The sequence below is a fragment of the Artibeus jamaicensis genome, unplaced genomic scaffold (genome assembly GCF_021234435.1).
Source record: "Artibeus jamaicensis isolate MK-2021 breed Jamaican fruit bat unplaced genomic scaffold, CSHL_Jam_final contig_233, whole genome shotgun sequence".
NCBI classification, from domain to species: domain Eukaryota; kingdom Metazoa; phylum Chordata; class Mammalia; order Chiroptera; family Phyllostomidae; genus Artibeus; species Artibeus jamaicensis.
The window spans coordinates 6,153,897-6,278,587 of record NW_026521486.1 but is presented as its reverse complement, the minus strand read 5'-3'; the positions used below and the strand labels follow the sequence as shown (position 1 = coordinate 6,278,587).

Genomic DNA, 124,691 nt, shown 5'->3' with positions numbered 1-124,691 from the left:
GTCAAGATGTTGTTAGTAGTGTTTTGTGCTCATTAACTGCGTCCCTCCCTCCCCCATGATTCTGAAGTGGGAACAACTGTTTTTCCCATTTAACAGATGAGGAAACAGGCCAAGGATCCTGACCTGGTCACACAGGTGGTATGGGAGCTGGGAAGCAAGGCAGCAAGGCAGCCGGACCTGAGCATTTGTGCCCTGGGTGAGGCCCAGCCAGCCTGGGGTCAGACCTCCAGAGAAGAGCTACGTGACAGGGGAGAGTACAGGGCAGGCAGACCCCGTGGTGAGGTGACATGCCCTGGGACAGAAGGGGCCCCAGAGGAAGCGAGAGGGCAGGATGGTCTGATTGGCGTCTGACTCTGTGAGTTTGCCCTAAGGGCTGTGTGTGTCTGGCTTCGTGGTCAGACACAGTTTTTTATTTTTTCCTGCTTCTAAAATAGCCGGATTGTTTTATTTCTTATGTTTGCTGGTTGTTGTGTTTCCCCACCACGCCCCACCTCAAGCTCCACAGGGGCAGAGGTCTGTGTTTTCCTCCTCTTTTTATCTCTAGCCCCTGGAACAGGGTTTGGGATATATAAGTGCTTCATAAATGCGCGTGTTAGATGAAGGTTTCTGTGTGTTAGATGAGTTTGGGACGTCGTGGGCAGCGGGTAAAGATGTCCAGGTGGTCGTGGGATGTGTGAGTCTGTCCCTCCCCGGAGGTGGGTGCAAAGGACAAGCTTCCTTCTCCGGACTTGAGCTGGTCAGCACGTGGTCCCCAGAGGGGGAATTCTTTGAATTCCAATGTCCCAGCGAACAGGAGCGCCTGGGGCCAGGAGGCCTTTTTGGCCACGAGGTGGCGCCGCAGATCATCTTTCTCGTGCCTCGCGATTCCGCGGTGCTGTGTGCTGCGGACCAGTTGATGTGTCCAGGTAGGAGTGCGGGGGGGGGGGGGGGGGGTCCGGACACCTCCGGGCCTCAGCTGACTCTTTGCAGCCATCCCTGCGTGGCCCTGGCTTCCTGCTGTCCCTATCCCGTGGCCTTCCAAGACGGAGCTACACACCCTTGCTGGGCCTGGCTGAGGAGTGGGTGGAAAGCTGAGGCAGAGCAGGCAGGCTGGGCTGCCCAGGGCTGGATGAGACCTTCTTCTCAAAAGGTGTGGGAGCAGGGGGTGGGGGCTGGGAGGTGCAGCTGGGCACTCACTGTTGGGAGGCTGCAGGGGGCTGTGTGACCTTAGGCAATCCCTAAACAGGGAGTGCCTCGGTTTCCTCCTCTGTTTAATGGGGCTCAGCTTCCTAACAAGGTGGGTGTGAGGAGCCAGTAAATTAAGAGCGCGAAGCACCTAGAACAGGGAGTGGATGAGTCAGTGCCCAGCCACTGTCTGCACTGGTATTACGGATGTGTTCACTCCCACTCTGGACAAGAACGAGGTGCCCACATTTGGGCACCTAAGCAGTGCCAGACGTGTCCTGAACCTCTGATGGGACAGGCTGGGGGAGGCAGCTCCCTCCTGCTCTGCTGGCAGAGGGTGTGTCAGGGGGTCTCACAGGGGGGCTCCTGTCCTGGCTGCATTGTGTTGAGCCAGCCGCTTTGCTGCTTCCAGCCTGTTCCCTCCTCTGGAGAGGAAGTGCTGGGTCCCTGCGGGCCAGGCCCTTCCTGAGGTCGCCCCTCAGTGCCTGCCCAGCTGGGGCCTTCTGCCACGTGGAAGAAACATCACGGTGGGGGTTTGCCGTCCTAGACCCAGCTGCTTACGTGCCTTGGCCTTCTGAGAACTAGCTTAACCTCACCAATGCTCAGGGGGGCTCAGAGGGAGGCTGGTCTTCCCCAAGGTCACAAAGCATTTCAAGAGCAGAGTCAACTCTAGAACCAACTCTTTGAGTCATGAGTATGTGTGTGAGTGTATTTGTGTGTGTATACGTGGCCTTGTTTTTTAATGGAAAAAAAGATTTTATTTATTTATTTTTAGAGAGAGGGGACGTGAGGGGAAAAGGGAGAGAAACAATGGACTGCCTCCTACACGTTCCCAACCAGGGACCCGTCCATAACTCAGGCACATGCCCCTGCCCCTGCCAGGAACAGAATCGGTGACCTCTGGTTCACAGGTCGGCACCCAACCTGTTGAGCCACACCAGCCAGGGTCATGCGTGGCCTTTTGCATAGTGTGTTGGGGGACACCTGGGATCTTGTGACTTACATTTGCTTTTCCCTCCTTCCTGCTGGCTCAGGGTGTCCTTTATCTCGCTTTATTTCTGCCTCTTGCCTCTGTCCTCTTCTCCCTGAGTCCTCTCTCTTTACTTCTCTTCCTCAGTCATCCCTGCCCCCCACACTAATGCCTGGCCTCTCTCCACCTTCTGCTGAAAACCCAAATGGAATTTCTGATTGCCTTTCCAGCAGGTGATTTCCAGTCTTGGCGTGTTTCCCACCCTCCCCCTCCCTCTGCTGCCCCGCTGTCACAACAACTGGAGTCTGGGAGTGGGGAGGGGGCTGTCTCCAATCCTTCCCAACCAAATGGGGGACTGTCAGGGTGCCCCCTCCTCCCCCTCTCAGAACTCTGAGCATCTCACCCACAGCTTGGGGGTCTCCTGCTCTGAGGCTGGGTAAGCTTGTAAAAGTCATTTCCCCTTCTTGGCCTCAGTTTCCCCATCTGTGTATTGGGGACAACATTACAGGCCTCTCTTGCAGGGTTATTGCAGGGACTCAGTGAATGAACACACAGGACGCCAGGGCAGGGAGTCCACCCTCCAAGTGCAGTTCCAGGACACTTGATGAAACCAGGGCCCCGACCCCTCCCTGTGTGGAGTCCAGGTGTCTCGTGCCCTGGAATTCCAGCCCCTGCTCCATCCTGGAGAAGGAGCCAAGAGGTGGTGTGGGAGGAGTCTTCCTGTCCTGGGTCTGCTCTGTGCTTCAGGCTGAGGTTCCCCTTACACTAACCCCACAGCCATTTGGCTTTATGCCGGTCTTTCCCTGCAAGGGGGGTACTAAAAAATAAGTGCGGGTCTGTCTGCCCTCGGTGGACCCGAAAACAAGGGAGGGTAAAGAGAAGGAGCTTTGGGGAAGGAGAAGAGCATTGGCACAAGGGGCCGGACGGGAAGACCATACGGAGGGAGAAGCTGCGTTTCCCTCTTTTGCCTGTGCTTCCAGGAAGCTCAGACTGAAGAGTATTATTACTGTATTACAGTAATACATGTAATTTATTACGTTACTGTGTTACATTACTGTATTCAATTGTAATAAATATTCATTCCGGCTTTTCTAGTACATCTCACTCACTCCTGCTCTCTAAATGATTTCTGATCTTCTATTTTACTTTTTAAGAAACCCTCTTTAGAAATAGCTGAAAGTGTAAATTATAAATGAACAATTGCGACAGAGAGGAGAAGAATGAGTGTGGCTGCTCTGTGCAAACCGTTCAGCCCCCGCGCTGCTGGGTGACTGCGGCCCGAAGCAGAGTGCCTGCCGGGAGGGGAGGGGGGGGCTGGCGTTTAGTCTGATGGTTGACTTTGAGTTCTTAATGCCAGGTTGGTAAACTGCCTCCCAGCAAGAGCAAGGGTGGGGCTGAAGGGCTGGTTCTGGAGGGGACTGTGACTGAGCAAGGTGGGGCTCAATTCCCAGAAGAGGATATGCATTAACTCCCTTCGAATCGGGAGAGGACAGAGCTTGGTGTTTACCTGCCTCCCCCACTTCGACTGAAGCTTTCTTTGCAATTAGGTGGGGCCAGGGATTGAGTTCTGAGCCTGGCCTGGCTTTTGAAAGCATCCCTTGCAACCTCCAGCTCATTTTCCTTGCTATCATGACCTTGGTACAAGGTGGATGGCAGGGGACCACCCAGCTGGACGGTGACACAAATAAGCAGCCAACTATTGTTCTGTTAAAGCTACTGCTGTGTTAGAGGGTATTGCGATCTGTTTATTACTGCAGCGTAGTCTCTCATATCCTGACTAATGCACCTCCCAAGTCCCCTCCTGACGGCCCCCAGGAGCCCCCTGGAGGTCAGGCTGGGCTTGGGATGACCTGCGTCATACGAGGGGTATTCTCTGAGGAAGACCAAGGAAGGGCAGGCTTTGTCACAGCTCCAAGGCCCTGTGTTGCTCGGTTGTGAGAACCCCAGTCCCCTAAAGGCTCAGGCTTCAAGAATGCAGAGTCCGAGGACCTGGGCTCTGCCCCTCCACTACCCCGGCCAGGAGCAGGGGCTTGAGGCCCATGGGGGTGCTGAGCTTTTGGCCAGGCCCCTGGGGCTTCGTCTCCCACAGAGGAGGAAACCTGAGGTTCCTGAGATGGCTTGCAAGGGGGACTTTGAGAGGAACCAGGGTCAGAGGCTGGGGCTCTCAGCCTGCCCCCACCTGTCCTGGCTGCCAGGAGAGTCAGCCCCTTTTGGGCCACCCTTGCCAGCCTGTGAAAAGAAGGCGTACAATGTCTGCGTCTCCTCACTCCAAACAGGTGGAGCTGAGGGCTCAGAGGACACTTCTCTGGACCCCAGAACCCCCATGGGGCTCGTCCTGTGAGGCTGCATCAGGGTGAGCAGCCCCTGAACTGGGAGGCAGGATGCGGCCTGAGGGGAGTGGCAGGACTTCCAAGTAGGAAGCAGAGTTAGAAGTTACACCAACCGGGAGGGGCCGGTTCATTCCATCCCACCCCGGTCACCGAGCCAGCAAGTGCCCTCCAGTCCCCGCTCTGTGCTGGCCCTGTCTGGGCTGGGCTTTGCAGGGGACACGGAGGAGAATCGCCTGTCCCCACTCCGTGGGGTCCAGGGAGGGACATGGCCGATTTGTGTCCCCTGACTTGGTGTGCCAGGGCTGGCGGGCTGTGTAAGAGGAGGAGTGGGGGAGGCCATCTGTCAGAGGCTTTGTGACCCGAGGGGAGGGCTGACCACAAGTGTGTGGGGCCTAGCGCACGATGAAAACGCGGGGCCCCTTGTTCAAAAGTATTAAGGTGGTGAGAGCAGAGCAGGAAACCAAGCAGAGGCCCTTGGGGGGGGGCTCTGTGATGTAGGGCGGGGGGGGTTCTCAGCTCAGGCATTTTCTAAGCCACCTGCCACCCCATCCCAGGTACCGTGGTGGCTTCTAGCACAGACTGGATCAGATGGCCTGGTGCAGATCCAGCTGGGACCAGGATCTGCCTGCGCCTCGGTTTCCTCATCTGCAAAATGGAAAGAATAATAGCACTCACCTTCCAGGGTTGTGAGGATTCTGTGAGCTAAAGTGGCCAGAGACTGAGCCAGGGGCTGGGGCAGAACTCACCAGCAGCTGGTGGCTCTTCCAGTCACCGCCCCTGCCCCCTGCCCCCGCCCCTGCCCCCCACCCCTGCCCTCCCTGCTGTTTTCTCCATAGCACGTACCACTTTCCGACAACCACACAGGACTTCTTACTCCTGTTTGTCGTGTGTCCTCTGAGTCACAATGGCAGGACCACAGCACCTTTATGTATCTTGTCCTCACCTGCTGCTGCAGAGCCTGGAGTGGTGCCTGGCACGCAGCAGGTGCACGACAGACGTTTCTAGGATGAGTGTCAGGTAAAAATACTGATCAGGTAAAAGACATGCACTCAGCACCTAGGGCGTGTCGGGGACCATTTGGGGGGCGGCAGGAGCCTGGCTGGAGGCGGGAGGAGCAAGGTGGCAGTGTGGACGAGAGCGGGCAAACCTGGGGGTCCTGCGGGGTAGAGATGGTGCCCACAGACGCAAGGACGGGGAGACCATGGCAAGGCTGGTTTGGGGGGAGGGAGCTTTTGTACGTTCTGTGGCTCTAATCTGTCACGGTGAGCTCACTCCTCCACGGTGGACTGTTCCCTGGCAGGATGGCCTTCAGACCCGGGAAAGTCTCCGTGAAGCTGGGGTTAGTGCCTGGTGCCCATAGTGTCTGCCAGCCTCTGAGCTTGAGGATGTGTCCCTGGCACTGTGCACAGGGCTCTGAGGACAAGCACCCTGACAGCCTCGATTCAGGAGGAGTCCTGGGTGGCTGGGGCCCTGGCGTGGTGGACAGTGGCAGGAGGTGGCTCCAGTGGGCTCTGGTCACTTGGCTCAACTCCTGTCCTGAGAAACTGGCACGAGGAGGGCGGTGAGCCCACTGGCCTCGGCTGAGCCACCCAGGGCTGCGTGGCTTCCGCGTGAGCTCAGGCCTCTCCCGGCCCCAGACTCCTGTCTTCAAAGCTTCCTGTCCTGTCCTGCATGTCCCACACACCTCTCAGCCTTAGCTGGTCCCAAAGAGAGCTTGCTTCCTCCCCTGAACCTGTTCCCCCCTCCTCTCCTCTACTGTCTCACCCCAGCCAGAAACCCGGGTCCTGCTCTCCCTTTCACCCCAAATGAGAGAAGTCACCTGTCCTGTCTGCTGAACCTTCTAAATCACCCCCAGTCTCTCCCCTTCTCTCTGCCCCCAGACACCAGCCCAGGTCACCAGCCCTCCCCCACATCCCTCCCTTCTGCCCAGGCTTGCCCAGGAGTTGCTGGGAGCTCCCGTGGGGAGGGGGCAGCGGTGGACAGCTTTGCCTGCCCAGGTGGTGGCCCATATGGCCTTTGGAGCCTGTAGGCTGGCGACATCCCCCCCACCCATGCAAACCGTTTGTGCCTGGGGGCCGCAGCCTCAGCACAGGCAGTCTCACAAGACCCCGTGGACCTGGGGTGGGGGGCAGGCTGTGTCCCTGCCCCAGGTCTGGTCCCAGAATCACGCCCTTTTCTGCCCCTGCCCCGTCCTCTTCTCTGCCAGATGACCTCCTCCTGTGTCCTCCCAGGCTTTGGTGGCGGCCCCGTGCCCTTCCCTCCCTTCTGTCGTCTCCACAGGGGCGGGGGCAGAGCGGGGGGGTGGACTCAGGGCAAACCTCTGGAGCCAGCCTCTTGGGTTTCAACCTTGGTTCTGCCATCTACGGGCTGTGTGACCTTGGGAAAGTTACTTCAGCTCTCTGTGCTTGTTTCCTTATTACACTTCATGCTTAATAATGTCAGTCCGGGAGGCTGTTGTGAGGGTTAGAGGAACCAATGCTTTATGGACGTAGCTGTCACGTTTCTGGTGCCCACCCATTTAGCAGTTAACGCCTGGTCCTCACACTCAGTCCGAGACACAAGTGTCAGACCGATTCGGCAGATGTGGAATGTGAGGTCCCCACCTGCTCAGTGCAGGGGAGAGGCTGGGACTTGGGCATCAGGCCTGGGTGTGAGTCTGAGCTATTTCCTGCATGGCTTTGGGGGGCAGCCTCTCCTTCCAGACCGTTAGAATGAGGATGAAAAGCCTTTGTGGGATTCTGAGAACCCACCTCTTTGGGGCTGTATGAGTCTCAGCTGGGCCACTCGCCCCTCAGTGTGTCCGTCTCCTTTTCTCTGAAAGGGGGGTGGTGACACCAGCACCCCCCTTACAGGGCTGTTCTGAGGTGAAATGAGTTTATAGGTGAAAGTGCTTAGAACAGGCTCTGGCGAACAACGGAGGCCGTATAAGCGTCTGCTATTATTATTGTTAATGTTAGTATTTGTTGGCGCGACTTGCACATGCGCATCAGATTGCCCAGACGTTTCCAGGAGGTTTGTCCTGGGAGTGTCGTCATCTTGGATGAGACACCTGTCCCCTGGGTTCCTGGTCTGCCTTGGGCATGTAAGTGTCAGAGACCCCACTGGAGGCGGAGCTCCTGGGCGGGGGCTGGAAGCCGGACCGCGCTTTGGGTCCTGGTTCTGCCCCTGACCTGTCTCGTGTCCCCACCAAGTCACTCCCTATCTTGGAAGCTCAATTTCTTCTTTTGCAAAGTGCAGATGGTAATACTATGGGGGTGAAGTTGGGTAAAGTGGACAAGAGAAGACCCATAAGAAATGATGACAATGACGATAATGTCCCCACACTGAGTCTCTGGCTGCGTGAGTGAGCAGGGTTTCGGAAACACCAGGCAGGGCCTTTCCCCTCTGCCCCTTGCTGTGCCCCCCACTGCCACCTCGCTGAGGCCCAGCACCCCGCCTGTCCGGAAGCCCAAGTATGGCTCCCTGTGGGGAAAGTAGGGGCACCCAGAAGACAGCGGGACCCCGGCCTCTCCTCTCTTCCCTGAAACTGGGAAGCAAACCCTCCCCCCACCTCTCAGGAACTATTGAATGGTTCCTCAGAGCTCCTCAGAGACCTAGATTAATTAAAGATGTAATTAAATTAGGAACCATTCATTATTTAAAGGCTGGGATCCTCCAGCGGGTGAGGGAATGTAGGAGGGGAGGCAGAGCCACCTTTCTGCCAGGGGCCCAGGGGTTTTCTCCTGAGCGTGTGTGTGGCCAGGATGGGGCCCAGGGGCCTGGGAGAGGAGGTGGCTCCCTCCGCACCTGCTCCCACTCAGGAGGACACCCCCACAGTATCGGTCAGCTTCAGGGCGCCCCCCATCACCCTGGCCACACAGTCTCTGTCAGCTTCAGGGCGCCCCCCATCATCCTGGCCAACGTCGTACAAGGCCCTTCCTCTCTTAGCCTCGGTTTTCTCATCAACAAAACCAGACAGAGCAGGGAGGGAAGAGTACGTTAAATGGTCTCGAAGGTTGTTTTCGGCAGTACCTTTCTAACTAAGAACTGGAGACCCCTCCCTCTGACGACCTCCGGCCCCATCCTTGCCCCAGGTGTCGGTATGTGCCGCTGCTCCCCCCCCATCCTGGGATATTAAGCCACGCATTTCTTCGGCTCAGCTCATTCTTGTAGAAGGAGAGGAAATGGAATGGATCTGACAGGCTCTGTGCTAGTGGCTGGGGATACTGAGGCCAGTGTGGCACTTCTGCCTGCCGCGTCCCACGAGGGAGGCAGAGGAGCTGGGCCTGGAAGGAGAAAGTGGGGGGAAAGGAGACACTCCAGGGGGGGCAGCATGTGGAAAGGCCTGGAGGCACAAGACGGTGTGGGAGTGGGGACAGTGTAAATGGGGCACGGGGGTCGGGCGTGTGGCTCCTGAGCCTGGCACGTGACAGGGAAAAGGAAGGCTGGTGCTCTTCCATGTTTCCCGAGGGAAACAAAACCTCGAAACTGTCAGAACTAGGACGGAACTGTCAAGCGTGCGTGAAACAGCCACATACCCTGGGAAACAGAAGTCGCGGCTCTGTTTGTTCTGTGACAGTGTGAAAACTCACAACCTTTTCATCAAGACGGGTAATAAAACAGGAAAACTAGAAGCGCGGTGGTGCAGTCCTGCTCAGGCTGCTACTCTCGGTCCACCCAGGCCCCGCCCTCCGGCCTGGACGCCTCTGGGCGCGCCCACCCGCTCTGCAGACCAGAGGTCTCACTCTGCCTGGGTCACTCTGCCCGCTGGTGGGGTTCTGGGTCACTGTGGCTTTTTGAAAGCCATTTCGAAGAAGAAATCGCTCTCCCTCCCCGAAATCTCTGGCTGGGGCCACCTCCCCAACAACCCCGGTCCTGTGTTTCCTCCTTCCCTTTCTTTCCACCACCACCGCTTCCTTCAACCCCGCCGAACTCCTGGGAGTCGTCCGGGTGGGAATGGGGCTGGGGAGAGGCGGTTCAGCACCACGGACAGCGGAAAAGGCCCGGGCTTGTCAGAAAGTGAATGGGGCTGGTGGGGGGGGGGGGTCACTGAACGGCCGCCGGGGAGGTCGGGCAGAGGGAGCTGATGATGTCGGAGGAGCTCCCTTCGGTCCACAGATGGTTTTGCCAATGGAGTTCTCTCTCTCCTTTGCTCCCAAGACTGTCGATCACCTTCCGCTGCCCCCCACACCACCTCCGTTTCTTCTTCGCTTTGTGGGCCTTGGCTGGTGCTCTCGCTCTCCTTCCATGCTTCACTCTCTCTTCTTCAGCCGGCTGCCCACCTGCCCCCGGGCCCTCACCCCCGCCCCCTCCCCTGTCATCTCCTGGGGGAGTCCTAGTCTGACAGTTACAGGAGGCTGTGGTGTGGCCCATCTATCTGCATGCTGTGTGACCTTGGGCGTGCCCTCCCACCTGACTGCCTGGCATCAGAAAGGGGCAGTTTGGACCTCATTATTTCTGAGCTTGCAGCCAAACTCCACGGTCAACTCCTGGTGGCAAGAGCTGCAGGCCAGGGCAGGGTGCGTGCTGGTGGGGCAGGAGGGCCCAGGCAGGGCCCCGGGGGGCTTGGGAGAGGCAGGCGGGCACCGAGTGTGTGCGTGTGTGTGAGCCGCGAGCGGGGAGGCGAGGGCGGGAGGAAGAACACAGAGGAGCTGCTGGACCAGAACAGAAGAGCCCCTTAGCCTGTATATTTAGCTCATCGAGGTATATAAACAGAAGCCTGGAGCCGGCTCAGCGCTCCCCCCAGTGTGAGTCATCGGTGCTGCTGCAGCTAAAGTTAGGCTCCCACCGCGGCTCTGCTCCCCCCTCTCTTCCCGGCTTCATTCTCCGTCCCCTCCTGCCTCCTTCGCGGTCCCCTCTCCTCTTTTCCCCTCGATCTCTCTGCTTTTGGATGCTCTGAACTCGCTCCCTGACCTGCCGGTTCCCTCCCTATGTCTCTCCCCTTGATTTTTCCCCCTGTCTTCCCTTTTCTGTCTCTTTCTTTTCCTTCCTCCTCTCTAACACGTTAACATGTCTTCCCCCTTCCTGAGAGCATTGGAAAGGGCCTATGTGCACTTGTCTTTGTGTTTGTGTGAACTTAGGAGCAACAGCACGCTGTGTGTACTTGAGAGGGTGTGGATTTGTGTTTTGGTGGGAGGGCGTATTTAATAAAAATGATATCTACCTGGTGTGCGTGTGAGAGTGTCTGTAGTGTTGGTGAGTCTGTGTCATTTGTGTGTCTGTGTGTGCACACAGGGCAGTGTGAGGATTGTGTCTGAGTCTCATGTGTTCCTTTTTCTTGCGGGGAGGGCAGCTCCGTGCCCCAGAAGTGGAGGCTCTGGGTTAAGCTGTGGAGAGTCTCTCCCCCAGGTGCTTAAGGTTTGTGGTGCGGGGGGGGGGGCAGGTCCTTAGAGACTGGGAGCAGGGTAGCCACGGGCTCCAGGTTATCTAGACAGTGAACTTGGCCTTTGGGCTCTGCCACTTTTTGCTATGTGACCTTAGGCCACTCTCTTGGCCTCTCTGATCCTTGCTTCTGCATCTGCCACAGGAATGTGATGACCTGCTCGCCTTGAAAGGCTGGGGGTGGGGTGCGAGGGAATTCATGGTATGGAGGTGTAGGTAGCGGTGGTGAGGACAGGCTGGTCCCTGGGACACCAGAGGCCTCTCTGTCCAGTGCCTGCCTTTTCGCCTCAGGGGGTTGGCTCATACTGTTCCTGCACTGCGTATTTATAATTTATACCTGTGTTCAAACACAGCTGGAGCCCGGGCACCCCCACTGGAAGCACCTCCTCATCTTTTTTTTTTTTTTTTAATTTTTAAAGATTTTATTTATTTACTTTCAGAGAGAGGGAAAGGGAGGGAGAAAAAAGGAGAGAAACATCGATGTGCGAGAGATTGACTGGCTGCCTCCCGCTCATCCCCAGCCGGGGGCCTGGCCCGCAACCATGTGCCTTGACTGGGAACTGAACCAGCGACTTTTTGCTTTCTGGGACAATGCTCAGCCAACTGAGCCTCACCAGTCAGGGCTTGAGACATATTTTAAAAGCTTCTGTCTGCTGAGGGTCTACACCTGCCTCCTCCGTCCCTCACAGCGTGGGCCTCCCTAACACCCCGCCGCGGTCTGTGTCTCCGCCCCGACAAAGGGATTCCTGGAAAGGCTTCCTTCCTTCCTTCCTTTTTTTTTCTTTTCTTGTTCAAGTATAGTCTCCACTTTTACCCCACCATGGCCTGTGCTTGTCACCCCAAAAGGTTTTCCAAAAGGGAATGCGTGTGCCCTGGGGGTGGTGTGAAGGACTGAAAGGTGAGAAATGGGCGGAAGGGTGAAAGGAGGTGGAGAAGCTGGTGGGGCAGCTTGGGCCCCAGGTCTGCTCGCCGGGAAGGGGCGCCCGGGCGCTTGGCCAGGCAGGGGGACCACATGTCAGGGGCTGTTTGCATCAGGGGACCGAGGAGCCTGCTGAGGAAGCACCAGCCTTCTCGCCCTAGGGAGTGTGTTGACTGACAACAACACGTCAGCCAGGGTGGTCTTAGGGTTTTCGTTCATGACCAAGCCCACCGCACTGAGAACCCCCGCTGTCCTCACTGTCCGTCCGTCTCTCCTGCTTTATTTTCCTCTGCAGGCTGAGAGCGTCTGATGTGCTATACAGTGCCCGCACTGACCTCCTGTGTGGCCCCGACTCACTGCAATGTCAAATCCACGAGGCAAGGACTTCCTTTTGTTCACTGCTGCACCCCCAGGGCCTGGGGCGGTGCTGGGCACACAGTCGGGGCTCCGAGGGGGGCTGCTCAAGAAACGGAGATGCCCTGCCGCACCGCTGCGTGAAAAGCACTCACTCACCCATTCACTCAGCAAACCTGCAGCCCCTTTTCCGCAGGCTTCCTGGTCTGGTGGGGGTAGGGCGGAGAGGCAGGCCATCAAGACAGGGAGAGAGTGTGGAGTGAGGCAACCCGACATGACCTGGGGTGATTTCAGCAGAGGAGACGCCGAGGCCCGGATTGAAGATGCCAACGCACTGTCTAGGTGGTGACCTCTGATTGCGGCCTGCTCTGCCCCACCCAGGACCAGGGCCAAGTGGAGAACAGGGCTGGGGATTATCCTCCAGACCCAGAGTGGGCATGGAGCTGGCCTCAGGGCGGGAGCTCTGGGCTCCACGATCCTTCCCAGGGGGATCCAGTTTTAACAAAGATCAAAACCTTAAGAGAAAGGACAGTAGCCTGATGATGGAATTTCGGGGACTCTGGGAAGCTGCCCACCCTGCCTCTGGACAAAGCCAGTTCACTCTCTAAAACGCCCTTCCTGAGCTACTTTGGGTCAAAAGATTGCAGGGCAGGGGTCAAGGCCAACCTGGGTCAGCCTCTGCAGCCCAGGGCCCTGCTCCCGCCTGCATAGGGCCCCAATCATCTCTCCTTGATGGTGACAATGAAGGTGGCTTCCAGGAGGCCTGACTGCTGGGTACCTGGGCCTCCAGCCTTTGTTCAGCCAAGGATAAAAGGAAGCGTTGCCTGCTCTATTATTCTTTCTCCAGCAGCAGAGCGGCACAGACAAAAGGGGTGAGAGTGAGTGCAAACGTGCGAGAGACTTACACAGGACATGGAGATGGGGCGAGTGGGGCAGACAGAGGGATCCCGACACGTGGAGTTGGGGGAGCGACGGAGGTGGGCACAGAGACAGAGGGCTGGAGGGATAATTATGCTGGAGAGAGAAACAGTCCAGGGAGAAGGGAGACGAGCAAGAGGAACCGGGAGAAGGGAGGACACCACACAGAGGCGGGGCTGAGAGGAGGAAGCAGAGGGCGGGGGGCGCCCCTCACCAGGGCCGATTTCTCTTCTCTTGTCCCTTCGTTCCCCTTCCTGATCCATCACGCCGGAACTTGTCTGTCCCTTCTCCTCTCTCTTCCCATGTCCTTTATCTCCTACTTCCCACCTCTCTGATTCGCTGTTTCCCCTTCACGGTGCCTGTCTCTCCCCCATTACGGCTCCTGCCTTCCCAGGCTGCGGAGTTTCTGGAGCCAGGCCCTGCGGCCACTGCTGCAGAAGCCGGCAGGCTACCATCCACCCAGGGAAGGTCCAGAAGCCGGGGCCTGCTGCTTCCTTCCCTCCTTGTATTTCCGAGTCCTGGCCTCCTGACTCCTAAACAGGCCAGACCTGCCTGAGCAGCTCCTTCTGTCGGCAGTGCAGCGCCAGGTCAGACCTGCAGGGGGCGTGCTGCCCTCTGCCTTTGGCCCTCATGCTGTGCCCAGGTAGGGCCTGACCTTGCCACCCCCCACTTACACTTCCCTGAGCTTGGCCTTCAAAGCCCCAGGGGACTTCCTGTTGTCCCCACAACAAGCCTTGCTCCTTCACACCCCTGGGCCTTGGCTCCTGCTCTTGCCCCTCCTGGGATGACTGTCTGTCAGTGGTCTCTTCAGAGAGCTGTCACAGGCCCACACTGTTCCAAGCCTTCACTCCGTCACTCTGTACGTGAAAGCTTCCTTGTCTGTCCCCTGGAAGAAGTGACAGTTTCCTCCTGGGGCCCCCACTTCCCTTTTATAGTGCTTAACCTGGCTTGTCTGGACACAGCTGCGTCTCTGTGTGCCCAACACCTGGCACATAATCTATGTGTGTCACTGAGTGACCACCTAGGGTGACTGTGGGCATGTCTTGTCACCTCCTGTGACCTCAATTTTCTTATCAATACAGTGGACCTGGAAATGACTGGTTGGAGCCCTGACATTCATGAAATGCACTCAGCAAATATTAAGCGCCTGCTGTATGCCAGGTTGTGCACGCTGTACATCCTGAGGCACAAAGGAGAGGGCGTGCAGCTGTCCAGTGCCGGCTGGAAGTGAGGGAGGCTTCCGGGGTTCCTGTCTGGGTGGGCGCCTGGGTAGCCCCGGCCGGTCTTTCTGGCATCTGCACTGGCATGAACCCGCTTCAGCTCCCTGCCCCCTGGCTGCTTGCAGACTGCTGGCCATCCAGCAGCCTTTTCCAAATGCACCCAGACTGGATTGTTCAAGCCCCATCCAAGGCAGCTTCTACGGCATCAACTGCCTCTTTTGGTGGAGAGTCAGGGGCTTCCTACTTGGCAGGAAACTGGGGGTCCTGAGATCTGTCTCTTCCTCTCTGCCCATCTCCAGCCTCCTTTTCTGGGCAGATGGGAGAAGAGGGGGAAGAATCTCTCTCTCTCTCTCTAACACACACTCACACACATGTGCACTCTGACATAGATTCCTGGGGCTCATCAGCAGTGTGGCCCCGGGCAATTTACTCAGTTTCTCTGGTTTCTGGCTCTTCCATCTGTGAAATGAGCTACCCGATGCCTCTCACCTAGCACTGTGCCAGGGTTACGAGGAGTAAAAGGGCCCCTGTTAGCAGGGAGCAATGCTCTCTGCCCCTTAGTTAGGTAAGACACTGCACCCCTGCCCTTCCTGCCAGGGCAAGATTTCTGTCACCTTCCTCTATGTAGTCAGTGGGGCCACTCTGTCAGTTTGGAATCCTGAAAATCTTGACTCTTAAGAGTTTTAAATCCTAGAACTCAGAACCCTAGTTAAGAGCACAGACTCTGAAGCTAGGCATTCTGAATTCGAATCCCAGCCCTGCCATTGTTCAGCTGTGTGACTTCCAGCAAGTTACTTAACTTCTCTGTGCCAATGACTCCTCATCTGGAAAACAGATTTACAAGATTGAAGAAAGGATTAAATGTGTTACTACTTGTTAAGGGCTTAGACCAGTGCCTGATGCAGATGAGCACTTTGTAAGTATTTGAGGAAGAAATCGGTGTGGATTCTGAGGATACTAGAATCTTTGTCTCCGTGATCTCAGGGTCTTGAGGCCTGAAAGGGACCTCATCTCATGCCCTGGTGCAGGAATCCTGCCCCAGCTCCCTTCAGCCCCAGCTTGGTTATCTCTACAATACTACAATTGCTAGAAAGTTCTCCTGGGGGATTGAGGTGAGCCGGGGCTGCTCTGCCCGGCAGCTGCTGAAGTAGTGAGTGAGGGCCTGCCTGGTTGGGCCTTGTCCCAGGGGGAGGGGATCAGGAACCTGGCCCAGTGGCCAGGTGGGTGCACTAGGGGATTCCAGGATGGGCCGTCTTGCGCACCTCTGGGCAGGCCCCTGCTCCCAGGGCATGGCGGGGCCTAATGAGTGTGTGTGGCTGCTGCAGCCTTCTGCAAATACCAGGCACAATATAAATAGCAATAATGAATAAATGAAGCTCCTGCAGCCAGCGAGGGCCTCCGGGAGGGACTGCCGCAGCCTTGCTTCTTGCTGAGACCTGGAGTTGCAATCCCATCCCCCTGCAGGTTTGAGGGTCACTCCTCACCCCATTTCCACCATGACCTTCAGTCTGTGTGCACCCTGCATGTCCACAGAGCCCACTCCTCTCTGAGGGGTGGGGTGTGGTGGGCAGAAGGGTGAAGTAGTAGACAATGAAGGCTTTAATCGAAGCATGAAGCGTTTAGGTTGGACATTAAGCAGGACTTCCCGGCAGTGTGGGTGCTTGAAGAAGGGTGGGGAGGGTATGTTAGTTCTGCTGGAACAGGAAAGGGTCTAGGATCATGGAGGGGGGAAAATTTCTCCTTAAGTATAAAAAGAGAACTTTGGCCCTGGCTGGTGTGGCTCAGTGGATTGAGTGCCAGCCTGCAGACCAAAAGGTTGCCGGTTCGATTCCCAGTTAGGGCACATGCTTGGGTTGCAGGCCAGGTCCCCCAGTGGAGATGTGTGAGAGGCAACCAATTGATGTTTCTCTCCCTTTCTTTCTCCCTCCCTTCCTGTCTCTCAAAAATAAGTAAATAAAATCTTTAAGCAAATAAAAAAAGAACTTTGAATGATCAGAGATGCCCAGAGAACAAAGGAGCTGCCCCCAAGAAGTGGTGAGATCTTCGTCACTGCAGGTATGCAAGCTGGCGCCTGGTGGCCACTCGGGGAGGCTGTAGCGGAAAGGATCCAGTCCCGAGGATTCGCCATCTGCTGGCTTCTGGAAGTCCTGTCCAGCCTTTTGAACTTGACGAAAATGTTGCCAGAGGAGAACAGGCGAGAAAGTGATGGTTGTTATCTTCTCTCTGCCTGGCTGCCAGACTGATCTCATCTGCCCAGGCCTGGGTGCTCCACCCAGCAGGGCACTCAGCGGTCAGGGCACCGAGTGCCTGCTGAGCCACTTTATTCCTCCTTCCACGCCTTTGTCTAAGTCCTTTCTCCCTCCTAGTGGATGCAGTTTCTCCCCCTACCTCCTCCCTTCTTATCTCAATCCCACACAAGCCTTCGGCTGGTGTCAGCCTCTGGCCTTTGACCAGGTCCTCCCTGAAGACTCGCAATCTGACGCCCACTCCGACCTGAAACAAATCCACCCCACCTGTGGACACCTTCTGGTCTGCTCCGTCCTTACCTAGGGGACACCTCCGAGCCTCCAGGGTGCTTGCATGACCTTGCACTGTGGTCTGGTGACAAAGGTGCTTTGACTTGTCTCCCTGGATAGATTAAAAGGTAGGACAAGATAAATATTGGTGGAGCACCTACTATGTGCCAGGCGGGGTGCTAAGCATTTTTTAGACTGGGTTCCTTCTGCAAAATGTGAAATTTTCATTTCACTGATGAGAAACTGGAGGCTCAGAGGCTTTAAGGGGCTTGTCCAAAGCACTCAGTCAGGCAGCAGCAGAGCTGGAATGAAACTCTGCACTTGACCTTGGCCAAAAGGATGAGAAGTGACTGGGGCGGAACTCTGAATGCAGCTTCCTCCAAAGCTCTACCCATCCGCCAGACCAAGTTGCCCCCAGGGCAGGCCTCAGCATCCTCCACCCCGGCCCCAGGCCCAGCCCAGTTCCTGCCTGCTACTCACTCTACATTCCCCAGGGAGATGAGAAGAGGTGGGGGTGGGTGAGGGGTGGGGTTGGCTGAGCTGAGGTCCCTGATCTCTCAGGCTCTGGTGGCCCAGACTGTTCAGGGGAAGTGGTGAAGCTGGGGCCCTTGCACTTGGAGAAAGACGTATCTGTTCCACTTGGGAGCCCTCTTGGAAACCTTCCTGGAGGAGGTGGTCTTTCAGCCAAGCCTTGAGGTTGCGAAGAAACATTAGCGTGAAGTGAGAAGTGAGGAGGGACCTTTGGAGTAGTGGAGTTCTAGCTTGGCCCCACCGTTCGAGGGCTGGTGGTCTGAGATGGGCAGCCCCTCGCCGGAGCAGCGGCAGACAACACCCCTCGCATTTCACAGCATTGGGGGATCCAGAGTGTAATCCAAGGTGGCCAACCAGGCACCTTGGACATGGGGCGGTCAGCAGTGGGGTCCCTCCCTTTTTACACATGACGCAGCCCCCTTGCTGAGGGGGTAGGACACTCCCCCGGGCACGACTCTGAATTTTAAGGAGGTAGCCACAAGGCTGGGGGCTTGTGGCCTTCCAGAGAGGGGTAGGGGCTCGCCAGTCGCGTCAGTCTGTCTGTCGCCTCCGCGCCTCCCCGCCTCCAGCGTCCCGCGCCTGCAGCTTTCCCCGAAGACATTTGGTGTCAGTATAAGGACGGCTTTGCCTCGCACGCGGCGCGGCTGGGTCTCGCCGCCGCCGCACGTCCCCGCAACGCCAGGCGCTCGGTCTCCTCCGCAGCCCCCGCCGCGCAGACCCCGCGCCTCAAGCCCGGGGCCAGAGGAGCGAGCCGATCCGGGCTAGGGACGCGGCCAGACCCCACACCGCCGGCCCGGGCCGCCGCCCGCGCCCGCGCCCGCCGCCGCGGGTCTTCTCCGGGCACTTGCCGCCCTCAGTCCCCGCAGCGCCCCCGTCCCCGGCTCCGATCCCGGAGTGCCGCGCGCCCGCCTGCCGCGCACTCCAACTCCGGCTCCGTCCGCGGCTCGCCCGCGTTGCCGGCTTCCAGGCGCCCGCCCGAGCCTCGCTGACCCCCCCGCCAGCCCGCCGCCTCCCCGCGCCATGGCTGGGGCCCCGGGCCCGGCCGCCCACCGCCCGCCGCCCCTGGCGCCCCACGGGCTCAGCTGATCCTGAATTGACCGGGGGCGAGCGGCGGGGCTGGAGGTCCCCCTCGATTTCTGGCTTCGGGGGACGCGTGGCCCCCGCGTCTCTAACCTGGACGACCCCCCGCTGCCCCAAGTCCATGCCCAGGTAGGTGGGGGTCGGGGGAGGAAGGGAAGGGGAGGGCTCAGCGCCTATGCCAGTTTCTTGGCGCGTCGGTTCTTTCTTTAGTGAGGCGTTTATTTATTTCTGGGACTGGCCCCTCCACCCGCACGTGCCCGTCAGGTCAGCCCCCCCCAGCCCCTGCCTTCAGGGCAGGTGCCTTGGGAGGGAGGACGGGAAACTTTGACCGGTCTCTTCTCCAAGGCCACGAAAGTTCTCTCCATGCCAATGCTGAAGCCAGCCGAGCCAGCTCTGCAGAAATTTATTCAACAAGTCAGGATGCCGGCGGGGCCCAGGCTGGCCGTTTGTCCCGCTGCCCTGGCTGCTGCGGCTCTGCGGCCGGCAGACCACGGAGTGCCGCCAGTGACCAGGGGGCTGAGCTGGAACGTTGGCGAAGGGAGAGTGGCGGCCGGGGATCGAACGGGGGAATCTCAGGCAACGTTTAACTTTCCTGGAGGCCCAGGTGGCCCTGGACCCTTCCCTGGCCGGAACCCCAGGGGGTATCCAAGGTCTCCCTGCGTGAGGCCAGGCCGGGGTCAAAGCTGGGACTCCAGGGGGTGAAAGACTCCTCAGCAGGTTGGGACTGGTTATGTAATGAGTGTTTATGCTGCTTGGGTTTCATTTGTTTACTGGGTGGAGTGTGGGAGGGGACATGGGGGGCAAGAGGCCTTGGCAGGGGGAGGGAAGGCCTTGGGGTGGGGGGAGGTGGTCCTGACACCTGGAGGGGGGGGCTCCGGGAGGAGCCTATGAGAAGGCATCAGTCAGCTGCTCTGCTGTGTCTTTCTCCCCTTCAGGGTCCTGGGGCCTCCTGAACCGGGGAGGAGAGGAGAGTGGCTATGCAGAGACCCCGAGCTGTGTTCTGGCTCTGGGTGTGTGTGTGTGTGTGTGTGTGTGTGTGTGTGTGAGAGAGAGAGAGAGAGAGAGAGAGAGAGAGACAGAGGACGCCTGCTTGCGTCTGTGCCTGTGTGGGGTGATGGGGTCTGACACCCCATCCTGGGGGGGGGAGGAGCGTCCCGGGGCCGCGAGTGCTCAGGTGGCTGGATGGGGAGCCCGTCTGTCCTTCTGTCTCCAAGCGCCTGGGAGAGGCACACCGAGGACGCTGGCAAACTAGGGTGGGAGGCTGTGAAGATGGGGGTGTGGGGCCATGGGCTTTGCCCCTGGAAAAGGGTCTGGCTGAGGACTTCGGGCTTTGGTCCTCAGGCCCTGCCCGCACTGTGGGGTCACCTCTCGGATCAATGTCTTCCTTTAGCCCCAAGGACCGGCCTCGAGCGGTCTTGTCCACCCTTCCGGACAAACTTTCTGTTTAGGCTCCAGGACAAGGCTGGGATGGGGCCTGGGTGCAAAGTGTAGAGCCCTCTCTGTCCCCTTCCCACCTCCGCCATCCACACAGAGCCAGAGGGAAGGGGTGCCAGTGGGCGGCAGGGCAGGGTGACACCGAGTGGGGACCAGTTCTGGGCTGCAGTGGGGGGAGGGAGGGAAAAGGGAACAGCACATTGGGGTGTGGGGACGGGCTCCCTTCCTGGCTGCTCAGAGCTGCCCAGACCCACCCCTGGGGGCCATGATGGCCAGCTTGGGGGCGGTCCTTTGTCCCTTTTCCCATCTTCCTATTCCATGTGCCTGTGAGAGCACATCTTCCAGGCCCACCAGGAGGCACCAAGCATCCGTTCCCCTGTCCCTGTTCCTGACTCCCTTTGACCTTGGCTGGGGAGGTGGGGGCTGATGTTGCTGGGAGAACCCGTCCTCTCCTACCTTCTGTCACTGGCTCCAGACAGCCCGGCCCTCCCGAGCTCACAGCCAAGCTGGAAGCAGTTTCCGGGACCGGTGCTGCCGTAGCCTCTGTGGTCCTGGACCCAGATCCACACCCCGAACCCATGGGGCCGCCTCGCACTCCCCTTCTCAGTCTCCACCACTGCCATCTCTTCCACCCTCACCCCGCACCCCCAGTGGGGCTCCCCTGGGCCTCAGCCCTCTCAGGAGAGTCTGTTTCTGATCACCACTCAGTCCCTCCCCCACCCGCGAGGGACTCCACCCCCAGCAGCTTCTGAGCCCTGTCCAGGGAAAGAAACAGGTCCTGGGGCTCTTTGAGCCCCTCCCTCTCTCCTTCAGCTGCTTTGTTCTCCGAGTGCCCCCGCCCCACCCACCAGGGGATTTGGAAAGGGAATAATGGGCCCGGTACTGTGTAGGGAATGCAGGGGTCCAGGGAGACCCCCAAGGGCTGCAGGGCCCTCTTCTCCACTCCTTCCTCTCCCCTCCTCTTCCTTACTTGTCCTCCCTCCTGCCTCTGCTCCCTTCCGACCCCTTCCCTCCCTCCTGTTCTTTTCCGTAGAAGGTTTCCTTCCCACACATTCCCAGGATGTGCCCTCAGCCCTCGTGGCCCCAGGAGTCCAGGCCTGGGTTGGGGACGCAGAGATGGCCTGGGGAGCTGTGGGTGTGTGGGCTGTGGGCTTGTGCTCTGGGATCTGTGGTCTCTGGGTCTCTGTGAACGTGTGGGGTCTGTCGGCCTGAAGGCCCACGGGGCCGCAGATCTGCAGGTCTGTGGGTGTATGCACCTGCGAACCTGTGGAAGTGCGGTTTTGTGGGTCTGTGGGCCTGTGGATCCAGATACTGGGGAAGATGTGGGCTGAGCCTCTCCCACTCACGGCTGCCGGTATAAGAAAGGAAGAAAATAAATCTGATTTCCTGATTTCCATTTCTCTTTCTCTCTTATATTTATTAAGCACCTACTATGTGCCAAGCCCCGTTATGGTCACTGAGGGACAGAGCAGTGAGTAGAAAGGAATAGACAACATCAGCCTGGAGTTTCTGTGCCCCTCGGAGGGGCCTGTGGCCTCCCAGTGCCAGGTACCATGTAGGCGCGTGGCCACAGGGCCTGGTGTCTTCTCGTGCTCTCGAAGGGGAGACCTGGGCCGTGTTTGATACATGGTGGTGCAGGTCACGGAAGGCGGTGAAAGCACAAGGTGTTTGAATACTGTGAGCAAGTGCTGGGAGCTTCCGGGACGCCCTGGGGGGGAGGGGCGATGAACAGGAAGTGGCTTCTCCAGGGCGGAGGCCACGGTCTTTGGGCTGCAGGTTGGCAAGGACCTGGCCCTGCCTCTCAAGCCGCTCTCTTTACCTCGAGGCCCTACCTCTGCCAGCTCTAGCCCTCCCCACACCCCGGCCAGGGCTTTCTCATTGATGATGCCTTTCGAGAAGGGCATCAGCGTTTTCCCTCTCCTCACCGCTGACCACTGGCCTCGATGGGCAGCGGGGGCCACATTCCACTCTCGATCGGTCCCAACACTTAGGCTTCCTCCTCAATCACTCAGCTCTTGCCCTGGCTGGAGAGGGGTGAGTAAGCCCATGACCGTGAGCGCAGCCCGCGGGAGCATCAGCCTTGTATAAATTGGGAGAATACCTTCTACCGCACAGTCTCCTTTGTGAGACTTAGATGTGACTCTACAGGACCCAGCACAGGGCCTGGCACAGTGACGCTGCTTTCCTTTCCGTTAGGTACTTTCTGGATCTTTTCCAGTTCGCTCCCCCTTTCCGTCAGATAGAGAGAGGGTCATGTCTGCACTTTGTACAAGAGGGAATGCAGTTTGGTGAGACCGGGACGCAGTGAGGGTGGAGCCGGGACTCGACCTGGGCCCTGGGACTCCCCGTCCAGTGTTCTTTCTTCTAGAACACCCTGCCCTGCAATTGGAGGCTACATTTTCCCCGATTTGTTCGCTGAAGGAGGACCCAAGGCTGTAATTGCTGTGGAGGCAGTAAAACTGACCAGCAGAGCCACCTGCCGGGACATGTTCAGACGCACTGATAGGGGCTCAGACACAGTCTCGCTGGCTGGCACTTGTCGTAAGGCTGAGAGATGACAGATGATGGCGGCTGGTGACAGACATGGGGACAGGCACCCGTGAGTTCTGGAGCCTCACAAGCACCCAGCACTTCCTCAAGGGCGTCCGAACCCCTGCTGCTTTCCTGTCCCTCCGTGACCTGCACCCCCAGGCGGCAAACACAGCTCGGCGCTCCTGTCGGAGTGGTGGGTGGGCGGGTGGGCCGTGACCTCCAGCCCACAGCCTGCCCTCTCACCGGCAACCTGGACCTGGGCCTCCCGCATCCAAACCCCGGTTCTTTCACCAAGTGCTTCTTGACCTTGGGAAAATTCCTTAACTTCTCTGTGCCTTAGTTTCCTCACCTCTAACATGGAGAGAGTGGAAGTCTTGCTTCCCTGGGTGGTAGTGACGTGCCTGGCACATGGGAAGGGCTCCGCAGAGGAGGTCTGTGACTCCCGTTGGTTGTCTCGGGAGGGGCTGCCAATCCAATTTGTTGACCACTGCAGAGCTGGGAGGGCTGGCTGTGGATTTTGGTGACAGACCAGGTTAATGGCAAGCTGGGGGCAGGCTAGGCTGGCCAGACCAGAGCAAGTTTTCCGTCCGGTAGTGCGTGTCAGGGCCAAACTGCAGCCATTCATCTGTAGGCTAGTGGAGCCTTGTCTTTGCTGCAGCCGCTCTGAGGAAGATGAGAGGCCAGTGGACCACACGCCCCACGGGGCTGCAGTCCGACTGGGTCGCCAGCCAGGCTGTGCGGCTCCCAGGCTGCACCAAGAGAGGCCCCCCTGCAGGACCAGGCGGGTGACCTGTGGGCTCCACTCTGGGTGACTTGGTGCAAACCTGGTCCAGCCCTTGTGGAGGAAAAGAGGCAAACTTGGATGTGACTGGGGATGGGGTCCCAAAGAGCCGATGACCTGGGAATTGTCACCCAAGGATGGATGAGGAAGCTGGTGACAAGAGGCCTGGAGCCGGTGTGGCTCGGGGGTGGGCGGGCTGTCGGCAGGCGTCTGCAGGGCTGTCTCGTGGGAGAGGGAGCAGACGGAGGGTGCCGGGGGCTCTGGGGCGCCGGCTGGAGGATTCTGGGAGGCAGGTTTCCTGCAGCCTTGCGAGACCTCTCCGCAGGCCAGCGGGTCAGCCCCTGCATTGGAGTGTGTGAGTGGGCGATGAGTGTGTGAGTCTGTGAGTGTATCTCTGTGAGTAGGTGTTGTGTCCGTGTCTGTGTGTGCATGTCTGTGTGTGACAGTGAGTGTGCGAGGTGTGTGTAGTAGAGCACATGTGTGTCTGTGTGATTGTGAGTGTGTGTCTGTGTGGGTGCCATGTGTGTGACATTAGTGTGTCAGATGACAGGCCAGGCCACTTTGGGGCCCTGTCTTTTCAGAGATTCCCTGTGTGAAGATCAGGAACTCATTGGGGTCTGGAACCGCTCCCCAGACACCGCATTCCCGGGACGCCGAGTTCTGGGGTCCTGGAGTGGCTGATGGTGCTGACACACGGGACACCCTCACGGGGCTCCCTGTCGCTGGCCCGGTGTCTGGTGTGCGGTCAGTTCTTCACATGTGTTGTCCAGTTCATCCTGCCAGCAGCCCTGCGATGAGCAGTTTTCGCCTCATCCTCTAGACAGGGTCGCCAAGGGCCCCTGCTAGGCTGAGTCGCGTGCCACGGTGGGTTGGGGACAGCTGGGACTCTATCACAGCCCTCGGCTTCCAGAGCCCATGCTCTGAAGCACCATACTGTGGAGTCTAGGTTATTGTAGTTAATGTCTTGGGCCTCTGAGGTTCTGGGTGATTCTAAGAAGGATTTGGAGATGCCTGGATTCTAATATTCTCAGAATGAATTTGTTGCTTGTTTTTCTAGCCGTGACATTAGCTGATGTGTGGCTGTTGACGAAGGGACAAACGAGTTGCCTGCCTGTGTGTGCCTGTGAAGACACATACATACACACAGAGCTGAGGGTGACCGGGCCAGGCCTCAGGTCTGTCCCCACTGGGACTCCGAGCTGTGCAGACAGAGGCCTCCCTGTACCGTGCTCTGGGCCTTTGGAGTGCCAGCTGGAAGACCCTTGGAGGCAGGTTTCCTCACAGACTCTGGACCACTTGGGGGGTTGTTGCCGTACGGGGGTCTTGGCAAAACTGGTGGCTATCACTGCACTGCCTGGGGACTCAGCTGGGAGGGAAGACCGGGTGCCAGGGCGCCTGTCTCTGCCCCAGAGTGGTGCCTGTAATGGTTCAGGGCTCGGGCTCAGAAGGGGCAGACCTACATGGGGACCCAGTCTCTTTGGGACCGTGCATGGGTGACTTTGGGCACTGTGGCACTTCCCTGAGCCACAGCCTCCTTCCCCGTAAAGTAGGAATAAGCATGGTCTGTGCACTGGAGCCTGTGGCAGGAATGGACACAGACAATGCAGAGAAAGCCCTTTGCCTGGCACAGTCAGATGTTGAGCTTCCATGATGCTGTGGTGCTGGTGGTGCTGGTGGTGATAGTGGTGATGGTGATGATGGTGGTGATGTTGGTGATGTTGGTGATGGTGGTGATGTTGGTGATGGTGGTGATGGAGGTGATGTTGGTGATGGTGGTGATAGTGATGGAGGTGATGGTGGTGGTGGTGATAGAAGTGATGTAATGGTGATGATGATGATGGTGATAGAGGTGATGTAATGGTGATGGTGGTGATGATGGTGATGATGGTGATGATGGTAATGATGTTGGTGATGGAGGTGATGATGATGGTGATGGAGGTGATGTAATGGTGATGGTGGTAGAACTGGTAATATGGCAGAGAGAGGGCTTGGTGGCCCTTGGGGATGGCTGAGCTGGCTGCACGAACACTTAGATATCCACCTCCATGGGTCCTGGGGAGCCTTCACATCCACATCATGTACTCACGAGGGCCCATGAGGTAGGCAGGAGGAGAGTGAGCTTTACAGAGAGCAAAGCTGAGACTCCGGGAGGCTGGTGGAGTCAGGGGTGGGCGTGTGTTCCAGGCCCAGTGGGGACCTGCTCTGCCCCACTCGCTGAGTGTGGAGGCTGGTCCGGTCACCACACCACTGCCTGGTGGGCTTTCCCTGGGAGCCTGCGGGGATGTGGGGGCAGCTCTGACTCTGGGGACAATGACCCTGCCAATTTGAACCCACCAGTGCCGCCACTTAACCCAAGTCCTCTTGAGTCTGTGAGGCTCCATCTGCAGACAGTTTGGAGCTCAGGTTGGCCCAGCTGCCAGCCCTGCAAAAGCTTCCAGCCATAGGCACATGGGCGGCTGGGGACAGGAGCTGGGCTATGGACACAGGACAAAGGGATTGGGAGTGAGGGAGGAGATCAAAGTCTTGAGGTCTTTGTGGTCACTGGGAACAGGTCTGAGGGTGGAGGCTGGGTCATCACTGGGGAAGAGGTCAGAGGGTAGAGGCTGGCTGGTCACTGGGGAGTAGGCTGGGGATGGTGTCCTTGGTAGCTGTGGTCACTAGTGACCCCACAGTGAGGGGGGAGAGGTGAGAGGACAGAGGACAACAGTGCAGTGTGGCAGCTTTAACCAGGGGGTGAGCAGAGGGGGTGATCACCTGTGGTCCCAGAGGCTACGGCGGCTCTTCCCATCTGTGTGGGTGCGGGAAGGGCTTTGGCGGTGCTGGGTGTGGTGGCTTTGGGCCCATATGAGGCCTGGCTCCTCTGCCTCTAAACCTGATCTCAAGTTCATCCCCTTCCTCCCACCCCCACCAACATCCCAGGCCAGGCCAGCGCGTCCTTCCAGCCTCCTCTGGCCCTCCAGGCTCCACCCCTGGGCCTCTAGCCACCCTCCCTCAGCCCTCAGAGTGGTGGCTGAAAGGCACCGACCTACCTGAGCTTCCCACTCCTTACATAAACGCCCTTCCATGGCTTCCTGTTGCACTTGGACTAAAACCCAAGCTTCTTCTGTGGCCTGGCAACGGGCCCCGCCAGACTCTGCACTCTCATCCAGGCCCGGCCACGCTGGCCTCATTTCCGCTCCTTCAAGGCCTGAGGCTTATTCCAGCTTCCCGGCCGTCGCAAGTGCGATCCCTTCCAGGTGGAACACCCTTTCCACAGGTCCCCTGGGATATGCCTTCCGATTCTTGTCGTTCTTACCTTAAAGGTCTCTCTTCAGAGAAGGGCAGGGTGGTTTCTCCGCACTCCCACCTTTCTCCCTTGTTGGCTTATTTTCCAGCACTTAAAAAAAAAAGATTTTATTCATTTATTTTTAGAGAGAGGGGAAGGGAAGCAGAAAGAGAGGGAGAGAAATATCAACGTACAGTTGCCTCTCCCATGGCCCCAGCTGGGGACATGGCCTGCAATCCAGGCATGTGCTCTTACAGGGAATTGAACCGGCAACCTTTCGGTTCACAGTCCGGCACTTTATCCACTGAGTCACACCAGCCAGGGCTACTTTTCAGCACTTTTTATTACTTTCTTCAACAAATATTTACTGAGCACTTAGTGTGCTCCAGGCAATGGGGGTACAGCAGCGAACAGAACAGACCCCCGTCCCTGCTCTCTTCCGGCCCTCTTTTGGGTGAGGAGACAGACGCTAAATCATAAACATGTAAACACATAAATTACACAGCATGTTTGGTAGTGATAAGAGCTGTGGAAACCCAGGGAGCGAGAGGAATTCATTGACTCGTGTCTTTTTCCCTTGCTGGAGTGTCAGCACTGTGATGAGGGCTGGTGCCAAGTCTGGCTCGCTCGGCAGCATAGCCCCACACCGGCACAGTGTCTGCACATAGTAGGTGCTCAAGAAATATTGTCGGACCAGTGGATGAATCTTCAGAGCCTGGGAGAACAGGGTACGGGCGATGAAGGAGAGAGAGCGCCCCAGCGCCAGACCCGGGGGAGGCAGCCGGTGTCTCTCTAGGACCCGAGCGGGGGCCCGGAGGGCTCTGAGGCTGTCACAGTGGTGGGCAGACCCAGAGCCACCCCAGGGAGGACGTTTTTCAGCCCAGGGCTTGACACGTGGCGGGCCGAGGTGCCTGGAAGCTTATGTAAGGCCTGTGGCTGTGTTTCTGGAACAAGCACAAAGCCCTGGGCTTGAGAGGAGACTCTGCCTCCCTGACCAACTGGGAGAAGTGGCAGGAGGTGCCAACTCCTGCCTGTTGCCCCCGGGAGCCAGGGAAACGTCCAAATGCATCATCAGCTCCGGGCAGCTCGACAGACAGCTCAGCAGCAGCAGGTGGCAGCCCGGGGGAGGGGGCGCCAGGGATTTGTGCTTCCACTCCAACTACCGCTGCCCTGCCTGGTGCTGTCAGGGTTCTAGGGTTCAGGAGAACCCCGTGGATAAGGATTCAGGGATTGGAGGTGTCTTGGAGGAGGTGGTGAGGGACAGGCCCTGAAAAGTGCTGTTCTTCCCGCCTTGACATTGTCCAGCAGTCGAGGGGGATAAGCAAGGCTACGGCCAGTCATCACTGAGTCTGGAAGGCCAGTGCTGGGATTCTGGCCTCTAAAGAGGCCTCACTGTTTAGATTGGACATGCCACTCCTTTCTCTGGGCCTCAGTTTCTCCATAACCCTGCAGGGGTTGTTGGGAACATCGGACGAGACCAGGATTGGACGTACCCCTGAGACTGAGCCGGGACCAGCTGCATGACTTGCAGGGCCCGGTGCAAAATGAAAATGTGGGGCCCCTGCATCAAAACGTACTGTTTCAGGTCGGTGATAGCAGAGCAGTAAAGCAAGCACAGCCCTTCTGAGAGAGGGGCCCGGGCGGCTGTGTGTCGTCGGACACCCTGGAGGCGGGCCCTGACGGAGCCCTGTCTCTGCCGTGGCCCAGCTCTTCTCTCTCTGTCTCTTCTGTCCCTTCCCTGGGCCTCCGTTTCTCCACCCGAAAAGCAAGGAGGTCGGTGGAGGCCCAAGGAGGAGGCCCCTGGGCTCTCAGCCTGGGTGGTGGGTCCCTGGGCTGCAGGCAGGTCTCAGCTCCGCCGCCCTCAGGGAAGCCTGCCCTGATTTCCTCTCTGTTGGCCCAGGCCCCCCGGCTTCCGGTCCCACAGCACCCCAATTTCTCCTCGTAACACGCGTCACCCTGGCAATGATGTCTCTCTGTACAGTGACTTGCCCTTCTTCCCTGTAAATTTTCTTGACTTTTGATGGTGCAATAAACATCCAAGTCTAGTCTTATTTAAACACACACACACACACACACACCCCTAATATCACAACTACACTCTAGGAAGGTTTTATTTTCCTCACTCTTTTTCTCCCCAAAACTGAGGCTTGGCGAGGCTGACCAGACTGGGCCGGCCAGGATCACCCGGCCTGGGAGTGGGTTTCAACTCTCGGGCTTCTGGGCCCGCGGTTCTTTCCTGACCCTCGAGGCTGGAGTGAGGGCCAGGGGCCTGCAGGCCTGAGGCTGGGCTGTCCCCTTCCGGGGGAAGCTGGCTGGGGAGCGTGTGCCAGGCCCGCCCCCGCCATGGGTCACCTCTCTCTTCCCCAGGCTCCCTGCTGAGCGCCGACATGGCTGAGAGCTCCTCTCCACCCTCCTCTTCGGCCGCGGCCCTGGACGCTGAGCCGGGGGTCACAGAGCAGCCGGGCCCCCGGAGCGCCCCGCCCTCCCCCCCAGGCCTGGAGGAGCCCCCGGATGGAGCCGACCCAGACGTGCCTCACCCGGACCTGGCGCCTGTTGCCTTCTTCTGTCTTCGCCAGACCACCAGCCCCCGGAACTGGTGCATCAAGATGGTGTGCAACCCATATCCTTGCGTGGCCGTGGCTGCCTGGGGCCCTGCCCGGGGCCGCGAGCTTCCCTGATGGTGCTCGGCCTCCCACACCTGCCTCTGCTTAGGAGGCTGGCCTTGCTGGTGGGGAGCGGCCTGTTGGGGGGGAGCGTGCTCAGTGGCAGGTCTGGGGGCGTGCGAGGGCCTGGAGGTCGGACGGAGGGAGACCCAGTCATCTGCTGATGTGAACACTGTGGAGGTTGCTGTCCGCAGAGGCCAGTCCAGCGGTTGGCTGGCTGGGAAGGTGCTCAGGGGTGAACCCCAGTGCTGTGCTGGAACCGAGGACCAGACTTATCCCCATGGCCCAGTGCCCAGTGATCGAGCCATGGGATGGATGGTGTCCACAGGGGCAATGGGAGCTGAGATGGGGACCCTGGGCCCAGGCGAGGCCGCTGATCCTACCATGCAGGGTGAGGTTCCCCCACCCCATTCTCCCGGTCAGGCCTCTGTGGGGCGCCCCTGGCTGCTCCCTGGCAGCAGCAGCAAGCAGCCCCTCACACGTCCTCCTGCCTTCCCTGTTGCCTCTAGTCTGCTCCTGCCACCCTCTGCCTAAGATCCTCCCCCATCTCCCATTGCTCCGGACAGCGAAGTCCCCGCCTGGCCCTGCAGCCCCGCATGCCCCAGCCCTGGCTCGCTTCCCGCCCCTCTGTGTCCTTCCAGGGCCACCTCACTGCTTTCCCCGTTGTCCGAAATGCTCTTCCCTTCTCTCTTCACTGGGGTGAATTCTTGGTTGCATCCTCGAATCACGGCCCAAGAGTCTCCTCCTCGGGGCAGTCCTGGGAGACCCCCGCTCAGCTGCTCTGTCTGTTGTTGCCTCCAGTTGCGGGATTCTGAATCCCGCACCTCCTGCAGAGGTGCCGCCAGGTGACCAGGGTGCGGGCCGCCCTTGTCACGTTCACTGCTGGACCTTGGCACCCAGCACCGGAGCACACCAGGGGCTGCCTCGGTGTTCACTGGGCGCACTATGGCAACGCCGGAGCTGAGTCTGCGGTAGTGAATGGGTCAGGCGGAGAGGGCAGTGGGGACAGGGTACGGCAGCGGCGAGGCCTGGGGAGGGAGGGGCAGAGTGCAGAGATGAGGCTGGTGGGAGAGGGGACAGGCTCCAGGGCCAAGTGAGGAGCTGGCCCGTGTCCTGAGGACCGTGGACACCTGGCAGAGTTTAAGCAGGGGCATGACGTGGCAGGATCCGGGTTTGAGAAGGACCCCACGAGCTGCGCTGTGAGTGGGGGTCCCGGGAGTGAGCCTGTGGCTGGGGGCGGCTGAGGAGAAGGCTTTGGGACCCAGATGTGGTGGCCTTATGGTTTTTGGGGCCCACCAACAGGACAGAGTCCTTTCCAGTAGGCCTGAGCCCACCCCTGGAGGCCTGGGGTGACCCGACGCAGCCAGGGACAGTGAGGCCAGAGGCCCACGCTGAGCCCACGTCCGCTGGCCTCCCCACTGTGTTGGGCCTCGTGGTGGTGAGGGGCCCCAGACCCCCCTACATCTGGGAGACAACAGGGTTTGTATGTGAGTGGGTGGAGGGTGGAGCTGAAGTCCCCCTCTGGGTGGGGGCCAAAAACCTTGATGTTCATTCTGGGGGACAGCTCAGGAGGCCTCGGGCACCACATGAGGGTCCCTTAGTAACTTGGTTCACCTGACACCTGTCCTGAGACCCTGAAGGGTGGGGAAGCTGGCCTACCTGGGGAGCCCCTGGGGGTGGGGGTGCACGCATGACCCATGCCTGGGGGAGCAGCTTTAGTACGAAATGTTGGGACCACACGGACTCACATTGTATGAACTGGGGGGCAGCCAGGTCAGGGATGGGGGGCCTCCAGGGAGAGAAAGCTGGCTGGTGGGAGCGGGGAGGTTGTGCAACCATGTCATGGGGACCTGGCCTCAGTGGGCCGCAGGGGCAGCTCTGGCTCTGCCACTCAGGTGCTATGTGACTTTGGGAAAGTCACTCTACCTGTCTGAACCTCGCAAGGTCTGGATGGTCAGAGTCGTGGCCCAGATGGCCCTGGCCCGGGGTCTGACCCAGCTCGCCCCCTGGCAGGCCTGGCAGGGCTGGCCGGGCTGGAGCTGCCCAGAGCAGCCCAGGCGTCACAGGAAAGCCACTGGGCAGGGAGTAGGTCGGAGACTCATCTGCCAGGAAGTGGGCGTGTGACTTCAGACAGTCTCCTTTCTGAGTCTCGACGTCTCCACTCCAACTGAAAAGGAAGGGCTGGAAGAATCGCCTCCATTCGCCCCCCAGAGTCAGGGCACCAGCCTCACTCACCCTTGACCTTGGGCATTCTGGGCCCTGACCATTGAGCAGAGAGCATGGAGACCCTCTGAGGTGCCACATTTCTGGTCTGTGGGCAGAGCCCCTAGGTCCTCACCGCCCCTTTGGCTTCCACCCCGAGGGTATGTGGGAGCCTGGGGTTGGGGACAAGGTGGGGGGGGGGAAGGAGGGAGGGAAGGGATCGGATTCCAGGTGGAGCTGGGCTTGGTCCTCACCTGAGCCTGGGTCCTAGTGTGGGGAACTGCATGGGTTCGGGGGTGGGGCTGCATTCAGCTCCCTGTTGAGGAGGGACGTCCCAGCACTGGGACCCCCTTGGAGCACCGTCGGGCTCCCCAGGCCCCACAGCCAGGGGCTGCTGGGGCTGGAGCGAGGGGCGGAGGTCTCGGCTTGAAGTGGCCGCCTGGCTGCTGGGCTGCCTTCTGGACCGGAGACCCGGTGACTCCGGTGTGGAGCGGCCCTGCAGTGTGGAGTTCGGACATTCTCTGACTCCGGGCTTCTGTGATCGAGTCTAGGGGTCCAAAGTTCAGACTTCATGCTCAGTGACACTGAAACTCTGAGTTTCCGTGACTCAGAGACTGTGGAGTGCTATGTCCGGGACGTGTCTGACCGCAGTGGTATGTGTTTGGGGGTGGGAGGGCCCTTGCACCTGGGCCCGTGAGTGCAATCCGACAGTGCGAAGATTTCAGGGCCCAAGTGGGGTCGTGGGGGAGAGGCCAGGGTGGGTTTCCACACATGCAGGCCCAGGAGGCCTCGGTGCCCAAAGGGGCTCCCACAGGGGATCCCACGGCAGAGACTTGATCGTGGGGTGCTCAGGCTGGGCTTTAGGGGGTGGGGGTATGTGGTTTTGGGTGTCTGAGCAGATGCCGAGGGCTCTAGGGCTCTTCTCTGAGGAGAAACGCCCCTCCCCGCCTCTTCCCTGAGAGGGAGCCCAGGCTCCGCAGCTGGGGCCCTGGTGGCATTTTGGGTGTGATTGTGTTTTGTGGTCCTGGCTGTCTTGTGTGTTACAGGACATTGGGTAACTTAGGTGGTGTTTTGTCATGTGACAACCACAAAAGACCCCTTCACCTTCCCAGACTCTGCAGAATTCTGCTCCTCTTCAAGAACCCAAAGCAGCGCTGGATAAGTGAGCATCAGGGTCGGGCTCGTGCCCGGGGCAGTGTGGGAGGCCTGCCCTGGACAGGCTGTCGTGAGCATGGGCGTCTCTGGTGCCCAGGGGCCTGGTTCAGAGCCCACTGCCCCTTGAAGCTTGGTGCTCCCTGACTCAACGCCTCATCTAGCCCAGAGCTGGGCCCTGAGTCACCACCTGACTCACCGGAGACCCAGAGGCTGCTGGGACCCTCCCTGAGCAGGCGAGCAGGGCAGGTCCACTCACCCCCACACCAGCAGTACTTTCTGCCTGGCCTGGGCCCTGAGCATGCACCGTCAGCTGGGGTTTCAGCTGGGAGGGCCCTGGCCGCTGTCCGACTCCTGGGGAGTTGGTGCATGGCGTGTGGGCCCGACTTAGACCTGGACACCGGTGCTGCCTCCTGTTCGCTGTGTGGCCGTGGGCCAGGCTCCTAACCTGCCCGGGCCCCAGTTCCCCCACTTGTCAGACAGGGCTGTTTTCCCCAATGCACAGGATAGCAGCGAAGCCCAGGGCCGTTGGGTAAGGAACATGTGAACATGCAGCCGTGCAGACGAGAAAAGCCGCCACACCTGTGGTTATCCTTTTCATCTGTGCCCCAAAGGTGAACAGGGCCCTGAGCAAACTCTCTGCCTGTGGAGAGTCAGTAAAACCTGGGGCATCAAGTCTTCACAAAGAACTGGGGGCGTTCAGAGGACGTGGCTTCTGGGAAAAGCAGAGCCAGTCCCCGTTATTGAGGTGAAGTCGTGCCAGTTCGGCTGCTCGCAGCCGTGCCCACTCCTGCACAGACATCGCTGGTCCAGCCCGGTGTCCTCCAGCAGGGCGGCCGGAGCAGGACTCATCAGGGGATGCCTGTTTGCCCCCAGATTAGCCGTCCAGAGCCTTTCGGAGTATGACTGGCTGCCGTGGGAGAAAGGCCAGTGGTGCGAGTGCTCACTCCGGTCTGCTCCTTGAGTCCAGTGTCCTCGTCTCTGGAACGGGACAGTTTAAGAGGTTGGAGGCGACCCCTGTGAAGCGCCCAGCGGTGTGTCCAGTGCAGAGAAGGGCTCAGGGATGACAGCCAGGAGAGCTGGCTCTCCCTGTGCCAGCTTCTCTGCCTTGTCTTCACCTCTCATCCTTACAGCCACCCCGAGGCAAGTGCCCCCGTAGCCCCGTTTACATGTGAGGGAAGGGGGACTCAGAGAGGTTGAGTAACTTCTTCCCAGGGTTGCAAAGCCGGATGTGGTAGAGCTGGAGGGAAGACATCCGTTTCTCTGCAACCCTGGCTTCCACTCTCATCCAGGATGCTGCTGCCCTCAGCAGAGCCCAGGTGCTCCACCCGCCACGGGGCAGGAAGGTTTGCCTCAAAGTTCCAGGTGGCCAAGTGGGGGGCTTCCTGGATTCCAGCATCTACGTCCAGCAGCCACCTCACTGTGGCCTGCCCACAGTGCCCTCCTTGAGGAGGCCGCAGCCACCTCTCTCCCAGCATGCTTGGATGCTCGCCATCTCCTTCTCCAGCCCGGGCTGAACCAGCGCTTCTGCGGCCCGTGAACCATCCATGCTCGGTGGGAAGCCAGTGGGCTGTGAAGGTTGCGTCTCTGCTGGGTAGGGCCAGGGTGCCCGCCTAGGTGGAGGGAGGCAGAAGGTGCCAGCTGCCAGTGACTTTGGACAAGTCACTCTAGCCCTCAGTCTCCTTGTCCGGGACAGGAAAGGTGGACAGTGAGGTCAGGAAGAAGCTGTCTGGGGCACCGCTTCTCTGCCACTCTCCTCAGGAAGCAGCTCAGCAGTGTCTCCGGGCTCCGTGGTCCTTGTGGGGGGTGGGGGGGAGCTCACTCAGTTTGCGCCTTTGCAGCCGTGCTCCTGCCTCTCAGCTGCCCTCTGCCCCCTTCTGTCCCCATCTGGTGTCCTGCCTGATCCTGGCCCTGGCCCTCTGCTTGCTAGGCTGGAGTCCATGGGTCGTCTCACTCTGAACTCCACCTGGCCTGGATTCCTGCCCCTTGGACCCTCTGGCCTTGCCCCTCGCTACCAGGAGAAGGGCGGGGCCCAGGGTCTCAGCCCAGCCCCACATGGCCAGGTGGGCACTGTTCACTGGGAGGGCTCAGAGTGCTTGTCGAGGGGGTGAGGGCTCCCGTTCACTGTTATTTGTTCGCCCACTCATGGGATCATTCAAGGAGCCTTCACTGAGTGCCTGCCGTGCACCAGGCACGTGCAGAGCGCAGCCACGGCCCTCTGTGCTGAGGAATGTCTCTCTGGCTCCCAAGGGGCGCTGCCACCAGGAGACCATTTCAAGAAGATGCCTGTGGGCTGGAGAAATGGTGGTGGCTGGGGGTGCTGGCAGGGCCTGGGGAGGAGGGACCGAGGGGAGGCGTGGCTGCCTGGGGCTTGGTGTTGGAAGGGGAGGACTCAGAGGTGGCCCGGCCATTGCAGCTTAGTTGCTGCATAAGTGAAGACCTGCTCCTGGCTTCTTGGCTGAGGGATCTTGGACAAGTCTCTTGGCTTGGCTGAGCCTGTTTGCTCACGTGTGAAATGGGGGTCATAGTGAGAATCCAGGCCAAGTATTGACCGGACAAACTGTTGAGTGCTGAGGGGCAGCTGTGTGCACACTGGGGCTGATGGTGGAGCTGGCAGGCCCTGCTTGGGGTGGCCCCGGCTGCACTGTAGGAGGTGCCCTCACCCTGGACAAGGGTCCTGGAGGGCTGGTGGCCAGCTGGGCCACATGTCCTTGCTGGCAGTCTGAGAGATCTGGCATGCTCCGGTAACCTCTGCAGGCGACTGCTCAGTCCTACTGCACCAGACAGGGCCTTTGGCCACCGGGTAAAGGCCTCTGGGACCGTTCTGAGGGCTCCTGGCTATCAGGAAGTCCTCCCCTAGTCTAACCTCCATCCCTCCTGTCCCAAGCCCTTTCCCTGTGGTGTGGCCATTGGGTTGAGTTCTCCCATTTCTTCCTGTACAAACCGGCCACTTCCCGGATCTGACCCCTCCTGCCCCACGTGACAACTGGCATCACCCTCTTTTCCTTCCCTGCATAGTGGATGGAGCGCCTGGCCAGGAGCCCAGAGCTGTGTGACTTTGGGTGCTCCCTTCTCCCCTGGACCCCTGCTTCCTCCTGCCAGACATGCCTCCCCCCTCACAGGGTCCTGGGGCCGCTCTTTTGTGTAGACGCTGTCTGTCACGGGCTGTGTCCCCTGCCTTCCTGCCTACTTTCTTTCCTTTGCTTGTTCTTTCTTCCCTCAGAGGTCTTCTGTGGCTGTGTGCCCCACCCCCCCCAGGTCAGTCTCCCCTCTCTGGGATCCAAGGTCTTCCAGGCTGCGCACCGGGTGTCCTCCAACCACCGTTCTGCTTTTTCTCCCCCCTGTGCTCTGTTCTGAAGCCTAGACTTGCTGTTGATGGGTCCTGGGGCCCCCCAGTTCCCTGCCTTAGCTTATGCTGGGTCTGCCCCCGCCCACCATGCCCTGTCCCTCCAGGGCTCTAACTCCTGCCAGTGCTCCCAGGCTCTGCTTCCTGCCGCCACCTACAGGAAGTTTTCCTGGGTTCCAGCTTTTTTCCTTTAGAACCCCTCAACCCTTTACAACCCCCCATCCTACAAGGTTCCTTGCCTCAAGGACACTGTTGCTTGATCTCCTCCACTAGGCAGGAGGAGGCCCCAGAGGGCAGCACCCTCTCACTCGCCCTGTGTCTCTGAGGGGCAGCACAGGCCCCGCACTGACCAGCTTGGGCATCACTCTCCAGTCCCCGTGGTACCTTCCCACCCACTGTGACCTCTCACACCTCTCAGCACCTCCGTGAAGTGGGCAGGCCCCAGAGTATGCTAACTCCCCATTGTACAGCTGGGGAGACTGAGGCCCAGGAAGGGAGCGTGACTTGCCCAAGGTCACACGTTCAGTAGTCAGTAAAGCCAGGGTGGGCTGGAGTCTAGGACTCCAGACTCTCTGGCCAGTGCTGTGCCCACCCAGCTGGGCAGGGGGTTCTTTGGCAGAGGCTGTCCCCTCCTCCTTCAGCCCTGGCCTAATGGGAACACCCAGACGGGTGGCAAGCGTGGCTGGGAGAAGCAACACACGTCTGGGAAATTGTCATTTCCCTCCGTCTGGTACAGAGAAGATTGTTTTTCTCCAAAGTAAAAGTCGGCATCAAGCTGTGCGTTGGGTATGCTCATGGTGCCAGAGTGGACGCCACACTGTCATTGGTCAGCAGGGTGGCTGGATGGCTAGTCAGAGGAGCCTGGCCGGGCCAGCGAGAGCCTGACCCACAGGGTGACCTCAGGAACTGTCGCATGCAGAGTTCTGTGCAAGTAGAGCTGCAGGTGCAGGAGCTGCCCCGACCCGCCTGGGGGCACGGTGAAGCTTCGCTGGAGGAGGGGGCACGTGGCCTGGGTCTTGCTGCGTGAGTAGGAGTTTTCCAGGAGCCCAGTGCAGAAATGGAATTAGTGTAGAGAACAGAGAGGAGTTCAGGGTGACTGGAACAGTGTGGGAAGCTGGAGAGCAGGGAGTGGAATGCCAGGTGAAGCTTGCACTTGATCTTGTGGTAGCTAGGAGGTCATTGGTGGGTATCCAGTGGGGATGGGGACTGAAAAACTTTATTAGAATGATTGCTATGAGAACAGAAGGGAGGGTGCTGGAGGGATGGCGACTGAGGTCTAGAGACCAGGCAGGAGGCTCCTGCAATAGATATTGATTGATTGATTCATTGATTGATTAATTGATTCACTCAACAAGTGTTTGTGGAAGCCAGCTGCATGTTGGACACCATTCTAGGCTTGTGTGGAGACAGCCTGGTCAAGTTCCCGGAGCTAAGCTGAGTTACCAGGGACTCTGATAGGGTCCCGAGTGTGGGCTGTGTGTGGAAGGGCATTTGGTGTCCAGGTTCTGCAAGGCAACGGGGAGGACTGTGCTGGGGAGGGCGCTGGCATCTGCTAAGGACCTGCTGTGTGCTGGGTGCAGTTCATACTGGCTCTAGAGATTACCTGCTGGACAGATGAGGCCCAGGGAAGTGAAGTGCTCATCCAGGCCACCTGGCCTGGCGGTGACTGGGTGACGGGGTGGGGCTTGGCCAGAGCCCAGGCCCGCGCTGCCCCATGAGCCCTGCCAGGGAGTCTCGTTGTAACTGATATAGAGCAGAGAATTAGGAAGAGAGCTGGCTGCTAATGAGGAGGTCGCCCCTCCTGAGGCATTTAAAACATGATTGGATTTTTACTCGTCTATCGGGCCCGGGCTCTGGCTTTCATGTCAGAAGCCAGCTTTGACCTGCTGCCTGCCTTGGACCACCTCACCATCCTGTTGGGAGAAAAACTGCCTCATTTGTGTCCTTCGGAGGAAAATCAAATATGTCTTTTTAATCAGCCAGAATGTCTTCCTGCTAACGTCCCTCCAGCTTTCCTGTGGGGCCAGCTTCCACATTCTGTGCCTGCCTGCTCTGTGGAGCTCTGCTTGGCTTCTCTGGTCTCCCTCTTCTCTCCCCAAACTCCAGTCCTCACTCTGGTGCATGCTGCTGTGTGACACTGAGCAAACGACTTGGCCTCTCTGGGCATCTGTTTCCATCTAGATTGGAAAACAGGAGGAGAAGGCTTGGCTGACTGTGAGGTGCATTGTGAATATGGGGGCTTGGGGTATTGGGCTGGGAGAGAGGGCAGGAGTGGAGGTGGACAGAACAGTGTGCCAAGGGCTGTGCCTGGATCCTCCAGGAGAGCAGTAGGGAAGGCTCCCACCCACCCACCCACCCATCTATCCACCCATCCACTCCTTCATCCACCCACCTACCCAACCATCCACCCATCCACTCCTCCACCCAGCCACCCATCCACCCAGCCACCCATCCATTCACCCACCCACCCACCCACCCACCCATTCACCCACCCATCCACCCACCCACCCATCTATCCATCCGTCCATCCACCCACCCACCCACCTATTCATCCACCCACCCATTTATTCACCCATCCATCCACCCATCTATCCACCCATCTATCCACCCATCCATCCACCCATCTATCCACCCATCCACCCACCCATCTATCCACCCATCCATTCACCCATCCATCCACCCATCCATCTACCCATCTATCCACCCATCCATTCACCCATCTATCCACCCATCCATCCACCCATCCATCCACCCATCTATCCACCCATCCATCCACCCATCTATCCACCCATCCATCCACCCATCCATCCACCCATCTATCCACCCATCTATCCACCCATCCATCCACCCATCTATCCACCCATCTATCCACCCATCTATCCACCCATCCATCCACCCATCCATCCACCCGTCTATCCACCCATCCACCCACCCATCTATCCACCCATCCATTCACCCATCCATCCACCCATCCATCTACCCATCTATCCACCCATCCATTCACCCATCTATCCACCCATCCATCCACCCATCCATCCACCCATCCACCCACCCATCTATCCACCCATCCACCCACCCATCTATCCACCCATCCATTCACCCATTCATCCACCCATCCATCCACCCATCTATCCACCCATCCATTCACCCATTCATCCATCCATCCATCCACCCATCTATCCACCCATCCATTCACCCATTCATCCACCCATCCATCCACCCATCTATCCACCCATCCATTCACCCATCCATCCACCCATCCATCTACCCATCTATCCACCCATCCATTCACCCATCTATCCACCCATCCATCCACCCATCCATCCACCCATCTATCCACCCATCTATCCACCCATCCATTCACCCATTCATCCACCCATTCATCCACCCATCCATCCACCCATCTATCCACCCATCCATCCACCCATCTATCCACCCATCCACCCACCTATCTATCCTCCCATCCATTCACCCATTCATCCACCCATCCATCCACCCATCTATCCACCCATCCATCCACCCATCCATTCACCCATTCATCCACCCATCCATCTACCCATCTATCCACCCATCCATTCACCCATTCATCCATCCATCCATCCACCCATCTATCCACCCATCCACCCACCCATCTATCCACCCATCCATTCACCCATTCATCCACCCATCCATCCACCCATCTATCCACCCATCCATTCACCCATTCATCCACCCATCCATCCACCCATCTATCCACCCATCCATTCACCCATTCATCCACCCATCCATCCACCCATCTATCCACCCATCCACCCACCCATCTATCCACCCATCCATTCACCCATTCATCCACCCATCCATCCACCCATCTATCCACCCATCCATCCATCCATTCACCCATTCATCCACCCATCCATCCATCCACCCATCCACCCATCCATCCATCCACCCATCTATCCACCCATCCATCCACCCATCCATCCACCCATCCATTCACCCATTCATCCACCCATCTATCCATCCATCTATCCACCCATCCATCCACCCATCCATCCACCCATCCATTTACCCATCCATCCATCCATCCATCCATCCATCCATCCATCCATCCATCCATCCATCTATCCACCCATCATCTATCTTTCCAGCTCTTCTCCACTCATCTATAGAACCTTTCAATTCATGCATTCATCTACCCAGCTTCCCAACTGTCTACCCAAGAACACTTACACAAAGGCCTTGAGTGCCAACCTGAGGAGTTTGGAAACTCTCTGGGAGGCATGGGGGTGGGGAGTGGGGCACAAAAGGCTTTTGGTTTTGGAGGAGCCCCCTGGCTGCCTTGTGGAGGATGTATCCTAGGAGGCCAGGCTGGAAGAGGAGGCTGTTGAGAGACTCGTGAATGAGAGAGTGCTGCTTGCTGGGGGTAGTGGGGGCACTGAGGAACGGACACAGAGATTTAGGTGGTGAGCCAGACAGGTCTCTGAGATGAATGGGGGGACGAGAGAGAGGGGGATCCGGGGCTTCCAGTGGGACAGCTTCCAGGGTGGCTGGTGGTTGGGGGTTTATTCACGACAGTGGGAAGTGCAGGGGGAAAGTTTGATGGTCTGGGGAGAACACGACACACCACTTTGGACATAATGCATTTGAGGCTCCTGGGGCCGTCCCAAGGCAGTGCCTGGGAGGCCTGCTGCCGGCAGTGAGTCAGCCTGGGGCTGGGGCAGACTCGGACTGCTCACCCAGGGGCTGGGAGTGGGTGTGGGGTCAGGGACAAGAGAGTGGAGACGGCGGGGGGGGGGGGGGGGTGCGGTGCTGGGGAGCCTGGGAAGGGCCAGCATTTAAAGGACAGAGCCCACAAAGCAGGAGGAGGGTCTGCCCAGGGCCTAGCAGTTTTTCCAGGGCCCAGTGGGGAGAGTTTCTGGAACAAAGGTCTTAAGTTGAGGTTTGAGGTTCGTGAACCTGGGTGTTTGTTTTCACTGACATGTGGTGGAAGTTTAGCATTTCCTTCTGTCTCAAATGGAGGTGCGAGACCACGGCGGGGTTAGTGGCAGTGGCTGTTGGCAGCAGCAGTCCTGACGTTGTCACGTCACGTCCTGGTTGTTGTAAGCTTTCCGAATGTCACTGGCAGTTGTCACTGCTTCTCGATCTCATGGTGCCGGGCTCACCACTGGCTCTGGTTCATCTCTGAGTTGACAGTGAAGTGTGTTCTCTATCACAAATTTGTTTTTTTTAATAAAATATTTTGACAACTATTTTAATAAAACTGGCTTCCTCCCTTTCTAGTCCTAAGCATTAAAAAAAAATGTATGCACTTCAAAACATTATCTGAGGAGGGGCTTATGAGCTTCCTGGGGGGGGCACAGGGAAGTGTGAGACACGCTTTGGAGGAAGTGGGTGGGCTGGCCTGAGGCTGCTGGCCTGGCGGGCCCTGGAGGAGGGCTGTGGCTCGTGGCAGCGTGTGCAGGTGCAGGGAGGGATGCCATGTGCATGGGTACCTGTGTGTGCTGGGGCAGGCAGCGGGTGTGGGGATGGGGGCAGGCCCTCAGGAGGCCAAGGGAGAAAGTCATCAGCCTCCGTCCAGGCCCGAGCCTCACTCTGGGCCGAGTGTGTACTCATGGCTCCTGGAGGGCCAGGCTCACTGCTTCTTCACTCAGGGTCCCCAGGGCCGTTGTAGGCCTCACACCTGGCGAGGGGTGTGGAAGAGATGCATTCAGAATGGTGGGCGTTAAAGGGGAGAGGAGTGGGGGGTGGAGAGGGGGAAGGGAGGCTACAATGCCTCCTTAGCCTCCTTGATGCCTCCAAGTGACAGGGATCTCATTCCCTCCTGAGGCTGTGATGCCCCTGAGCGTCTGCTCCAGAGAGGGTTCTGGGCAGAGAGGGGTGGAAACACTTTGCCCTCGGAGAGCACAGCCTGGGTAGGGGTGAGAGGCCAGGACAGACCACACTTGGTTCACAGCTGCTGCAAGGGGGGATGTCCAAGGTGCTGTGGGGGCCCAGAGGAGGTGTCTGCACCCCTTGCCTAGGGTGCCAGCAGGCTTCCCTGCAGGTGCGCCTTCACTGTGGGTGGGCCCCTGGGGCTGGCTAAGTCCCCAGGCAGTGGGACCCTGGTCCTTCCCTTCAGTGGTGACTGAAGCAGTAGCATCTAGAGCGTCTTCTTGGCTGGAGCTGCCTTCCCAGGGACCATCCTCCCTGGGTTTTCTTCCACGCTGGCAGCCCTTGTTCCCTCGTCACCACCTCCCCCACTCCGGCTGTCTGCTCTGGGCACTGTGGCCTGCTGGACATCTGGGAATCAGACACTGAGGCAAACTGCAATGAGTTTTCACGTTACGGGGACAGGAGGAAGTGGAATTGGGGGCAGGGACAAGGAAGGAAGGTAGTGCTCACTCCCCCGTCCCCTCCCTGGAGGGGTCTCAGCCCACAGAGGGGGCACACCCTCTGTGCACACCCATCAGCCTGGGCAAGGCTGTGTGGCATGTGGGGGGCTCATGTAAGTGGCAGGAGGGAGACTTAGGATCCTCTGCCCAGCAGGTCTGTCCACTTTACGAAGCAACTTTCTGTCCCAATGTGGCCACTGTGTCACCTTGGGCAAGTCCGGTCATCCCTGGCCATCTCTGAACCTTCATTTTTACATCTGTCAAGTGGGTGTGATAACGATGGCCTGCCTGTCTCCCAAGGCTGCTGTGGGCAGGAGCGGAACGAATCCTTGACCAAATGGAAGACAGGTGTGGGGCTCAAGTCCCGGCTGTGTCCCTCTGTAGCTGTGGCCTTGGGCAAAGTTGTGAAACAAGGATGACACCCCTCCCTCGCAAGGGCTGGTGACAGTGGGTGCCCCAGCGGGTGCTGTGTTTCTTTAATTTTTGCCATTTTTATTGTTCCTTATAGCAGCAGCACTTCATTATTTCTTGTGGCACTTTTTATTGAGGTCACGCACGTATGTGGTGGAACCCTCAGACTGAATGTGCAGCTCAAGGCCTCTTCTCGTATAAACGCACTCCTGTAACCCCACTCAGACCAAGAAGGGTGTCTTGGCCCTGGAAGCTTCCTGTCCCCACCCCCAGTGGCTACTACTCTGAAGATACCACTGCTCAGACCTCCTCTGTGTGGCTGAACTCCCCTCCCTCCCTCCCTTATTCCTCCCTCCCTCCTGTATGTACCCTGAGATCTAACCTGTAACCTAGGCCTATGCCCTGACTGGGAATCAAACCTACAGCCTTTCAGTTTATGGGATACCCAACTGAGTGACACTGGCCAGGGCTGATTTTTCACTTTATATACTGGGTTTATACACTCTTTGCTCTTCAACACCATCATGCTGTTGCAGGTATTAATAGCTGGCTCTTTTTCATTGCTGTGTACTATTCCATCAGGTGAATGGACCACCAGGTTTCTCAGCCTTGGCACTGTTGACATTTGGGGCTGGACAGTTCTTTGGGGGAGGCTGTTCTGTGCCCTGCAGGATGTTTAGCAGCTCCTCGTTTGCTGCTCCTTAGATGCCAGCACCCTGCCTCCCCCGGCCAGGTCTGGAGTGCAGTCCTGGAGGTCAAATCATCTCACTTAAAACCTGCCACCGACTCATCCTCCTGTTGGTTCCCTGGTTGGGGCCGTTATCAGTAACATGTGCCTTTTGGTGGACTTTTGTCGGCATTCCTCTGGGTTCTGGGCCCAGGGGTGGCACTGCGGGGTCCCAGGGGGGCCTCTGTTTTGCTTTACTAGATGTTGCCAAGATGTCCAGTGGTCATCGCTCCCAGAGATAAGTTGAATGAATGAATGAATGAATGAGCGAATTAGTGAATGAATATCTTCTTAAAGCCCAGGGCCTGTAGCATAGTTGACATTTAATGCTGCAGCTGCTGTCACCGCAGTGTGGGCAGCGTGGCCTCTCCTCCCACTGGTGCTGGGACAGGGCACGCTCGGGGCACCTCCAGGGCAGGGCGAGCCTGGTGGGTCTCAGGCAGCGATGCAGTAGGTGCCGTGTGGTGTCTGCCAACCTGGCCCCAGAGGAGCGCAGAGCTGGACCAAGAACTGGGGTCTGGGGCCTGTGCAGGCCCAAGGACTGTGCTCCCATCCTCAGGGAGGGACCCCCACGGAGAGGCTGGCCCAGCTTTCCTGTGTCCCTGGTCCAGAAGGATGCAGCCCCCAGTCTCCCTTCTCTACTTGATTTGTGTAGACAACTGAGGTCCACCCTGGGAAATCGATTAGATTTCACATTTAACACAAATAAAAACAAACTTGGCTGCCCCGGCCAATCCAGCGCTCTCACCCCCACCTACCCTTCCAGAACCCCCCAATTACAGAAACAGAGACTGTCAGCTGGGCCTACAGGATGGAGGGTGGTGGTTTCCATGGTAACCGTGCAGGCCTCTGGCTTCGGTTCCTGGAGAGGAGGCTGCCCTGGGGACCTGCTCGGGTGCCAAGCGCTGCCCTTTTATTTGGTCTCTTCTCTCTGGGAAGGGGCAGGTTTGCGGGGACCCCTGGTGTGATGCCTATCCCGGCGGCTGTGACCTCCTAATTCACATTCCAGCCGTCCCAGGACTCAGCAACCCGGACATGGGTTGGAGTTACGGTTCTGGCCGGCTCTGCTTCTTACTGGGGGTCTTGAGAACAGCACCCCCCCCCCGCCCCCGCTATCTCCTGCAGACAGGTTCATCCTCCCTGCCAGGGGCAGGGGTAGAACAGCCCCCTTCGCAGCCCCTCAGGCCCAGACAGACGGTCGATCCTGAGCTCTCGCCGACGCAGGCCTACGTGGGTGGAGACGGCATGGACGGGAAGGGAAAAGCAAACATTCCACTGGACACGTGCCAGTCCCGGGTCCCTCACGTTCTGGGCCTGGTGCCTGGGGTCCATGGCACGTGGCCGGGAACATGGGGTTTGGAGTCAGCAAGAGGCCGGTTCAAAGCCTGCCCCTGCCACGTATCAGCTGTGTGAACCCAGGGCGACTATGTGTGATTGGGGCCCTGGACCAGCTCTCAGTGCCTCAGTTTCCTTATCTGTAAAATGGGGTAACAGTAGCGCCTGCCAGGTTCGGGGAACTTCGTTTAGGTTCTGGGGTGACTCCACACCGCCAGGCCTGAGCAGCCAGAGTTTTCCGAAGGCTGAGGGAAGCTGCGGGGCAGACATCCGCCCAAGGGGCTGGGGCAGCATCTCTGATTCCTACTCAGGGTCGTGCTAGGTAATCAGCCGGCAATGCTGGCACTCAGGCCTCTGAGGGTGAGGTGTGTTTTCCCCTCCTGAGGACAAAGAGCGAGAGACCCGGGCCCTGTTACAGGGGAAGCGGGCAGCGAGAGGGGTGGTTCTGGACTCCTGTGGCTGCGGGGCCTTCTGTTCAGGGCCTCTGGGCTCCCTGCCTCGGGCGCGTGCCGTGAGGTTCAGATGAGGTGATACATGCAGTTTGATGAGAAAGCTCCTTGGCCCAAAATGCTCAAGACCACTTGAGAAATGTTTGCCATTGGTGCCATTTTCGCTGTTGTTGATCCGGTGCCTGGTACACAGCAGGCACTCAATACATGCTCATAGATTCACTGCTGGGCTCCTTGGCCCCAGTTCTGAGGACCTGTGAACTGGCAGCAGAGCAGGGGGGACTGGATGGGGGTGCGGTTGGGGCCTTGGCCCCTGGAGGTGGGGCTGAGCCAGGGCACACCCTGGCTGGGGGGGGTGGAGGTGGGGGCTCACAGCAGCCCCAAGGCCCCTGTGGCTGTTTGTCCCCCACCAGCCAGGTGGTTGTTTGGAAAGGCTTCACCTCCCAGTGGTACTATCGATTGGGCTGCTGTGGGTGTGTTTCCACATCTGTGTTGCTCAGAGGCACCCGTGCTGCTCCTCAGGGACCTCATCAGCCTCAAATGACCAAGTGTGGCTATGCTGAGCAGATGGCACACCTGCGGAGCCTGGGCGTTTGGAGAAATGTGGGGTTTCAGGACCCCCGTGGGTGGGGGGTTGTTGTCTGAGGGTTACTTCCCTTTGGGTTCTCTGTGTCTCGGAGGGCTCTCTGCCTCTGTGCCCCACCTGGGGCAGTTGGACCAGATGCTTCGTGAGGACCTTGGTGGGGGTGTTTTGTGACAAGGTCACCCCAACAGAAGTGAGGGTCTGAGCGATGAAGGAAGAAGGTAGCAGGGTCCTACCTGCAGGGTCTCAGATGCCAGGTGGGGGGCTTCGAGCCTTGCTGTGAGAGGTGGTGGGGAGTCATTGAAGACCCCCTGCCCTCACGGAGCTGGCACTGAAGCCCTTACCTTCTCTGGTACCCAGAAACCCTGTACCGTGCCCTTGGGGCCTCTGCCCCTCCCAGGCTGTCCCAGAGCTGGTCCAGCAGTGCCCTCAGGGAGTTCTTCAGTGGCTAGTGGTGAAGCGTCAGGCACCCCGCCAGGCTGTGGAGTCCGGCAGCCCGCAGACCGAGACTCTCTCCGTGCGGTTCAGCTTCAAGGCGGGCTGCTGCCTTTGATCCCCCGGCCTGTAGGGAGCATGTCAGGAGCCGCCGGCAGCGACGCGGGCTCTGGCCTGCCTTCTGAGCCTCGCAGGCTCTTGGAAGGGGCCCAGACTCTGCCATCTGGGATTTCCCCGAGCGCCTCAGGGCAGGGCTGGGACTGTCCATGTCTGAGTGTTTGCAGCTGAGCTATCTAGAGGTGAAAGCCGACCCATCTGCCCCCGTGAGGGACTCAGTGCCAGGGGCGAGCTGGACGAGCAAGAGAGGCAGCACCAGGTCCGGGCCCCACTGAGTCACACCGTTCGGGCTGCTCACTGACTGTGTGGCCTTGGACAAGTCACTCCAGCTCTCCAGGCCTGTTTCCTCATCTATCCCCCTGTGGGCTGTGATAAGAACTAGGACCATGTCCCCAGGGGCCTGCTACACAGTCTCTGGGGTTACTGCCAAGTTCATTACTATGACACTGGCTAGACCAGATGATCAGGGAGCATTTCCAAAGAGGAGGTTGAACCACCACCTTGTGAGTGGGGAAAGGTGCTCCAAGGGAAGCTTTAAGAAGAGGTAACAATGAACTTGATGGAGAAGGATGAGTAGGAGTTTGTCTGGCTGAAATGGTGGAGGGAAGGGAAAGTGCATGCAGAGTATGCCTGGGGACAGCATGAAGTTCAGTGCATGTCAAGGTCAGAGTCTAGGAGGCCTTGGGTGTCAGGCCAAGGAGGGTGCTGGGAGCCTGGAAGGCAGTTGAACAGGGGAGAGGCCTCCTCGGAGCTGTGCTTCAGGCAGATGGATCTGGCGGTGGCAGAACAGCTCAGGGACAAGAAAAGCAGGCTCTGGTTTTTGTAGCCCAGCTCTGCCTTTTTTCAGCTGGTGACTCTGGGCAAATCACGTTCCCCTTTGTGTCTCAGTTTCCTCCTTTGTAAATGGGATTTTTAACAGTACTGCAAAGATTAAACAAGGTAACACTTGCAAAGTGCTCTGATTGTACTGGGCGTGCAGCTGGCCTGCTTACTGTGTGGGCAGATGGGTTAGAAGGGCAGAGAGTGGCTGGGTGCTCCTGGGGAGGATGGGCCGAAGACTCAGGGGAGGGAGGGTGGTCACAGGCAGGGACAGGCCATGCGTTGCAGAGGGGAATGTTGGCCTTGGAGTCCAGCACGCCTGTGTGAGTCTCAGCTCTGTACTTCCCAGCCATGTGATCCAGGAGAGGGCCCTAGATTCTCTGAGCCTCAGTTTTTCTCATCTGTAAAATGGGCCTGCTGACCTCTACTGCTCAGGGTCCTGGTGAGGAAGAAGTGGGAATGCCAGGCTCCTGAGAGGCCCCTATTGAGTATGTTTTAAACTTGAAACTGGCAGGAAGGTCAGAGGGAGCAGAGGAGGAGGCTGAAAGGCGAGAGAGTAAGATGGGGGTGGGGTGGGGTGGGGGGGGAAAGGCTAGGGGGTGGGGGAGGTTCACTGGTAATTAGAACGTTTGAACTTCAAAAAAGTTAATTAATGATGAAGCTGCTGCTGGAGCGATGCTCAGGCTAGAAGGGGCCCTGGCAGCGACTCAAATTAATTACAGGCTGTGGTGAGAGAATGGCAGCAGGGTGGGGGGGCAGGAAGGAGCAGGGCTGGGGCAAGGAGGGTCTGAGGGGGAGGAGCAGGAAGGTAGCATCCCAAGGTGAGCCAGGGCCCAGGGATGGGAGGGAGGCTGTTGCCAGGGCAACCAGGTCAGTCACCCATCAGGCTGGGGTCTGGCCATGTGGCTTCATCCAGCTCACAGCAGGGCTGTGAGACTGAGGAGGGAGGGTTTCTCTGCAGAGACACTGAAGAATCACTGGACGTCAGAGTGGGCAGGGCCCAGGGAGATTTACTTATTTATGCAACAGACTTTTACTAGATACCTGTCACCATCAGAGCTGCGAGTACAAACCCCCTGTCCCCTAGGAGTGTGGTTCAAGCTGTGCGTAAAGACAAGGAGCCGGGCCACAGGTCACCCTCAGAGCGTAAGTGCTCAAAGAGACCATAAAACAGGGAGAGGGGGGCCACTGCAGGGGGAGAGATTGGGTGGGGGTCTCTCAGAGGAGGGGACACTGATGCTAAAAGGTCAGAAAGAGCAGTTCTTGAAGGCCTTGGGCAGAGTCTCCCAGGTAAGGGGACCAGCAGGTGCAAAGGCCCTGGGGTGGAGCAGGCCTAATGAGCCTGAGAGCCAGGGTGGGGGCAGGAGGAGGAGATGGGCTGGGGGTGCAGTGGGCAGGGCCTTGCAGGGAGGGCTCTGAAGGCTCTGCTGACCGAGGTGGGACCTGTGCCTGGGTTTGGACCTCTTGCCAACGTTCTCAGCCGCTCACTGCTGCTGCAGGGAGGGTGGGCCGGAGGGGCCAGGGCAGGCCGTGTGGCCCCTCGAGGAGGCTCCCGGTCCTCCAGTGGGGACATTGCAGAGTTTTCCTGAGGCCTCGGACCTGGTCAGCACTGGGACTGGACTTCAGATGCAGGCCCTCGGGGTTTTCTGCCTTCATAGCACAAGAGTGGCTGTCCAAACCTGTGGCTCGGTGTCTGGGGGCAGGAGTGGCGTGGTGCAGGTGGGCAGTGGGTGGCGTGGTCCATCAGCACCCCTCCTCTTCAAGACGGAGCACCTACGGACATCCATTTTCCCTGGGGTCGTCCTCTTTAGCCTGAGGCGCAGGTTCTCTGAGGCCTGTTTCTCTGTTTCTGAGCCCAGGTGGGTTGGGGTGGCGGGTCTGGGTCTCAGCCGGCTGTGCTCCAAGACTGGGCAGGAGCGGCCGGAGGGAAGGGAAGGAGGATGGTTTCGAGGAGAAGGCCTGGCTGGGGAGCCAGGGGGACCTGGGGGACCCTGCTCATCCAGATTCCAGGCATGGGCCCCGGAGGCGCCGCCCAGACGGTCCCAGCCTCCCCTGCGCACAGGGCACTTTCCGCCTGGGCACCTGAGGAGGCTGGGCCCCACCTCACCTGGTGCAGGGGCTGGGGAGGGCCTGGGTGCAGACATTCCGGAGCCTGGAGATGAGCTCTGACCCAGTGACAGGCGACGACGACAGAGTGTCAGGGCTCTCCAGCCAATCTCAGCCACACCCGCTGGCCCCTGCAGGCTCCAGCCCCAGGCCTTGGGCAGGGGTGGAGGGGTGTGGGGCAGGGGAGGGGAGAGGCATGGGTAGCCCAGGGATGGCCGGCCAGCCGAGCCTGAGGGGACCCTTCCTTCCTGAGCCTGCAGACAACTCTCAGGATGGGCCCAGAAGGTGGGGTGCGCGTCTTGGCACATGGGGGCTCAGTGGGGTTTGGCACGTGTGGCCATGTCTGTTGTGAGGGGGGTAGGCTGGCTCCAAGGCCTTTTGAGAACTCGGGCCCCGCCCCATTCAGGACAGGAGGGGGGGTGGGGCGGGAGAGGGGTGTATGCCTGTTGGTGGTGGGTGGGGGGTATTACGTCCAGGGTGCACTCTGCCCGCATGGCCACGGTTCAGTCCCCACTGTTGTGTCCTTGACTCTGTGTGCACATGGTTTGAGTGTGTCAGCATGCTGGTGATCCTGCTGAACTGCGTGACACTGGGCATGTACCAGCCGTGCGATGACATGGACTGCCTGTCCGACCGATGCAAGATCCTGCAGGTGAGGCCACCCTGCCCCGCCCACAATGCCCCACCCACCCATGGTGTCCCCCTCTGGAACCTCACCCTGTACCTCCTTCTCACCCTCCTCTTGCCCTGCAGGTCTTTGATGACTTCATCTTTGTCTTCTTTGCCATGGAGATGGTGCTCAAGATGGTAGCCCTGGGCATTTTTGGCAAGAAGTGCTACCTTGGGGACACATGGAACCGACTGGACTTCTTCATCGTCATGGCTGGGTAGGTAGTGCGCCGGGCAGGTCTGAGCCTCTCGTGTTCGCTAGACAATGTCAGTGATCTGTGGGTCTTCCTGGTGACAATGACGAAGCTACGTGGTGACGTTGGGACGGACAGACATTCCTCCCTCCCCTCTGGTGAGTCATGTGTCCTCCTGTGCAGTTGGTGGATACTGAGAGTGTTTCACACTAACTAACCCAATGACCTTGAGAAAGCCAGTTATTCTCTTTAAACCTCAGTTTCCTCATCTGTAACATGGGGACAATAATAGAAGCTACCTCAATGAGCAACCAATAGATGTTAGCTGCTATTATTATTCTTATCTTAGATCACTCAGCACGTCAGAGATAAGCACAGATTCAAGCTTGACTCCAAATTATGACTGTTTCAACCAAGACATCAGCTGCAGTCAGAGGCCAGCTTATAGCTGGGCCCACTGGGAACGCCTGTGCCTTGGTCCTGCTTTCTGGGGTCCAGCCGGGCTGGCGGCTCAGTCACACGTTCACCCACCCACCAAGGCTGGGGTGGGCTCCTCAGTACCAGCGCTGCCGCACTGTGGGGTCAGCCGGGCACCGAGGACAGGAGACCCAGACGGAGGCCCTGTCCTTCCCGGCTACCGCCTGGGGAGGTACACCCGTGGGTGAACGTGTCACACATAATGAGACAAGGGCTCTGGGCAAAGTGTCCAGGTTTTCTGAGAGTGTCTCGGAGCTGGCCTCGGGGGCATGAGGGCTCTCCGGAGGACAGGACACAGAGCTGAAGGCTGAGCGGGCCCAGTGATGAGTCACCGTGGCAGGAGTGACAGGGGGCGAGGGAGAGGCTGGAGGCCTATGGGTGTGTGTGCACACGTGTGTGTGTGTGAGTGTGTGAGTGTGTGTATGAGATACCGCTAAGATGGGTACAGGGCTGAGAGGGGAGTCGGTACCACTCTGTCTATGTGAAATCCCACACATGTCCCAGAGGTAAATGACGTGTCCACCAGTGTTAAAAAGAAGTGTTGCACCTCTCGTCCTGGCCAGGTGGCTCAGTTGGTCGAGCGTCATCCTGGACACCAAAAGGTCGTGGGTTCAGTTCCTGGTCAGGGCGTGTGCCTAGGTTGCAGTTTGATGCCCTGTCCGGGTGCAAACAGGAGGCAACCGATCAGTGTCTTTCTCTCTCTCTCTTCCTCTCTCTAAAATCAATAAACATCCTTGGTTGAGGATTAAAAAAGAGTTACACCTCTTCTAAGCATCCTTTCTAGGAACCACATTCAATTTTACAGCCTCATCACCAACAATGATTGAGACCTCACTGGGAGGTTTGTGGGGTTCGCGTGGTTTCTTGTGAACCTGGTCGTCCCATGGTCAAGTTCCCCGTTCCCATCCTCATTCCGGTTTGGCTGGAGGATCTCTAGGTCATTTGCTTGTTTGTTTTTAAAGAACCGGTGTCTGGATCGTGTCATTTTTCAGCCCTGCCTCTTCAGACATGTTTGTCTTTGCTCTTTGTGTGTGAAGGACAGTTTTTTGTCTGAGTCTCATAATTCCTGGCCCTCAAAACCTGGCACACAGCGCTACTCAACTCTGTGCGGAGTGTCGCAGGTGAGTCCAGTACAGGCTTGGTTCTTCCTTCCTGGGAGACAGCCCGCTCTTTTCTTGCTAGAAGCTTGTGGGGCTTTTCTCCTTAACGTCAGAATCCAGGCATTTCAGGGGGTGGGGGGGTCTTGCTGGAAAAGGCACCCTGGGGGGCCTTTTAGAGCTGAAGGTCAGAAAAAATTCTTTTCTCTCTTCTCTGGCCTCTCCTGAAGTCCCCACTGAACGGTGCTTCCCTTCTCCATCCTTCTGCACCGTTTTCCTCTCTGGCCTCGCCCATCTCCTCTGTGCTGGGAGAGGGTCCTTGGCCACCCTCTTCCGACCCACCAACCGCATTCTCCCCTCCTCCCCCCTCCTCTCCCCTCCCCCACTGGAGGTGTCCGCCTCCTCTGCACCATGTTAATTCCCGAGATGGCTTCTTGTCCTGGATTTCTTATTTTTCGGAGCATTGTGGGCCTGTTCTTGTTTCCTGGATTCAATAGTCTCTCGATTCTCCTCACGGATCCTAATGAGGCTCCTTAGAAGTCCTTTCCTGATCCCAAAGTCAAAATGTAAGTTCCAAAAAGTTTTCAAAAGACAGCCCTCACAGCAATCTCAGAAGGAAGATGTACCACGGATTTATTCGACTCATTAATGAGGGACCAGCAGGATGGTAATTAGCAGCGTTTGGAAAATGAGCATCGGAGAACGTGGGGATGGGAGCGCTAGGTCAGAATCAAAGCCGCTTAACGATCTACAGGGTTAGAAAACCGTACCCTTTGGAGTTCTCTCTCCTGCTGGGGAGAAATCGCTAATAAAAAGGTACAAGTTAACATGTAGATTCACGGCAGCCAGACCTTTAATTAACAGAAAATGACGAATCAAACGTATATTTCCCTAATGAAATCAGCCTCAGAGGAGTCTGTTAAATAATACTCCGAAAGGACATTGTCAGAAATACCACCCCCCTGCCCCCACCGCCTTATTTCCAAGTTTTAGGATAATTTTTCTTAACTCCTGTTTTGAGGAAGTCGCTCGTGCAGCTGGCTGCGCTTGCCGCCTCCCAGGAGCACTCCACCTTGACCTCCAGCGTCTTCTCTGTGCTCAGCCACCCCCCGCCCCCTGTGTCTGTTCATATTTACACGTTAAGACCTCTGCTGAGCGGAGTGAGAAGCCAGCCCGGCGTCAGCACTGCAGTGAGGCCTCAGTCCGACCTCTTTTTCTCGGTCCTTGCGTGGGGCCCACAGGCAGCGTCCTCCTGGGGGCTGCCTGGGTCCCATGCTTGGTCTAATGCTCCGTTGTCACCATTTAAACACTCTTCATATGTTTGAGCGGGGGGCTCTGCATTTTCATGTAGCACTGGGCCCCACGAATTGTGAAGCCGGACCTGGCTGCGGGCAGATATGATGGAGGTTCGCGTGTGGGAATGCTGGGGATCCAGGTGGCTCAGACCTGCCCCTGTCCTCACGGTCCTCTGGGCCTTTGGGGGTGCGTGAAGAGGCGGGATGGGCAGCTGCAGCCTGGGCTCCAGAGTCCAGGCCCCCAGCTCTGCTCCCACTCAAGACCCGTCCCCAGAGCTGCCCCCCTCCTCCACGGTCCCAGCCAGGCTCGGTGCTATAAATGTTGTTTCCTGACAACATTTAAACTGGCCTGACATCCAAAGGTTATTTTCTTCTTTCCTGCTCCTCCCCATCCCCAAATTACTGACTTCTTCCTGGAGCTGTGCAGGAGACAGAGCCTGTACCCTGGAAGGTTCCTTAGAGGTCGGAGCCTTTGTCTCTCCATGCGGTTGGCCCCTGCCTCCATGCCGCCACCAGGGACCATCTCCCAAGGCAGCCGGTCCCAAACTGGGACAGCCTAATGGGTTAACCAGTTCCTTTTCCCACTGTAGCTCCCACCGGATGGAGTCATGCATTTACTCATTCCTTCACCAAACCAGCATTTCTTGAGTAACTGCAGCAGGCCAGGCCTTGTGCTGGGCGGTGGGAACAAGACCGATCTCATAGAGTTCATGGTTTAGAAAATGGATGCGAGGCAGATAATAAAATGCTAAGTCGATTCTAAATTGGGGTCAGTGCTGTGGTAAAGACATGGCCCCAGGAGGGCCATGAGGGCATGGTCTGGGGACCCGATGGAGGCTGGGGTGTTGGCATGCGGCTCCTGGAGGAGGGACACCTGGGCGAGGAGGAGCTGAGAAGGCGGGGGGGGGGGGGTGGTGGCCAGGGCATCGCAGCTAGAGGGGACAAGGCGCAGAGGACCTGAGGGGGCTGTTTGAGGAAAGGGCAGGAGAGCAGCAGGGATGCTGGAGCCTAGGGTTCCCAGGGGCAGGTGTGTGCTAAGGAATGAAGCCACAGAGGGGGCAGGGACCCGAGCCCACAGAGGGGCCTGCAGCCGGCGGGCAGGGGTGTCCCAGACAGACCCATGAGAACCCTCCGGCGTTTGGAAGGTGGCTCCCTCCTTCCCCGAGTCTCCTGTTCTCCACACAGTGTTGCAGCACCGCCCACCGTCTGTCGAAGGACAGGTGAGGAGACCTGAACTCACTTCAAGTGACCAAGGCAGTCTTGGTCCCTGGCCGAAAGCAGGACCCCCGCCTCCCGGGGAGGACTCAGGAGAATGGGCTGCCTTTGTCCCACTGTCATGCAGGATTGCAGTGACTTGTTGAGTGGCTGGGCTCCCTGTCACCCCAGGTGGGGTTCAACTTCCAAGCCAGGTCTCCCACCCTGGAGTGGAGCACAATTCCAGACTTTGCATTACTGCTAATTTCACCTTGCAGAGCTCACTGGGAGACCTGCCTTATTCCCTTTACTTCCTGTGCTTGATCAGCCCAGGACGGCAGGCCCTGCGGGACCTCACAAGACACTCTCCTGAGTGTGTGACAGAGCCCTGGTAATCATCGGCTCGTACTTGACCCCACCTCACTCTCTTACTTAAGCTACTCTTTTCTGTCTTTGTCCATTAGGAAGTCATGAAATATTCAATGACATTCTTGTTGAACTTGAGATATTCTTTACCTGCATCTCTGCCTTGGTGCGTTATGCTGGTAATTCTACCTCCTCCCCTAGACCAGAACTTGGAAGGGCTGTTTCTCGCTGCAGGGAGGGGCTTGGGCACCTTCCTATGAAAAGCTTCCCCAAGAATTCCACTGCCGAGTCTGTAGGGTGAGCCAGGGCGGAGGGCCGGACTGGGGGGCTGGGCGGCAGCGACCTCTCCAGAGTGAGGCCAGGGCAGAGCCTTGCCAAGGGCCTGGCTGGCGTGAGCCCCACCTTAGATGAGTGCAGGGAACAGACGCTGCCCTAAGTCTAGGAAAACCTTCTAAAGCGTCTGGCTGTGAGTGTGAAGACATCAAATGGAGGGACAAGTGTAAGCAGACTGGGGAAGGACAGGGTGACCTCCCTAGTCCTCAAACACGTGCATAGCCTTTCACGCCTACTCAGCACTCCTCAAAATGCAAGGAACAGTAGACTTATTGGGGCACACGTTAAAATACAGATTCCTGGGCCTCACCCCAGGGATCCGGAGCCCCCAGGTATGGCAGTGCCTGGGAACCTGCATTTAGCCACATGCCCATGTGGTCCTGCTGCACGTGCTCCCATTCATATGACCCTCTGAGCCCCTCGCTGGGGGTGCTGTCAGGGGGAGGGGAAGAGGCGTGTGGAGGGCTCCAATTCTTACTGTCATCCGGGATCTGATCGAGTCCTCATGACAAGTAGGTGTGCTTTGTGAACAGAACAGCGGGGCTTCTCATAAGAATTTCTATTATTAATAATATTAACACAAATAGCAGTACTGTCAGTCACTCAGCACCTGGCCAGGGTGTGGGAGGCAGAGGCTGGGCCAGGATTTGTCACACTCTGGAAACATCTCCCGAGGGCACAGCTTCCCACCCTGGCTTGTACAGGCTCTTGGGAAATAAAATGTCAATAAGAATGATTCCTCGGCTCTGGTCTACAGCTTTCTAAAAAGATCAGGCAGGCATGTCCCCTCTGTGCTTGCTCGCCGAGGGTTCCTTTTGTCCAAAGTGCCCTATCAGGGGGACTTTAAAAGCAAAGGGAATTGAATCCTCTTAGGCATCATCCAGGGGTGTGATAAAAATAAGAGCATCTACTGATTGCTGAGTACTCACTGTGGGCCGAGGCTGTGCATTATCTGGCCTGAACTCTCCACTAGCTTCTATGAGGGAGGCTCTGTGGTCAGTTCCATTTCACACAGGAGGCCCAGGGACAGGGAGTGACCTGCTCCAGGTCATGGGCTGGTAAGGGGCACGACAGGGATTGAACATGCAGTGCTTGGCTCCACGGGCCGGGATCGAGTCTTGGTTCTGAGTTACTTGTTGGGTGTGTTTGTCAGGGGTGCATGTGGCTGCAAGTAACCAAACATCCAACCAACAGTGGCTCAAGTAAATTCTGGGGTGTTTTTTTCTGATGTAACATGAAGTTCTGAGGTCAGTGGTTACCGGTGATGGCTCTGTGATGTCCTTGTAATTTTTTAGGCTTTTCTTCATGGTCACAAGGTGGCTGCTGAAGCTGTGGGCATTGTGTTTGCATCGAAGGCAGGGAGATAGGGCTATGCCAGGAAAATAGGAAACATTTTTGAATTCGGCTAAATCAACCAAGAATTGTTCCCTGGGGCTAGGCAGGATTGGAAAAAGAGAATGCACACCGTGTGGGCTACTCTCAGGCCCCCCCAGGGCCCGAGTTTCTGGCCTCGCTTTATCTCCAAGCCCTGGGCTAAGTCATAGGGGCTCTGCCTGGGCTGACTGGGCAGAGCTTGTAATCCGATGAGAAGTCTAAAGTCAAACACCAACCGGTGCAAGCTCCGCAGAGGTCTGTGACTCCCAGCAGACCTGGCTGTGGCTGCAGGCATCAGAGGGGCACCGTTGGGGCCATTTCCAGAAGCTCTTGCCGCCAGCCCCCCTTCTGCGAGGCTCTCTGTGCACTGTCTGTGGGTGAGGGAGACACCCCATGTGCAAGCAGGCCCAGGGCAGCCCGCAGGCCATGACACTGACCTCATACCCTTATTTACCCTGGGCTCTCCAGGCCTGTCTGCCCTAAAGACTGGGTGCTCTGAGGGCAGGGCCGAGGCCAAGTCCTCCTCCTGGGGTCCCCACAGCCTCGCCCTGGCCAGCAGGGAGAATGAGGCTCTATGACATGCCTGTGTCCTGTCTGTCGTGTTCAGGCCCCGCAGAGCTGGGGCGAGGCTATCTGGGGCTTTTTTTTCAAGCTGAAATGGCTGTTGGGTGGTTGTGGACCAGTGAAGTTTCCAGTGGGAACCCTAGTGTGGATGATTCCTCATTTGCATATGGAGTAGAGTGGGAGAGTGGTGATCGCTGCTCAGGTCTGTTTCCATGGAAACAGGAAGCTAGCTGCCATGGGGGTGGGGGTTAGTCACCAGAGATTCTCAGGCCACAGGTTGGCAAGCCAGATACCAGCCCATCATGACTCAGACAGAACGTTCTCAGTTATGTGGGATAGGAATCCACCAAACCCGGTTTAAGGGAGTTTATCATCTTTACTGAAAGCTCAGGGGTCTCTGGCTTCAGGGCCTGCTGATCCAGAGTCCTGAAAGATGTCGGCAGACAGTGTACCCTCCCATCCTACAGCTGCTTGTTCGTTTGTGCCAATCTCCACCTCTGGGCGCTTTCCTCTCTGGTGAGAGGCGGCAGGTAGTCCTGGGGTTCACAGCCTACTCCATCACTTTCATCGCAAAGCCCCCTTTCCTGTCCCAGCCACTCCAAAAAGTGCGGAATCGACCTTGCTTGACTTGGATTGGTTGGTGTGGGTCATGTGCTCATCTCTGAACCAATCATTGTGGCCAGAATGAGGCAGCGCTTTGATTGGCCCAACCTAGATCAAGGCTTCTCCGGCCGGGCCCCGCCCCAGGACTTGGTCTGAGGTCTCCAGCATCCATGCCACGTGGCCCGAGAGTAGGCAGGATTGTCTGGGCAAAAACCAGGACATACCCTGAGAGCAGAGAAGGGACCTCCAGGCAGGCAGAAACCAGCCCTCTTAGGGAGTTTACCGGAGCTCTGCTAACTGGGCTGGGTGCTCTTATATCCTCATGATCCTGAGAATCTGGAGTCAGTAATTGCATTTTGCAGCTGAGGAAATGGAGGCTCAGATTGATGAACATCCTGCCCCGGTCACAGTCACTGAATGAGCCACAGCTGGGATGTGCGCAGGCGCTCCTGTCCCCAGAACGCATGCTGACCCACAGTGGGAGGGGTTTTACTTTTTCAGAGGCCAAAGTATTCTTCGTGTGGGACCCTGGAGGACTAGGGCAGCCTGGACAGCCCCTGGCTGAGGGGTCCCCGGAGCGAGACGTTTCTCCCAAGCTTTAGTGGAGCTGGGAGTGCCTCCGTCTGGTGGTGGTGGACTACTTCATGGCAAAAGGGAGCTACATTTCATGGGAGGTGGAAATGAGGCATATTTGGAACATAGTCTAAAAATTGTATGTTGTCATTTATCTGAAGTTCAGACTTAATTGAGCATCCTGTATTTACCTGGCAACTTTATCAGTATTGTCACCTGAGTGGAGCCTTGGTGACAGAAGTTTCGGGGTCTCCTGCTGTTGAGGTTCCCCCTCGCTGCCCTGGTTCCCACCTGCCCGGGGTCTGTCTGTGCCACCCTTCCTTCGACCCTGTCACCCCTAATTCCCCCTTTACTCTGAACTTGGCCCAAGCTGCTTTCACAGCATCGTTTTCTGTCACGGTCAAGTGGGCTTAATGACCCCTGTCCTTCTCATGGGGTTCATGTGAGGACCTGTGGGTGAAAATGACCCCGAAGTCAGTGTCAGCCAAAGTCAAGGGTCAACGTTATCATTCTCTAACTTTCGCTCTCCCTGATTTCCTCCAGGGAGCACCTACTGTGTATTGGGCTCAGGGAGAGTGGCGTAGGCCGGTGGTCTAGTTACCACCCAGTGCAAACCTGAGTCATCACAGCTGCCTCCTGACAGACAGCTGATCTGCTGTTTCCAGCGTCCCAGCTTCCTTCCCATTAGCTACATCTTAAATTACATTTTAAGAAAGCCCCCGTGGGCCCCTTGAAAAGATTGAGGAAACACCCTATTTTTATCAGCAACACACAGAAATTGTCTCCTGGGAGGGGCATTTCCTGGAAAGATGTTAAATCACAGTCATCGATGTTGCTCCTCGTTAGCTCCAAGCTCTTGTTCTGATCTGGTTCTTCAAGTTATTTGTTTGACAAGCTGGCAGGGGAGTCCGGCCCGGGCGCTGGGGGCCGGCCTGGGACTTGGAGCTGGCCATGCCTCCGAGGAGCAGGCCTCAGAACTCGAGGGGCTCTGACAGAGGCCCAGGGGGACAGAAGGTGGGGCAGCTCAGCGTACCCCTGGCGTGGGGTCTGGAAAGCCGGGACAGGCACTTGGGGCAGAAGGCCTGGCGAACGCAGAGGCCCATAGGCTGGAAATGGCCCTGCACACTGTCGGGGCTGGAGGGGTTCGAGGGCCACTCAGATGCAGGGCAGGTGGCGGGCAGTGCTGGGGCTCTGCTGGAGAGCTCCCAGGGGCCTTCCGCCCGAGCTTTCTCCGGCAGGAGGCGGGTCTGGGACAGGCTGAGGTGGGCACGGTGGGGCTCTTGGGCAGCGGGCCTCGAGGCCGCGGACGGGCTGCGAGGCAATACCAGCTGACCCCATTGGGCTCTGACTTGTGCCAGGCTGTTCTGAACATGGAGTCCATATAGGAACTCTTTACTTTTTTTATTTTTTAAACTATGTTTATTGATTTTAGAGAGAGGAAGGGAGAGGGAGAAAAACAGCTGTGTGAGAGAGAAAGATGGATTGGTTGTCTCCCAAACATGCCCCAATCTGGGACCAAACCCACAAACTAGGCATGTGTCCTGACCAGGAATTGAACCCCCAACCTTTTGGTGTACTGGATGCCGGCCCAAGCAACTGAGCCACGTCAGCCAGGGCAGGAATGTTTTCACCCTCCCACACCCCCGTGATATGGGTTCAGTGTGCCCTGCCGAGGTCACAAGGGGCACTAGCAGCAGGGCTGGGACTGGAACCCAGGCCCCATGCTCTGACCACCGGGACACTGGCCCGCTGCTGGCCCCATTCCATATGCTGCCCTGCATGTTGTGCTACTGCTGGCGGGTGGTTGGGGGTAGGGGGAGTGCTCAGGAGCTAGAAGGTGGCCTGTCCTGGTGACTGGTGAGGTGGGGTGTCATGTAGAGCTCCTGGACTCCCCTCCCTGGCTGTGTGGCCCAGACCCTTTCTGAGTCTCAGTGTCCTCATCTGCGGTGGGCTCCCCAATCCCACCTCGGGGAGGGGTGTGAGGTGCCCTGCACAGGCATGCGGTGCTCTGGAGACGCTTCTGAGTCAGCCAGGACAGTGACAGGCACCAGGGCAGACGGGCCGGGCCCCAGAGGCAGTGGGCTGGCTCCTGGCACTGGGGAGCACAGAGGGCGGGTCCAGGATTCAGGTGCAGCCGGGGGCGGGGGGAGCTGCCCGACCATATGGTCAGGATCCTGCCTCTCTCCAGCTCTGGCTTCAGCCTTCCTCTGTGTTGGCAAAATCTCAGGCCACCGCAGAGGCAAGATGGCCATTAGCACCTCCGGGTGTCCAGGCGGTGCCAGCTCGAGGGCTGGGTCCACCTGGGGTCATATGCCCACCCTGAGCCAGAGATGGTGGCTGGGGGATGTCCCCAGGCCCGAGTCTCTGGGCCCCTCGTGGGATCCAGGGGGAGCAGGGAGGCGCCTCGGCAGGAACGACTGGGGCTGTGTCCTGAAGAGCGAACTGTCCGCCCTCCAGCCCCACCCCAGCGCAGCCACACCTGAGTCCCTCTCCCCACTGACACCTGGGGACAGGGTGCAGCCACCTCCCCCTGGGGTAATGTCAGTACAAAAGCGCTCACTTTACAGCAAAATTACTTACCTCATTAGGCGCTAGGGAGCTGGCAGGAGGTGGTGGGGGTTTTGTTGATTTTTTTAGACTTTTAGCACTGAAGCCGCCTGGTAAAATAACTGTGTAATTAGGAATTAACATTTTCTCACTCCTGCCAGTGATGTCTTACTTGGGGCCTGAGGAAAGTCAGCCCTGAGGTTCTTCACCCACAGTGGCTCCGCTTCACCTCCCTTTTTGGGGGGTGGGCAGGGGAGGAAGCAGGTAGAGGAGGGTAGGATAACACCTGTCACAGGTGTTACTCTTGCTACTAGATTCCGTGAGTGCCTACTGTGTGCGGCAGGTGGCGGGGCTGGTGTGGGGCGGGGCGGGGGAAGGGGGCTGCGTCTGAGGAGGAGAGGGGCTCTGCCAGTATTCGACCAGACCGTGGATGATGCTGCAGCCCCTGCCCTCACTGGTCTGATTCTGAGGACCACAGTGTTCTGCGAGGACGGCACCCCGTTGCCCACAGCACTCACCTGCTGATGCACAGCCCCTCACTGATTTTTCTTCCTCCCCCTCTGACGCTGTGCTTCCTGGGATCACCTCCCAGATAAATTGCTGCTTCCCAGTCCTCAGCTCAGGGAACTGAGGCTGTGTGAAGGGGCCAGAGCTGAGCCGGCCGAGCTCAGCCTGGGCTGCAGGGAGGGCCTGGGCAAGGCTTCACGGAGGAGGTGGTCTGCAAGGGAGAGTGAGAATATGGAGGAAGGGCACCACACGAAGGACAGGGGACAGAGAAGGGCGCTTTTTGGGAACTCGCAGGCCTGGTGTGGTGCCTGGGATACCTGGTGTAGGAGCAGAGCTGGTGGGAGGGGACAGATGCAGACAAGAGGGCCTTGAAGGCTGTGGCCAGGGGCTCGTTCAGCCTTTGGTCTGAAGGCAATGAGGAGACATTGGAGGTTTAACTTGGGGAGTGACACAGCTAGGTTTGAGTTCTAGGAGGTTTTCTCCTGCTGAGGATGGGCTGTAGGGGGAGGAGGCAGGAGGCGGGAGACCAGCGGGGAGGCTGCTGTAGCTGCCAAGAGAGAGAGTTGGTTGCTGGACTCGGGTGGGGGTGGTGGACTTGGGTGGGGGTGGCGGCACTGTCAGAGGGCCGTCCCACGCTGGGCTTGATGGTGCACGGAGTCGCCACCGGGGTGGGTGCTTCCCAGGGTGGAGAGGAGAACGCAGGGTTCTCGCTCCTGCTGCATGCAATCCCCGTCTCTCCCCGTCCTTGCCCGGTGTATCTGCTTCCTCTCAGAGAAGAATGAGAATTTTAGGAGTTTTCACTGTGTACCTACTATGTGCTCTTTATCACTGAATGCATTTACGCCTGGTCTTGTTCCCCCAGACAGGAGGGGCAGGGGCAGCAAACATCCCCAAAAGATTCACAGAATATGGAAGAGAAAGTTAGGACCTGGGAGAAATGTTTAGGCAAATGGATTCCCTGGAAGGACCCACAGTGCCAAGATCTTTCGTGGGGCTAAGAACTCAATAAATCACTCATCTCATTTCCCCTTTTGACTTGGCTGCCAGGCAGCTCAGACAGAGCTAAGATCTTGACACTAAATTCTCAAAGAAATTTCTCTTTGGGGGCTTTTCAGTGGGGACCTGGAGGGCTGCAGTTGATGAGGTCTTAGGGATTTTTGCAGGAGTTATGTTCCCACGCTGGAGACCTGGGGGTCAGGTCAAAGGTAAAGGGCAAGGGCCAAGATGATGGCCTTCACATGATGAAGAACTAATAGTCCCAGACTGTGGGCCGTGGGTTCTGTGAGGAGGGACGTGGACCTTGTGCAGCAGTGTGGGACGGGGTGTTGGAGACCAGCGGGGCTGTCCTGAGGGCCCCCACAGCAGCCGTGACTAGGGCAGCTTGTAGCTGTGGTTGGCCTGGTCCAGGGGGCAGGCATAGGGTAGGTGTGGGACCCTCGTAATGGGGGGAGACTCAAACAGGTCAACGTGGGGTGAAGGTGAGAACTGTGCCCGACGGGCAGCTGGCCTGCAGAGGCCACTTGTTTTTTCCCATCTAACCGTCCTCTGTGAAGCGTCTGTTTATTTTTATCATGAGACTTCATGCAGGTGGGAGCCAGTCCTGGTCTGGCACCTGCTGGAGCTCTGCAGGTGAGCCCTGGGGCTCCTGGCACACAGTACCAGGTGACTTCAGTCCGGCCTCCACTGGGAACCCCTACCCTTGGCACCCTGGGCAAAACCCTGGCAGCACAGCTCACCCCAGGGCCTCCTGGCCACGCCCTTCAGCAGGATGGGGAGGGGCGGGCAGGAGGAAGAGGGCTGCGCTCCTGTGTGGGGGTGGGGTGGGGGGTGTGGGGGAGGGGCGGGCTGGAGCTGAGCCTGGCAGCGGGCGATGGGGCTACGTGGTGGCCCTCCTAGCCTGGTGCGTGCGTGTGCACACACCAGTGAGAGTGTGCCTGTTTGTGTGCCCATGTGTGCCACCCCCGCAGCGCCTTCGTCACACATGTCTCCTCTGCTGCCTGGAGAGCTCTTTCTACAAAACACGAAAATGACAGTCTGGCTCACCCACGCTCGGAATCCTCATGTCTCTCTACTCCCGGCGCCCCTCTCAGACCCTGCTCTGCCCTCACACCATGCCCCCCACTTCCCACCCCAAGCCTCTCCCTCTAGGCCTCGATGCTGCCCCCGCACCCTGGCTTCCTCCCTCCCTCCCTCCCTCCTCCTTTGATCCCCCAGGGCTGTCTCTAGCTCTAGGGCTCTGTCACCTTTTTTTGGCACACCCCCTCATCTGAATTTGGGCTTTGGTAAAGTGTGTGTTGATGAGGGTGTCCAAGGAGTGTGTGTGTGCACCAGTGGTTGTGTGCAGGTGCTTGGCTCTGTGTGTGTGTGAGGGGTAGAAGGTGGGGCAGGAGGAGAGAGAACAGAGCCAGCGCCTGTGCCCCAGAAAGCTGGGGGATGGATGAGGCATTTCAGGCAAAGGAAGCTTTCACTCAATTACTCTTCAAGCAGCGGGAGAGGGCGGTGGCTGCACAACAGTCAGACAGGTTTGCCTGTGCGTAGAAAAAGGCTTCATTTCCTGCTGACGGTGGGTGGGGACAGGTGGAGCTGGCAGCGGTGCTGGAGCCTTGGGTCGGGGGCTTGGGGGCTTGGGGGCTTGGGGGGAAGGGTTGGTGAGTGGAGCACTGGGGTCAGGCTGGGGCTGCAGGCCCTGCGTCAGTGGGGGGAGGGGGGCAGGTGGCAACTGTGCAGCCTGGCTCCCTCTGGTGGAAGGGTAGGGAACCACTTGGGCAGGCCTCTGAGACCTGCCTCTTGTGGAGACCTGGGAGCCGTCCTGGAGGAGGCGGACTGCCTCTGGGGAGCTGCGGGGCTGTTGACCACGGAGGCAGAGGGAAGGCCTATGTGGCGCTGCCCCAAGATGAGACCCAGGACAGTAGGGAGGGCTCCAGTGTTGTCCTTGCCTCTGCGTCTCTCCTGGCCCAAGCGGGTGCCACTGAGGGTAGGGGCCGGTCGGTGTCATTCTTGGTTTGTTTTCACCAACACTGGCTTGGTTCAGTGTGGACCTTGGTGTGGAAAAACCTCCAGGACTCCAAAGGCAACGCTGCAGAGTTTTGAAGCATCAGTAGCATTTCAGTGGACAGAGATGAGGATGGTGACATCCAGCTGCCATCGGGGTCAGCCCAGGGGTCTCAGCTCCTCTGACCTCCTTCTGAGGAGCTGACCCTCCCTTTTCCTGGGGCTGCTCTGGAAGTGGGGGCAGGGGCCACCTGGCCCCGTGCTGGCACACAGTGGGGACCCAGGGTCTCTGCTCTTCCATTCCCTCTGCCCCCAGCAAAAACTACTGATCCTCAGGACATGCTAGGAGGGCGGTGTCACAGCTCCTGTTCAGGCGAGGAGACAGCTCGAGGCCACGCAGGGGCCTGAGGCACAGCCTGGATTCAGACCTTTTTTCCCTGCTTACTCCTCCCAGGCATGCGTGGGCACACATGGGGGAGTGTGGGTGGCCAGAGACCTCTGTGGTGTGGCCCTCGGCTCCGCCTTTCTTGCAGCATCCCTCACTCTCTTCCCGGTTCTCCACAGGATGGTGGAGTACTCACTGGACCTTCAGAATATCAACCTGTCGGCCATCCGCACCGTGCGTGTCCTGAGGCCCCTCAAAGCCATCAACCGTGTGCCCAGTGAGTTGGCGCCCTTCCCCATCCCTGGCCCACAGAGATACCCGTTCAACAGAAAAGATTGACCAGAACCTTTCAGTGCCAGGCCTGTGCTGGCCATGGGACCTCTCAGTGACCGTCCAGAGGGTGGTCCTGCTCTCATGGGGCTCATGGGTCAGCGTTTGGGCCTGAAGATGCTGGAGGGTGGCCTTGATGCCTGAGCCCCCCAAACCTTGGACTGCAGCATGCTGGGGAGTCTGGCTCTTTGGGAGCAAGGTTCTTTGGGGGGAGGTGGCTGTCACAGGGGGCAAGGTGTGACAAGCGACTGCTTAGTTTGAGGGAGGACACTGGGCAGCTTTTTACCAAGGAGAAGATCCCTTGACTCTCTCCCTCAGTTGAGCCAAGTGACTTAGCACTTGAGCTGTATTACCTACCCACGTGTGAAGGATGTGCACACATGAGGGTATGTGTGCATATGTGAGTGCGTGTGCACACATGTGAGGGCATACGCACATGTGTGGGTGTGCACATGTGGGGCTGTATATATGTAAGGGCATGTGCATACGGGGGTATGCATCTGTGGGGTGTGCACATGTGACACATGTGCACACAGGTATGTAGGCACATGTCCCCCCTTCCTCCCTCTCCCACTGTGTAGGAGCTCATTCCATGGCTCCTGGCTGTGGAGGTCACTTCCAAGTCCCCAGTGCCAGACTGCCTGATTCTCTGGGGAAGGGCTGGATGACCCTGTGCTCCCTCTTAGAGGTTCCACTTTTAGGATCTGCAGGGACCAGAGCGCTCAGAGAGTTTGGGGAGCCTCAGGGCCTCCCTCTGCTGATCGGCCGCACTGGGAAGCTGGCGGATGCGTCGGGAGTGCTGGCTTCCGCTCTAAGCTGCCTCCCCCTCTCAGCTGGCAAAGGAACCTGGCTAGAGCACAAACCCCCTGGGGTCCGAAATATAACCAGTGCCCCTCCCCCGACTTAGACACTTTCCACTGCTCCCCCTGGGCAGGGGGCTTAAGGTAAATTCATGTTCCTGCGTAACTTAGTTAACAGGAGCCGCAGGAGGTCAGAGCAAGCCCATTGATCCCAGGTGCCAGGCCCTCTGCCCAGAGTCACCAGGGAATGAGTGACGTGGGGGGACACAGGCTCTCTGAAGTGCCTCTTAGGGAGGTTTGGCTGGTTACTTCCTTTTTTTCTAGATGTTTCCCTGAAACATTCCACATCCTCCCCTATATTTTTAGAGTTGCTTCTACTCACTCGATCAACAATAGCCTGTAGCTTTCCGGTTCGCCACTAGGTGGCAGGCTGGAGAGTTGGGAATAGGCAAAGTGAAATTATAGGTTATTAGTTACAAAGCTGTGGAGAGTGGGGTGGCTGCCTGCCGTTTAAAAAGTAGTTTAAAAACACAACTGGCCAGGAAGACTCGGTTGGGTCATTTGGGGATGCGAGTCCTGGTTTTCAGCTGTGCCAGGAACGTGCCGTGAGAGCTGGGGTGTCCCCTGGTGTCTCAGGCCTCAGTTTCCCCAGTTGCACAAAGCAGGAGCAAGGGCTTGATTAGATGCATGGTTTTCAACTTTGTCCAGGATGGGTGGAGGACCTGTAAGTCACGGTGTTCTTTGTAAAGGCCCGTTAAAACGTGTCCCTCCAGGCCAGCCCTGCGGGTCTCTTTGGCCACTTGACCACTGGATAAAGGACAGGGGGCAGGATGGGGAAAGGGGTTGGGGAGGGAGGGAGGAAGCACCCAACTTTGAGTCAGGAAGGTGGGTTCTGGTTGCTTGCTGTGTGGCCTTTCCTCAGTCACTAGCCCTTTTGAGTCTTGGCAAGATGGGGCCGGATTACCTTTAAAACTGCTCCCTTCTGGCACCAGCCGCCTCGTCCTTGCCGGGCCCACACACCCCTTAAGCCTGTGCAGTGCTTCCAAAGCCTGCTGGCCAAGCCGTTTAATTGTGCAAGTGTGTTACCCCCCTCTCTCCAGCGAGAAACTAGGGCAATCACCGCCAGGGCCCGAGCCAGCTGCGTTTGAGCTGCTGGCTCACATGTGCACCTGGGCACAGCATCCCCGGGCCCGGCTGTGGAGGCGGGTACAGAGGCCTGGGGAGCTGGGGGGGGGAGAAGCTGGGGGAAGCCTGGTCTGGGCCACTGCCCACCCCGCAGGGCCCTGCCCAACCACAGTCCCTGGTTCAGGGAGAACTCATCTCAACCCAGGGGCCTCTGGGTGGAGCCTGGGGTGGGCGGTGCCAAGAGGTGGAGAGTGACCTCCTAGGGCAGCGCCTAGCTGACAGTGTTGTGGGAAGGCCACTGCCAGGCCCCAGCTGCAGGACCAGGAACTGGAGGCTCGCTCTGCACTGACGGGCTTTGGGTCTCGTTCCTCCACTTGCCTGCTCCTCTCTGGGTCTCCGTTTCTCCTATGATGAGATGGGGCTCGTGATACCCATTCCATATAGTTTGGTAAGGATGAAATACCGCAGTGTGCATAAAGAGCTTAACGGGGAGCCTCATGTGCAGTAAGTGGTTAATCGGTGCCCCTGTTACAAAGAGGTGCTGGGGGCATTGAGGATGGAGGGGGCAGCCTCAGGGCGTCTGGGCAGAACCTGGCCTTGGAAGGCGCTCACCAAGTGCACAGAGGGTCGGGAGGGTGTTCCTGGAAGACAACCCCCACACGCGAAGGTGGGGAGGAGGAGCCAGCCCGGGGACCGTGTGGCTGAACAGAGGACTGCAGGTGGGCCAAGCGGAAGGTGATTTTCCAAATCTTCCACAGAAGTACTAATAATAAGTGTCTAAGATTTGTCAGGTGCTACGACACACCCATCATTGTGCTTTACACAGGTGGTATTATCTTCACAACAAGCCCTAGGATACTGGGCCACTTTACATATGGGAAAACTGAGTCAGAGAGAGCTCCAGAGTAACCCTCTAAAGAGGCCACACAGCTGGCTGGGGCAGAGCGAGGATTTGAACCTGTGCTTGTACTACCCCAGAGCTTTTCACACCTTTTCATGACCTCCTTTCTCTCCGTTTAGCATGTAGGCACCCAGCCCCCCAGCCCCTCTGCAGGGCATCCTGAAGGCCCCCCGCCCACATCCAGGGTCAATGCAGAAGGGCCCCACAGGCTGAAACGATGTCCTTGAGGCACCCCTCTGAGTGCCTCGCACTGTTGGGCGCCGGGTCCTGTGCAGCCTTAGGGACCAAGCCAGGGCAGGAGGCAGGGTAGTGCAGTGGTTCACGCAGCGCTTGGCCGCTGGGCTGCCCTGCCTGCACGCAGAGCCTGGTCTTGCGTTCACTGGCTGCGGGGCCTGGGGAAAGTCTTGTCCTGCTTCACTCCCCTGTCTGCACAGTGGGGTGCACATGGCACCTCCAGTGGCGAGTCTGCAGTGCCAGTGAACTGCTCTGCCCCAGCTTTCCTCACAAGGAAGGACCCCTGTGCCAGGGCCGTAGACCGCAGTCTCCAGGGCAGGTAGCCCTCCAGACTTTGAGCCTGGAGCGTGTCCAGTGGGTCGGGTCCACCTCGCATGTCTCAGTTTCCGGGCCCCCCCAACCCCGAGCTAGACCGTGGGGCAGCAAACTGTGCCCAGTGAAGGTGCCGGCGCTGCACATTAGTGGTGTGGGCATCTCCTACTCCTGAGAGCTCGGAGTTAGCCTTGCTGGGAATCATGGAGAATCTTAGCATCATCCATCCCACTGCGGAATGCTAGACTCGGTTTTAGAAGGAGAAGCCTCAGAACAGTCTTGTCTTGGAGGCACAGTGCTTCCGATTGCCCGTCGGACCGAGGGGCCCTGGACTCATGGCTGTGCCCTGGCCCTGGCAGCCCAGGTCTGCTCTGGCTGTTTCTGCCAGGTCATTGCCAGGGCAGGCCAGCCGCACTGAGATGGAGGAGGGAGGCCTCAGGACTTCTTGGACTCGGTCCTGGGGGCCGTCTATTGAAAAGGGGGCTGAGAGACACGCTTGGAAACAAACCTTTGTGAAATCTCCATGTTTTCACTTGGAGTGTGTGTTTACTTGGCACCTGGGGGGTCGCTGAGGGAGGCTCTGACCACAGGCGCGTCTTGGACTTCCGGGCTATCTGTTCTTGGCACCAACAAGGGTCCCAAGCCACCCTGTGGGAGAGAGGCCTGGCAGCTCTTATGAAGAAGGAAGGAAGGAAGGGAGGAAGGAAAAGATGGGGGCAGGGAGGGAGGGGGAAGATGGAGGGGAGGGGCCTGATTTCCCCAGGGACTGGGCTTCTCTGAAGAGATGGAGGTGGGAGAACATCTGGCCAAAACATCTGGTGAGAGCCTGACTCAGGAACAAGAAAGAGCAGCCAGGACGGTGAGAGAGGAAACGCTGGGAGGTAGGGGCAAGGTGAAGGCAGACCCCCCTGCCCCCACTCCCCAGGGTCACATTTTCTCTACAAACTGGAGATGGGGGGAGCGATCGCTGGGCGCAACAGCAGGTCAAGGGAGTGGACCACTGTGTATCATCCATCCATCCATCCATCCATCCATCCATCCACCCAAAGTAGCCACCAGGCCAGGCCCTGGGTCAAACGTGGGGTCTTGGAGAAGATTCAGATACAGCCCGTCCTCTGCAGGCAGACACGTGAGCCAGGAGCTATGGGCCAGTGGGACACGTGCTCTAACAGAGGCCAAGGGGAAGGGCCTCCACGTACTTAAAGGAGGCTTCACAGAAGAGTGGGGTCAGGACGTTTGAAGAGTGAGTAGATCTTTGTGCCACGGTGGGTGCAGGGCCCTTCAGTGGGACCCAGGCCAGACCCACACCTGAGGCCATGGGCATGACGGCCTTGGGAAGGGACCCATGGCCTCTTCTGGGATGGAGGGTGCAGGGGTGCCCACTTCTGGGCTAGGGTGTGTTTCCTATCGTAGGAGTGGGTGCTGAGGCCCCATCAGCTCATCGGCGCCCCATCTGGGCTGGGACAGCAGCTATATCCTGGGGCTGGGCTGTACGCTGCATGTCCTGACCTCCTGGGCACCCACTGTGCCCCTGACCAGGTGGCACTGGCAGTGGTGGGAGCAGCAGACGGCCTTTCTTGGTCACTCAGCACCCTCCACTCCCCTGGACAGACCAGAGAGAGAGGGGGACCCTATGGCCAGGCTGCAGCCTCAGGTGCTCTTGCCCTCGGCCCCTCCTCTTGGCTGCGGGCTGCAGCCCCAGCAGAAGCTTCTGTGAGTGGGGCTGTTTCCACCTGAGCTGGCCTGGCAGCGTGGCTGCGCTAATCTGGGCTGACAACGCCTGTGTGCAGAGAGACCGGGGCCTCCAGGGGCCATGCCGGCCAGGAAGCCCACCTGCCTGCTCCTCCCAGGTCCCCTGCTGCCACCAACAGGTCTCCCTGCCTGGCTGCTGCCCAGTTTCCCTTAGAACAGAGGGTCCTGTCTCAGGGCCCCTGGAGAAAGGGGGTGAAGAGGTTGAGTGGCTCCATCCGTTCGCCCATCTGTCATCTGTCTCCTCCTAGCTTCTGATTGAAATGCCATCGATCCAAACACTGTCTCTCCTCTGGTGCCACTCACGTGATACTCCAGGCCACACTCCTTTCTCCTGAACCCCTGACCCCGAGATCTTATGGAACAACTTTATATGAATATACACCAGGCACCCCAAACTCCACATGTCTGAATGGGTTCCCATCTCCACTGATGGCCTCTGGCCACCATGCCTCTGGCCTCGAGCCCCGAATCTTGGAGATGTCCCAGCTCCTCTCTTGCTCCCACGCCCCCCATTCCACCCCTCTCCTCAGCCTTCTCTTTCTCCCCTCTCCGCTTCCATCTCCAATGCCCGGTGCCAGGGGAGCAGAGGGCAGAGTGGAAACATCCTACTTGCCTTGGCTGATTATTGGACTGTGGGCATGAAAGGAGGATTAGCCAGGGTCTCGGGGGCTCCTCCGTGACTTCCTAGTTCCATGGCTCCCTGTCCCTGGCATGGAAGTGATAGACTCATTCTTAGTCCCCGATAGCTAAGTATGGCCCGGGGACTCTCTGGGAGAACTGTGAAGTGAGCTGGGGCCTGGTCCAGGAGAGGGGGTGGGGGAGGAGGGATTGGGCTGCCATTCAGGGAAGCCAGGCGGGCAGGTTTTCAGGAGCCATTCAGAAGTTTCATATCCTGGAGAACAAGGAAAATGTAATTAATTGGGCAACAAAGGTTGGGCTCTGGGGAGCAGCCAGGCGCGGATTGCGCTGAGCCGCCTGGATTGCGCTGAGCTGCCTCCTGACTTCTTGAGGCCTTTTTGGTCCAGCCCCTTCTCACAGCCGTTGCCTGGCCCTCTGGGCTTGCCTCTAGCCTCTGCCCTGGCCTCCAGAACTGCCCCTTCTTGTTTCAACCTCAGAGCCCATCAAGGGCTTGGCTGGCTTAGAAATCTGCTCGCTGGCCTCCCCGACCAGTCAGCTAGCACAGAGCCCACACTCCTTAGACCCCCTGGCACACTGTCTGGAGGGTCATCCTCTGTGCCTTTGTCACAAGCTCCCATTATATGAAGGGTCCGGCTCAAGTCAGCCCCTTGGGAAAGTGCTCAGAGCTGTCCTGCCCCAGGCATTGCCCTTCTCCCCCAACCTGGAGTCTCCTGTCCCCCTGATGCTAGTTCCAAGGGGGTAGAAGATGGACCTGTGTGCCCTCGGACCACAGCAGCCCACCTCTCGCCTGGCGTGCAGCCGTGCCGATGAGTGTTCAGTGCGTGAGCAGCTGGTGGGACCCCAGAAAGGCCTGTGATGACTTGGTTGACATTTGGATGGATTAGCAGGCACTTGATCTATTTTTTTGCTTGTCTCCTCCCAACATCCCTGGCTATGCTTTTGGTGGGGGGCAGATGTGAGGATTTGGGGTACTGGGTCCTCACTTACCATGCTCTGCTCTCAGCTGGAGGCAGCTGCCTGCAAGGGAGCCCCGCTGCCTTTCCGAGGGGGGCTGACCTAGTTTGTGGGGAGGGAGGGCGAAGGTGGGCACTCACCCCACACAGAGATCCTGATGCACACCCCAAATAATGACCCTTGTTAAAGGGTCACTATCATGCCAGGAATGAACCAAAATCCAGACGTGCCACTGTTCTTACCCCCATCTTTCCATCCCCCGTGTCCTGTCTGCCACTCTCTCCTCACGACTTACCCCTTCATGTGTTCATGAGCCATCACCCAATAGACACGGGCTGGGCCTCTGTTCTGGGCCAGGACTTGCTGGGTTCCGGGAGCCTGGGGTGCCCCAGTCACAGGCCCAGGAGCTCACAGCCCAGTGGATGGGACGGCGGGAGTGGGGGGCGGTAAACTGGCAGCTGTGGGCTGGGGCGGGAAGACCAGATGCTGACGGGCCTGCACAGCCTACACCGCGGTCCGGGCTCGGTCAGTGGTGCTGAGACTGCCCAGGGCCCCGGGGGAGAGGGATGGGCTGTACCTGGGAGGGAGTGGGAAATCGTTCAGGAAGGCTTCACAGGGAGAAAGTCGAGCTTCAACGGGGCTGTGGTGGCCGAACAGGGGCTTTCCAGGCACAAGAGACATGGAAGAAAGAGAGAGAATAACATGAGTAAAGGCGCGGAGGTGTGAAACCCGTGGTGTGTTTAGGGAACTTCGGATAATTTGGTATTGCACAGGGCGCAAACCGGTGGGGGGGGGGGAGGGAGATGAACCTCCCAAGGTCTTGGGGGCATGTGCAGCCAAGGTGACACACCAGCGTTTGACCCTCTTTGGAGCGGCAGACACTTGCGTTGACCTTCTCCCAGAAAAACCCTTGTCATCGTGCCTGCATCGTCTACAGCAGTTTCACAGGGTTTGCGAGCTGCCTTCTGGGGACCGACCCCACAGCGTCTGGAGCTGATGGGGACCTGAGGTTTTCATGCATGGTGGTGACGTGTCCAGATTTGTGTTCTAGAGAGTGGCTGTTGTCAGGAATCACCCCCTCTCTGTCACAGGCTCAGGTCACACGCCCATCCTGGACCAACACCCTGGGGCTGGGGGATCAAAACTTTCGGATTGGCCAGGCCTGGGTCATGTGATCTCCATGTCAGCCCAGGACTGGGCAAGGTGGCTGGACAAAACCTCAGAGGGGACCCAGTTGCCTGGGCCCTGTGCTTCTGTGGGTTCTCCAGTGGTTAGAGCGGCTGGACCTCCGCGCACGGAGTCAGGAGGAGGGGGTAACACACTGAAGTCATTCTGCTGGCTGTCACCCACACCGGGGAGAGAAGGTCACCTTCGCAGGTGGGCTGTGAGGTCGGGGACTGAGGCTGCAGAGAGAGAAAAGGCAACCCAGGGCCCGAGGGGGCAGAAAGGAAGGATGTGTGAAGGCTGACTAAGTGCGTGGGGTGGAGTTGGAAGCTGGTTGTGTTCTCCATTTCCTCTGGGGGGTGTGGCCCTTGAGCTGGGGACCTTTGCAGGGTGGCTGTTGTTTTCTTGGGCCCTTTTGCCGAGAGGCCTTATCCTCCAAGAGGGAAAGGGACAGCCTCAAGGTCCCACAGGCCAGCAGGGCAGGATTTGAACCGGGATCTCTGTGAGTGAGAGGCTGCATGCTTCCCCCAGGCCTTCACTGCCTGCTGGTTTCAGCATGGCAGCCACTCCAGAATGTGACTAGCACATTCTGCTGCCTCCCCCATCTGCCCGAAACCTGCCTCGGGTCACCCTCCCTGGGGACTCCTCTTTCCATACCCATCTCCCCATTTTCTCCTCTTTTTGCCACTGGCTTGACTGGTTCATTGCCGCTGTTTCTCAGGAAGGGAAAAGGCCACTTCTGACATCAGGCCAGAGCTGAGTCCCTCTCTGGCCATGTCTCTTCTGTAGGTGGCTCTGCCTGGTTCCATCATGCAAGGGGCTGGGTCACCAGGGTGATTCTTGCTGGTACTGGTGCATCCTGGTGTGATCAGAGGACCGCTGGCTGCCCAGGAGATGAAGGGCATTCAGGATGCTTTCATTAGGCACTGGGTGTGCCCATCCTGGGTGGGTGCTGAGCGTAGTGAGGTGAGCCAGCCTAGGCCCCAGGCCCTGGATACTGCAGAGTGCTGGGCTTACTGTCAAGACACCTGGTTTAAATCCAGACTCTGCCATTTTCTGGCTGTGTGGCCTGGGCAAGTAGCTTCAGTTTGATGAACCTCCAGTAACCTCTTTTATAAAGTTGGGGTAAAGTTACCAACCTCACAGAGTTGTCATGAAGACTGAAGGAGATCATACTTGTGTATTACCCAGAAGACTGCGTGGCACATAAAAGATGCTCATAAGTGCCTGCTTATTCAACCACAATCTAGTGGAAGTGTGTTGGGGCCCAGAGCCATTTGCATGGCCTCTGGGTGGTGGGGCAGACACCAAGGAGAAGGCCTCTCTGGTGGCCACTGCACAGGTGGGGAGCAGTGAGGAACCCTGGGCCACATGTCCCCACCCCTGCTCTCACTGCCCCCACTGCTTTTCTGACCCTGCTCTCCTGTCCTGTCCTCTCTGCGGCTTGTCTGATAACCCTCCACTCTTCGGCCTCCCAGGTATGCGGATCCTGGTGAACCTACTTTTGGACACGCTGCCCATGCTGGGGAACGTCCTCCTGCTCTGCTTCTTTGTCTTCTTCATCTTTGGCATCATTGGCGTGCAGCTGTGGGCGGGTCTGCTGCGCAACCGCTGCTTCCTGGAGGAGAACTTCACCATGTGAGTCAGGCACCCCGCCCACCTGGGGTGGCTCCTGGCCAGTTTTCCCTGGGCCTCGTGGTGTTGAATATTTTAGGGCTAGGAAGGTTTCCCCATTGAGCACCTGGTCCCAATCCTAACTCCCAGTGGTGTGGTGAGATCAAGGGATGTGCCGAGGTGAGTTTGTGGTAGGTCCCCCCTGAGCAGCTGGACACTGAGATGAGCACTGAAGGCCTCCAAACTCTCAAAATTCCCATCACCAAGTCCTGGTCTTGGTGCTAATCCAGCTCTCAGGGACTTGTACTTAATACAGAGTTTTAACTTGGTAACTGGGAATCGGGGCCAACAGAGTGGAAGCAGCGAACTGCAGCTGACCTGTGCAGGTCCATTCCTATGCAGTCTTTTCCCAGCGAACATGTTGGAAAATTCCGTGAAGATGTGCGACAATTTGAGGAAACTTGCAGACGAACCTTAGGACTTTCTTATTCACATTTTCTTTTCTCCAGCTTACTTTGTTATAAGACTGTAGTATATAATACAAATGTGTGAATCGACTGTTTATGTCATTGGTAAGGTGTATGGTCAGCAGTAGGCTGTTAGTACTTAAGGTTTTTGGGAGTCAGAAGCTCTGCATGGGTTTTTGACCGCACAATCTCTGTGTTGTTTAGGGGCCCAGCGTAGAAGGAGGTGGGATGGGAGGACAAGGGCGGCGAAGACCCAGGGGAAGAAGTAAAGCCACCAGGGAGAAAGCAGACAGAAAACCCTCAGAAGCAGACGTGGAACCTGGCGCTGTACTTACAGCGCAGCCGGTTCTTCCTATTAGTGACTGCGAGTCACCCAGGAAGGGTCAACACTTGTGCGGCCCCTTTGTGTCTAAGAGCTGGGGTGTGGGCTGTTCCTCAGACCTGCCTGTCAGCAGCTGATTAAATGGAAATGAAGTTTTGGCTTTTGGAGGAGCTGGGTTGCGTTGCCTGGGAAGTTTGACATCTACAGAATCCCAGCGGCGAGGGATCAGCCTCGTCTTCGAGTGTGCATACAGGTGTGTCTGCACACGAGGGTGCATTCGTTGTCAGATGTATTAGTGCACGCCTGCGGTGTGCCAGGCTGGGGGGAGAGATCAGGAAGGCACTTTCGTTCATCCTTCCAGGCAACAAAGGCACCTGAGGGGCTGCCACCACCAAGCCCTCAGCGAAGCAGAAGGTGGTGTTTTCACTCTGACGTGCAAGGCCGCAGGGCCTGGTGTGCACGGGTGCTCCGTGGCTAGCTAGGCCTGTAATTGCTGGTCCAAGTTTTTGTACCTTTTCAATACTTTTTTGTTAAGATATAAATCACATTTAGCAGCAGGCATGGGCGTGACATGTGCAGCCTCAGGCGGTTTTCCCTGGGTCTGTGGAGTGTCCCTCTCCCCAGAGAAACTTCCACGCCTGGAAAGGCTCCCTCCTGTGCCTTCCCAGTGACCAACCCCTCACCCCGAGCAGCCACTGTTCTGACCTCTGTCACCATGGATTTGTCGTGTCCGTTACTGAGGCTTCTTTAAATTGAATCATCCGGGACTGCTTCTTGGGCTGCTTCTTGGGCTCTGCATGTTATGTTGTGGGATTCATCCAGGCTGCCGTGTGTCTGTGGCTCCCGCTGTGTCATTCCCTGGAGGGAGGATACTGCCGGTTCTTCTCCCACTCTGCTGTTGATTTGGGTTGTTTCTGGTTTTTTGGGTGTCATGACTCACAACGTTCTTGTATACGTCTTTGGGTGAATATAGCCACCCTTTCCTTTTGGGTAGACACCGGGGATGGAATCGCCAGGTGAGGGGTGTGCGTATGTTTTGCTTCAGTGGATTTGCCAACCCTGTGTTCCCAGACAGTCGCACTCAGTGTCCCCTAGTGCAGTCTGAGGGTTCTGGTCGCCCCACCTCCTGGGCAAAACTCGGCGTTGGTTCCGACTGGTTTTAATTTGTGTTTCCCTGATGACTAATGATGGTAGGCATCTTTTGTGTTTTATCAGCCATTTGCATATCTTCTTGTACAGTGTCTGTTATGGTCTTTAGCCATTTTAAAATAGCACGGTCTTTCTTTTTCCTGTAAATTTGTGGTGGTTTTTTATATTCTGGATCTGAGCCCTGTGGTGGGTATTTGGTATGTTATTCTAGTCTGAGTTTTCCATTTTCACTCTCAGAAGCTCTTAGTGGTAATGAAGTCCAGATTATCAATCATTTTTAAAGTACTGCTTTTTGTGTCTCATTTAAGGAATCTTTTCCTCACCCAAGGTTATGAAAATATTCTCCGATGGTCACTTTGAAAGCTTTCTTGTTTTGTCGTTCACATTTAGGACCACATGTTCCATCTGAAATGGGTTCTAGGATAGTACGTGGTGGGGGTTGGGATCCGCTTTTCCCCCCCATGTCTCCTTGTCCCGTTAGGTTGGTTGAGGAGCCTGCCCTGCCTCCGCTGAGCTGCTGTGGGGCCTCCGTGGCAGGCAGGTGTCCGTAGGTGTTTGGGTGGGTGTGTGCGTGTTCATTGCTGACGGAGGTTCCCAAAGCGCCCCCGAAAATGGGTGTACAGTTTCCGCTCTCACCAACAGTGTGTGAGCGAGTCGGTTGGCACACACCCTTTTGCACACTCAGCACTGTCAACCCTGAAACGTGTGCCATTCGGATGGATATAAACGACCACAGTGTTCTTTTTGTTTGCGTTCTCCTGTGGGCGGTGAGCGTCGCTTCCTGCACATTGGCCATTCTCATTTTCTCCATGAATTTTTGTTCTTTTGTCCTTTTTCCCCCCTAGTGGGTTCTTTCTATTTTCTTATTGATTTATTTTTCTTACTGTTAATTTTCTTATTGAGTTTTCTTATAGGAGGTTTTTAAGATGCTCTAGATAGTTATCTTTTATCTGTTTTATATGTTGCAAATACTTTGTTTTTGTTTTTATAAATAAAGTTTTATTGGAACACAGCCACACCCACCATTCCTGTTTCCCGTGCCTGTTTTCACACGCACTGGGGGTGGAGTTGAGTACCTGGCACCGAGACCATACGGACTGAAGAAAACCATTTTCTGTCTGGCCCTTTACAGAAAAAGTTTGCCTCCCTTTTACTTCAATTTGTTGCTTGTCTTTTTACCTTGCGTGCTATGGTTTCTCTCTCGGAAATTTTACATTCATACATAGTCAAGATTGACCTTTTTCTCTGTAGAATTTGGATTTTGTGTGTCTTATCCGGGAAGGCCTTACCTATCTTTTTTTTAACACTTAAATGTATTGGGGTGTCACTGGTCGGTGGGGCCCTGCAGGCACCCAGCATACATTTCTGTGGTACCTGGTCTGCATTGTTCACTGTATCCCCCCAAGTCACCATCTGTTGCTATATATTTGTCCCCCTGTACCCTTTACTGCCCCCCCTCCCCTCTGTGGTAACTGCCATACTGCTGTGTATGAGTTTCAGTTATATATCTCACATATGCATGAGACCATGTGGTTCTTAGCTTGGTCTTGTCCATCTTGAGTTAACATTGTGCTTTCTAAATCCACTGGAGGTTTGGTTTTTAAAAAAATTTATGATATATTTTACTTAAGCTAATATATCCAAAATATAAACAATGAATAATGAAAAATTTACATTCTTTTTTTTCTTTGGATACCAAGTCCTCAGGAAGCATAGTTGTGTTTATGGTGTGAGGTCGGGAATCTGTCTTCATTACTTTTCAGATGAATAGCAGTAGTTCCAACGCCGCTGGTTGTCTGGTCCCTCCGTTCCCCATGGGTCTGAAAGGTGTCTCTGTACTACGTCAAGTTCTCTTTCATACACGCGTTTGTCCCTGTGCGCTGTGATGGTCCATGAGTCTCTCTGTTCTGGTTACAATATGACTGTATTAGTGGTTGTAGAGTATTTCGCTGTCTTGTAGGGCTGGACTGCACTCATATTTCTTGTTTTAAAAAAATTGTCTTGACTGGTCCCTCATCCAGGTAAATCCTAGACCCATCTGGCCAGGTTCCACGGACAAAAGCCTGTTGAGATTTTGGTGGAGGTTCCAGTGAATCATAGATGAACCAGCCCTTCGGGGGGGGGCAGGACAGGGATCATCATCGCTGTTTTATGGATGGGAAAGTGAGGTCTGGAGAGGGGAAGCAACCCGTCCATGGTCCCGGAGATGGGAAGGGTGGGTCAGCGAAATTCGGCATCTGTTTACTGAGTGCCTACGCTGAGCCATGCACACAGCGTGGGACCGGGGAGCTGAGACCCGGTTCCTGTCCTAAAAGCGCCCAGTGGAGTTGGGTGCAGGTGTCCCAGGAGCAGGAGTGGAGGCAGGTGCAGGACACAGGCTGGCCCCGGGGGCCCAGGGTCAGCTCTGCTCCATCCCTTGGGGAAGCCTCCTGGGGTGGGGCAGCCCTGGAACTGACCACAGTGGTTCTGGGGGAATTTCTGTGGCCGAGGCAGATGTGGGGAAAGGTGTCCCGGGCGGAGGGACCTGCATGTGCCAAGGCCCGGAGTGAAGGCAGTGACCCCTCCCCTTCTCCTCTCCTACCACCATCGTCTGTGGACAGACAAGGGGATGTGGCCCTGCCCCCCTACTACCAGCCGGAGGAGGACGATGAGATGCCCTTCATCTGCTCCCTCTCGGGGGACAACGGCATCATGGGCTGCCACGAGATCCCCCCGCTCAAGGAGCAGGGCCGAGAGTGCTGCCTGTCCAAGGACGACGTCTACGACTTCGGGCCGGGGCGCCCGGACCCCAACGCCAGCGGGCTGTGCATCAACTGGAACCGCTACTACAACGTGTGCCGCACGGGCAGCGCCAACCCCCACAAGGGCGCCATCAACTTCGACAACATCGGCTACGCCTGGATCGTCATCTTCCAGGTGAGGCCGCTGTGGGGGCGGAGCGGGCAGAGGGGCCAGCTGTGTGCAGTGCACCCCGGGTGAGGGCTACCTCGCTGCTGTCAGGGAAGAAGCGGGGGCAGCAGAGGGCAGTGGGAGAGGCCCCTGGGGCGTGGGGCCTCACTGGGGCGGCTGCCTGCTCACTTCACTCTGGGGAGCGGCAGGATCACGGGATTCAGAGCTCCCAGGCGAGATGTGGTCACAGCCTAACAGCTGCACTGTGGGACATTCCTGTGGCACAGGGTGGGTGGGCTGCCCAGTGGGTCCTTCCTTGTGGGAAGAGAGCAAGATGGCAGCCCTGGGGAGGACCCTGTGTCTGTCTTGCCCAAAGCTGCTCCACCTCCCTCTCCGGGGGGAGTGTTTGGGGACAGAGTCCCACCAGCTGTGTCATGGCCACACACCCAGGAGCGGCTGAGCTGCCCCCAGCCCTGCTAGGGTGTCTCTGTTAGTCTCACACACCGAAGAAACTGAGGTTTAGAGAGTGGCCCACTGGTGAGCTGGAGCCGGAGCTCAGGGCTCAGGGACCCCTCCGGCCAGCCCTCCCACCTTGGTGTGGTGGACTGGAAAGGGGATGGGCTCTGGCTGGACAGGGACTAGGTCAAGTTCCACTCCTTGGCCGTGTGCCCTTGGGCAGGTGCCTTACCCTCTCTGAACCTCGGTTTCCTCACCTGTACAATGAGGGCGAAGATGGCTGCCCTGTCTGAGAGGCGGCGTGTGTAAAGCGTCTGGCACACAGTAGGGCCCCTGTCAGGGGCGCTGCCTCTGCTGCCTGCCTTTCCCGAGGCTCGGCCCGGCTCAGGCCCCCCCCCCCCCCCCCCCGTCTGCTCTGTCCTGGCTGCAGGTGATCACTCTGGAAGGCTGGGTGGAGATCATGTACTACGTGATGGATGCTCACTCCTTCTACAACTTCATCTATTTTATCCTGCTCATCATAGTAAGTGTCAGGGACGAGGGCCTTCCAGGCAAGCTCAAGGACTCATGGACCAGGGGGCAGGGTTGGGGTCTGTGGGGGTCCCCAGGGAGCTCCTCAGAGCCAGAAGAGCTGGGTGGGAGAGAGCAGGGGTGGCGATTTTTAAAATGCAGCTCAGCAGCTGGTGATTGAAAGGACGCATTGGGGGTGGTGGCTGGAGGCATCTGTCACTTCTGGTTGTCTTCATTTCTCATTCCTGGCATCTGAGTCCACCCCGTGGCTCCGCTCCTGTTTCTCTGCCTCCTAGTCTCCGGGATACATGTGTTTCATTGACCTGAGCCCCGTGCAGCCCCAGGGTGGAAGCTTCTCCAGGGCTTCTGCTTACCCCTCTGTTCTCGGGGCAGGAAGACAGGGTGCTCTGAAACGGAGGCCCGGGCTGCTTCCCAAGCAGGGTTTGGAGAGGAGACTGAGGCTGCTATGACCTGGCGGAGCCCCAGGACACTCTGGGAGGGACCCCACCTCTCAGGCAGCCCTGCCTTGTGGGGGTGACATGGAGCTGAAGGCGGGGCTCCATCTGCTGCACAAGGGCCCCCTTGTGGCCAGCCCCTCCTGCCCTACCCCCACAGTTTCCCCATCCGCTGTGTCTCTGTATCGCTGTGTTGTGCCTGGCTGTAGCTGCAGCCACAGTCCCCACACAGTCCCCAGATGTCAAGGTGATTCACTCCTGGGAGAGTTGCTGCTGCTTCTCAGCTGCTGCTGTGAGCTGGCTTCTCTGGCTTCCTGGTGGTGGGAGAGAGAGCAGCACCCCATCCTGGGCTGGTGGGACCTTGTCCTAGGGGTTCAGAGCAAGCTGACAGATGACCCACCTGCTGTTGGTTTTGCTCTGATGTCTTTCTGGGGAGGCCGGGGCCAGGGACCCATAGGAGGCCCTCAGGGTAAAGGAGGCAGGCGCAGACTTTGTTCAGTGTTGCCACTCATCTGCTGGTTGGCTCATCCCCAGCCCACTCAGGGATGCCTGCACTGCGCCAGGCCCAGGGCAGGGTGTCTGGAGCTGAGAGTGAGTCAGACGGGCCTGCCCTGGAGGGGCTCACTGTCTTGGGGACAAGGCAGGCTTCAGCAGGCAGTAACCAGACAGCATCTTAGGAGCCATGATAGAGGGACACCCAAGGAGGCCTCTAACCCAGCTCAGAGGAGAAGTGGGAGTGGGAGGCTTCCTGGAGAAGGTGACACCAGAACTGAGCCTTAAGGGCTCAGGGGTGGGGAAAGGGGGAGTGGGCGTGACAGCCAGAGGAGGAGCCTTCTGGGCAGGGGTGTTCCCAGAGACCCTGCAGCAGACTCACTCCTCCAGCAGGGGGTGCAGAGAGCGCTGGGGCAGCTAGAGAAGTCTCGAAGTCCAGAGACAGGCTGGAGGCCTGGGTAACCACCCGGGAGACCCACAGCAGGCCCCTTCCCTCCCGAGCTCCTAGTGAAATGGGAGACAATGACAGTCCAGGCAGAGCCCGAGCAACTATGCTGTCGTTTGCTCCCTCAACCCCGGCCATACAGTGTCACCTGCTTGTTCCTTAGGTGGGGAGCAGGTGCCCCAAAGTCACCGGTGAGGTGCTGGCTGGGACGCCCTGCTGGGGAGGAGTCCTCAGCCCCAGGTCCCCAGTGCCTCCTGTGCAAGGAGAAGTGCTAAGCTGGTCTTGCCTGAGCCTTCCGTTTTGCAGGCTGGGAGGTGGTGGTCCAGAGGGCATGCGGAGCCGCCTGGGTCCCGGGGCAGCAACAGCAGCAGAGGCAGGCTGGGCGGGAGGCTGACAGGTGTGAGCTCCACAGGGCAGGGTCCATCCCCCTCACACAGGCCCGGAATGGAGCAGGTCTCCAGGAAATGCTTGTGAAGGAAATGACTGGGAGAGTGAGAGAACGGGGCATGTTCCTACCTGGGAATTTTCCCAGAGTCCTCTGGGCCTGGCAGGACCCAGCTCGAGGCTGCAGAACCCCAGCTCCCCAGCCATGTTGTAGGGAACAGGAGGGAAGGGTGAATCAGTGACTGGGGCTGCAGCCTGCAGGAACCTCTGGGTGGGCAGCCTGAGAGTAAGGAACAGCCCCCCCCCCCTCACCGAAGGGTCTGAGCCCATTCACAGGCTTAGAAAATGCCAGGGGAGGGCTCGCCTTCTGGAGCCCAGAGCAGGAGGGGCCCCTGGAGCTAAGTCCTGGAGCTGAGGTGGCCGGGCTCTGGCGCTAACTGGGTGACTTCTCCCACCACCCTGCCCGAGCCCAGATAGAGCCACAGAGGTAACCCGGGTCGCAGGGATGCCTCTCTGCTCTTGTGTGGACGCCCATCTGGGGCCAAAGGCAAGGTCAGAGAGAGGGCAGGGCTGCTGTGGGACCTGGGGCCTGGACAACCTGAGAAGGGCTGTGCCTTCCTTCCTGGCCTCAGTGGCAATGTCCCCAGTGGGAGGGCAGCTGTGGCCAGAGCCTGGGGGGCCAAAGGGGGGCAGGTTTGGAAAGCAGGTTCCGGGGGGCCTGGAGAGCTGCCTGGGCCACTGCCGCCTGCGGCTGTGAGCTCCCCGGGAGCCGGGCCTCAGCGCTCTTTTCCTGTCCCCACCTGTGCCGTGCCTCCCATTTCTCCGGGCCCCCACCCTCCTTTCCCACTCTGTCCCCCGTGTCCATCTGCCCCTGTCACTCTGTGTCTTCTGTGCCCTCTGCGTCTGTCCTCTCCGAGCCTGTCTCTCTCTCTCTCTCGGTGTCTCTCTGTGTCCTGTGTCTCTGTGCACCTGGCCATCTCTGGTTGCCTGCCTCCCTCTCTGTCCTTTCCCTGTCTTGTCTCATGTCTGTCCATGTCCCTCCTCCCTTCTTCCTTCCTGCCTCTTACCCCTCTGCTTTTCCCCCTGCCTCGTCACTCCGTTCTACCTCCATGTCCCTGTCTCTCTCCATCTCTCTTGTTGCCCTCTTGCCCCACCCCCACACCTCTCTGTCCCCTCTGTCCCTGTCCTCTCCTCCCGTTGGTCACAGGTGGGCTCCTTCTTCATGATCAACCTGTGCCTCGTTGTCATAGCGACCCAGTTCTCGGAGACCAAGCAGCGGGAGCACCGGCTGATGCTGGAGCAGCGGCAGCGCTACCTGTCCTCCAGCACGGTGGCCAGCTATGCCGAGCCCGGCGACTGCTATGAAGAGATCTTCCAGTACGTCTGCCACATCCTGCGCAAGGCCAAGCGCCGGGCCCTGGGCCTCTACCAGGCCCTGCAGAGCCGGCGCCAGGCCCTGGGCCCGGAGGTCCCCACCTCCACCAAGCCCGGCCCCCACGCCAAGGAGCCCAGACACTTCAGTAAGTGGCCCTGCCTCCCCGTGGCCTCCAGGGTGCCCCACGCGGGCCTCGTGGGCTTCCGACTGGAGACTCCCAAATGACACTGTTTGGAAGGATGTCTCCCTGTCTTCCCAGGGTCAGCGGAGCGGGCCAGCCCAGTAGGCCGAGATCCCAGGTCTCCCCTTAGGGCTTCACCCCTTCGTTCCCTCCCTGTTCCCCGACCACCTGTCACGCCAGCACCTGGCCTGGGCTGGCCCTGGCCTCAGGGGACCCGGCCCGGGCCCTGGAGGAGCGCTCCGCACAGGGTCCTGCCGTGCCCACGCGCTTGCTAGCAGTGGCCACCTGGAATAGAGGGGCCAGCCACCCTGTGAAGGCATGGCACGCTGGGGACACTGGTGCCACTCTGCCACCTCCTGCCTCCAGTCCACTTCTTTGCTCCCCTGATCGTCATGGGCTGTTTCTGAGAGTCAGCACTTTAGGCTTAGAAAGGGCTCGTGGTTCAAAGAGACCTGAGGAAGAGCAGAGCGGGCAGTATTGTCCCCCAAGAGGATAATGTCAGAGTTTTGGCTCAGTAGAGCCACCTCCAGGGGGATATGAGCCCCAGGAGGAGGCAAATGTGCCACAGTAGGGGGTCCCACCCCAGGCCCAGTCCTGCTCCGGTTGGTGCTAAGAAGGAAGCCAGCAGGTGGCAGGGATGTGCCCCAGAGTGGGTGCTGCTGTGATGCCTGGGACAGCCCTGGGCCTGCTGCGGGCCTCAGTGTCCCCCTGGAGCGTGAGGGGGAGGCCACGTGCAGTGGGGGGCCGCCCGTTCAGGCCCTGGCCCTGCAGCTCTCCTGTTCTGGGAACCTGAGATTGGGACAGGGGACCTGAGTGAGGCTGGCTCCTGGCATTCTTGGGTGATGTGGGGAGGGGAGTTTACTGCATTGCCCTGTCCTGGGGACCTGCGTGGAGGGAGGTCCCAGGGGAGTTTCTGGAGGGAGCCATCACCCTCAGCCCAGCCCAGAGTACGTGTGCTGGTGGGGGGTTCGGAGGAGGAGGAGGGGCTTTGCCCTGTTCCCCAGCTGAGGCGGAACCCATCCCTGGGCCTCTGATCACCCGGCCCCGGCTCCCCGGATGAATGAGTCAGAGGCCTTGTCCAGGGCATTGGAGCTATTCGGAGGCAAGTGTAGAAATGAAAGGAGACATTATATGTTTTTATTTCCCTTTAACAAAGTTATTTTTGCTTACACAAGCAAAGCATGTTTATTCTAGGAAAATACAGACAAACATAAAGAAGAAACCAACCCACCCAGAGAGAGCCCCTCCAACTGCCTTTGAAGTGGTTTGCAGATTGCTGGCTTGGGTCCAAGCAGGGCCCAGGCTTCTCACCCTCCCTGGGCGGTGAGGTGATGAAGGCTCCAGCAGCCCCCATCCTCACCCCCCTCACCCCCTCACCCCTGTGTGGCCCTGGGGGCCTGTCCTGCCTCCTTCCCCTGGACCTGTCTCAGCTTGTGCCACGGATCTCCGGGGACCTTCTGGAGAGGGCTCGCTCCCTGCCAGGGGCTCCCGTCTCCTTCCCTCCCTGGGACGCAGGCCCCCTGTGCAGGCGGGAGAACTGAGGGCCACCAGGGCCGCCTGGGCTTCCTCTGAGGAGTGTCCACGTCCACACTGGTCTGGCTCTTTGAGAAGCTATTTCCCAAGCTCTGTGATATCAGAACCCAGGACTGTGGGGAGGGGCAGGGCAGGGGGAGGGTCTGTTCAGTGACTAGCCCAGGGCCACAGGCCGGGAAGTGATGAAGTAGGACGGCTAACGTGTATGTGCGTCCCAGACACTGTTCTAGGCACAACATGCATATCAACCAATAGGAAACCCCTCGGCCCCGCGTGGTGGGCACCCCTGGTCCTCGCTTCTGCACAGGGGCAAACAAAGCCCAGGAGGCGAAACCCTTTCCTTAGGAGCCACAGGCCGCTCAGCCTCTGGGTGGGGCTGGCACGTCCAGGGCAATGACCCCGTCCAGACCCCGAGGGCAATGGGGGCCTGATGCCCACATGCAGCTCTGTCCCAGGGTTCGGCCCTGGGCCCGGTGGCGACAGGGGCTGCTGCCTCTGAGACCTCGAGTGTGCCCTCTGTTTGCTTTTCAGAGCTGTGCCCCCGACATAACCCACTGGACCCGACGCCCCACACGCTGGTGCAGCCCATCTCTGCCATGCTGGCCTCCGACCCGGCCAGCTGCCCCCACTGCCAGCACGAGGTGGGCCGGCGGCCCTCGGGCCGGGGCAGTACCGACTCGGGCCAGGAGGGCTTGGCCTCAGGAGGCTCTGGAAGCGGAGAGGCCGAGGCTGATGGGGATGGCTCCCGGAGCAGCGAGGAGGGGGCCTCCTCGGGGCTGGGGAAGGAGGACGAGGAGGAGCAGGTGGATGGGGCCTCCTGGCTGTGCGGGGACGTGTGGCGGGAGACTCGAGCCAAGCTGCGAGGCATCGTGGACAGCAAGTACTTCAACCGCGGCATCATGATGGCCATCCTGGTCAACACCGTCAGCATGGGCATCGAGCACCACGAGCAGGCCAGTGGGGCAGGGCACGGTGGGGGGCTGGGACGCGGTGGGGGGCTGGGGCACGGTGGGGGGCAGGGCCACGGTGGGGGGCTGGGGCGCGGTGGGGGGCAGGGCCGCGGTGGGGGGCTGGGGCGCGGTGGGGGGCAGGGCCGCGGTGGGGGGCTGGGGCGCGGTGGGGGGCAGGGCCGCGGTGGGGGGCTGGGCCGCGGTGGGGGGCAGGGCCGCGGTGGGGGGCTGGGGCACGGTGGGGGGCAGGGGCACGGTGGGGGGCTGGGGCGCGCTAGCCAGCCTCATCCACCCCGGTGTGTCGAACACCCACGTCTGTCTCCCCACTGGCCGGGGCTGCGTCCAGTTCCCCCAGGTGGCCTTCGTGCCCAGCTCGGCCCAGCACAGAGGAGGGGCTCAGGCGTCTGCCGCGTGGGTGATTGAGTGCTCATGTGAAGCGGGGCTGGGGTTGGCCCACTTGGGGCGAGAGTGAGGCAGACCCAGGTCCCTGCCTCCTAAGCAGCTAGGCAGGAACCGGGGCACCCCTGCGCACCTCTGCATGCCCCTTGTCCGTCACTGCTCGGTCTAACTTCCATTCATTGCTCCTCCACGTGAGCCTCCTGTCCGGTCTCCCCGGGACGGCCGGAGAGAGGTTTCCAGAGGCCGGGCTCCCCGCCGTGCACAGCCTTCCGCAGCTCCCCTTGCCCTCGGCTCACACCACACTTTGCACTGATGCCCGAGCCTCCCTGTGCCCTGTGCACAACACACCTTCCGCTAACATGGCATCCTCGTGCTCCGGTCCCCAAGTGTCCCACTTACCCCCTCGGCACTGAGGGTGGCTCAGTGGTCTCCCTCCTGGCCAACCCTGTGGGTTCCTCTGTCCTCAGCCCCACTGCAAGGGGTGGCGGAGGCATTGCCTGAGTCCAGTGGTGTATCCCAGGCCCCTTAGGCCATAGGGGGCATAGTCAGGGGTTCAGAGAAGGGGCTCCCCAGGGGGAGTGGCCCCCGGGAGAGAGGACGGCTTCCCAGAGGTGACAGGAACCTGGGGTGGTTGCGTACAAGAGGGGAGGAGACCACATGTGGGAACACAAGATGGAGGGCTGTATGTGGGGGGTCAACCCAGATGTCCCCAGTCCGTAGGTCACACCCAGGTGACAGCCTGGATGACACTTTCACCCTGGCTCCACTTGGGAAAGCACCATTTTCTGGCTCTCAGTGTTCCCAGCCTGTAGGTGACCCCAGCCTTGGGAGGGCTTTCCACTTGGCAGCTGGCCCCGAGGCCCAGGGAGGGGAGATTGCTGGCCCAAGGCCTCACTGTAGGGTTCGGGATGTGGAGGCCCCTCTGCCTCCCTGCAGCCCTGCTCTGCAGAGCCCTGCCCTCCCGCCCGCCTGCTGCGCCCTGCGGTAGGCCACGCTCTCATTTCCCTCTTCATTAGTTCGCCAAGCGCAGGCCCCATTCAATTTACTTAAATGCGGCCCCTGGGGCTGCCGTGACACTCTGTTCAGAGCTGCTGGTTTACCAGCCATTCTGGCTTAATTAAAAAGGTCTTTGGGGAGGGCTGAGGGAAGGCTGTCTGCATGGTAAAGCTGGGGAGACAGGCCACCTGGACCCTCTCGCCAGGGGTCCAGCCTCGGGGCCTTTGCCTGGCCCAGGCCTGCAGGAGGCCAGCATTCCTGGGGAAGGCTCCACAGGGACCCCGTGCCGTGGGGGTGCTGGCTCCATCCATTGGGGCAACACCAAGAGGGCCCATCACAGTCCTGCTACACCAGAGCCTGGGCACTGTCTGTGCCAGTGGCTTCCTGGAACCAGCTTGCAAGAGCAATTTTCTAACAGGAATTTTGCAGGGACATTGCTAAACACAGTTGCTAGCTTGAAACTGGCCACGGTGGAAGTATTTACACCACGGAAATTGGCACACGCTACAAGTCAGGGTTATTCTTCAGAGGCCTGTTTGCCATTGTGCTGCTGGTCTATGTCTTCTCAGCTGTTCCCTCCAGAGCAGCTGGGCAGCTCTGTCTTCTGGGCCCAGACCCTCCCTCCACCCATTAGCCCCAGGCTCAGGCCAGGCCATGGTCCCTGCCCAAGCCAGCTCAGGGTCTCCCTGCCCCCCTCACTCCTTCTGCCACAGCCTGCTTGACCAAGCTTTCTAGCCTCGAATATGGTGGAGCCTCAGCTCTTTGGCACTACGGGCACCCCTGGGGTCCCCACCGAGCTGGGATAGGCAGTTCTCACTGGCTGGTCTCCTGCCCCTTCATAGGGTCTGCCTCGTTTTTTTAAAAAATAATTTTATCATCCAAGTACAGTTGTCTTCCTTTTTGTGCAAGTACAATTGTCTGCATATTTAGTTTCTTTATCTGCAAAGCAGGTGCCCTAGCTTTGTGCCCTTTCCCTCAGAGGGATTGGCTCCCATTAACAGAGCACCTACTAAGTGCCAGGTCCTGAGCCTGCACGGTGTACTGAGTCCTTACAACCTCCTCACAGAGTGACTGGGGAGGTGAAATGCATTAAGAAGCCTGGCACATAGTAGGTGCTCACTAGTTAGGAATTATTTTGAAACTTTCCTTGGAGCCTTATACCACCACTTTTGGGGTGAGTTTACCATCTGCCATCTGAAGCCTCAGGAAATTAATTAAAGAAAAAGCGAGGGGGAGGGAGAATTTTAAAAACGCTCTTTTTAAAGCGGCTCCAAGTGGCAGCCAGTGTTGGGCAGAGCCCGGAACAGGCCTGCCGGTGGGCTGCTGGCATTTTTTCTCCCTCAGCCCACCGGCTCCCAGACGTGGCTCAGTGGGAAATGATTTGCCCCGTGTTTATTTGGAGCTGCCTTGAGTGGCTTCCACGGAGAGAGGGGGCTCGGGGCCTCAAGGGGGCGGGGGGCGAAGGGGAGGAGCAGGAGAAAGGGGAGCATGCCCCCCACCCCCCAGCAGGGATGGCGACCTTGAGGGGAGGAAACCTAGGCGCCTGCCTCTCCCGCTGCCCGCTCTGCTGGCAGAGAACTTGGTGTGGCCGCCATGGTGGCAGAGGAGGGGACAGGGCCTGGCCATCATTTCCTTACTCCGTCTGTGAAGTGGGGGCCACCCCTGCCACTCTGATCACAGTGCTTGAGTGAGAGGTGACCTCGCAGCTGCCCGTGGCCTTTAGGTGGCCACTGCTGCCAAAATCAGGAGGGGGCATCACCAGGTTCCTCATGGCCACACATGCCAGTCTCTTCGGGTACCGGCCTGGGAGAGTGACGGGTTAAAGGCAGTGTCAGCCAGGCAGGGGCCTGCTGGTGACCCAGGAGGCCTCAGAGGGTACTGAAGTGCGCCCCCAGCCCCCACCATCCTGGGAGGAGAGTGGGCCCAGAACCGTCTGTACCTGAGGCTGCGTGACAAGCACGTGGGTGGGGGCAGCTTGGGCACCAGACCCTTCGTCACCACCCGCACTCGCGCTTCGTCACACCTCTTCCCTGACAACCCTCATGGCAGCCCCGTGCGGCAGGCAGAGTGGGTGCCTTAACCCCACTGGGCAGATGGGGAACCGAGGCTCAGAGAGGCGGAGTGGCTTGCCCCAGGTGGCGTGGTGAGTGACTGTCAGAGCTGAGCTCTGAGGTCCCACAGAGTGGGCAGGAGGAGGGACCGGGACTGGGAGCGATGTCTGTCTCCACTTCTCCCTTTCCTGGCTGTTCCCTGTCTAAGCCAGTGATCGCTCCTGAGCTGGGCAAGGCTGTCCTGGAGTTGGAAGATGGTCTGCAAGTCAGAGAACAAAATACAGAGGGTGTTGTCCCTCTGGGCAGGGGAGGATTACGGGGAGTCTCCTGCGGAGGGGTGACCCAGGCCAGGGCATGTGCACTGCTCCCAGCTCCCAGGGGCTGCATCTGAGGCCCCCAGACCAGTGGACGGGTCAAAGCAGGCTTTCTTCTTTCTGCAGCAGCCCCCACGTCACAGCCGACCCAGGTCTGGGGTGAGCCTGGGAAGGCGAGGCTGGGGTGGCTTGGTGCCTGACATCCCAGCTCCGTGCTGGCTTGGGGGAGAGAGGCACCAACATAGGTTGCAGTCAGGGAAGGCTTCCCAGAGTCGGTGGTACTGGAGATGGATGCCAAGGGAGGCTAGATTCCATCAGTGAAACAGGAGAGACAGGAGCAGGGCCCAGGAGCACAGGTGTCCACTTGAGGGGCCTGCGCCCCAGGGCAGGGCAGACGGCCCAGGAGGCTGGGGAGCTGTCCATCCAGGAAGGGTCCCGAGGCTGGCTTTGTCCTTAGGGCAGTGGGGCCACGGAAGGTTTGTAAGCAGGACAGTGACATGTGTGTGCTGGACTGGACCCTTAGGGCAGAAAAGTGGAGCAGGTGCCTGGGCCACAGGGAGGGGACCTGGGTTTGAGAGCTGATCCCACCACAGGCCGGCCATGGCGCTGGGCCTCAGGTTTCCTGCCTCTGAAATGGGGATACCGCAGGGTGATGTTTGAGGCTTAGGTGAGATAATTGGTGGGAAGGGCTAGTGCCGCCTGGCACGTGGGAGATGTTAGCACCAGCCACCACTGTTACTGTGGGGATGGTGCTGGGCGTGAGGGCTCCTGGGGGCAGTTTAGGCTCCTGCCCACTAGTCTTTTCCTGCCCCTGCAGAAATGGCCAGGGGCTGCCTGGTGCCTCCCAGGCCTGGCACTGGCAGGGAGGAGCTGGCCCTGCCCCTGCCCGCCTCCCTCCCCATCTGGACTCACCTCCCGGTTGCAGCCCCTCCTCACCTGACCCCACCCTCCTGCCTCTGGTTTAACCCGGTTTTTCTGCCCTTAGGCATCTCCTCCTTCACTGGGTGGGTCTTTGCCATTTCCAGCTGCTTCTCCCCAGCCTCTGTCTGTCCGTCTGCCCTGCCTACACTCCCACTTTCTGGCTCTGATGGACTCCCACAGGGTCGTGATCTGGGTCCATTATGTTTCGACCTGTGTTTTCTCTGTCTTATCTCTGCACTCCTGCCTTCCTTCTCACTCCCCATGTCTGTACTTGTCTGTCTGTCCATCTCTCTCTGCCCACCTCTCTCAGTGCTGTCTCTGCTTCTCCCCACATGCCCCTCTCCCACCTTGGTCTCACTGAGTGCCTATATTCGTCTGTCTGTCTGTCTCTCCCACTCACTGTCTCTCTCCCAGAAAAAACGCTCTCAGGAGTGATGGACGATCCATTAGAAAAAGACTGACAGGTGTGCACTTGACTAGAGAACAGCTGTTTCCAGGGAGGAGGGCCTCGAGGGGCTGACCCTCCCGGTAGAGCGGTGGGCTCTGCCCTCACTTGCAGGCGGAGGGTGTGTGTGCGTGTGGCTCAGAGTGGGGTGATCTGCAGTGGCGGACTGCCAGCATCACAGTTTCCATCTCCCTAATTTTGAATGTCATTTGGCCGGTGGCGGGGAAGTTGGTAGCTCTGAGCAGCATCTGGGCCCTGACTAGCCCCGGACGCCCAGCCCCAGCCCCTCCCCACAGAGGGGTCCCTGCTAGGGCCACTTTGTGAGTCAGATGTAATCATAGATGGGAATGGGGTTTCTCTTTTCATCCGGACTGGAGAGGAACTGGCACTTTTATTAGATTTCCCAGGCACCAGGTGGGAAGCGGGTGGTTGGTTTTTTTCCTTCTCCTTGTAACCCAAATGGAATCAAAGTCAGGGCCTGTAGGTGCCCTGTCCCAGGAAGAGGGGCTGGGCTGGGTTGGGGTGGGCGGTGCTGATGGATGGCCATCCCCCACCCCTCCGCCCTGACTCTGGCTGGGCCTTCAGCCTGGTCGCCTTCTTCTCTTCTCCCTGTCACCTGCTCCCTCTCAGCTTCGAGGTCTCTGCTGACATGTCAGTTCCTCCAGGAAGCTGCTCCTGACTCCACTGGTTCCCAGACCACTCCCGACTTTCCTGATCTTAGCACCTACGGACTGGTTAGCTAACCTGCGTGTAGGGCTTTGCCACCAGGGCCTGCAGTTCCCGAGGGCAGGAAGGGTGTCCTGACTTGTCCCCTCTGTTCCCCGGGGTAGCGTGAGGCAGCACACAGCGGAGGCTCAGTGCCCGCACTGGTGAATGGGTGGAGGAGGGCTGGAGGAGTTTGGGGTGTGCGTGGGGGGGTCTCGGTGTGTGTAACAGGCGAGCAGTTTGGAGTCTGGTCTGGCTCAGTGCTTGGCTCTGCCACATCCTTGCCGGGTGGCTCTGAGCAAGTGCCTTCACTTCATCAAGCCTCCGTCTCCTCATCTGCCCCTGGGGGACGCCTACGGGGGCCTCCCAGGTCCTCTGAGAATCAGCGTGTGTGCCGGGTGGCGAGCTCAGCACGGGCGAGCGGTCAGGCCGATCGAATGGCCCTTCCCTCGTCCATGATGCAGTGGGAGCAGCCTGGCTGCACGGGGAGCAGAAGCCAGGCACCTCCCCAGTCCCGGAGGGATGGTGGCGGGGATGGAGGGACTGGAGCCAAGTGTCCCTTAGTGGAGAGATTTGGAATGAATTCCTTTTGTTCCACTCCCTCGTTTTATGGATGAGGAAACTGAGGCCAAGGAGGGGTGGGGTGGACCCCACTAGTGGCCCCCACTGTAGCCTGTTTCATATATTGGGGTCACTCAGATGGTCCCATTTGCAGGGGTGTCGCCTGATGCTAAAAATCAGGAGGTGAACAGCTCAGGGGCAGAGGGTGGGTCTGTAGCCAGTGGGGGCTACTCTCCTTGTGACCAGTTGTGGCTTTAACTGTTAACTTCCCTGGGCCGCAGTGTTCTCCCGTGGGACGTGGGCGAGGTGAGCCCTGCTGATGAGGGTGCTTGAGTTAATGAAGATCCATGTGGCACACAGTAGGGCCATGCTCCCCAGCGTCCCTTCCCAGGGCGTCGTGGTCTCCAGACACCGCAGTGCTGAGACGGCCCTCGCTGGGCAGTGAGAGGGGAGGGCCAGGCAGGGAGGTCTGCGGAGGAGAGGGCGAAGGGCGGGGGCGCCCGAGAGCCAGGCGGCCTGGGTTCCAACCCCGGCTCTGCCTCTCACTGGCCCCGCAGCCTCAGGCGGCAGACTGGCCTTCTCTGAACCTGCTTTTTCATCTGTGAAACGGTGTCCTAATGCCTCCCTCCCTGTGCAGCCATAGCACCAGCTCCGAATTTGTGGAGGGTCAGCCCGTGGGGTCCCACCACCTCAGGGGGCCTCTCAGGCCCCGGGGCAGCAGAACCGTCAGGCCCTCGTGGCCGTGGCGCTAGGTTTCCAGGGCGGACCCCGCCCTGCCCGGCCACGCAGCCACACGCCTTGCCCCACCCCTCTGGGGTCGCAGAGCCGACAGGCTTCCACGGGGCCCCTGGCCGCCTGCTGCCTGACGGGTTCCCCGCCGCTGCCCCAACACCCCGCAGCCCGAGGAGCTGACCAACGTCCTGGAGGTCTGCAACGTGGTCTTCACCAGCATGTTCGCACTGGAGATGCTGCTGAAGCTGGCCGCCTTCGGGCTCTTTGACTACCTGCGCAACCCCTACAACATCTTCGACAGCATCATCGTTATCATCAGGTGCCTTTGCCCCCCACCCCCCACCCCCAGGCTGTGGGCCCGGAGGCAGAGCTGGGGACGAGGGGGCTGGCCCGGCCTGTGAGTGGAGTGCGGAAGGTCAAAGGAAGCCAGTTCCATGGAAACACAGTTAACAAAAGTATTTAAAAATTTGTGACTTAGCCATATACGTGCTGCTGGATTAACGCCTTAAATAGCGAAGTCTGGCAGCAGGTCTGTGACTGCCATTGTCCCAGAGAAGGGATGAGCATAAACTGTATACGAAGATATCTACTTCAACCACCATGGGATATAAAACCAGTGATTTTCATTAACCGCGGGGTCACAGGAACTGTTAATTTTCTGTATTTTGTTGTTGCCATTCATAATCAAAAGAACATTAAATCTCAGAAAGAGCTCAGGGACCTTGGAGGGCCTTCTGAATTCTGTCACAGACAGGGTGTCACAGACTCCCTGGGGGAGGGGCCCCCGGGCTCCAGGTTCGGAGCTCCCACCTCGGGGCGCCCCGAGCAGCAGTGACCTGTGAGACGTATTATTGGCTGGGTGAATGAACGGGTGAACGGATGGAACTCTCTTCCTCTGCCCTGGTCTCCACCCTGCCTCCCATCCCTCCCCGTGTAGCATCTGGGAGATCGTGGGGCAGGCGGATGGCGGGCTCTCGGTGCTGCGGACCTTCCGGCTGCTGCGGGTGCTGAAACTGGTGCGCTTCATGCCCGCGCTGCGGCGCCAGCTGGTCGTGCTCATGAAGACCATGGACAACGTGGCCACCTTCTGCATGCTGCTCATGCTCTTCATCTTCATCTTCAGGTGAGCCCTGCCCACCTGGGGCCACGCCTGATGGGGCTGCAGGTGGGAGCGTAGCTGGTTGAGTTCTCTGTCACTTACTCCCCTGCGGCTCTGGGCGAGCACTTCCTCTTTGAGTGGCAGGGTTCACTCCTGTAAAATGGGGCTCACAGTGTCTTCTGGTCTCACTGGGTTGTTCACAGAAGGGCACAAGGTGAGTGGGCCAGATCTTGGTGTCTGTGAGTCCCCCGAGTCACCTCTGTCCCCGCCCCCCCCCCCCCCAGCATTCTTGGGATGCACATCTTTGGCTGCAAATTCAGCCTCCGGACAGACACGGGAGATACGGTCCCAGACAGGAAGAACTTCGACTCCCTGCTGTGGGCCATCGTCACAGTGTTCCAGGTGAGCGTGCATCCGTATGTGATGGGGGATGCATCCATCCAAAAACACAGGATGGATTTTTGTTCGTGCTTCCAGCCTCGGACACCCCACAGAGCATGTCTGACAGGGGGGGCCCTCAGCCGTGGCTCAGTGGGCAGGTCTGGGGTGTGTGGCCAGGCTGGTGCAGGACAGGCTCTGGGAGCTGGACTGCCCACCCGATGCCCATCCCTGGCCCATCCACTCCCACCCTGAGACCTTGGGCGTGTTAGGACTCTTCTCTGAGACTGCTCCCCCTGGAATGTGGATGTGTGGAACGAGTGTGTACACACAGTGCAGTGGGGGTGGGAGGAGCAGGGGGAGGAGGAAGGGTGGGCTTGTGCTGTGGGCGCAGGCAGGTCGCACGGGCAGGGCAGAGGATGGGGTTGTGCAGGCAGGAGGGAGCGGTGCTCAGGGGGGAGTGAATGTCAGGGCAGGGGTGTGCGACATGGGCTTGAGGTGTGGGTGCACTTGGGGCAGCAGGCCGGGCAGTGTGTGTGTGTGAGTGCGTGAGCAAGAGGCTGAGCTGGGTGGGCACTCCCCCAGCTACAGCTGTGATACTCCAGGTCCCTGGGTGTGCCCGAGCACCTGTGAGCGGATGCTGCAGGTGTGCATGGGCTGCCGCATGCTCGGAGCTGTGCTGCCCAGAGGGTTCCGCCTGTCCTTGGGCTGGGCGGGGCCTGGGGGTGCCTGGTACTGAGCCGCGCCCTCCTCCCCCACAGATCCTCACCCAGGAGGACTGGAATGTCGTCCTCTACAACGGCATGGCCTCCACCTCGCCCTGGGCCTCCCTCTACTTTGTCGCCCTCATGACCTTCGGCAACTACGTGCTCTTCAACCTGCTGGTGGCCATCCTGGTGGAGGGCTTCCAGGCGGAGGTGACTGTGGCCCTGGTGGAGGAAGCACCCCCATGGGGCCTACACAAGGCTGGGTGAGGGGAGGGGGTCTTGATGGGGGAGGGATGCAGTTCAAACATCTAGCAGGAGAGTCTCCAGAGGAGGGGGTTGCCAATGAAGTAGTGAGCCTCCTGTCATAGGAGGCATGGAAATGGAGGCCCTCTCCCCAAGGGTTGCAAGGCGAGGCCTTTCCATCTCTGAGATTCTCAAGTCTCCAAGGCCTGGGGTTCTGGACCCTGCCTCCTCCATTCTCTGAGTCTTTGGGGAACTTGCAGGAAGGCCGATGAGGGGTCTAGGTCCCCGTTAGCTTGTCACTTCCCTTTCCTGAGCCTCAGTTTCCGCATTTATAAAATGGGGGTGAAAATGTCCATTGGAAAGTTCACGAGGGAGAAGAGGGCTGAGCCCACGTGCATTCCAATGTGAGACGGTCTCCTAGGGCGACGCCAATCGCTCCTACTCAGATGACGACCAGAGTTTGTCCAACGTGGAGGAGTTTGACAAGCTCCAGGAGGGCCTGGACAGCGGCGGAGGTAAATAGACCTCCGCTTGTCTCCTAAGGGGCTAGGACCCTTCCCCAAAGACCCAGGCGGATATGGGCACAGCCTCTGGTTTCCCCTTCAGCCCAGGCTCTGTGACTGCTCATTTCTGTGGTTTGTTATTTACGTTCATAATTGAAAGGTGGGCTAAATCTCAACAAGTCAGTGACCTTCGTGACCTTCCTGAATTCTAGACACAGGGCTGGCTGCAGCCCGCCCTCCCGTCTCCACACAGTGTGGCCTGTTAGGAAGAGCCTTGGGCCTCAGGGTGCCTGGCCTTTGGTCCTATTTGGCACCCCTTGGCAGCTTGGAGCAAACCTCACCGGCCCACACCAAGCCCTCGGTAACTGGGCTGGGGGCCTCTGCCTCGCTCCCCGTCTGTGGCCATGGGAGCGAGGTTCTCAAGTCGGGTGAAGCTCAGTGGTTATTCTGAATACAGAAGGCAGTGGATTCACTTATGTAAAATTAAAGCCAAGGGCCCTGCAGGCAGGGCAGAGGGGAGGCACAGGTGATGGGGTCCAATCTGGAAGACTGCCTGGTGGAGGAGGCCTCCCCAGAAAAAACTCCCCATTTCAGTTATTGTCCATGACCACTTCTTCATCTCATGGCTTCTTTTGCTCTTGTTCTGGCCTTCTGTCTGCCCCTCCCTCTGTCCCCTTCTCGCCCCTCCAGATCCCAAGCTCTGCCCAATTCCTCTGACCCCCAATGGGCACTTGGACCCCAATCTGCCTCTGGGTGGACTTCTGGGCCCCGCTGGGGCTGCAGCACCTGCTCGCCTGTCGCTGCAGCCGGACCCAATGCTGGTGGCCCTGGGCTCTCGCAAGAGCAGTGTCATGTCCCTGGGGAGGGTGAGCTACGACCAGCGTTCCCTGGTGAGTCCCTGTGGGTGCTCTGGGTGGCTGCTCCCTGATGGGTATGTGTGAGGGACCCAGGGCAAAGCACCTGCAAGTCCAGCTTCAGACTGGTACCCAGGCTTTGGGCGCCAGAGTGTCCAGCAGGAACCAGTTAAGGATCACGTCCATTGCATTTCTGGGTTTCCAGTGTCAGAGTGGGACCAGGCAACAAGGGATGAATGAATGAATGAATGAATGAATGAATGAATGAGGCCTGTGGGTCTGGTATGGAAAATAGGATTTTTATCTTGGTGCCAATGTGCAGGGCAAATAGTTGGGCCGGGGGTGGTCGGGCAGACCCGAGCCTGAATCTGGCCTCTGGCATTGCCAAGCTGTGTGACCAGGAGTAAGTTACAGCCCTCTCCGAGGCTCAGCTTCCTTACCTGTAAGGAGGAAGATGGCCCTAACTTGCTGCAGCTTTCTCAAGGGAAGTGAGGTGGGGGGGCAGATGGAAGCGCACTGTAGACATGCCCACATGTCCATGGATGTGGAAGGAATGAGAGTCTGGGTGGGGAGAGGACCCCTGCAGCAGTCTGGCTGGCTCTGTCCCCCACTTGGTCAGGCTGGTGGCCCTTGTAGGGCCTCAGCAGTCCCACAGGCTTCCTTCAGTCACAACCATGGGTGCGTGTGGCTGGCACTGACTGGTGCACTGGTTTCCTCCCAGTCCAGCTCCCGGAGCTCCTACTATGGGCCCTGGGGCCGCAGTGGGGCCTGGGCCAGCCGCCGCTCCAGCTGGAACAGCCTCAAGCACAAGCCACCGTCTGCAGAGCATGAGTCCCTGCTCTCTGCTGAGCGGGGTGGCGGTACCCGGGCCTTCGAGGTCGCCTGCGAGGAGGGGCCTCCACGGGCTGCGCCCCTGCACACCCCGCACACCCACCACGTGTATCATGGTCCCCATGGGATGCACCGTCACCACCACCACCGCCGGACGCTGTCCCTTGACACCAGAGACTCAGTAGACCTGGCTGAGCTGGGGCCCACTGTGGGCCCCCACCCCCGGGCCACCTGGAGGGCAGTGGGCCTGGCGCCCGGGCACGAGGACTGCAACGGCAGGATGCCCGGCATCGCCAAGGAGGTCTTCACCAAGATGAACGACCGCCGGGACCAGGCGCAGGATGAGGAGGAGGCTGACTACGTGAGTGGGGCGGGCCCCGGGGCCGGGCCAGGGGCCAGGGGAAGGTCTGCTTGACGAGCAGGAGGGGGCCGCCTGCAGGGTGGGGCTGTAGTCGGAGGGTCCCACGGGGCATGGCCCCGGGGACAGGGCTTTAGGCAGGTGAGCAGGAGGAGGCTGCTGGAGCTGCCCACACCTGAGTCAGGCCCACCTCCTGGGAGAAGCCCTCCCTGCTGCCATGGGAGAGTTCAGAGGTCACCCAGAGGCCCCCGTGTGCTGGGTGGCTGGGGTGGGTGCGCAGAGATGGGAAGCTCTGGGCATGCTGACCAGTCCGCGTCCACCTACCCTCCTTGCCAGACTCTGTGCTTCCGTGTGCGCAAGATGATTGATGTCTACAAGCCAGCCTGGTGTGAGGTCCGCGAGGACTGGTCTGTCTACCTCTTCTCTCCGGAGAACAGGTGGGCGGGGCTGGGCGTGTGGTGAGGTTAAACTGGAGGGTGGATGGGTCTGGGAGGGAGAGACTCCCACAGAGCCAGGCAGGGCCATTGAGGGGGGTGCCGCTCATGCCTCAGAGGGACCCCCGCCCCTGTGGTAGAGTGGCTGCCGGGGACGGGGCGTGTTTGAATGGGGACTTCTTGGGCTTCTCCTGTAGTCTAGGTTGTCCCTGTCCCAGGCACCAAGTTAGATAGATCCTCAAGCTGACCCTTCTGGAGGGGGCGTAGGTGGCTTCTGGTGTGAGGGGGCCCGTGTAGCATTGTGGGCACAGCAGGGTCGTGAGGGGCTGGGGTGGGGGCGGGTGGGAGGAGCAGCCTGAGCGCAGGTCTGGGGTGGATGCTTGGGCAGCGCTGCATGTGTCCCGTGCTGCAGGGCGGGGCTCAGGGCTGTGGGCCGCGTGTGGAAGCCGTGAGTGCCAGGGCCAGGCGGGCACCCTTCCTCCTGGTGCTGTAGGAGTGGCTGTGGGTGTGTGGTCAGGGGAGGTGGCTCCAGTGGGCACCCTGGGTGGATGTAAAGCTGCCACCTGCATGTGGACGGAGAAGAGAAGGGTCAGCTTCCTCCAGGCCGTCCCTTGGCTTCAGCCCGTTGCCTTCCTCCGGGCTGGGGTGAGGGGCAGACCGCCGCTCAGGCCCCGCCCACTCTGCCCAGGTTCCGCGTCCTGTGCCAGACCATCATTGCCCACAAGCTCTTCGACTACGTCGTCCTGGCTTTCATCTTCCTCAACTGCATCACCATCGCCCTGGAGCGGCCCCAGATTGAGGCTGGCAGCACTGTGAGTGGCTGGGGCCCACGGGCAGGGCATGGGACAGGCCAAGGGGCAGGCCACTGGGGCCGCTAGGGGACGCGCAGGTCCAGGGGGCTAGGAGAGCTCAGCAAGGTGGGGATTGATACGTACAGGAAGGTGTGGCGTGGGCTTGTCTCCGGGGAGAGAGCACCTCCTTGGACCGCGAAGGGGCCTCCCCGGGAGGCCCCTGGGCTGAAGGCAGCGGTGACTGGGTGGCCGGGCGGTTCTGGGAGCTCCAGGCTGATGGCGTTTCCTGGCTCTTTCAGGAACGCATCTTCCTCACCGTGTCCAACTACATCTTCACAGCCATCTTTGTGGGCGAGATGACGCTAAAGGTAGCCTTTCTTTACCTGGGGCCTCTCACCTCCCCAGGGGTGGCCTTGGCTCAGCCCGCCCCAGCTTGTCACTCACCTGCCTGTTAGCAACTTTCCACAGGGGTCCCAGAGGTCCGCTTCCCCTTGGGACCAGCACTAGGCTCCTGGGACCCAGGGGGTGGGGTCATCTACATCCCTGCTCCCCAGGAGGTCACGACCTGGCAGAAAGGTAGATGCTGGGAAACCTTCACGGTGTAACGCTATAGCTTTGGATTGGGTTGGCCAGACCTGCACAAGAGAGTGGGTTGGAACAGGCCACACGCGGGAGTTGCAGAGTGTCCCCAGGGGCCCAGACCTTCCACCTTCTGAGTGGGCAGTGGGTCAAGTGTCCTCTGCCAGCCTTCTGGCCCCACACTACTTGCCTGACTGTCCTGTTCCTGACCCCCTCCCGCCCACCTGACCCTGTCAGCCCCGCCCTCTTTGGCCGGCTGAGCCCACTGACCTCACCTACCACCCCGCCCCCAGGTGGTCTCGCTGGGTCTATACTTCGGTGAGCAGGCGTACCTGCGCAGCAGCTGGAACGTGCTGGACGGCTTTCTAGTCTTCGTGTCAATCATCGACATCGTGGTGTCCTTGGCCTCAGCTGGTGGAGCCAAGATCTTGGGGGTCCTCCGGGTCCTGCGGCTCTTGCGCACTCTGCGGCCCCTGCGGTGAGGATGCCTCTGTGTTTAGGGAAGCCCCTGAGGTCTAAGTGGGCCCTCGCTCCGCCCCTCCCCACCCACTCGGCCCTCTGCTAGCATGGCGGAGCACTGGCTGAGCAGGGCCAGGTTTAGGGCTGTGGGCCTGCTTTTAGGACAGGAGTCTGGAGTGAGTGTGCATGTGCGTGCGTGTGTGTGTGTGAGCGAGCGTGTTGGAAGACCAGGGCTGAAGGTGGCCCCTAGGATGGCTACCCCCTCTCTGTGTGGCCCGGGCTGCTCACCGCTGTCTCTAGCCTCAGTCCCGACATGAAGGAGTGTGGACCCCAAGGGCGTGGTGCCCTGCTCTGCACATAGGTCTGAGCCTGGGGCCACTGCCCTGGTGACTCTGGGACGACGGGGGCAGGCTGTCTCCTGGCCTGGCTGAGGGCTAACTGTGCCCCTCGTCCCTCCTGCCTACAGTGTCATCAGCCGGGCGCCTGGCCTGAAGCTGGTGGTGGAGACACTCATCTCTTCCCTTAAGCCCATCGGCAACATTGTCCTCATCTGCTGTGCCTTCTTCATCATCTTCGGCATCTTGGGGGTGCAGGTGAGGGGTGCCCAGGCTGGGCAGGCGGTGGGGAGGGCTCCTCCCTCCTGCCCAGCTCCCCTGACTCAGTGCTGGTTGACATGGGGGCTCAGGTGGCCCAGTCGGTGGTGAGCTCCCAGGCCAGAGGAGACAGACATGGCCAAGGGCAAGGCGGGCTGGGTCAGTGGGATCACAGGGGTCCAAGCTGTGCAGGAACATGCAGCTGGGCTGGGGACAGTGAGGGGAGAACCCTGAAGGAGGTGGTGGCCTTTGCACTAGGCCTTGAAGGAAAGGTGATTTTGACAGGTCGTGGTGGGGCAAGTGTTTCCGGGGGGCGGGGACAGGCACGTGTGTGGAGGTGAGCCTGGGAGCTCCTGGCTAGAGAGAAGAGCCCACTGCTGGGCTGGGTGCTGTGGGGAAAGGCCTGGAATGGCGTTAAGGAGCCAGGGTTTGTCACCTCCGGGCTTGGGGCTTCAGGAGGCCTCTGACACAGGCTGGGACGTGGGCTGATGTGGGTCTTGGTTTGGAGCCCAGCCCAGGAATATGACGGGCCTCAGGGCTGGACAGGGAAGAGCGGGGATGGGTCATAAAGTGTGTGATGGGGATGGCTGGAGTGACCTGGGCCCTCTGCCGTCCGAGCTGCATGAGGCCCTTCCTGTTTGCTGAGTGTCTGGGCTGCAAAGCCCCGGTTTTCTCACCCGGTGCTGCATGTGGGGCTATAACTGGTGGGGAACCCTGGCCACAGGTGCTCTTTGGGGCTGCTGAGAAGTTCACAGTAAAGCGGACCCTGTGTGGACACTGGCCCTGCCCCTTTCAGGCAGTTGACACAGGCAGAGCTTGGGTCCCTGGGGATGGTCCCTTTCCTCTCTCCCCCTTGGGGATATGCAGACATCTTTCTCCCTTGGGGCCCCTGTGCACACCTTCAGTGTAGGTACTGGGTCTGATCTCGGGTCTGTGGGAAGTCCAGGAATCAGACAGACAAGGATATGAATTCTGGCTCTGGTGCCGCCTAAACCTCAGGTGACTTGGAGACCATCACCTGTCACCCTGGCCTCGGTTTCCTCATCTGTGAGATGGGATGAGAGTAGCCCCACCTCCCGTTGGGGGACTGGGGAGATGGTGTGGTTGAGCGGCCTGGGCTGAGCATGGACAGACTGGTTGGACAAGAGGCCTCCTGAGGGTCTGGCTGTCCCTCTTCTTATTCACACCCCACCCCTGGGAACGCTGACAGGACCTCACTCAGCCTGTGTCCCTTCCCCCCAGCTCTTCAAGGGCAAGTTCTACCACTGTCTCGGTGTGGACACCCGCAACATCACCAACCGCTCTGACTGCATGGCTGCCAATTACCGCTGGGTCCATCACAAGTACAACTTCGACAACCTGGGCCAGGTGAGCTCCGCCCACCAGCCCCTTCCTTACCTGGTGACCCCGGGGGCTGGAGCGACAGCTCTGCAATGCCGGCAGCCTGGGATTATAGCCCAGCCTGCAGACCTTGCAGACCTGCCCTCCCGGGACTGGCCCTGCAGGGTGTGTGTTAGAGATCCTGAGTGCAGAGTGTCCAGCAAGCCCCTGGAGCCTCATAGGTTCTTCAGTGGGCGCTGGTTCCTGGTCCCCACCGTACCTGTGGGACACCGACAGGAATTTTAGTCATCCCGGTGGTGCCTGTGAATCCTGGCTCTGCCCCTCACTGTGGAGGCTCCCGTGTGCCCCGGTGGGCTTCCTCTCCCATCACCCATCTGCTGCGCTCTGTTCTCTAGTCACAGGCCGGCCCCCGCCCAGTTCCTGACTCGCTGTCGGTTCCTCTCCTGGGGCCTGACAGGCTTGGCCATCTGGGCAGTAGCCCAGATGAGAGACCCCTGCTGGCTGCCTACAAAGAGCCCCTGCCCCCCACCCCCAAATGCTCCTAAATCTTGAAGGCTTACAGGGGTGGCTAGGTATGGCCAGATGGGGAGGAAGCAGGGTCCATGCCCCACCCCTCCGCTGGGACCCTCCAGTTGGTCCCCACTGGAGTTCGCACCCCATGTGACCAGAGATCCTACTCCCCGTGCCTACTGGGAGATGGGCCAGGGGACCACAGAGGAACAGTGAGTGGCCCAGGGAAGGGGTCGGGGAAGGGGATCAGGAACTGGGACATAGCCTCTGCCTCGCCTCCTGCAGATTCTCCGGAAGCAGCACCTTTTCAAGTTATTAACAACTGAATGGTTCGCAAAATGTGTTTTAAAAAACATAGTCCAAGAAGCTGGGGGAAAGCCCGTGGGGGCCTTTGATGACCTTGCTCCCGACCCCTGACCCAGGGCCAGGCCTGGGTCCCAGCTCCCCTGGGGCATTCTGGGGCTCTCTGCTGGGGGGCACCGTCTCCATTCAGAGCGTGCTTGATGCCAGGCTGATGCCCCCGGCCGCCAAGCAGGGTGCTCTCGGCCCGCAGAGCTAATGGGGGTGGCGGCCTGGTCCGGGGCCTCTGACTCCTCTCTGCGTGTCCTCAGGTATGTCCAGTCACTTGCCGGGCCTCAGTGTCCTCGTCCATAAACGGGGACAGGGATAGCAGGCCTGGGATTCCCAGTCTCAGGGTCCCTGTGCTCAAGCCTCTGTGATCAAAGGGTCTACAGGGACATTTGCCCCCCCTGCACATGAAAGCTTCTTATGCCCCCCTGGCAAGGAGAGCTTCCCCTGTGTCTGCTGTCCTGCCCTGCTCCAGGGCCCAAGCCCCTTCCCGGCAGCCCTTAGCACCACAGCTGGCTGGGAGGGAAGAGGACAGGTCTGAGCCCTGGGTGGGTAGGAAGGAGGGGCCAGTGCGGGGCAGCGGACCCAGCCCAGAACCTCGCTCCCTGGCCCAAATGAACAGTGTGGTGGAACCATGGGAGGGGAAGGTGTCCGGAGTAGGGGGTGGGCCCCGGGGCAACCTCTGCTGGTCTGGACCCTTTGTGCACCCACTAACGTCCCTCATGCCGGGGCTCTGCACGGATGGCATGGGTTCAGCCTAGCTCTGAGAACCTTTACTGAGCGCCCGCTGCGCGCGAGGCTCTGGACTGGGTCCTCTAGGACCAGCCTGTCACCCTTCTGAAGGGACATGAGGATGCTTTGGCTGCTGTCTGGGTAGGAGCCTCAGCTGGCTGTCTCCTGGGGATCACCTTGTCCCCAAATCTCCTATTAGGGATGGTAATTATTGCCATTTATAGACGAGAAAGCTGAGACATCAAAGAACTTGCCTCACATCACACAGCTATTTAGTGGCAGAGCTTGGGCTGTGACCAGGGCTCCTGACTTCTCTGTGACCTCCCACGGTCAGCTGTGTTCAGGCTCCAGCTTGGAGTGACAGCAGAAGGGACACTGGTGTCTGTGAGGAGCCTTCTGGGTTGGAGTCGCAGCCGACTCTCCCAGCAGACCTGGCAGGCAGCCCTGGGAGTGTTTGCTCCACCCTGCCTGCGGGGGAGGGGCAAGAGCTCATGAATTTCTTGCCGTTAATTTTTTAAAAAAGATTTTATTTATTTTTAGAGAGAGGGGAGGGGAGAAAGAACGAGAGGGAGAAAAACATTGACATGCGAGGGAAACACTGATGGGTGGCCTCTTGCACGTGCCCCATCTGGGGACTGGGCCACAGCCCAGGCGTGTGCCCAGACCGGGAATTGAACTGGCCACCTCTTGCTATGCAGGACAGTGCTCAGCTGACTGAGCATCGGTCAGGGCACTGGCCGGTTAATTTCAGAGCTGAGACTGGAACCCAGGGTTCCTGGTCCAGTGCTCATTCTCCTGCAGCAGTGCCTGCAGGGTATATGGCAGGCACACAGTAGGTCCTCAGAAAAGCTTTGTCTGTTGAGAGCACAGCTCTGCCCTTGACATGGGGAAGGCCTTTATCCTTCTGCCTCCTAGACACAGAGAGATGGAGAGATGGGTGGGGGCAGATGCAACCTGAGCTGCCCGAGTCCATCACCTGGGTGTCCCCGCCCCCTCCCATGTCTTCCAGGCCCTGATGTCACTCTTTGTCCTGGCCTCCAAGGATGGCTGGGTGAACATCATGTACAACGGACTGGATGCTGTTGCCGTGGACCAGCAGGTGGGCGTGGCTGAGGCCAGGTCAGCAGGGCACCAGGGAAGGGACACGGTGGTTTGGGGGTTAGTGGCCTGGAACCCGTGTCAGCAGACCCAGGGCTCCGATGTCTCCCACTGTGCCGTGGCCCACCCCTGATCACCCTGCCCCGAATCCTCCACCAGCAGGGCCACCCCTTGGGTAGCCAAAGTCATGTTCCATTGGCTTTAACAAAGCCCCTGCTCCATAGGGACAGCTCTCCAAGCTGCCTCCTGCCTGGAGGGGCTCAGAGCCTTGTGGGTGGAGAGGGGCTGAACCAGCGGGCAGGGGGCAGCAGGAGCAGGCCCGAGGCAAGAGAGTGATGTGGCTTTGAGGGTGGATGGGTGGAAAGGGGTCAGGGAGGAGGTTGGGCCCGATAGGGGGCCTGATAGGGGCCCGAGCTCTTGTTCCCAAGATACGCCTGAGAGCAGGGGCCCCATCTGGGGCTAGGCAGGGGGTGAGAACGCTTGGCGGCATCTCTCTCCACTTCTTAGTCTGTCTGCCCAGTCCTGCCTGCCACCCCCGCACCCGCTCCACACACACCCAGACTCCACCGGGCATGTGCTTTCCCTGTGCTGGCAGCCTTGTTTCCGGTGGATAAAGAGTGGATGGGTGGATGCGGGTCAGTACGTGATGAGTGGGTGGTCGGTGGATGGACAGACGAATAAGTGGGTGGGGGATGGATGGGTAAGTGAGAGGGTGGTTGTGTGGGTGGGTGTGAAAAGAAGAAGACAGGTGGGTATGCACCCAGGAGGCTGCGGAAGGGAAGGGAAGGGAAGGGAAGGGAAGGGAAGGGAAGGGAAGGGAAGGGAAGGGAAGGGAAGGGAAGGGAAGGGAAGGGAAGGGAAGGGAGGGGAAGGGAAGGGAAGGGAAGGGAAGGGAAGGGAAGGGAAGGGAAGGGAAGGGAAGGGGCTCTCTTTGCTGAGCACCTTACTTGTGCCAGGCCAGGGCGGGCACTTCCTACCTGCTTCCTCCTTCAAACTCCTCAGCCACCCAGGAAGCAGGCTCTCTCTGTATCTCTGAGGCTCAGCATGGTGGCCCTGGGCCCCCTCCCCAACCCCAGCAGGCCCTGCAGGGCCGGGTCAGCCTGCCTCAGCCCCGTCTGGCTCCCTGCAGCCCGTGCCCAACCACAACCCCTGGATGCTGCTCTACTTCATCTCCTTCCTGCTCATCGTCAGCTTCTTTGTGCTCAACATGTTTGTGGGCGTTGTGGTGGAGAACTTCCACAAGTGCCGGCAGCACCAGGAGGCCGAGGAGGCGCGGCGGCGCGAGGAGAAGCGGCTGCGGCGCTTGGAAAAGAAGCGCCGGAGTGAGTGGGCGACTTGGGGGGCAGGGGCCACCGCAGCCCTGGCTTCCTCTGCCTGCCGCTGGTGTTCCTGGGTGCAGAGGCAAGGCCTGGACCTGACATCAGCCCCTGGGACTTTGGAGCTGGAAGGGACAAAGGATATGGCCCCTGGGACCCCGGGTCCTGGCTCTGCCCCTTTCCCAATGTCTGCCTGACTGGGTGACCTGAGCCCTAACCATGTCCTCCTGGAGTCTGGTGGTGACACCACTGCCAACCAGGTGTCTCAGTCCAGGCAGAAGGCAGAGCCTGGATGCTGACCCTGAGCTGTGGGACCCCTGTCCCCCGCCCCCAGCAGTCCCGGAGCCCCTGCTGTGGGCGCTTTGGGGTGGGGGGGGGAATCTGTGTCCTGCCTTCTTTAGCCCCACCCCTACATCTTACCTACGTCCCCTTTGGCCCCCTGGCTGGGTGGAGGGACCTAACTCTGACTCCCAGGGCCTGCGTGGACTGACGCCTCTCCCCCTTGCTTCCTCCCTCCCCTCGGCCTCTCCCTCCCCGTGTCCTGTGCCCGCCTTGGCCACCCTCTGTGGCCTGTGCCACTCCCCCGTGCACCTGGCAGAGGCCCAGCGGCTGCCTTACTATGCCACCTACTGTCCCACCCGGCTGCTCATCCACTCCATGTGCACCAGCCACTACCTGGACATCTTCATCACCTTCATCATCTGCCTCAATGTGGTCACCATGTCCCTGGAGCACTACAACCAGCCAACGGTGAGCCCGAGCCCTGACCCCAGCCCAGGGTCCCTGGTGGAGGGGGGCCTCAGCAGGACCCCGCCCCAGGAGCAGGCCCTGAGCAGTCCCCCTGTGCCAGGGCCTGTGCCCAGGAAGCTCACGGCCTGGCAGGAGGTGAACGAAAGACAAAGGCCAGAGAGAAAGGTCTCCCATTTCTGGTGAGTGGGGAGGGAACATTTGGGCCCCGCCTTGAACATGAGTACCAGTCGCCGTGGTGTGTTTCATGTGACTTTTTGCAAGGCGGTTGCGGGCTCTGACTCCTATCCTCGCAGCAGCCCTCGGCGGGAGAAGGGACTGGCTCCAGACTTTGTAGATGAAGAAACTGAGGCTCGGGGATGTGGCAGGGCTGCCCCGACTGGGCAGTCAGTGTGCAGAGGGGGCGGACTGGACCTTGGATTTGCATTCAAGGACCACCATGTGGCCTTCACTGCTGCCTGGGCGAGTGGGGCCGGGGGAGGGCAGCCGGGTGGCAGGACTATTGGGGGCAAACACGGAAGTGGGAGAGGGCGGCCAACTCCCAGCCGGTGTCAGGCAGTGTGCAGAAGAGGGGAGCAGAGCTCCCTCTCAGCGATAGGAGAGGACTGTGACAGGAAGGCAGCCAGCAGCAGAAGGGAACGGCAGTTGCAGAACTCCCAAATTAACGTGAGAAAATGGGGTAACAGTAGCTCACCTTTACCACGTGTTGATGTTGATAGCTCGGTCTGGTGCGGGGCTATTAGCTCCCTTAATTTTCACAGCCACTTTGTGAGGTCAGGTCCTGGTGCCATGGGTTGGTGAACTAAGTCCCACAGAGGTCAAGGGACTCACCCAAAGTCACAGTGAACCAGGAGTTAAGTGCCGAGCCAGTGTTTAAGTCTAGGCTGTCTGGCTCTTAGCCATGACCCTTCACTGTTACCCTTTGCTGCTTCCAAAGTGGGCTCCCTGGACCAGGCCAGCAGGAATAAGGGGGAGGGAACAGCCGTGAGAAAGAAACAGTGCACGTTATGTAAGAGGGAAGGGAGGCCGTTACCTCAGTCATTGCACCAAAGGTGAATGGGTTCAGTCTTCCTCTTCGGAGGCAGAGCCTTGCTGACAGGAGGAAGGCGGGGGCCGGTCTTGGGGCCTGGATCATGTTTCTCTGCCTCTCCCCGTAGTCCCTGGAGACTGCCCTCAAGTACTGCAACTACATGTTCACCACTGTCTTTGTGCTGGAGGCTGTGCTGAAGCTGGTGGCCTTTGGTCTGAGGCGCTTCTTCAAGGACCGGTGAGTGGCTGGGCCGGCGCACGGCAGCGGAGAGGGCCCTGCAGGATGGGGAAGCCCAGGGCAGCCAGAGGCGGGAGAGAAGTGCCCGTGCACGGATGGCTGCGACCTCTGGGTGCTCCCTACAGGCCTGGACAGGAGGCAGTCATGGTCCTGCCTGGTGGACTCGGGGCATTCCACCAAGCCCCCGGAGCACTCCTCCCATGGGTCCTCCCACAGGCAGAGCAGGGCACGCCCCATGCCTCTTCTGAGGGAGCAGATAAGGTTCAGAGAGGTCAACAGATTAGCCCTTGGCCACACAGAAGAAATAGCAGCATCAAGATTCAGAGCTTGAAGTCAGAGAGAGCCACTTCTCCCCTGGAGGAGGCCACAGATATTTATTTAGCTTGGTCGGCCCCTTGCCTGAGGAACTGGAGGCTGTCTGGGGGCAGAGGGGGAGCTGGACCTAGTGGGGTCTGGAGCGGGCTAGTAGGGAGAGTGGGCACACATCCCGACCGGCCGCAGCCGGAGGGTGGAGAGCTGGGAAGCTCCCCTGGCCTCAGGCGAGTCTGCACGAGAGTCGCCCACTTGGCGTCCCACTGCTGTGCGCTGAGCAGGTGGAACCAGCTGGACCTGGCCATCGTGCTGCTGTCGGTCATGGGCATCACGCTGGAGGAGATCGAGATCAACGCGGCCCTGCCCATCAACCCCACCATCATCCGCATCATGCGGGTGCTGCGCATCGCCCGGGGTGAGGGCGGAGGTCGGCCAGGAGGCGGGTGGGCTGTGGGCGGGACGGGCCTCCAGGACAGATGCTCGCCCCTGTGCATACACACTCAGGGCCCCGCCCACAGCTGCTCTGCCCGGCACACTGGCCCCGCCTCCTGTCACACAGCACACGGGCCAGTCCTAGTGGAGACAAGGGCAGCCAGGGCAGATGGGGCTCCTCACTTGCCGTTCTCCAACACCGGCTGGGACGCACTGGCCTCAGTGCTTCTTAAAACCCCTTCTCTTCTCCCAGACCACCCTCTGCCCCCCACGGCCACCCCCACTTCCTTCAAACACCTGCTGTCTCACCCAGGTGCCTGTAACTCTTCCACCTGCACCTGCCTGTCGCCCCCAGATCCCGAGGTGGGGATGGGTGGGGAGAAACTCAGCAGAACACCGGAGCCCTCCTTAGCCACAGGCAGGGACATAGGCTGCCCCGGGTGGTCACTTTTGCCTCATCTCGGTGAATTAGGCGCTCGCTCACACTCCCTGTACCCCTCGGTTCCCACTGGGTGTGCCCTCCCCGTCTAGGACTTTTTTACACTGATGTCCACGAGTTGTGTGACACCCCACTCACCCTGTAGCTGCACCCACGTCCTCGTGGCATTTGCACACTGCACACGCACACCCCTGCCCCTCGGGCCTGGACTGAGTGGGCCGGCCGCATGTCCCCCGCAGTGCTGAAGCTGTTGAAGATGGCCACGGGGATGCGGGCCCTGCTGGACACGGTGGTGCAAGCTCTGCCCCAGGTAAGAGCTGCCCCCTGCGGCCGCCCCTCCTGCCTGTTGCTGGTGTCCCACTGCGCCCTGGGGGCGCAGGCCCTGACCGCCCTTCTCCCTAAGCCTGCCCAGAGCCAGCACACGTCTGGTCTCCAGGGGGCAGTTGGAGCTGGGGCTGTGAGAGGTGGAACAGGTCCCCTCTGCCTCTTCCTTCCTGATGTCGCCAACTACTCTCTGACCCTGCTCTATATCGGGCCCTGGGCTGGCCCTCGGGGACCCACACTCTGCCCTCAGGAGTCACTGGGCTGGTAGGGAAGACAGACACCTCACAGCACTGTGCAGAGGAGAGAAGCAGCTCTGACACAATGGGGGGAACCAGGGAAAGTGTCAGGGGACTTTGAGCTTGACCTTGTTGGGTGGTTTGGCAGAAGGAGGTGGTGATGTGGACAGACAGGTTCTGACATTCTGGGGGGGGGGACAGCACAAGACGTGGGGACAGATCTAAGCCATTAGGAAAGCGGCGCCCTCAGCCTGCATCCCATTGGTAGTGGAAGGGAGATAAGGCCGGGGCCTCAGAGGGGTCATGGTTCATCCTCCTAGGAATGCTGCATCCCAGCCTCTCCCTCCCTGCTGCCCTGGCTACTCACAGCCCCGCCTCTCCCTCCTCTCAGGATGGCCTCTGCTCTGCAGGGAGCCTCACGCTCATTCATTTATTCACCATGACTCACCTAGTGTTAAGGAACATTATGCATCTCGAAATAAAAAGGCACAGATACTAAAAACGAAGATAAAAGATTTAATAACTCAAGGAAGGGAAAGTGAAAGCAAAGCTAGTTCTCACAGTGACTAGGCTAAGAATATTAGTGAGTTCTGTTCTCAAGTTTGGTGTGAGTTTCCCAGCAGCCCAGTTGCAAAGGGAAAGCAGCGTAACTCTCACCAGGTCTGGATGGAAAGCATGGGTATTCCTTCAAAGAAACGTGGTTTTTCTTGATACTAAATCCCTTCAAAAGATTTGCTACATAGACTAGGGGGTGAGTGCTGGGCTTGGGGGCGTGTGCAGACAGGAAGTGGGTGGAGCCCAGAGTCAAGCTAGCCTGCCCAGGGTCAACGCCTAGTCCCCTGGGAGACCCTGGGCATGTGGCACTTCTCGTGCCTTGGTGCCCTTACCTGTGAAATGGGGGGGGTGATAACAGTGTTCATCTCAAAAGGGTGTTGTGAGGTTTAAAATAGTTAAAAGTCAGTGAACGGGACCTGGGTCTTAGGACGTGCCGAGCAATGTGGCTCAGTTGGCTGGGTGTCGTCCTGCAAATCGAATGGCCAAAGGTTTGATTCCCAGTCAGGGCTTATGCCAGGGTTGCGGGTTCAGTCCCCGGTCAGAGTATGTGTGAGAGGCAACGGATCAATGTTTCTCTCTCACATCGATGTTTCTCACTCTCTCTGTCTCCTTTTCTTCTTTCTAAAAATAAATAAATTTAAAAAAGAAAAGTAAGGGGAGGTGGACACTGGTTAACAGATGCTGCCGACTGCCTGCAGAGGGTGGGGCAGGGCGGGGCGGGACTGAGAGCCCCCACTCAGGCACACTCCCCTCGGCTGGCCAGGCCTCATGGGTGTCCGGTAAGTGCCCGTTTTATTAGTGGATGAGCATCATTCAATTAGTCCGACACTGTTGGCGCGACCGTGGAGCAGCTCGGAGGGGAAGCCTCCTCCGGAGTAGGGCGCCTGGCGGCTGTGATGGGCCGGGTTTACTTCTCAGCAGTTCATGGAATGTCTTCTGCCTCCGTCCTGCCTCGGTGCTGCCTCTGTCCTGGTCCCGTGGGCCTTCCACGGGGCCTAGGAGAGAGCTCGTTACTTCTAGGGCCAGAGTGTCTTGGAGCCTGATCTCATCCACAACACGAGGGAAGGGCAGGCTCTGGCACACGGACAGATTGGAAATAGGTTTGGAATCTGGGACACTTTCCTCCCACAGGAGCTGTGGGACGGGGTGGCCGGGTCTGCCGGAGGCTTGGGGCCCGCAGTCCTGCACAGCTCCTGTGCCCCTCCTCTCTGTGGCCGGCTCCGTGCCGGTCTGAGGAAGCAGACCTGACTTAATCTAGCCGTGTTCCTGCTCTCCAGGACTTCCCAGACCAGCAGAGACAGCGGCTGGGTCATGCTGGTTGCACTCACTGTCAGACTGCATCTCGTCTGCCTGGAGGAATCCGGGCAGACTTTGTGGAGGAAGTGGCATTACTGCTGAGGCACCTCTCTCTTCCTCTCCTTCCTCTCTCTGTTCATCCGTGGGATGGCACTAACCATGCACAAGTGTACAGAGTAGCAGTTGTGTGCATGGACCCTGGGGTTAGTGGGCTGGGTGTGAATCTCAGTCCTACTGTGTGCCGGTGGTGTGACCCTGGTCCAGGTACTTCACCTCTCAGCATGTTTCTCTCTTCATCTGAAGAACAGAGGTGATACAGAGTTCGTGGGTCGTGGTGCAGAGTAAGTGAACTGTGATGTGACGGGCTTCGACCCAGGCCACTGACAGTAAAGGCGTCACAAACGGTTTATTATTTCCTGTCCCCTGTGCTGGGCCCAGCCTGCCCCCCGGGGGGCCATGCGGGGAGTGGCCGACACAGACACAGAACCTGGTGAGATGCTGCGGCCGCCCGGACCCGCAGGCTGCCCTTCGCCCGGAGCCTGTCGCCCGCCCCAGCCCTCCCCCTCCCCTGCCCAGCCCCACCTGCTGTCTCCACAGGTGGGCAACCTGGGCCTCCTCTTCATGCTGCTCTTCTTCATCTATGCCGCCCTGGGGGTGGAGCTCTTCGGGAAGCTGGGTGAGTGACGCAGGCCTGGGGGGCCAGTGGGCTGGGCTGGGTCTGGAGGAGGGCTCTGCGGGGAAGGCCTGAGAACACCCCGGACTGTCCCATTAGGGTCTTTGGGAGATGCCCTCGCAGCAGGCCATGGAGGATGGATGGGGGCCCTCTACCATTCGTACTCCGCCCCCTCCCGTGTGGCTAGGAGCTTGAGAGATGCTGGCCTGGGTCCACAGGCCTGCCCTGGGCCTGTGCATGGGCCCCGACTTGGAGCCTCCCAGCTGTCTGACCCCTGGGCATGCCCCCTCCGGCCCCACAAGCCACTGTCCATCCTGGGCCAGGGCCACTGCTACAAGCAGAACAGCCAGGGCACTACAGGATCAGCTCCAGAAAGCAGGGCTCCCTTGGCAGCCGGCCCTCGCCCACTCCATCCTCTCCCTTTGGAACTGATCGTAGGGCTGGAGGAGAGCTGCACTCACCTGAGTCTGAGCCTGGCTTGGGTGCCACCTCCCTGAGTCTCAGCTTCCCTGTCTGTGGGCTGGGCTCAGTCCACATGCACCTCCGAGGGTTGTAGTGGGGATTCTGAGAGGAGGCGGGGGAACGGGCTCTGTGGTGGGACAGGCTCCGCGGCCGGACTGCTGACCTCCTTCCCTTTCAGTCTGCAATGACGAGAACCCGTGCGAGGGCATGAGCCGGCACGCCACCTTCGAGAACTTCGGCATGGCCTTCCTCACGCTCTTCCAGGTCTCCACCGGCGACAACTGGAACGGGATCATGAAGGTGCTTGTGGGCAGGCTGTTGAGAGAGCGCTCAGGCTGGGTTATGAGTGAGGGTGCTGGTGACAGTCCCCACGGCCAGGGCGCCCCATCGCACACAGGACGGGAGGGCAGGGCCCAGGAGCAGAGGACCCTGCCCGGGACCGGGCATCACAGCGAGGTGCGGAGGAGGCCAGTGCTCTTGGTCCAGCCCTAATTGCTGGCTGGTGCTCAGACCAGTGCTCAGGTGCTGGGGGGTGTGACTCCCCCCAGGGCCAGAGGGGACTGAAGTCTCTGTTCCTCCTGGGGCCAGGGCCCTGGCACTGCCTACCCTGCCCATCACCCCGCAGAGGCCCTCTGGCTCCGGCCTGGGGTGGCAGGGGTGGGGGCAGGGCTTGCAGAGGTGGGGTCTGTGGCTAAGACCCGGGGTCCTCACTGCCCTCCCTGCCCGGCCCAGGACACGCTGCGGGACTGCACCCACGACGAGCGCAGCTGCCTGAGCAGCCTGCAGTTCGTGTCACCCCTGTACTTCGTCAGCTTTGTGCTCACGGCCCAGTTCGTGCTCATCAACGTGGTGGTGGCGGTGCTCATGAAGCACCTCGATGACAGCAACAAAGAGGCCCAGGAGGACGCCGAGATGGACGCGGAGCTGGAGCTGGAGATGGCCCAGGGCCTCGGTCCCAGCCCACGGCCGCCTGCCGGCTCCCCGGGTGCACCCGGCCGGGTGCCGGGAGGGCCCTGCGGCGGCGGTGGCGGCGGTGACTCGGAAGGCCGCCGGTGCCGGCACTGCTATTCTCCAGCCCAGGTGGGCAGGGGCCGGGTCACCGAGGGCAGGACCTGGGGGCTGCCAGTGAAGCTGGCCCGAGGGGCCTGGGCAGAGATTTCTGTCTTTCGGGCCCCACCCCTGCTGCTCAGCTCTGTGTGACCCTGTGACAAAAGGGTCAGGCCCAGGGTCCACCAGGCCACAGGTGCAGAGAACCGGGAGGGCAGCTGTGCCCTACCCACCCCGCAGTCCCCACCCAGTGACAATCCCACCTGTCCCCGCCCATCCTGTCCGCCTAGGAGAATCTGTGGCTGGACAGCGTCTCTTTAATCATCAAGGACTCCTTGGAGGGGGAACTGACCATCATTGACAACCTGTCTGGCTCCATCTTCCACCACTACTCCTCGCCGGCCAGCTGTAGGAGGTGCCATCATGACAAGCAGGAGGTAAGGCCGGTGCCTGGCAGTGGGCTGGCCTGTGGGAAAAGCCTCACTCTGGGCAGAGAGCTGCCCGTGGACTTGCTCACACTGGCCAGTCTCCAGGGACACGTGGCCTGTGGGCAGGTGGACTCGCTTTGGAGTTCACAGCTCACTCAACCCCACTGCCCTTGGCCCAGCCCAGGCCTGGGGCTCCGGGGTCTGTGACGCCGTCGTGTCTCCCCCACCCCCCACCCCCGCCTCGGCTGGGCTGCCTGCTCAGGGTGGGCATACCGTTCATGCTCAGCAGGTCTCTGGACCTCTCCGGCCACCACCCTGTGCCTTTCTGGGGGACCAGGCCTGCCCGGTCCCAGCTCCACAGGTGATCTGAGGCTGCTACCCCTCCCTGCAGGTGCAGCTGGCTGAGACAGAAGCCTTCTCCCTGAACTCAGACAGGTCCTCGTCCATCCTGCTGGGCGATGACCTGAGTCTCGAGGACCCCACAGCCTGCCCACTTCGCCCTCAGGGCAGCAAGGTGAGGAGCCTCAGTGGGCTCTGGGGCGAGCGGGCCCACCCTTGCAGCCTGGGCTCTGCCTGCCCAGGCAGGACACTGTGTCCCCCCCAGCACCCCACATGAGTAGCGCCTGCTGTGTGCCAGACCCTCGTCTCTTGTGGGTCAGGTGGGGGCAGTGGGGCTTAGAGAGGCGCAGTGATTTACCTGAGGTCACACAGCAACTCGTTTAGCCAGGGCCCCACGCACGGCATCCAGTGGCCTTGGCCGCTCCTTGTCACTTTGGATATTTTTTAAAACTTTTATTTATTTACCTTTAGAGGAAGGGAAGGAGAGAAGGAGAGAAATACCAATGTATGGTTGCTTCTCCTGAGTCCCCTGCTGGGAACTGGCCTGCAACCCAGGCATGTGCCCTGACTGGGAATTGAACCGTGATCATGTGGTTTGCAGGCCTGTGCTCAATCCACTGAGCTACACCAGACAGGGCTACTTTGGATATTTTTTATCTGAGTAAGAAGACCCTGCACTGCCCTCAAGGATCTTAGAGCCAAGAAGGGAGTGAGCAGGGAACTGTGACCTGCCTGGGACACTGGGGAGGCTTTCTGGAGGTGGGGCCCTGCCACCTGGGTTTTGGAAGATGACGATTGTTGGCCAGGTGGACAGGGTGAGGAGAAGACCATGCCAGGCCCCAAGAGCAGCCCAAGCAAAGGACTGTGGGTCAGGGGCCTGCAGGCAGCTATGGTGGGCTCAGCCCCTGTGCGGTCTGCCCCCTCCTAACCCATCTACCTCCCTCTTCCTGCAGGAGGAGCTGGACCCACCAGAGCCCGGGCTTGGGGGGGACCTAGGTGAATGCTTCTTCCCCTTGTCCAGCACGGCCGTGTCCTCGGGTCCAGAGAACTTCCTGTGTGAGATGGAGACCATCCCGTTCAACCCTGTCCGGTCCTGGCTGAAACACGAGAGCAGCCAAGGTGAGGGGTGGGCCCCCCACCTGCTCCCCACGGCCCTGTTCTTGGGCGGCTGCTTCAGAGGCAGCTGGTTGAGTTTTGTCCTTAGTAATTTTTTCCCAGGCTATTATACTGAGTCGGGAAAGAAACAGATAAATAACTGACAATAAAAGATAGGAACCTCAGGCCCGATGTAACAGTGATAAAAGATCAAGAGCCAAACAACACAAAGGTGAGATGAAAATTATACCAGAAGCCTGGGCTAAGGGCAGCTTCCTGCTGAGCTTCCTGGGAGCAGTGGAGAAAAGGAGAACCAATTGGCACGCACAGCTCCCATCCCTGAGCGGAGAGAAAGCTGCCAGGTTACTGAGGGGTTTTCTGGAGCTGACTTTTCCCCCCCACATTCTTAAATTGGCTTAGTGTACAGCCAACTCAGTCTTTTTTTTAAAAAATGTATTTTATTGATTATGCCATTACAGTTGTCCCATTTCCTCCCTTCATTCCCCTCCACCCTGCACACACCTTCTCCGCCATTCCTCCCCCTTTAGTTTATGTCCATGTGTCACAAGTTCTTTAGCTTCTACATTTCCCATATGATTTTTGCCCTCCCCCTGTCTATTTTCTACCTACTGTCTATGCTTATTCTCTGTACCTTCTCCCCCTTCTCCTCCTCCCACTCCCCTGTTGCTAACCCTCCATGTGATCTCCATTTCTATGGTTCTGCTCCTGATCTAGCTGTCCTCTTAGTTTGCTTTTGTTTTAGGTGTGGTTGTTAATAACTGTGAGTTTGCTGTCCTTTCACTGTTCATCTTTTTTATCTTCTTTTTCTTAGATAAGTCTCTAACATTTCATATAATAAGGGCTTGGTGATGATGAACTCCTTGAACTTGACCTTATCTGAGAAGTACTTTATCTGCCCTTCCATTCTAAATGAAAGCTTTGCTGGATAGAGCAATCTTGGTTGTAGGTCTTTGGATTTCATGACTTGGAATACCTCTTTCCAGCCCCTTCTTGCCTGTAAGTTCTCTTGAGAAATCAGATCTTCTGATTGGGCACTCCTTTGTAGGTGACTGTCCCCTTATCTCTTGCTGCTTCTAGAATTCTCTTCTTCATTTTAATCTTGGCTAATGTAATTATGATGTGCCTTGTTGTGTTCCTTCTTGGGTCCACCTTCTTTGGGACTCTCTGAGCCTCCTGAATTTCCTGGAAGTCTATTTCCTTTGCCAGATTGGGGAATTTCTCTTTTATTATTTGTTCAAGTAACTTTTTCACTTGTTGCTCTTCCTCTTCCCCTTCTGGTACCCCTATAATTCAGATGTTGGAATGTTTAAAGATGTCTTGGAGGTTCTTAAGCCTCTCCTCTTTTTTTGAATTCTCATTTCTTCATTCTTTTCTGGTTGGATGTTTCTGGTTGGATGGCTATACCGTCCAGGGACAAGAGCCATTCTAGTTCACATCATTGATTTGAGTCCTAGTTTCCTTTCCATCACTATCGGTTCCCTGTGCATTTTGCTTCATTTTACTTAGTGTAGCCTTCATTTTTTTCATCTAATTTGTGACTAAAATCAACCAGTTCTGTGAGCATCCTGATCACCAGTGTTTTGAACTGTGCATCCGATAGGCTGTCTATCTCTTTGTCGCTTAGAAGTATTGGCTCTGGGGCTTTGAGTTGTTCTTCTGCTTGAGCTATAATGTTTTGGTCTATTTGCACCTGTTATGTATGAGGGGTGGAGTCTAGGTGTTCACAGGGGCGGGTCAACCCAGTTGCTGGGTTGTGACTGGGAGCTGGGTCAGAGAGGGAGCAATGGCGTTTGTTCTGCTCTCTCTCGGATTTCGGTCCCCTCTGCTGCTTCCCACAAGCAACTTGGGCCCTTCTGGTGCTGGTTCCCGGGTGGGTGGGCTTGTGTACATTCTAGGATCCTGTGGGTCTCTCCAACAAACTCTCCTGTGAGACTGGTAGCCTCTCCCGGCACCTCAACCCCCAAAAGTTTTTTCAATTGGTGGTTTTAGGCTTTATTTCCTGGTGCTGGTGCCCTGGGTTGCTCAGTCTGTCTCACTGTCCGTGTTTTCACCTGGTTTATCGGTCTGGATGAACAGTTTGTTGTTGTCGGACTTCAGTGCAGTTCAATTTTCTGTCTGTTTTGGTTGTGTTTTTGTTTTTAAATCTTTGTTGTCCTTAAATTTGGCTGTGCGAGGAGGCACAGTGTTTCCACCTACGCCTCCATCTTGGCTGGAAGTCCCTGGAGCTGACTCTGAGAGGTGTGTACCCAGGGGTCCTCACACAAGGTGATGCTGGACAACAGAACGCCTGTCGCCTGCTGTGTCCCGTTAGCAAATGTCCTGATGTTTATCCTTTGTCTGTTCCCTTCGCGCCCTGTGCTTGTGCCTTGGGCCCGTGGCTCGGCTGTGGCACCAGGACAGAGGACGGAGCCGGCCTGTTTATCTCGAGGGCTCACCTCCACCTCGGGTTCCGTTGGAGGGTGACAGGAGTCTGGTTGTGATGACAGTACTGGCTGAGGAGGGGGACAGAAGGATGAGCTCAGCAGATGAGAAGCCACTGAGCTCACCTCCGTACTCTTGTGGGAGGCTTGGCATCGCACCCCTTCCAGGAGCCGGTGGTGCAGTGACTATCCCAAGGACCTCCCCTAAAACCGGTGGCCTTTGGACTGGACACAGTGGCTGAGGTGCGAGGACCCCAGACTTCCTGAACCAAAGTCAGGGCACAGGACTGACCTACAAGTCATTCTCCCTTTTTTTTTTTTTAAGATGTTACTTATTTTTAGAGAGAAGGGAAGGGAGGGAGAAAGAATGGGAGAGAAACATCAAGTGGTTGCCTCTCGTGTGCCCCTAACTGGGGACCTGGCCTAAAACCCAGGCATGGTCTCTGACTGGGAATCGAACCAGTGACCCTTTGGTTCACAGGCTGGCTGGCACTCAATTCACTGAGCTATACCATCCAGGGCCAAGAGCCATTCTGATCGAATGAAACCTCATCCCATTCATTAACCATTTGTTTATATTTTCCTTAAATCATAAGATGACATAGAACAGAAGTCTTTGCACCTGGGGATAGTCAAGCTGTTCAGCCACCTTGGGAGAGAATATTCCCCAATTCCTTCGTCCCATCCACACCTTGGAAGGCACGAACCGAGGGGACCGTGAGCAGCGGCTCCTGGCCGTCCCTATGGCCTGGCCTCCCTTCTCCCCTCACCCCATCCTCGCCCCTGTCCACCCCGGTGCAGCGGGCCAGACAGACCCAGCAGTGTCCTTCTGTTGGCTCAGCCCGTCCAGCACAGTGCCCACCCCACCCGCTGTCCCAGATGGGCCCCCAGCCTTGGCTGGGCCCCGTGGGGCGTCAGACCCTGGCGGGCCGCACTCATGACTTCTGCTTTGCTCATTCTCGCCACCTCTTGGGGGAGGCATCTGGTCACTGTTTCACAGAGGCAGGAACCCAGGGGTCCTAGAGCCGGGTCCACGTGGCTCAAAAGCTGTGCCTTTGCCCAGTGCCTGACCTCCCAGGAACGACACGGGCAGGCTCACCATTTCTCTCTTGCTTTCACAGTGGGGACGTTGAGGCTCAGAGAGGGAGACTTACCCGTAGTCTCATAGGCGGCTTGTTCGGTACCCCTCTGCCAGCCCGTGCCTGCTCCCAGCTCCCTCTCCTTCCTCCCCAGCAGCACCTTCGAGCCCACTCCTGCCCATGCCCACGGAGTTCTTCCACCCCGCTGTGTCCGCCAGCCAGAAGGGGCAGGAGAAGGGTGCCAGTGCAGGGACCCTCCCCAAGATCGCCCTGCAGGGCTCCTGGGCATCCCTGCGGTCACCGAGTGTCAACTGTACCCTCCTCCGGCAGGTATGGCACCTCCTCGACTCCGAGAGCTCCCTCACTGGGGGGCATCTGATGGGGCCTTGGAGTTCTAGGTGGGGGAGCAGGTCTGCGGGATGGGAGGGTCTGGCCTGCAGGGTCACCACCTGGGCGTGCAGAGGAACCTGCAGGCCCGAGAGCCCCATTCTGTGCCCCACAGTGTGGTGGAGGCAGGGCGGGGCCCGGGGCTCTCCAGGGCATTTGTCCATTTGGTGGCTGCTGACCCCAGCTATGTGCCAGGCTGTATGCTAGGCTTGGAGGCTGCAGCAGCTACGAATGCAGAATCCCTGCCCCTGCGGTTTATGGCTCGTGCATAGTGTGTGTAGTGCGTGTGTGTGTCAGAGATGTGAGAGGAGGGGTGAAAAGCTGAAATCAGCACACAAAGAGTATTGTCTGCTTGATGGGACACGCCCCGGGGAGGACACTGCACAGGAAGGGCCCACGGGCCGAGCCCGTGGTTCAGGCAGAGGGCCGGGAAGGCCCGAGGGGGCCGAGAGTCTCTGGGGCAGAGCTTCCCAGGCAGCAGGCAGAGCAGAGGTGGGGGTGGGGTGGGGGGACTTCTGTGGGAAATGAGGTCCCAGAGGGGTGGGGCAGGGCCCTGAGGCCAGGGTCTGATTGGGTTCCAGTAGGATGACCCTGGCTTCCCCCTGAGGACCAGAGAAGGGGGCTGGTGGGGGGAGAGCCCTGAGGAGGCCACTGCAGTGATGGTGGTGAGAGCCCCCAGCGCTTGGTCACTGACGTGGGCAGGCTGCTGCAGGGGAGGGTTGGGGGACACCAGGCGGCCCCTATCCCCTGTGTCCCCCCACAGGCCACTGGGAGTGACACATCCCTGGAGGCCAGCCGCAGCAGCTCGGCGGGCAGCCTGCAGACCACGCTGGAGGACAGCCTGACGCTGAGTGACAGCCCCCGGTGCGCCCTGGGGCCGCCTGCGCCCACACCCGGCCCCCGGGCTGGCCTGTCTCCCACCGCCCGCCGCCGCCTCAGCCTTCGGGGCCGGGGCCTGTTCAGCCGGCGCGGGCTGGGCGCGCATCAGCGCAGCCACAGCAGCGGGGGCTCCACCAGCCCGGGATGCACCCACCATGACTCCATGGACCCTTCGGATGAGGAGTGCGCTGGCCGCAGCGGCGTGGGGGGCGGGGGCAGCGAGCACTCGGAGACCCTCAGCAGCCTCTCGCTCACCTCCCTCCTCTGCGCGCCCCCGCCGCCAGGGCCCCCGCCCACCAGGAGGTTCAGCAGCACCAGCAGCCTGGCCACTGGCCCCGGTCGCCCCCGCGCCACCGTCGGGCCCCATGGCCTGGCCCGGAGCCCCTCCTGGGCCGCGGACCGCAGCAAGGACCCGCCAGGCCCGGCCGAGCCCCCGGGAGAGCTGCAGTCCAAAGACGCTGCGAGCAAGAGGAAGAGATGAGGGCTGCAGGGGCCCAGCGCCGCCGCCTGCCCCGTCTCGCCTTCTTTACCTCAGGAGCCAGGGGGAAGACAGCAATACTTGGTCCACAGCCTGGGCACCGCGCAGGGCCAGCCAGCGCCAGGCTGCTGAGAGCACGCTGGTGGGCTGAGGCCCAGCGTGGCCTGGCCACGGTCCTTCCCATGCAGATACATGTATATATATATGTATGCATATATATAGAGAGAGACAGACATATATATATATATTTATTTTTTTTACTGAGAGTTTACGACTTCCAGAAAGTGCTAAAGTTGGGGAGAGTCTGGGGCCCAGACAAGGCTTTTTGCTTGATGCTTGGGGCCCAGGCCAAACCTGCCCTGGGGTAGATGGTCCTGCTGGGACATGGGCACCCCTGCTTTTTGGCATCTCCCCTGGAGTAGCTTGGAGAGGGCTGTCCGTTCTCTGAGGGTCCTATGGTCCAGGAGACAGGCCCAGAAAAAGAGCTGTCATTTCAGGGTGCGTTTTTTCCTTTAAAGAAGAGATGCTGCTAAGATCCCCCCTTCCCCCACGTGTTGGGGTGTCTGTCTTGTTCCTGGCCGTCTAGCTGCGTGGACAGTCTTTTGTAGGCTCCCAGAATCCACAAACTCTTAGTCACCCAGCTGTGTTTCTCTAGCAAAATCTGGGGCAATAGTTGTATTTTCTTAGGGCTGGGACGGGGTGGCGAGCAGCTCCCAGGCTGGGCAGGGGGCAGGCCCCTGTCCCAGTGGGCCCTTTCCAGGGTGTGGCCTGCTGTGGGCAGGACCGAGGCAGCAGGAGATGGAGGACAGTGAAGGGGGGTGAGCAGGCCCTGAGTAGGTCAAGGGCACCGCCTGGTCTATGCTGGCCACAGCCTTTCACTCTCTGGGTGGGAGCAGGGGTGGGGCAGCTGCCTGGGACCAGCTCCCCTCCTCAGCTCCTTCATACCCTGTCACCTGGAGACCCTGCCCCACCCCCCACCCGGCTCATTTTCCCCACCTTCCCAAAGCTGGAGGTCAGGTTCCCTGTAGAAATGCTATTCAAACACATTTGCAGACAGGCATTTTTTTTCTTGAAAGAGTTATGCATTTATTTCAGTATTTATTAGGAAGAAAGCAGTGTGCCCAACCCACGATTTCACAAACGTATCGCTTAAGTCAAGGCTGAGTTTTTAGAAGTGAGTAGATCAGTGTCAAGAAGATTGGGAACATGGTGGCAGAGTTGTGGGGTGGGAACTGCTGTGAGTTTGGGGCACCTTGCACTTCAGCAATAACCAGGCCCTTGGCCTTCGAGATCTCAGACGGTCTTAGGTGGGTCTGTCCTTGTCCCAAACCCTGACCTTAAAGTACTTGGCTTTGGCCCAGGCTGCCAAGTGATATGAGGTAGGTGTAGCTGCTTGGACGGGCTCTGGGTGTCTCCCAGGCTGGCATAGCCACCCTTGGAGCCTGGACACTGTAGCAAAGGGAGGAGGTAACGAGTGACTGAAGCTCAGTGGGCTGGAGAGCCCTTCTCTCAATAGCTGGGGGTGGAGGGGGGAAGAGGCAGAGCGGCCAGCCCAGGATCCCTCAGTGCCCTGGCAGCAAAGAGGCTGCGTGTCTCCCCAGCCGGGTGAGCCAACACCTGAGTACTTGGAATGTAAGGATCGGGAGGCAGAGCCTGGCCGAGGGCCTCTGGTGGTACCGTGGAGTTGGGCTGGCGTAGCAGTCAGGACTGGATTTGCCCCTGCACCCCAAGAGCTTCCCTCTCCTCACTCCAAAGCGTGGATGGTGGGCCTCGGTGAGAATATAGACGCTCAGCCCCAGCACTGGGCTCCCTCCTGGGACGGCAGCCTCTGGGGTGAAGGCTCAGCCCGGTCCTTTCTCTCAGGGAGCAGGTGGACATGGGGTCTTGTCACCTTCTGCCCCAGGTGTCCCCAAAGCTGGTGGGGAGGCTGTGCACAAGGCCGACGCTGCTGGGCCAGCCTTCCTTGCTCTGCTGATTGGTTCTCTGTGGGATGCTCATCTGGGGAGGAGTGGGCACAGGGAGGCCTGTCTGGCTCACCCTCTCCCCACCAGCACCGTGGGGGCTCCAAGCAGTTGAGTTAGAGGGGGCAGCACACACATTAGTCAGCATGTTTAGTCAGCATGGCCCTCGAGGGAGGGCCTCGCATGCAGCAGCCTGGCTGGGGGCAGGCAGTGAGGCCTGGGAAGCCCATGTGGAGGAAGTTACCTGGGCTCGAGCTCACCTGGTCGGGTTCAGGGGGACTGTGTCCGGCACCTGTCCGCAGCTCACACTTCCTGGGCACAGGCGCACCCTGTTTAATATGCACAGTGGCCCAGAGTGGCGTGCATGGAGCAGGGAGGTGATTTCCTTGTCACTGGGTTATATATGGCTGGTTAGAAAACATCCTGGGTGTGCCTGACGGGAAGCCATCCTTTTACCCTACACTTTGTGGTCCCAAAACAAGCAGGCATGTGGGGAGGGACATCCGGGCAAAGGGGCTTACCAGAGCAAAGGCAGGAAGGGGAGAGGGCAGGCCAGAGCAGAGCGGGACCAGCCAAGCGCAGAGGAGAGAAGCTTTGCCTGGGGAGTCACGGGAGGTGGGTCTGGTTCCCGGAGGGCCCCAGTGCTGGTCCAAGGCCCCGGGGACACCGAGGCTGTGCGACTGGCCTGGACCAGCTGACATGGATAGAGTGGGGTGAATGGCCCCTCTGCCCTTCCTGATTCTATAGCCTGTCCGTCACAAAAGCACAACCTTACCACGGGCCTGGCCTAGGGCAAGCAGGGACCTTGGTGTGGAGCACCCCAAGCTTTCTGTTTGCAGGGCTCTGCAGAGTGGCAGCTGGCAGGCACCATGGCATCTGCACAGATGGACCTAGGACCAGCTGGGGCTGCGGCCTACCCCAGCCAAAGCCTCTTCCCGTCGCCTGTCCATCCTTCTCCTGCACCAGGCGGCACCCCAAAAGATAAAGTGTGCACAGTGCCAGCCCGTCTGCCCATCTTTCCCCCCGGGCCCTCCCTGGGGGGCCTTCTGTTTCCAGGGTCGCCTCTGGCCCCCTTCGCTGCGCTGTGTAAGGGCTTGGGGTCTTAGAAGCTTCTGTTTAGCCCAGATACACATACTCTTTTCGTCTTTGTGCAATAATCCGTGTTCCTGGTGGAGCCAGGGTGAGCTGGGGCCTGAGGGGGAGGCAGAGGCCGCCTCCTCCGGGAAGCCCTTGGCCTGGCTCTGCCGCTGTGACTACCGTACTCCCAGTTGCTGTACAGTTTCTATGGTGTGAACGAACCTCCCTCCTAGCTGCTGACGGCACTGGTCCCTGCTGGCCCAGATGGCCCGGGCACAGAGAAACCAAGTGGCAGCTGCCACCAGTGTTGTTTTGAATAAAAACCCAGAAGCCTATTTCAGAATTTCTCTGTGTGACTGTGCTGGTTTTTCTGCAGGTGGGTGCAGAGCTGTGGGGGTCTCCCAGGGGAGGGGTCCTCCGTCATGCCTAGGCTGGGGGTATAGGGTGTCTGGGACCTACAGCAGCACCCCATGGAAGGGTCTTCTCCTGGCCAGGGTGTGGGCCAGGGAGTGCTGGGCTGGGGAGGAGGCAGGGCCTGGCTCGCACTCTCTGGTTCTGTAGCTGAGACGCTGGACCTAGGTGAAAGGGTCACATGGGAATAATAACCTACTCATCTTTGGTGCTCTTTCCAGAATTCACATTATGCATCTTATCAGGACTCTCTTGGCTGGAAAGGACAAAAACTCCACTCAAAGGAGCTTAAGAAAAACAGAAAGAAAGAGCCAGAGAGAGAAAAGGAAGGGAGGGAGGGAAGAAAGAAACAAGAAG

At 58.9% G+C, this 124,691-nt stretch overlaps 1 protein-coding gene across 2 annotated transcripts; it reads left to right on the top strand.

Moving 5' to 3' along the window:
- The first annotated feature begins 18,236 nt into the window (after window positions 1-18,236).
- Window positions 18,237-124,245, top strand: CACNA1I (calcium voltage-gated channel subunit alpha1 I). 2 transcript variants are annotated; one of them, XM_037160682.2, is made up of 37 exons: window positions 18,237-18,491; window positions 28,742-28,994; window positions 49,610-49,721; window positions 49,823-49,956; window positions 64,418-64,515; window positions 73,928-74,087; window positions 78,602-78,917; window positions 79,777-79,869; window positions 82,840-83,152; window positions 85,253-85,674; window positions 92,963-93,114; window positions 93,733-93,918; window positions 94,179-94,296; window positions 95,034-95,189; window positions 95,644-95,737; window positions 96,416-96,615; window positions 97,301-97,771; window positions 98,105-98,205; window positions 98,891-99,014; window positions 99,293-99,361; window positions 99,866-100,050; window positions 100,498-100,624; window positions 101,867-101,992; window positions 104,565-104,654; window positions 105,783-105,975; window positions 106,568-106,719; window positions 107,874-107,983; window positions 108,577-108,710; window positions 109,406-109,476; window positions 112,175-112,253; window positions 112,891-113,012; window positions 113,445-113,792; window positions 114,050-114,196; window positions 114,579-114,701; window positions 115,480-115,645; window positions 119,296-119,471; window positions 120,292-124,245. In XM_037160682.2, exons 2-37 carry the CDS (start codon window positions 28,762-28,764, stop codon window positions 120,886-120,888), a joined length of 6,498 nt encoding a protein of 2,165 aa, XP_037016577.2. In that variant the 5' UTR covers window positions 18,237-18,491; window positions 28,742-28,761; the 3' UTR covers window positions 120,889-124,245. The 2 variants fall into 2 exon arrangements, with proteins under 2 accessions (XP_037016577.2, XP_053518150.1); XM_053662175.1 differs by lacking the exons at window positions 18,237-18,491; window positions 28,742-28,994 and having other exon boundaries at window positions 49,629-49,721; window positions 119,299-119,471.
- The last annotated feature ends 446 nt before the right edge of the window (window positions 124,246-124,691 follow it).

Excerpts from the sequence above, each read along its gene's own strand:
- CACNA1I (XM_037160682.2), top strand. The coding sequence starts at position 28,762 with ATGGCTGAGAGCTCCTCTCCACCCTCCTCTTCGGCCGCGGCCCTGGAC. Across the intron at positions 49,957-64,417 it reads TTCTTCATCGTCATGGCTGG|GATGGTGGAGTACTCACTGG; the intron begins GTAGGTAGTGCG and ends GGTTCTCCACAG. Across the intron at positions 95,190-95,643 it reads TGGAGGGCTTCCAGGCGGAG|GGCGACGCCAATCGCTCCTA; the intron begins GTGACTGTGGCC and ends ACGGTCTCCTAG.